Source organism: Hyperoodon ampullatus (genome assembly GCF_949752795.1).
Source record: "Hyperoodon ampullatus genome assembly, chromosome: 3".
In the NCBI taxonomy this organism is placed as follows: Eukaryota; Metazoa; Chordata; class Mammalia; order Artiodactyla; family Ziphiidae; genus Hyperoodon; species Hyperoodon ampullatus.
The window spans coordinates 83,998,919-84,143,097 of record NC_136916.1 but is presented as its reverse complement, the minus strand read 5'-3'; the positions used below and the strand labels follow the sequence as shown (position 1 = coordinate 84,143,097).

The following is a 144,179-nucleotide window of genomic DNA, read 5'->3' as shown; positions in this document are numbered from 1 at the left end:
AAGGAAGGAAAGAAAGAAAAAAATAAAGGAAGGAAGAAAGAAAGGGGCAAGATCAGAATAGTGTTCTTTTACGGCAGGGAAGAAAGAAAGTTACACACATATGTATATTCGTATGCCTACACACACACACACATATGCATATAATATGTCCAGAAGATAAATTAAAAAGTAATAATAGTGGTTGCCTCAAAAAAAAAGAAATTGGGCAACTGGGCCAGAAGACATCATTTCACTGCCTATTCTCTGTGCCTTCTGATGTATGTACTATATTAACAAATTACCTATTCAATAAATAAATCATATCTTTAGAAATAATAGGCTTGTGACCAATTTGACTCCACCTAGACTCCTAAGGAATTGAAGGGAGGGTTCCGATCTGGTGGGGGGGAGGGAAGCGTGTCTGGCCGGGGTCAGGTAGGGGTCTCTTCAGACACTAACCATAGCTGGGAATGCAAAGAGCAGGGGCTGGCCCTCGCAGGAGAGAATGGTGAAAGCTACTTAGGTAGTTGTTGGCGCAGCATGTGAGCTGAGAGCAGAAAGAGGGATGGGGGACAGGTAGGGAAATGGACCTCAGACCCAGCTCACACTGGGGCACAGAGCGCTAGGGGAGCCTAGGGAAAATGGCTACGGCCTCTGGGCATGGAGGCACAGTCAGCCGCCACAAGCACGTACTCCTCCGTGTCTACTGGAGAGGGCAAGGCCAGAGACACAGCATATCTCCCCACAAAAGGCCAGGAAGCAAAGAAGGCCAAGGAGCTGACAACCCAAACACCCTGCAGTCCATGCACGTGGAATGTCCCATTCCCTCAGGTTCTTGCTAGGTGACTGGTTACTTTGTTAAATTAATTGAGACACACAATCAGGCATTATTTCATGAACACCTCATGGGGGCACATAGGATGTTTCCTCTTGAATCAGCTTGACATTGCAGTATTAATAGCTGTTAATTGTTTAATTTGCTCATCCTTCCCAGGGGTGACTGCCTTTTAACTGGCACTTCAGACACTCAAAGGAATGTGTGTCTATGGGAAGTTATTTCAGGACTGTGACAGGATGTGACAGGAGAGCTATTTGGGACAGAAGACCTTCTCCATACCCTTCAAATCCCATGACAAAGGGGATTACCCATTTCACCCATCTTTCATCCCAGGTCGTCCCTGGAATAAGACTGAGGACCACTTTCAGGAAACAAAAGTAACTTGGAATGGAGTCTGCCAGTGCCTGCTCTGTACTCCAGGGCTAAACCAAGGGCCAGTGTCACCTGAATGGCTCAACAAAGCACCACTGACTTGGGGTCTGTCAATCAGACATATTCCACTGGCATCATTTGGCTGCCACAATATGTCAGGTCTGTAAAGAAATAGTTGCTGGGTCCCAAGAGAATCAACATTCAACACAAGGCGTTGCAAGGGCCCGGAGCATTCCTTCCCCCCACAACCCCCCAACCCGCCACTATGAAATTGTAAGAACCTCTCCGACCCAAGACACAAAAAGAACCATTAACTGCTTTTCAAGGACAAAGACCCTTCCTTTGTGTTGCCACAGACAATGAAGAACTCAGCCAGTTTAGTGCAATTTACTGTGATCGCCCATCATTCAGCAGAGCTTACCGACCCTCCTAGTGACTGGCTTCTTTTAGCTTTCAAGGTACGGAAACTCCGTGCGCCTCTCAATTGCCCTGGTGCAATTATTGTATTGATTTGATGCAGCAGTTGCTCCACGTTTAAGGTGGTTTATATTTTTTAATTTGCAATTAAATTAAATGATCCCTCTTTGCTAAGATGCTTGACACTTGTTTATATTCTGCAGCGAGCAATGAAGGCAACTTTTACTTAGCATCATAAAGCATGCAGCATGGAGAGCTTAAAATTTTCAAGCAATTCAATTTCTTGCCTAGCTCTTCAGCCTGTAAAAAAAATCAAAATACATATTCGTTGTAAAAATGGTACAAGGGATAATTAGTGCTTTACAGTGATAATCTAATGAAGTCACAAAGCAAGCAACACTGGAAAGATAATGTTATGGGATGAATGTTTGTGCCCCACCCCCCAAATTCCTATGTTGAAGCCTTAACCCCCAATGTGGTAGTGTTTGGAGGTGGTGCCTTTGGGAGGTGATCAAGATTAGATGAGGTCATGGGGATGGGCCCTTCATGATGGGCTTAGTGTCCATATAAGAAGAGGAAGAGAGAGAGAGATCTCTCTGTACATTCACACACAAAGGAAAGGCTGTGTGAATACACAGTGTGAAGGCAGCTGTCTGAAAGCCAGGAAGGCAGCTGTCTGAAAGCCAGGTCTGATCTTGGACTTCCCAGCCTCGAGGACTTTGAGAAAATATATGTCTTTTGTTTAAGCCACCCAGTCTATAGTATTCTGTTATATCAGCCCAAGCTGTCTAAGACAGATTGAAAACTGGAAGAGCCACAAGAATAATTGGTGATTTTGTCACATCTTCCTTTCTGGATGATCTCCAAGTACTTGACCCACTCGATTTCTTTCCAACTTCTGATATGTGTACGGTTAATTATTATTATTATTATTTTGTGTGTGTGTGTGTGTGTGGTATGCAGGGCTCTCACTGTTGTGGCCTCTCCTGTTGGGGAGCACAGGCTCCGGGCGCGCAGGCTCAGCAGCCATGGCTCACGGGCCCAGCTGCTCCGCAGCATGTGGGATCTTCCCGGACCGGGGCACGAACCCGTGTCCCCTGCATCGGCAGGCAGACTCTCAACCACCGTGCCACCAGGGAAGCCCAGTTAATTATTAATTAATGATTCAGGCTATAGGTGACCAGGAAAAGTCAGGGCAATTAAACTCCTTTTAATGTTTTAAAATGACATTGACATTTAACATTCTCTCCCTATCAAGTGACCACTAGGAAAATAGTCAATAAAAGATCAAGGAAAAAATAGAAAGGAAAGGAAGTACTATGCTATGAGTTAAATTGTGCCCCCTCAAAAAGATACACGGAAGTTCTAATTCTCAGTACCTGAGAACCTGATCTAATTTGGAAATTGGGTCTTTACTGCAGTAGTCAAAATGAGGTCATGATGGTGGGTCCTAATCCAAAATGACTGGTGTGCTTATAAAAAGGGGAAAATTGGACTCACACAGAGGGAGACCATTTGAAGACACAGGGAGAAGACAGCCATGTGACCGGAGTGGTATATCTACCAGCCAGAAAAATGCCAAGGATTTCCAGAAAATTCCAGAAGCTAGAAGCCACAAGGAAAGATTCTCCCCAGAGCCATCAGAGCGAATGGCCCTGCCAACACCTTGATTTTGGACTTCTAACCTCCAGAACCGTGAGACAATAAATTCCCATCTTTTAAGTCACCTAGTTTGGGATACTTTCTTAAGGCAGCCCTAGGAAACAAACACATTATCATATTAAATATATGCATTGATTGCAGGTTCTATCCCAATTTATGAAAAACTAAAGTGTGAAAGCTAGCTCCATTTCATGAGTGAACAAACACAGAATATAGATCCAAAAAATGTATGTTTGGTGAGGCAACTGTGGGGATATTAAGAAAAAAAGAAAGCACAGACGGAAAAAGAATCCAGAAGTAAAGTTAGAAACAAAACACATAAGATTTTTTATGGTTTGCTAAAGCATTGTAAGTTTTGTTCTGGGTTTCCTAGTGACCAATTTAAAGAAAGAAACCCAGTCAGTTACATAGCACACTTTCCACATGGACAGACGGAAGAATAGTTATCAGGAGAAACAATGTTATTTCTGATAGAAAGCCTAAGGGATAGTTAATTAAAAGACTTGTCTGATTACTGAATTTATATGCTTAGCAATATCCTTCATCCCATAAACACACTGTCTAGTTCTGAATTATATAGGGCTGTATTTTATAACATCTTTGATTTTTAACGAACTTGCACTCTGTTCCATTCTCCTGCCTCCTATTTATTTCTCAACCCACACACTCTTCTCTGGCTTCTGCCCATCACTCTGCATCTGCTCTTTCCAAGGTTACCCTTCACTGCTGAATCCAGTGAAGTCTTTCATTTCATCTTTTCCAGCATGGATGACTTCCCCCATTTAAAACTGTTTCCCGGACTTCCCTGGTGGTGCGGTGGTTAAGAATCCGCCTGCCAATGCAGGGGACATGGGTTCGAGCCCTGGTCCGGGAAGATCCCACATGCCGTGGAGCAACTAAGCCCGTGTGCCACAACTGCTGAGCCTGCGCTCTACAGCCTGCGAGCCACAACTACTGAAGCCTGTGCGCGCCTAGAGCCCGTACTCTGCAACAAGAGAAGCCACCGCAATGAGAAGCCCCCACTAGCCGCAACTAGAGAAAGTCTGCGTACAGCAACAAAGACCCAAGGCAGCCCAAAATGAACGAATGAATGAATGAATAATAAAAAAAATATAATAAAATAAAATAAACTGAGTCCCTCCCTATCCGCCTTTGAGGACACTGCTGGTTCTCTCTTCCTACCACTCTTACTCCAGCACTTTACAGACCAGACCTGCCACCTGCCATGAATGAGTATCTGGGCTCCCCCCACCCCCCAGCCCTGGGCTCCATCCTAAACTCCTTTCTATACTTTACATGCTTTCCTCTTGGGGACCTCAGTCACTCCCATGGCTTCAATTACCTCTTATGTGCTGATAACTCACAAAAGGCACCCCAAATCCTACCCACTTTTTGAGCACCAGACCGCTGAGTCCCACTGTCAGGCGGCTCTCTCCATCTAGACGCCTTGTTCTCGCAGGTCAGAAACCTCTGTTCTCCCTTCTTGCCACCCCTCTTGCCTCCTCCCTGTAGCCTGTGGCCTCTTCCTCAGGCAACAACATTGTCATCCCCCAATTACCCAGCTGGAAACCTGGGAGCGGTTTTGTCTCCTTACTCTGTCCCACCACCCACCACAGTGGTTCCTTATTTCTTACTCATGTCCATCCCCCCTCCAGCCCATTTCTCACCAAACTTACCGCAAGAGTCCCCCAACTGGCTTTTCCACTCCCAGTGGGCTCCCCCAGCCCCCCAAGCAATTCTCCCAACTGGTGTCAATACCAATTAAAAAATTTAAGTTTAAATTTTGCTAAAGAAATTGTATCATTCCCTTTGTTGCCTTTCAAGATGTGGTGGCTTCCTGGCTTAATCTCCCATCACTCAGCCCTGACTCTCCAGACATACCAAACCTTCATTCCTTGGCAGACACGTCAAGTCCTTTTTCACTTTTCACCTAACTATTCTTCATCTGATGAGGTAATTTTTTTCAGATGTAGCTCATGTGTCATCTCCTCTGTGAGACTCACCACAGGCAGGATTCGTGGGTCCTATACACTTTACATGTGTCTGTGGTCTAAGTGCCCTGCCATTTATGTAGATCTCCCTTGCCAGAGTGGGGGTTTCCCGACGGCAGGGACAGTGTTTCAGGGCTCGTTGCACCCCTAGCACCTAGCATTATGCCTGGCCAGGTGCTTCATACATGTGAAAAGAAGGCAGTTCTTATCTCTGCCATCCCAATCACAGGCAGAGATTAAAAAATGAGATACTGGCTCCAGTCTAAATCTGTCCATCTCTTTTTTTGTTTTTCTCCCCATTGAAACAGAATGAAGTAATAAGTAAACTCCTTGGGCGCCTATATTTACTTGACTCTGGGCCTTACTTCTACCCAAAGCACAACACGTATTTACTTCAGAACACTCAGCAAGCACCGGCAAAGGGGCACGAGCACTGCGCCCTGCAGTTGAGCAGACAGGGAGCACACAGCCCTGGCTCTGCCATGAACTGTGTGTGTGTGACCCTGGCTTGCTTGGCCTTCATGGGCTTCAGCTTTCTCACCTACACCGTGGGGACTGCAATACAGGGTTTGCAGGGATGCCAACAAGACTACATGAAACACTAGGGCCTTGACAGAGAGTGGTCAAACGTAACCCATAAGCACACTTCTCCCCAAACCACCTCATGACGGATTTGGAACGCAGGGCACAGTGGCGGGGGTAACTGACAAATGGATCAACTGGAAAATTCTTTCCCGCAAGTACCTTTCTCTCCTTGTTTTAGTCTTAGATGTGACCATGAATTCTGGCAGATTCTTCTGTGACAAAGTACAAAGACTGTCACCAGGGTCCAAGGACACTGATACCGAGACGAGAGACCCAACATCCCCTCGATCTAGTATCAGACACATTCCTACAGCCATTGTTCACCAGGACCTGTGCCAGCTCAGATTTGGTCTCTCTTTTGTTAGGAGCTATTCCCCTCCTCGGTTGACATGCCTGCCGGGACGGCTCTGGGATGGAGGAGCAGCGGGGACTCCATGGGACTGTAGATGCCCCCAGACAGAGCCTCAGACCGCTTCCACCAGCTTTACCTTTTAACTGCCGAGCTTTGGTGTCCAACATCTTCTTTTCTTCCTCATTCTCACTGGGAATTCCTTCATCTTCATCTCTGTTCCTAATACAACCACAACAAAACATTCTGAAGATGTCGATTGGTCTGATGGCGGCCCAACCACTATGAAACCACAGAGGTACCAGGAGGCAGGGGTGGGCCAGGGTGTGTGACTCACAGGGTGCTGATCGTGTCCTGGATGATCTGAATCCAGCTGTTCCGCTCCTCTTTGGAGCTGGCGTGGACTTCCACCATCTCTGGATCTTTCATCCCCATACTGATTAGGAATAAACCTTTCTCCTCGTGTGCTACCTCTCTTACAATCAGCTTCTTTAGGGACATCACCGTTGACTTCTGGTCCTGGAAAATGGGGAGAACGCAGATGTTAAGACATGGATACAACATTCTAACTCTTAAGACAACCTCCGTCTAAGGTTAAGACTACATGCCTTTTAAAAGCATACGGCTCACTCACATTTTATGCAACAGAAAAAGATTTCCAAAAAGGAAACGAAAATTTAAGGTTATCAAGGTTCGAATCCTGTTTTCTGCACGATGAGTCCTTTCCCGTTCGTCACAGAATCTGGTTGGCAATGTTATAAATTGGCAAGATTTGTAATACGTAATGTGTGAGACATACTCCAGTGACAGATTTCTTTTTAGATCAAATGCCAAAGGCTCTCAAAAGGATTATGAGGGAACAGAAAAATAATTGGTGGGGAGGGAGGTGGGCAGAAAACTGCAAGGGTATATAAGAAATGACTCGGAGGCATCTGTCCTGAGCCAATTTTAAGAAGGTGGGAGAGCAGTAATACAGTGTTAACGCTCACCACCTACCGTCACGAGTTTGAATACTATTAATTACAAACAGCAGACACAAACAATTCAGCTTACCAATGACGCAAAGACGTATTTCTGGTATTTTTCTTGAAGGAAAACTAAAACGTCAGTAAGCAGGACCGCTTGAACCTCTGTAGAGGGGGAAAGGGAAGAGAGAACAATGACCACTGAACGGTGAAGCACCTTCAGGGCACTTCATTAGAGGAAAACTCAGCAACACACCCGCACAGCACATTATTACACTCCCCCAAGGCAAGGGCTTGACATTTCTGCAGGGTCCAGATATGGTCATTAGATTTTTAGAGGCATTTTAAGATGGGACTTGTCACCAAAGCCTTGTCTTGGGAAGGCTTAAGCACTCAGTGCTGGAAAGATATATCCCACAAGGCAAGATTTTTAAGAATAAATCCTTTTAAGAGTAAAGCTGGAAAGCAGGACTTTAACAGATGCGAAATAGCAACACATTCTACAGGCCATAATACTCAGGTCATAGTATTTCTCAACTTCTGATTACAGTAATGGGAAAAAGGCGTGGGACAGCAGACAGGAAGGCTGCCAGAAGGTGATGTACAAGAATATCTCAGTCTAATGAAAGGCAGGCTTCATCCACACATCCTAGAGGACACGGATGGCTAGACAACACCCGCTGCCGTCACAGGTACACGGAGTACAGTGGCTCCGCTCCTAGCTCCAACACAGCACAGTCAACCTCAACCCCTCTGCACCCTGGAAACAGCCTTCTCTTCTTCTCAATTAAGACAAAACAAAAGCCAAATTAACATCTCTAGTTGGATCCAGGAATCAAAAGAATGCCACAAACTCTTGGTCTAATCTTCCAGGAGTATGAAGTGACATTTCCCATTATTCCCTTAAGGACAAAGTGGGACCTCCTGGAGGTGAGCCGTCTACTGACACCTAACAGGTCCCTCTGTACCACCTTCACTCTGGAAAGGAGAGCCTACAGATCTCTGGGAAAACAACGGGCTGACTTATGCAGCCGCCTCCTGGGTGGGCAGGACCCTCTTGGCCTTTTCTACCACTATTGCCAAAACTGGGGTGCCCTCTCTGTGTAATTCATTGCAAAGCTATGAGGAAAAACAGAAGCAAGGATGTCTGATTCCTAGGGTGGTCTAGTTTATCAGCCTAGACCACAGTAATTTTCCATGCACTATCATTAGTTTTTTTTTTAATTTTTTTAATAACTAATTTAATCAGTTATACATATACATATGTTCCCATATCCCCTCCCTTTTGCATCTCCCTCCCACCCTCCCTATCCCACCCCTCCAGGCGGTCACAAAGCACCGAGCTGATCTCCCTATGCTATGCGGCTGCTTCCCACTAGCTATCTACCTTACGTTTGGTAGTGTATATATGTCCATGCCGCTCTTTCGCTTTGTCACAGCATACTCTTCCCCCTCCCAATATCCTCAAGTCCATTCTCTAGTAGGTCTGTGTCTTTATTCCTGTCTTACCCCTATGTTCTTCATGACATTTTCTTTTCTTAAATTCCATATATATGTGTCAGCATATAGTATTTGTCTTTCTCTTTCTGACTTACTTCACTCTGTATGACAGACTCTAGGTCCATCCACCTCATTACAAATAGCTCAATTTCATTTCTTTTCATGGCTGAGTAATATTCCATTGTATATATGTGCCACATCTTCTTTATCCATTCATCCGATGATGGACACTTAGGTTGTTTCCATCTCCGAGCTATTGTAAATAGGGCTGCTATGAACATTTTGGTACATGACTCTTTTTGAATTATGGTTTTCTCAGGGTATATGCCCAGTAGTGGGATTGCTGGCTCATATGGTAGTTCTATTTGTAGTTTTTTAAGGAACCTCCATACCGTTCTCCATAGTGGCTGTACCAATTCACATTCCCACCAGCAGTGCAAGAGTGTTCCCTTTTTTCCACACCCTCTCCAGCATTTATTCTTTCTAGATTTTTTGATGATGGCCATTCTGACTGGTGTGAGATGACATCTCATTGTAGTTTTGATTTGCATTTCTCTAATGAGTAAAGATGTTGAGCATCTTTTCATGTGTTTGTTGGCAGTCTGTATATCTTCTGTGGAGAAATGTCTATTTAGGTCTTCTGCCCATTTTTGGATTGGGTTGCTTGTTTTTTTGTTATTGAGCTGCATGAGCTGCTTATAAATTTTGGGGATTAATCCTTTGTCAGTTGCTTCATTTGCAAATATTTTCTCCCATTCTGAGGGTTGTCTTTTCGTCTTGTTTATGGTTTCCTTTGCTGTGCAAAAGCTTTTAAGTTTCATTAGGTCCCATGTGTTTATTTTTGTCTTTATTTCCATTTCTCTAGGAGGTGGGTCAAAAAGGATCTTGCTGTGATTTATGTCATAGAGTGTTCTGCCTATGTTTTCCTCTAAGAGTTTGATAGTGTCTGGCCTTACCTTTAGGTCTTTCATCCATTTTGAGCTTATTTTTGTGTATGGTGTTAGGGAATGATCTACTCTCATACTTTTACATGTCCCTGTCCAGTTTTCCCAGCACCACTTATTGAAGAGGCTGTCCTTTCTCCACTGTACATTCCTGCCTCCTTTATCAAAGATAAGGTGACCATATGTGCATGTGTTTATCTCTGGGCTTTCTATCCTGTTCCATTGATCTATCTTTCTGTTTTTGTGCCAGTACCATACTGTCTGGATTACTGTAGCTTTGTAGTATATAGTCTGAAGTCAGGGAGCCTGATTCCTCCAGCTCCATTTTTCGTTCTCAAGATTGCTTTGGCTGTTTGGGGTCTTTTGTGTTTCCATACAAATTTTGAAATTTTTTGTTCTAGTTCTGTGAAAAATGCCAGTGGTAGTTTGATAGGGATTGCATTGAATCTGTAGATTGCTTTGGGTAGTAGTCTCATTTCCAAAATGTTGATTCTTCCAATCCAAGAACATGGTACCTCTCTCCATCTATTTGTATCACCTTTAATTTCTTTCATCAGTGTCTTATAATTTTCTGCATACAGGTCTTTTGTCTCCTTAGGTAGGTTTATTCCTACATATTTTTTTTATTTTATTTATTAGTTTCTGCTTTATAACAAAGTGAATCAGTCATACATATACATCTGTTCCCACATCCCTTCCCTCATGCATCTCCCTCCCTCCCACCCTCCCCATCCCACCCCTCCAGGCGGTCACAAAGCACCGAGCTGATCTCCCTGTGCTCTGCGGCTGCTTCCCACTATCTATCTACCTTACGTTTGGTAGTGTATATATGTCCATGCCTCTCTTTCGCTTTGTCACAGCTTACCCTTCCTCCTCCCCATATCCTCAAGTCCATTCTCAAGTTGGTCTGTGTCTTTATTCCCGTTTTACCCCTAGGTTCTTCATGACATTTTTTTTTTTAAATTCCATATATATGTGTTAGCATACGGTATTTGTCTTTCTCTTTCTGACTTACTTCACTCTGTATGACAGACTTTAGGTCTATCCACCTCATTACAAATAGCTCAGTTTCGTTTCTTTTTATGGCTGAGTAATATTCCATTGTATATATGTGCCACATCTTCTTTATCCATTCATCCGATGATGGACACTTAGGTTGTTTCCAGCTCCAGGCTATTGTGAATAGAGCTGCAATGAACATTTTGGTACATGTCTCTTTTTGAATTATGGTTTTCTCAGGGTATATGCCTAGTAGTGGGATTGCTGGGTCATATGGTAGTTCTATTTGTAGTTTTTTAAGGAACCTCCATACTGTTCTCCATAGTGGCTGTACCAATTCACATTCCCACCAGCAGTGCAAGAGTGTTCCCTTTTCTCCACACCCTCTCCAGCATTTATTGTTTCTAGATTTTTTGATGATGGCCATTCTGACTGGTGTGAGATGATATCTCATTGTAGTTTTGATTTGCATTTCTCTAATGATTAATGATGCTGAGCATTCTTTCATGTGTTTGTTGGCAGTCTGTATATCTTCTTTGGAGAAATGCCTATTTAAGTCTTCTGCCCATTTTTGGATTGGGTTGTTTGTTTTTTTGCTATTGAGCTGCATGAGCTGTTTATAAATTTTGGAGATTAATCCTTTGTCAGTTGCTTCATTTGCAAATATTTTCTCCCACTCTGAGGGTTGTCTTTTGGTCTTGTTTATGTTTTCCTTTGCTGTGCAAAAGCTTTGAAGTTTCATTAGGTCCCATTTGTTTATCTTTGTTTTTATTTCCATTTCTCTAGGAGGTGGGTCCAAAAGGATCTTGCTGTGATTTATGTCATAGAGTGTTCTACCTATGTTTTCCTCTAAGAGTTTGATAGTTTCTGGCCTTACATTTAGGTCTTTAATCCATTTTGAGCTTATTTTTGTGTATGGTGTTAGGGAATGATCTAATCTCATACTTTTACATGTCCCTGTCCAGTTTTCCCAGCACCACTTATTGAAGAGGCTGTCCTTTCTCCACTGTACATTCCTGCCTCCTTTATCAAAGATAAGTTGGCCATATGTGCGTGGGTTTATCTCTGGGCTTCCTATCCTGATCCACTGATCTATCTTCCTGTTTTTATGCCTGTACCACACTGTCTTAATTACTGTAGCTTTGTAGTATAGTCTAAAGTCAGGGAGCCTGATTCCTCCAGCTCCGTTTTTCGTTCTCAAGATGGCTTTGGCTATTCGGGGTCTTTTGTTTTTCCAAACAAATTTTGAAATTTTTTGTTCTAGTTCTGTGAAAAATGCCAGTGGTAGTTTGATAGGGATTGCATTGAATCTGTAGATTGCTTTGGGTAGTAGTCTCATTTTCAAAATGTTGATTCTTCCAATCCAGGAGCATGGTATATCTCTCCATCTGTTTGTATCATCTTTAATTTCTTTCATCAGTGTCTTATAATTTTCTGCATACAAGTCTTTTGTCTCCTTAGGTAGGTTTATTCCTAGATATTTTATTCTTTTTGTTGCAATGGTAAATGGGAGTGTTTTCTTGATTTCATTTTCAGATTTTTCATCATTAGTGTACAGGAATACCAGAGATTTCTGTACATTAATTTTGTATCCTAATACTTTACCAAATTCATTGATTAGCTCTAGTAGTTTTTCGGTAGCATCTTTAGGATTCTCTATGTATAGTATCATGTCATCTGCAAACAGTGACAGCTTTACTTCTTCTTTTCCAATTTGGATTCCTTTTATTTCCTTTTCTTCTCTGATTGCTGTGGCTAAAACTTCCAAAACTATGTTGAATAAGAGTGGTGAGAGTGGGCAGCCTTGTCTTGTTCCTGATCTTAGGGGAAATGGTTTCAATTTTTCACCATTGAGGACAATGTTGGCTGTGGGTTTGTCATATATGGCCTTTATTATGTTGAGGAAATTTCCCTCTATGCCTACTGTCTGCAGGGTGTTTATCATCAATGCGTGTTGAATTTTGTCAAAAGCTTTCTCTGCATCTATTGAGATGATCATATGGTTTTTCTCCTTCAACTTGTTAATATGGTGTATCACATTGATTGATTAGCGTATATTGAAGAATCCTTGCATTCCTGGAATAAACCCCACTTGATCATGGTGTATGATCCTTTGAATGTGCTGTTGGATTCTGTTTGCTAGTATTTTGTTGAGGATTTTTGCATCTATGTTCATCAGTGATATTGGCCTCTAGTTTTCTTTCTTTGTGACATCCTTGCCTGGTCTTGGTATCAAGGTGATGGTGGCCTCGTAGAATGAGTTTGGGAGTGTTCCTTCCTCTGATATTGTTTGGAACAGTTTGAGAAGGATGGGTGTTAGCTCTTCTCTAAATGTTTGATAGAATTCGCCTGTGAAGCCATCTGGTCCTGGGCTTTTGTTTGTTGGAAGATTTTTTTATCACAGTTTCAATTTCAGTGCTTGTGACTGGTCTGTTCATATTTTGTATTTCTTCCTGATTCAGTCTTGGCAGGTTGTGCATTTCTAAGGATTTGTCCATTTCTTCCAGGTTGCCCATTTTATTGGCATAGAGTTGCTTGTAGTAATCTCTCAAGATCTTTTGTATTTCTACAGTGTCAGTTGTTACTTCTCCTTTTTCATTTCTAATTCTATTGATTTGAGTCTTCTCCCTTTTTTTCTTGATGAGTCTGGCTAATGGTTTATCAATTTTGTTTATCTTCTCAAAGAAACAGCTTTTAGTTTTACTGATCTTTGCTATCGTTTCCTTCATTGCTTTTTCATTTATTTCTGATCTGATTTTTATGATTTCTTTCCTTCTGCTAACTTTCGGATGTTTTTGTTCTTCTTTCTCTAATTGCTTTAGGTGCAAGGTTAGGTTGTTTCTTCGAGATGTTTCCTGTTTCTTAAGGTAGGATTGTATTGCTATAAACTTCCCTCTTAGAACTGCTTTTGCTGCATCCCATAGGTTTTGGGTCGTCCTGTCTCCATTGTCATTTGTTTCTAGGTATTTTTTAATTTCCTTTTTGATTTCTTCAGTGATCACTTCATTATTAAGTAGTGTATTGTTTAGCCTCCATGGGTTTGTTTTTTTTACAGCTCTTTTCCTGTAATTGATATCTAGTCTCATAGCATTGTGGTCAGAAAAGATACTTGATACAATTTCAATTTTCTTAAATTTACCAAGGCTTGATTTGTGACCCAAGATATGATCTATCCTGGAGAATGTTCCATGAGCACTTGAGAAAAATGTGTATTCTGTTGTTTTTGGATGGAATGTCCTATAAATATCAAGTAAGTCCATCTTGTTTAATGTATCATTTAAAGCTTGTGTTTCCTTATTTATTTTCATTTTGGATGATCTGTCCATTGGTGAAAGTGGGGTGTTAAAGTCCCCTACTATGATTGTGTTACTGTCGATTTCCCCTTTTATGGCTGTTAGTATTTGCCTTATGTATTGAGGTGCTCCTATGTTGGGTGCATAAATATTTACAATTGTTATATCTTCTTCTTGGATCAATCCCTTTATCGTCATGTAGTGTCCTTCTTTGTCTCTTGTAATAGTCTTTATTTTAAAGTCTATTTTGTCTGATATAAGAATTGCTACTCCAGCTTTCTTTTGATTTCCATTTGCATGGAATATCTTTTTCCATCCCCTTACTTTCAATCTGTATGTGTCTCTAGGTCTGAAGTGGGTCTCTTGTAGACAGCATATATATGGGTCTTGTTTTTGTATCCATTCAGCCACTCTGTGTCTTTTGGTGGGAGCATTTAGTCCATTTACATTTAAGGTAATTATTGATATGTATGTTCCTATTCCCATTTCCTTAATTGCTTTGGGTTCGTTATTGTAGGTATAGTCCTTCTGTTGTGTTTCTTGCCTAGAGAAGTTCCTTTAGCATTTGTTGTAAAGCTGGTTTGGTGGTGCTGAACTCTCTCAGCTTTTGCTTGTCTGTAAACGTTTTAATTTCTCCATCAAATCTGAATGAGATCCTTGCTGGGTAGAGTAATCTTGGTTGCAGGTTTCTCTCCTTCATCACTTTAATTATGTCCTGCCACTCCCTTCTGGCTTGTAGAGTTTCTGCTGAGAGATCAGCTGTTAACCTGATGGGGATTCCCTTGTGTGTTATTTGTTGTTTTTCCCTTGATGCTTTTAATATGATTTCTTTGTGTTTAATTTTTGACAGTTTGATTAATATGTGTCTTGGCGTATTTCTCCTTGGATTTATTCTGTATGGGACTCTCTGTGCCTCCTGGACTTGATTAACTATTTCCTTTCCCATATTAGGGAAGTTTTCAACTATAATCTCTTCAAGTATTTTCTCAGCCCCTTTCTTTTTCTCTTCTTCTTCTGGAACCCCTATAATTCGAATGTTGGTGCGTTTAATGTTGTCTCAGAGGTCTCTGAGACTGTCCTCTATTCTTTTCATTCTTTTTTCTTTATTTTGCTCTGCAGCAGTTATTTCCACTATTTTATCTTCCACCTCACTTATCCGTTCTTCTGCCTCAGTTATTCTGCTATTGATCCCATCTTGAGTATTTTTCATTTCATTTATTGTGTTTTTAATCGATGCTTGATTCATCTTTGTTCTTCTAGGCCCTTGTTAACTGTTTCTTGCATATTGTCTGTTCTATTTGCAAGATTTTGGATCTTGGAAATAGAATCTTGGATCAGCTTTACTATCATTATTCTGAATTCTTTTTCAGGTAGACTGCCTATTACCTCTTCATTTGTTAGGTCTGGTAGGTTTTTATCTTGCTCCTTCACCTGCTGTGTGTTTTTCTGCTTTCTCATTTTGCTTATGTTACTGTGTTTGGGGTCTCCTTTTTGCAGGCTGCAGATTCGTAGTTCCCGTTGTTTTTGGTATCTGTCCCCCGTGGGTAAGGTTGTTTCAGTAGGTTGTGTAGGCTTCCTGGTGGGGGGGGCTAATGCCTGTGTTCTGGTGGTTGAGGCTCGATCTTGTCTTTCTGGTGGGCAGGTCCACGTCTGGTGGTGTGTTTTGGGGTGCCTGTGGCCTTATTATGTTTTTAGGTAGCCTCTCTGCTAATGGGTGGGGTTGTGTTCCTGCCTTGCTAGTTGCTTGGCATAGGGTGACCAGCACTGTAGCTTGCTGGTCGTTGACTGAAGCTGGGTGCTGGTGTTGAGATGGAGATCCCTGGGAGATTTTCGCTGCTTGATATTATGTGGAGCTGGGAGGTCTCTTGTGGACCCGTGTCCTGAAGTTGGCTCTCCCACTTCAGAGGCACAGCACTAACTCCTGGCTGCAGCACCAAGAGCCTTTCATCCCCCCGGCTCAAAATAACAGTGAGAAAAAGTAGAAAGAAATAATTAGTAGAAGAAAGAAAGAGAGAGGGAAAGAAAGGAAGAAGGGAAGAAAGGAAGGAAGGAAGGAAGAAAGAAAGAAAGGAGGGAGGGAGGGAGGAAGGATGGAAAGAAAGAAGGAAAGAAAGGAGGGAGGGAGGGAGGAATGAAAGCAAAAGGAAGAGTGAATGGAAAAGGGAGGGAGGGAGGGAGGAAGGAAAGAAAGAAAGAAAGACAGGAGGGAGGGAGGGAAGAAGGAAAGAAAAAGAACGTGGAAAGAAGAAGGGTGGGAGGGAGGGAGGGAGGAAAGAAAAAGAAAGAAGGAAAGGAGGAGCGGAGGGAGGGAGGGAGGAAGGGAAGGTAGGAAAAAAAGAAAGAGCAGGTAAAGTAAAATAGAATAAAGTATGAAATATAGTAGCATTATTAAAATTAAAAAGTAATTATTGAAAAAAAACACGGACCGATAGAACCCTGGGACATATGGTGGAAGCAAAGCGATACAGAGAGAATCTTACACAGAAGATTACACATACACATTCACAAAAAGAGAGCAGGGGGAAAAATCAAAAATCTTGCTCTCCAAGTCCACCTCCTCGATTTAGGATAATTCGTTGTAAAAAGAGGAAAAGGGCGAAAAGTCTGAAATCTTGCTAAGTCCACCTCCTTAATTTGGGATAATTCGTTGTAAAAAGAGGAAAAAAGGGGGGAAAGTCTTAAATCTTGTCCTCAAAGTCCACTTCCTCAATTTGGGATGATTCGCTGTCCATTCATGCACTCCACAGACGCAGGGCACATCAAATGGACCGTGGAGCTTTAATCCACTGCCTCCGAGGCTGCCCAGAGAGATTTCCCTGTCTCTGCTCTCGCAACTCCCGGGTCTCAGCCTTGGACCTGGCCCCGCCTCTGCGCGTAGGTCGCCGGAGGGCGTCCGTTCTTCACTCAGACAGGACGGGTTTAAAGGAGCCGCTGATTCGGGGGCTCTGGCTCACTCAGGCAGAGGGGAGGGAGTGGAATGCGCTCTCCTCGCGCACCAGGCAACAAAAGGGAAAAAAGTCTCTTGCCTCTCCGGTAGCTCCAGACCCTTTCCCCGGACTCCCTCCCGGCTAGCACTAACCCCTTCAGGGTCTCTTCCTGCCGCCAGCCCCAGTCCTCTCCCTGCGCTCCGACTGAAAGCCGATACCCGAGCCTCAGCTCCCAGCCCTGCCCGCCCTGGCGGCCGAGCAGACAAGCCTCTCGGGCTGGTGTGTGCCTGAGGGCACCGATCCTCTGTGCCAAAATCTCTCTGCTTTGCCCTCCACACCCCTGTTGCTGTGCTCTCCTCCGCTACTCCGAAGCTTTCCCCCTCCGCCACCTGCAGTCTCCGCCCGCGAAGGGGCTTGTAGTGTGTAGAAACCTTCCCTCCTTCACGGCTCCCTCCCACTGGTGCAGGTCCCGTCCATATCCTATTGTCTCTGTTTATTCTTTTTTTCTTTTGACCTACCCAGGTATGTGGGGAGTTTCTTGCCTTTTGGGGGGTCTGAGGTCTTCTGTCAGCGTTCAGTAGGTGTTCTGTTGGAGTTGTTCCACGTGTAGATGAATTTCTGATGTATCTGTGGGGAGGAAGGTGATCTCCGCGTCTCACTCTTCCGCCATCTTCCTCCGGCTCTATTCCTAGATATTTTATTCTTTTTGTTGCAATGGTAACTGGGAGTGTTTTCTTGGTTTCACTTTCAGATATTTCATCATTACTGTATAGGAATGCCAGAGAGTTCTGTGCATTAATTTTGTATCCTGCTACTTTACTAAATTCATTGATTAGCTCTAGTAGTTTTCTGGTAGCATCTTTAGGATTCTCTATGTATAGTAACATGTCATCTGCAAACAGTGACAGCTTTACTCCTTCTTTTAAAATTTGGATTCCTTTTATTTCCTTTTCTTCTCTGATTGCTGTGGCTAAAACTTCCAAAACTATGTTGAATAAGAGTGGTGAGAGTGGGCAACCTTGTCTTGTTCCTGATCTTAGTGGAAATGGTTTCAGTTTTTCACCATTGAGGACAATGTTGGCTGTGGGTTTGTCATATATGGCCTTTATTATGTTGAGGAAAGTTCCCTCTATGCCTACTTTCTGCAGGGTTTTTATCATCAATGCGTGTTGAATTTTGTCAAAAGCTTTCTCTGCATCTATTGAGATTATCATATGGTTTTACTCCTTCAATTTGTTAATATGGTGTATCACATTGATTGATTTGCATATATTGAAGAATCCTTGCATTCCTGGAATAAACCCCACTTGATCATGGTGTATGATTCTTTTAATGTGCTGTTGGATTCTGTTTGCTAGTATTTTGTTGAGGAGTTTTGCATCTATGTTCATCAGTGATGTTGGCCTCTAGTTTTCTTTCTTTGTGACATCCTTGTCTGGTTTTGCTATCAAGGTGATGGTGGCCTCGTAGAATGAGTTTGGGAGTGTTCCTCCCTATGCTATATTTTGGAAGAGTTTGAGAAGGATAGGTGTTAGCTCTTCTCTAAATGCTTGATAGAATTCGCCTGTGAAGCCATCTGGTCCTGGGCTTTTGTTTGTTGGAAGATTTTTTTATCACAGTTTCAATTTCAGTGCTTGTGACTGGTCTGTTCATATTTTGTATTTCTTCCTGATTCAGTCTTGGCAGGTTGTGCATTTCTAAGGATTTGTCCATTTCTTCCAGGTTGCCCATTTTATTGGCATAGAGTTGCTTGTAGTAATCTCTCAAGATCTTTTGTATTTCTACAGTGTCAGTTGTTACTTCTCCTTTTTCATTTCTAATTCTATTGATTTGAGTCTTCTCCCTTTTTTTCTTGATGAGTCTGGCTAATGGTTTATCAATTTTGTTTATCTTCTCAAAGAAACAGCTTTTAGTTTTACTGATCTTTGCTATCGTTTCCTTCATTGCTTTTTCATTTATTTCTGATCTGATTTTTATGATTTCTTTCCTTCTGCTAACTTTCGGATGTTTTTGTTCTTCTTTCTCTAATTGCTTTAGGTGCAAGGTTAGGTTGTTTCTTCGAGATGTTTCCTGTTTCTTAAGGTAGGATTGTATTGCTATAAACTTCCCTCTTAGAACTGCTTTTGCTGCATCCCATAGGTTTTGGGTCGTCCTGTCTCCATTGTCATTTGTTTCTAGGTATTTTTTAATTTCCTCTTTGATTTCTTCAGTGATCACTTCATTATTAAGTAGTGTATTGTTTAGCCTCCATGGGTTTGTTTTTTTTACAGCTCTTTTCCTGTAATTGATATCTAGTCTCATAGCATTGTGGTCAGAAAAGATACTTGATACAATTTCAATTTTCTTAAATTTACCAAGGCTTGATTTGTGACCCAAGATATGATCTATCCTGGAGAATGTTCCATGAGCACTTGAGAAGAATGTGTATTCTGTTGTTTTTGGATGGAATGTCCTATAAATATCAATTAAGTCCATCTTGTTCAATGTTTCATTTCAAGCTTGTGTTTCCTTATTTATTTTCATTTTGGATGATCTGTCCATTGGTGAAAGTGAGGTGTTAAAGACCCCTACTATGATTCTGTTACTGTCGATTTCTCCTTTTATGGCTGTTAGTATTTGTCTTATTATTGACGTGCTCCTATGTTGGGTGCATAAATATTTACAATTGTTATATTTTCTTCTTGGATCGATCCCTTGATTATTATGTAGTGTCCTTCTTTGTCTCTTCTAATAGTCTTTATTTTAAAGTCTGTTTAGTCTGATATGAGAATTGCTACTCCAGCTTTCTTTTGGTTTCCATTTACATGGAATATCTTTTTCCATCCCCTCACTTTCAGTCTGTATGTGTCCCTAGGTCTGAAGTGGGTCTCTTATAGACAGCATATATATGGGTCTTGTTTTTGTATCCATTCAGCCAGTCTGTGTCTTTTGGTGGGAGCATTTAATCCATTTACGTTTAAGGTAATTATCGATATGTATGTTCCTGTTCCACATTTTCTTAATTGTTTTGGGTTTGTTATTGTAGGTCTTTTCCTTCTCTTGTGTATCCTGCCTGGAACAGTTCCTTTAGCATTTGTTGTAAAGCTGGTTTGGTGGTGCTGAATATCTCTCAGCTTTTGTTTGTCTGTAAAGGTTTTGTTTGTTTTTCTTTAGCCGTACGCGGGCCTCTCACTGCTGTGGCCTTTCCCATTGCGGAGCACAGGCTCCAGACGCACAGGCTCAGCGGCCAGGGCTCACAGGCCCAGCCGCTCCGCGGCATGTAGGATCTTCCCGGACCGGGGCACGAACCCGTGTCCTCTGCATCGGCAGGCGGACTCTCAACCACCGCGCCACCAGGGAAGCCCTGTAAAGGTTTTAATTTCTCCATCAAATCTGAATGTGATCCTTGCTGGGTAAAGTAATCATGGTTGTAGGTTTTGCTCCTTCATCACTTTAAATATGTCCTGCCAGTCCCTTGTGGCTTGCAGAGTTTCTGCTGAAAGATCAGCTGTTAACCTTATGGGGATTCCCTTGTGTGTTATTTGTTGTTTTTCCCTTACTGCTTTAATATTTGTTCTTTGTATTTAATTTTTGACAGTTTGATTAATATGTGTCTTGGCATGTTTCTCCTTGGATTTATCCTGTATGGGGCTCTCTGTGCTTCCTGGACTTGATTAACTATTTCCTTTCCCATATTAGGGAAGTTTTCAACTATAATCTCTTCAAATATTTTCTCAGTCCCTTTCTTTTTCTCTTCTTCTTCTGGAACCCCTATAATTCGAATGTTGGTGCGTTTAATGTTGTCCCAGAGATCTCTGAGACTGTCCTCAGTTGTTTTCATTCTTTTCTCTTTATTCTGCTCTGCAGTGGTTATTTCCACTATTTTATCTTACAGGTCACTTATCCGTTCTTCTGCCTCAGTTATTCTGCTATTGATCCCTTCTAGAGGTTTTTTTTTTTTTTGCGGTATGCAGGCCTATCACTGCTGTGGCCTCTCCCGTTGCATAGCACAGGCTCTGGACGCTCAGGCCCAGTGGCCACAGCTCATGGGGCCAGCCGCTCCGCGGCATGCGGGATCCTCCCGGACTGGGCCACGAACCCGTGTCCCCTGAATCGGCAGGCAGACTCTCAACCACTGCGCCACCAGGGAAGCCCTAGAGTATTTTAAATTTCATTTATTGTGTTGTTCATTGTTGCTTGTTTCCTCTTTAGTTCTTCTAGGTCCTTGTTAAATCTTTCTTGCATTTTCTCTATTCTATTTGTAAGATTTTGGATCATCTTCACTGTCATTATTCTGAATGCTTTTTCAGGTAGACTGCCTATTTCCTCTTCATTTGTTAGGTCTGGTGAGATTTTATCTTGCTCCTTCATCTGCTGTGTGTTTTTCTATCTTCTCATTTTGCTTATCTTCCTGTGTTTGGGGTCTCCTTTTTGCAGGCTGCAGGTTCATAGTTCCTGTTGTTTTTGGTGTCTGTCCCCTGTGGTTAAAGTTGGTTCAGTGGGTTGTGTAGGCTTCCTGGTGGAGTGGACTAGTGCCTGTGTTCTGGTGCATGAGGCTGGATTTTGTCTTTGTGGTGGGCAGGTCCACGTCTGGTGGTGTATTTTGGGGTGTCTGTGGCCTTATTATGATTTAAGGCAGCCACTCTGCTAATGGGTGGGCTTATGTTCCTGTGTTGCTAGTTGTTTGGCATAGGGTGTCCAGCACTGTAGCTTGCTGGTCGTTGAGTGAAGCTGGGTGTTGATGTTGAGATGGAGATCTCTGGGAGATTTTTGCCATTTGACATTACGTGGAGCTGGGAGGTCTCTTGTGGACCAGTGTCCTGAAGTTGGGTCTCCCACCTCAGAGGCACAGCACTCTCTCCTGGCTGCAGCACCAAAAGCCTTTCATCCACATGGCTCAGAATAAAAGGGAGAAAAAATAGAAAGAAAGAATGAATTACCCAGCAATCCCACTACTGGGCATATACCCTGAGAAAACCATAATTCAAAAAGAGACATGTACCAAAATGTTCATAGCAGCCCTATTTACAATAGCCCGGAGATGGAAACAACCTAAGTGTCCATCATCAGATGAATGGGTAAAGAAGATGTGGCACATATATACAATGGAATATTACTCAGCCATAAAAAGAAATGAAATTGAACTATTCGTAATGAGGTGGATGGACCTAGAGTCTGTCATACAGAGTGAAGTAAGTCAGAAAGAGAAAGACAAATACTGTATGCTGACACATATATATGGAATTTAAGAAAAAAAAGGTCATGAAGAACATAGGGGTAAGAAAGGAATAAAGACACAGACCTACTAGAGAATGGACTTGAGGATATGGGGAGGGGGAAGGGTAAGCTGTGACAAAGTGAAAGAGCGGCATGGACATATATACACTACCAAACGTAAGGTAGATAGCTAGTGGGAAGCAGCCGCATAGCACAGGGAGATCAGCTCGGTGCTTTGTGACCGCCTGGAGGGGTGGGATAGGGAGGGTGGGAGGGAGACGCAAAAGGGAGGGGATATGGGAACATATGTATACATATAACTGATTAAATTTGTGATAAAGCGAAAAAAAAAAAAAAGAATGAATGAAAAGGGATAAAATAAAATAAAGTAAGATAAAATGGAATAAAGTTATAAAAATAAAAAATAAAAATAATTATTAAGAAAAATAATTTTTTTAAGTAAAAAAAAAAAAAAAAAAACAACGGACAGAACCCTAGGACAAATGGTGAAACCAAAACTATACAGACAAAACCTCACACAGAAGCATACACGTACACACTCACAAAAAGAGGAAAAGGGGAAAAAACTAATAAATCTTGCTCTCAAAGTCCACCTCCTCAATTTGGGATGATTCGTTGTCTATTCAGGTATTTCACAGATGCAGGGTACATCAAGTTAATTGTGGAGATTTAATCCGATGCTCCTGAGGTTGCTGGGAGAAATTTCTTTTTCTCTTCTTTGTTCGCATCGCTCCTGGGGCTCAGCTTTGGATTTGGCCCCGCATCTTAGTGTAGGTCTCCGCAGCGCGTGTGTTCTTCGCTCAGGCAGGACGGCGTTAAAGGAGCCGCTTATTCCGGGGCTCTTGCTCACTCAGGCCGGGGGGACGGAGGGGCATGGAGTGTGGGGCGAGCCTGTGGCTGCAGAGGCCAGCATGACTTTGCACCAGCCTGAGGCGCGCCGTGTGTTCTCACGGGGAGGTTGTCCCTGCATCACGGGACCCTGGCAGTGGCCGGCTGCACAGGCTCCTGGGAGGGGAGGTGTGGATAGTGACCTGTGCTTGCACACAGGCTTATTGGTGGCTGCAGCAGCAGCCTTAGCATCTCATGCCCGTCTCTGGGGTCTGCACTGTTAGCCGCGGCTTGCGCCCATCTCTGGAGCTCCTTTATGCAGCGCTCTTAATCCCTTCTCCTTGCGCACCAGGAAACCAAGAGGCAAGAAAAAGTCTCTTGTCTCTTCGGCAGCTCCAGACCTTTTCCCGAACTCCCTCCCGGCTAGCCGTGGTGCACTAACCCCTTCAGGCTGTGTTCATAGAGCCAGTCCTCTCCCTGCCACCGAAGCCCAAGCCTCAGCTCCCAGCCGCCGCCCGCCCCGGCGGGTGAGCACACAAGCCTCTTGGGCTGGTGAGTGCCGGTTGGCACCGATCCTCTGTGCGCGAATCTCTTTGCTTTGCCCTCCGTACCCCTGTTGCTGTGCTCTTCTCTGTGCCTCCGAAGCTTCTCCCGCCCTCCGCCCGCCGCAGTCTCCGCCCACGAAGGGGCTTCCTAGTGTGTGGAAACCTTTCCTCCTTCACAGCTCCCTCCCACTGGTCCAGCTGCCGTCCCTATTTTTTGTCTCTGTTTATTGTTTTTTCTTTTGCCCTACCCAGGTACGTGGGGGGAGTTTCTTGCTTTTGCCACTGGTCCAGCTCCCGTCCCTATTTTTTGTCTCTGTTTATTGTTTTTTCTTTTGCCCTACCCAGGTACGTGGGGGGAGTTTCTTGCCTTTTGGGAGGTCTGAGGTCTTCTGCCAGCATTCAGTAGGTGTTCTGTAGGAGCTCTTCCACGTGTAGATGCATTTCTGATGTATCTGTGGGGAGGAAGGTGATCTCCGCGTCTTACTCTTCCGCCATCTTCCCCCTCTCTCCTGTGATCCTTTTAATGTGTTGTTGGATTCTGTTTGCTAGTATTTTGTTGAGGATTTTTGCATCTATATTCATCAGTGATACTGGTCTGTATTTTCTCTTTTTGTAGTATCTCTGTCTGGTTTTGATATCAGGGTGATGGGTGGCCTTGTAGAATGAGTTTGGGAGTGTTCCTTCCTCTGCAATTTTTTGGAAGAGTTTGGGAAGGATGGGTGGTAGCTCTTCTCTAAATGTTTGCTAGAATTCACCTGTGAAGCCATCTGGTCCTGGACTTTTGTTTGTTGGTAGTTTTAACATCACTGTTTCAATTTCATTACTTGTCTGTTCATATTTTCTGCTTCTTCCTGGTTCAGTCTTGGAAGATTGTACCTTTCTAAGAATTCGTCCATTTCTTCTAGGTTGTCCATTTTAGTAGCATGTGGTTGTTTGTTGCAGTCTCCTATATTTTGTATTTCTGTGGTGTCCATTGTAAGTTCTCCTTTTTCTTTTCTGATTTTATTGATTTGAGCCCTCTCCCTTTTTTTCTCAAAGAGTCTGGCTAAAGGTTTATCGGTTTTGTTTATCTTTGAAGGAACCAGCTTTTTGTTTCATTGATCTTTTCTATTGTTTTCTTCTCTATTTCATTTATTTCTGGTCTCTTTTGCTTCTTGGGCTTTTGGCTAAGATCAAGTGTATTTTTGCTCTGATCTTTATCATTGCTTTTTTTCCATCTTTGGGTTTTGTTTCATCTTTCTCTAGTTGCTTTGGGTGTAAGTTTAGGTTGTTTATTTGAGATTTTTTTTTTTTGTTTCCTGAGGTAACATTGTATTGCTATAAACTTCCCTCTTAGAACTGTTGGCTGCATCCCATAGGTTGTGGATCATCATGCTTTCATTTTCGTTTGTCTCTAGGTATTTTTTGATTTCCTCTTTGATTTCTTCAGTGATCTAGGAAGGACTCTGTGCTTCCTGGATTTGATTAGTCGATTAGTAACATATTGTTTAGCCTCCACGTGTTTGTGTTTTTTACAGGTTTTTTTTTTTCCTGTAATTGACTTCTAATCTCATAGTGTTGTGGTCGGAAAAGATGCTTGATATGATTTCGATTTTCTTAAATTTACCAAGGCTTGATTTGTGACCCAAGATGTGATCTCTCCTGGAGAATGTACCATGTGCACTTGAGAAGAAATTGCCTTCTGTTGCTTTTGGATGCAATGTTCTATAAGTATCAGTTAAGTCCATGTGGTCTAATGTGTCACGTAAGGCCTGTGTTTCCTTATTGATTTTCTGTCTGGACGATCTGTCCAATGATGAAAGTGGGGTGTTAAAGTCTCCCACTATTATTGTGTTGCTGTCAATTTCTCCTTTTCTGGCTGTTAGTATTTGCCTTATATATTGAGGTGCTCCTATGTTGTGTGCGTATATATTTACAACTGTTAGATCTTCTTCTTGGATTGATCCCTTGATCATTATGTAGTGACCTTCCTTGTCTCTTGTAAGTCTTTATTTTAAAGTCTATTTTGTCTGATATGAGTATTGCTACTCCAGCTTTCTTTTGATTTCCACTTGCATGGAATACCTTTTTCCATCCCCTCACTTTGTTTGTATGTGTTCCTAGATCTGAAGTGTGTCTCTTGTAGACAGCATAAATATGGGTATTGTTTTTGTGTCCATTCAGCCAGTCTGTGTCTTTTGGTTGGAGCATTTAATCCATTTACAGTTAAGGTAATTATCAATATGTATGTTCTTATTGCCATTTTGTTCATTGTTTTGGGTTTGTTTTTGAAGGTCTTTTTTCTTCCCTTCCTCTTTTGTTCTCTTATGATTTGATGTCTATCTTTAGTGTTGTATTTGGATTGCTTTTTCTTTTTTGTGTGTGTTTCTATTGTAGATTTTTGGTTTGTGGTTCCCATGAGGTTTTGTTATAGCAGTCTATATGTATGCCAGTTTGTTTGAAATTGCTGGTCTCTTAATTTCCAATGCATTTCCAGTATCCTGCATCTGTATTCTTCTCACAATTGTTGGCTTTGATATTATATTTGTGTGTAGATGTTTCCTTTATGTTTGCCTTTACTGGTGAGCTTTCCCATTCATGATTTTCTTGATTCTCTTGTAGTTGTGGCCATTTCTTTTCCACTTAGAGAAGTTTCTTTAGGATTCGTTTTAAAGCTGGTTTGGTGGTGCTGAACTCTCTTAGCTTTTGGTTATCTGTAGAGCTTTTGATTTCTCCATCAAATATGAATGAGAGCCTTGCTGGATAGAGTATTCTTGGTTGTAGATTCTTCCCTTTCATCAGTTTAAATATATAGTGCCATTCCCTTCAGGCTTGCAGAATTTCTACGGAAAAATCAGCTGAAAACCTTCTGGGGATTCCCTTGTGTGTTACTTCTTTTCCCTTGTGGCTTTTAATATTCTTTCTTTGTCTTTCATTTTTATCGATTTGATTAATATGTGTCTCACCATGTTCCTCACTGGGTTTATTTTGTATGGGACTCCGTGCTTCCTGGATTTGAGTGTTTCCTTTCTCATGTTAGGGAAGTTCTCAGCTATTATCTCTTCAAGTATTTTCTCACGTCCTTCCTCTCTTTTCCTTCTGGGGCTCCTGTAATGCAACTGTTTGTGTGTTTAATAGTGTTCCAGAGGTCTCTGAGACTGACCTTATTTCTTTTCATTTTTTTTTCTTTATTCTGCTCCACAGCTGTGATTTCCACCACTCTTTCAGTCAGTTATTCATTCTTCTGCCTCAGTTATTCTGCTATTGATTCCTCTAGTGTATTTTTCATTCCAGTTATTGTATTGTTCATCTCTGTTTGTTTGTTCTTTAAATGTTCTAGCTTTCTGTTAATCATCTCTTGTATTGTCTCAATCCTTGCCTCCATTCTTTTTCCAAGATCTTGGATCATCCTTACTATCATTACTCTAACTTCTCTTTCAGGTAGGTTGCCTATCTCCACTTCATTTAGTTGTTCTTGTGGGTTTTTGTCTTTTTCCTTTGTCTGGAACATATTTATCTACCATCTCATTTTGTCTAACTTTCTGTGTTTGTGGTTTCCTTTCTGCTGGCTGCAGGATCATAGCTCCTCTTGCTTCTGGAGTCTGCCCCTTGGTGGGTGAAGTTGGTCCTGGTGTTTGTGCAGGCTTCCTGGTGGGAGGGACTGGTGCCTGCCCAGTGGTGGGTTCAGCTGGGTCTTGTCCCTGTAGTCAGCAGGGCCATGTCAAGTGGTGTGGTTAGAGGTGGCTGTGAGCTCTGTACACCTTTAGGCAGCCTGTCTGCTGAAGGGTGGGGCTGTTCCTATCCTGCTGTTCGTTTGGCCTGAGGCATTCCAGCACTGGAGCCTGCAGGCTGTTTGGTAGGGCCAGGTCTTGATGCCAAAATAGTGACCTCCAGGAGAGGTAATGCTGATCAATATTCTCTGGGGCCTCTGCCACCAGTGTCCTTGCTCCCTCCTCAGTCAGCCACAGCCTACCTCTGCCTCCCCAGGACACCCTCCAAGACTCATAAGTAGGTCCAGCCTTGGCTTCTATGGAGTTATGCTTTGGGCTGGGTCCCAGTGTACATGAAATCTTGTGTGCGCCCTCTAAGAATGGAGTCCCTGTTTGCCCCAGTCCTGTGGAGTTCCTGCACTCAAGCCCCACTGGCCTTCAAAGCCAAATGCTCTGGGGGTCCCTTCTCCTGATATCAGACCCTCAGGCTGGGGAACCTGACATGGGGCTCAGGACTCTGACTCCTGTGGGAGAGCCTCTATGATATAATGATTTTCCAATTTGTGGGTCGCCCACCTGGTGGGTATATGATTTGATTATGCCGTGAAAGCCTCCGTCCTACCATCTTGTTGTGGCTCCTTCTTTGTCTTTGAATCTAAAATATCTTTTTTTCGGTAGGTCCCTGTTTTTCTTTGTTGAAGGCTCTTCAGCAGTTAGTTGTGATTTTGGTGTTTTCATGAGAGGAGGAGGTAGGCTCAAGTCCTTCTACTCCACCATGTTTTCCAGAAGAGAGGGGCTTTCTTTAGTTTGGATGCTTGCTGTCTCTTTGTTCAGCGTGTGCTGGCTGTTATCCCCTTGATATGGGGTGTGCAGGTGCAGTGGCCCTTGTGCACTCCCGGGATGGCGGGGACAGTGCTTGGTGCCTTTTCGCAGGTCTCATAGTAGTAGCTGCTGTCCGTGTATTCCTGGGAGAGTGGGGGCAGCGCTTGGCACCCGCTTGCGTGTCTCATAGCAGCGACTCACGCCCACGCCTGGAACTCTGGTAGGCGGTGTCCTGTTGCCTGGGAGTGCTCACAGGGAAAGAAGCTGTTTTGGTGGTCCAACTCCTCTCCTCATGCCCCCTCCCCATAATGGCACCTTGCCTCTCTGGCAGGCCCAGGCTTCTTCCAAGTACCCCCTCAGTGGCCACACTCCAGCCTCTTTAGGCTGTCTCCATGCAGCCATCCCGGGCCCTCTCCCTGGATCTGACCTCTGAAGCCTGAGCTTTAGCTTCACCCAGCCCCCACCCGCACTGAAAGATGAGAGTCTCAGGCTGGGGAGCGCAGGGTGGCGGTGCCGACCTCCTCTGCAGGTTACTCTCCGTTTTGCCTTCCGCAGACCAGTTGCTGCACTCTCCTCCGAGGCTCTGAAGCTCCCCCTCCGTCCAGGCTCATCTCCCTGCCAGTGAGGAGACTTCCCAAGGTGTGGAAATCTTTCCTCCTTCACAGCTCCCTCCCTGGGGCGCAAGCCCCATCCCGATTTCTTTCTTTTCCTTTTTCCTTTTGCCCTAGCCAGTTACATGGAGGTTTTCTTGCCCTTTCAGAAGTCTGAGGCCTTCTGCCGGTGTTCAGTAGGTGTTCTGTGTGCATCGTTCCACCTGTAGTTGTATTTTTAATGTTTTTGTGGGAGCAGGTGAGCTCCCCAGCCTGTTCCTCCGCCATCTTGATCCCATCCCTTCTATCTGGTGCGTTTTAACCTCTTTCCTGTAGGTAAGGACTGCAGTCGGGGAAGCGGAGCTGTTGTCAGAGGTGGATCAGTACCTCTTAGCAGGATGATAAAGTGCTCGTCAGGAGCATTGCAGTGTCATGCAGTTAATGTATGTGCCTTAAATCCATCAAAACCCGGGATGATGCTTAGGTCATCCAAATAGTCCTGAGATACGTACAGCTTGAGAGTGTCTGATTTTTGGGGGCCCCCAAAGGCAGGGGGCCATGGAGGCAGGCTTCCAAGAGTCTGGACAGACCTGACTCTGCACACACACTTCTGGTGCTCACCCTTCCTGCCACTGGGAAACTTTTGTCTTATACTCTTTGGATCCCCCAGCCCCTGCATAGGGCTGGGTGTGTAACTGGTACTGAACACTGGAAATCACCTCATGAAACCCATTCTTGGTGTCTAGGGTGGCCTCCCCTGGAGGTGGAAAGGGTGGCAGGACTTGTATAGCTAAGACCTCTTACTAAGGCCAGCAGTCCTGACCCCTGACTCAGGAGCCGACGTCCCAGTGATCCTTTTACTAGTTGGGACTGCTGGTGGCAAGTGACAGAAAGGAAAGGGGTGGACTGGCTCAGGTCAGCAGGCTTGAGGGCCCCACTCTCCTCCTCTGTGCAGCTCCCACCTCGGGCAGCACTTGGGCTCCCAGCCTCGGTTCAATCTGTCAGCAGCCCCAGGAACAGAGCCGGCCTCACCCCCTGCAGCTGAGTAAACATCGTAGACTGGAGTCTCCTGGGTGCATCCTGGGTGTGGGGCCCGTCAGAGTCTCCTGGGCCCATCCTGGGTGTGGGCCCGTCACAGTGGCTGGGAGGATGCTGGAGCCCAGGGTTGTACCACTTTGGCCAGCCCGTTGCCCCGCCTTGGATCCCGTGTCTAAACAGCCTGGAGTGGAGGAGGGTGGTTCCTGAGAACAGCTGGATGTTGGGGCAAGCAGGAGGGGGGCCGTGCTGGCTTGCGTGTCCACCATGCCCGCCCATCGTCACACCTACCCCGGCAGCATCCACAGCCGTCTCAGCCTGCATCTTTTCTGGGCCTGGAGGGCAGCTGGGCGAGCACCGCAGTGGATGTTAGTGAGGTGAGCTTTATGCACCATATGCGTCTCAGCTTCGTCATTTAGTCCAGTCAAGGAGTCACTTTGTGCCGGGTCCCATCAGCACCACACACGGTCCCCGCCTTCAGGGGCCAGAGATGCAGGAGGCAGATAAGCGCATGATGCTAAGTTGTGACAGGTGCTGCGAAGGCAGAAGTAGGGGAGGTGTGGGAAGGGGTGACCTCAACAAGGTGGCCGCTCTCAGGAGGCGCGAGAGTGAGCCACTCAGGAAAAATGGGGTGGGCAGGGGCGCGTTCCAGGCAGAAGAACAGCACGTGAAAAGGTCCTGAGGCCAGTGACAAGTGTGGCGCAGCCTGAGGGGCAGCTCTTTGGGATGTGGCAGGATGTGAGGACACAGGGGTAGCCAGTGGAGACCTGGAGGCCACAGTAGGGACCTGGGATTTTACTGAGGGTGCGGGGACGGCCCTGGAGAGTTGTGAGCTGGGCGTGGTGTGATCCAGGTGATGCTGTTTAAAAGGTAACTCTGGTCTCTGGATGAATTCAGACCCTGGAGGGCACGAGCAGAAGCAGAGGCTGGCGAGGGGCGTTTCTGTTAGTCCAGGGGAGAGACGGGTGGGGGGAGGGTCAGGCCCAGGGCTCGTGTAGGAGGCGCGGCCACAGGACATGTGGTGGCCTGGTTGTTGGGATGATGGGATGTGAGCACCAAGGAGCATGTTGGTGGCATTTCCCAGATCGGGGGAGGAGCAGGTTTGGGGGAAATGCTGGACATGTTAGGGCTGAGGTAACGCTTCGGCTTCCAGATATTTTCTGGCGGAGGTGAGTCGCCTGAGGTGGGGCACACAGCATCCAGGGCCCCCGGCTTTCAGGCCTGTCCTCCCACCCCGCTGGCCTGGAGCTGAAGGGCAGCCCTGGGCACCCGTGGGCCTGGGTGGAGACTCGGTTCGCAGTCTCTGCAGCCTCCTCCCTGTGTCTGCAGCCTCCATGTCTGTAACCTGGGGCCAGTGAGACTCTCCACGCCCCCCCCCCCAAAATCCTGGTGCTTCGGGGCTGGCCCTGGAAGACTGGCTCAGGTCCGGGCGCCTCCTGGGAGGAGGCGGGACAGACAGGGGAGGCGGCCCTCCTGGCAGGTGCTGCTGCTCTCGGCTCTGCTCAGAGGAGCCTGGACCGGCAGCCGTCTGTGGGTGGGAACCCGCTTGGGTGTGTCCGTGCGTCGTGGGCTCTCGGCTGGGGTGGGAGTTGGCGTCAGCGGGCAGGCATCCTGGTGCTGAGCGAGACAGAGTCAGCCCAGGGGCCCCGGGCTGCCCACTCAGCGTTGCCCTTGGAGAGGTCACCACTTGACCTCATTCTCAGGGCAAACGTGGCTGCTCTGTTGGGGTTTGCCCTGCTTTTTGGCACCTTCTCAGCCTTTGAGTCCTGCTTCGTCCTGCCCTTAACGCCCTCCAAAGGGAGTCTCCACCTGGATCCCTCCCAGGGCGGCCCTGTTAACAGCCCCCCAGAGTGGAGGGGGGCCCAGCCCATTCCCACAGCCTCAGTGCCAGCTGCCTCAGCGTGGACCTGGGCCCGGGAGGGAGGGAAGCGTGCCACACGGGGCCAGAAAACCCAAGAGGGCCTTCGCCTGACGGGCTGAGAGTGTGTGTCCACATGTGACTGTGGGAGGAAAGCAGGGCCGTCCATTCTCTGGCTAGCCCCAGGGCCAGGCCCTGTGGGCAGCCCCTGAGCCCACCGCCCCCCAGGAGCAGCTACTAGTGACGTCCTGTTTGCACGGCAGAGAGCTGGCATTCCGACCCGGGGCTGTGTGTAAAGTGAGTCCAGGAGGAGCTGGGCACCACGCATGGGTGTCCAAGCCCCAGCATTCAAGGCTACATTCACGTGGAGCTCAGAAGCAGCCTGGTTTCCTGGCTGGGGTGGGGCACAGGGCGAGGGCAGTGAGGTGCTCAGGGGCCCAGAGCAGGCGGGGCCTGTGGAACAGCAGGAACCGAGGTCAAGCCTCAGCATCAGGGCCCTGGATTGGAGTCCCCGGAGCCAGTCCCCCAAGTGGCACACAGATCAAAGGCCACATCCCTCCAACAGCCCAGACACACGGGAGCCAGATGGACAGTCACCAGGTGGATGGCCACATTTGGGAAAGTGCCCAGTGATCAAGGAGGCAGAAGCCGGAATGAGGGTTTAGCAGTCACGTGAGATTTGGGGAGCCGTGCTGCAAGGCTGGAATTCAGGTTAGGCAATTCAGACCTGGGGGGGCAGGGGGGCTTCCCAGGAAGCCTCTGCGGCCAGGTCAGCGCAGTCTCTCATCTCTGCAGTGCCTGGCCACAGGGCCAGGCTCGGGGGTCAAGCTCTGTAAATAAGTGCCAACAAGTGCGGGACTCTCAGAGACCTGAATAGAGCAGGGACTTTGTCTTACAATAGAGAAAACTAAGTTGCAGAGGAGGGGAGAGGTGCCCTAGGGCAGGTGGTAGAGTGGGGACGACCGTGTACAGCCTGGACGTCGGGTCCAGCACTCGCCCGCCCCTGTGGGCTGCACACGGACACACACACCCATCAGGCGAACCTCTAACCTGGAGCTCAGTGCTCCGCGGTGGCAGGTTTGCACTGCAGGGACCCTGACGGGTCAGCGGCCCGCAGTCCGCCTGGAGCTTGGGGGCCAGAGCAGCAAGGCCAGGCCCAGCCCCTGTGTCTTCCCTGCCCCAGCCCGGGAGCAGGGGCCTTGCCCGGGCAGCTCTGATCACGTCACTCGGTGGCTTCCCTCTCTCTTTGCCAGGAGAGGAGTGAGCAAGGGAGAGAGCAGTGCACTTGGAAAATAATTTACAATCCAGTGAAGCATGAGATCGCAGCCTTCCTTTACCAGATTATTACTTAAGTACAAAATTGACTTGGAGCGGGGAGTGGGGGGAGTTTACACTTGTGAAAATAAAAATGAAAAAGAAGGGGTTTTTCTGGCCTCCTTACCAGTGGGAAGGAGGAAGCCCAGGCTTTTGGGGTCAGGACGCTGAATGCAGTTTGCTTTTTGGCCACTTTCTCTTGAGGCCTAGGATCTTTGCCTGCCGTCTGGCTGAGCCTCATTCCCATAGTACCACAGTGGGGTCTTGGGTCATGCCATCGGCCAGACTTTAATCCAAGTGCTCTGGAATCCCCACGTTCCAGCGGGCGACGAGCCTGTGTCTGTCTGCTCTGGGGACCCACACTCTGAGCCCCAGGTCCCGGGCCCGGCAGAGGACGCCAGACGAGGGGGCAGGTGGAGCGTTCACTGTGGCCCGGGAGCCTGGAGTCGCCTGTCGGGACCAGGGAGGCTCCGATGGCTACAGGTTTTCCTGCTGCTTTGGTTGAGGCAAATCTGGATTGCTTTAGCATCCCGCTGTCACCCAGGACTTTGTCTTGGCTTCCCCTTGGGACCTCGGAATCGAGCAGGTGTCCAGAGGGTGAGCCACAGGCTAGCTGGCGTCATCTCCACACCTTGCTTATCGCAGCTGGGTCCGGAGGCCTCTGGAGAGCCCTGGATTTGCAGAATGTGTCTATGCTGAGTGCTTGGGCTGTGACAGCAGTTCTTGGGGAACTTTCCAAGGGCAAGGGGTGTGAGGGACGTGGCCAGGGCTGCTTGGAGCCCAGCTCAGGACAGGGCACGCTGGGAGCAGAGGGGGGCGTAAGGCTCTGCGTGGGGTCTGTGGCTCTTTGGGAACGGCTTTCAAAAGTCTCCCTGCAGGAATCCCTGTCTCCTTGGGCCAATGGGGGGTAGAGGTTGGGCTGGAACCAGACAGCCCACGAGGGAATGGCTGCAGCGCGTGAGGCAGCCACTTTGCGTCTCTGAGCCTTGGCTTCCCCGGCTGCAGAATGAGGCCACACGGTAGCATCCCCGGACGGTGGAATGCGTCCAGAGCACACGCTCCTTAGCGCTGCCCTGCTGTCTTCTTAACCAGGCTGGGGACACTATTGCACGTTCTAGCAACCACGGGAGGCAGCTGCAGCTCGAGGTTACCCAAGGAGGCTCGTATCCAGAGCTGGTGCAAAAGCGGTTGGTCTGAACCCCAGCCTCTACCATCTGACTCGTCCTTGGCTGGCAGATTGAGGGGTGGGGCTTGGGCCGGGTTTGGAAGAGCCGAGCAGAGAGCAGGGGTGGAGGGGGCGGGCCGGCCATGCTTGGGGGCTGAGCGGGGCGCTGCGGGGGCGCCAGGCCCTGGCCCCGCTCACCTGTGGCGTTGTCCCCCCCTCCCCGGCAGGTTGGCTCAGCATGTCGGTCAGCGTCCATGAGACCCACAAGTTGCGGAGCAGCACGGGCTCCATGAACATCACGCTGTTCCACAAGGCCTCGCACCCCGACTGCGTGCTGGCGCAAGCACCACATGTTCACAGACGTCACGCTCTGGGCTGGCGACTGCGCCTTCCCCTGCCACCGCACCGTGCTGGCCGCCTCTGGCTGCTACTTCGAGGCCATGTTCAGCCACGGCCTGTGGGAGAGCCGCGACGACACGGTCAACTTCCAGGACAACCTGCACCCCGAGGTGCTGGAGCTGCTGCTGGACTTCGCCTACTCGTCCCGCATCATCATCAATGAGGAAAATGCAGAGTCGCTGCTCGAGGCGGGCGACATGCTGCAGTTCCACGACGTGCACGACGCGGCCGCCGAGTTCCTGGAGAAGAACCTGTTCCCGTCCAACTGCCTGGGCATGATGCTGCTGTCGGATGCCCACCAGTGCTGCCGGCTCTATGACTTCTCGTGGCGCATGTGCCTGGTGCACTTGGAGGCCGTGCGGCAGAGCGAGGACTTCAACAGCCTGTCTAAGGACACCCTGCTGGACCTCATCTCGAGTGACGAGCTGGAGGCGGAGGACGAGCGCGTGGTCTTCGAGGCCATCCTGCAGTGGGTCAGGCACAACCCGGAGCGACGCAAGGCCCACCTGCCCGAGCTGCTGCGCGGCGTGCAGCTGGCCCTGCTGCCGTCCGACTGCCTGAAGGAGGCCGTGTCTGGCGAGGACCTGCTCATGGCCGACGAGCGCACGCGGCTCATCGTGGACGAGGCGCTGCGCTGCAAGGCCCGCATCCTACAGAACGACGGCGTGGTCACCAGCCCCTGTGCCCGGCCGCGCAGGGTCCAGATACCGTTTCCCAGGGAGTAAGTCTCACCAAGGCGCCTGGAGGGAAGCGCAGCCCAAACTTCAGTGGGACTATTTACAGCTGTGTGAGTGATCACTGTAAGGTCGGATCTTAACAGACGGCACTGCGAAACAGAGGAAACCTTCAAGTGAGCTTTATTAGGGGGCGCTCCCGGGCAAGGATCACTGGTCTGAGAGAAAGGGGCCAGAGAAGTCGCACCCGGGCGAGGGTTGGGCAAGATTTTATAGGGGAAGAAGGGAAAGGGGTGTGGTGGATCTGGGAGGGCGCAGGGTATTATTCCTTATTTGGTGGTCTCTTCGGGTATCGTGGCAATATCTGGTGCCGTTGGTCCTGCCCCTCGAAAGCGGGAAGGCTGGGCCGGGTGGAAAGTCCCCAGGTCAGTTCCTGGAACTGGGTGGTCCGGAATGTCTCCAGGTCAGTTCCTGGAACTGGGTGGTCCGGAGAGTTTCGGTCTGATGCAACCTGTGAATCTGATTGTGTTCCCCTGCTTCGGGCCAGTTGGCCTTACACCAACCTCTTCCCGGCATTTGTTGACTCAGGTTTCTGTGCTGCTGCATTGGTTAGTAGGACTCCCTTCCTGGGCACGTGGCTGCTACAACCTGGTTTTCCTTCCGGTGGGAGGTCCTCAGACAGGAGCGGCCCCTTTTATCTGGGGCACCTTCTCCCTCAAGAACAGGCAGACACCCCACGCCCCACTGGACGGATGGCCGGTCCTTGTGGAGCCCTGCACGCTTTGTGCCTCTGCACTTCTTCTGGAACAAAGGGTGGCACCTCCTCCCTCCTCTGGCCTCTGCCTCCCACATGGAGCCTGTCCCTGGCTCAGACCCAAGCACGATGGGAGCAGAGCGGCGGAGGAGGGAGGCCATGGGAGCCACTCTCCCAGCCCCGCTGGGGGTGTCGGGACGCTGCAGCTGCCGTGACAGCCAAGGGCAGGCGGCAGAGAGCAGGGACCAGTGTTTGCTGGCTTCTGGGGAGGCATCTATTGCCAGGGCTGCAAGACTCCTTAGGAATCTGGGCACTTCCAAGTTCACTGAGCAAGGCAAAGCGCTTGGCAACCCGGCAGGACTTTCCTCTTTTTGGTTGTCTCTTGGGGAGGGACAGGGAGCTTGGGAGCGCAGAGCTGGGAACTGAGGCAGCTCTGCCCACGTTCTTCGCATTACACCACGCGGCCGGCTGGACCGAGGGGCCTCTCATAGGATGACAGCAGGCCTGGACTCCGGGGAGGCAGCCAGCGACTCAGGAAGGGCGGCACAGGTGCCCGCAGGCAGCAGCGGCAACAGCTCCTACCGTGTGCATTCCAGCACTTTCTCAGACGATCAGACCCAGTAAATCCCTGTGGAGCTACATGCAAATGGGATTCTTCTTTCTGAATTAGTTTTTGGCAGCTCCCTTGTTTGCGGGTGGGATGAGGTGGAAAATGTTGGCAAAGAAAGGCAAACTGACATTCGTCTTTTTTACATAGTAGAATCTATAGCAAGGACGTTTCTTACCGCGCTGATTTGACTGGAAATGGTTCTGACTCTTGGTGCCCCCGGGTTAGGGTCCAGCTCCAGGGGACTTGAGTTCCCCGGGAGCTGCTTTGTGCTCCGGGGCTGTCCTCCTGAGTCCTGTTCCTGAAGGTACAGAAATAAGGTTTCACTGGGGAGAAGGATCCCTTAGAGCTGGGTAGGGGGTGCCCCTTCACCAGGAACCCAGAGTATCCTGGAAGCCTTCACTTCAGGAAGCCCACAGGGACAGGAATACAACACAGTCACCATCGAGACTTAAAGGACATTTATTTATTTTTTTTGAAAGGGTGGAGGGGGACTTTACAAGGGTCAGAAGCCGCTAACCAGAAAGGAAGATAAATAAAATACAAAGCCAGTAGTACCTGGTGGCAGAATTCCAGAAAACATGCTGAAAAAATCTTTACAGTTTAAAACTGCTTCACTTTATACATAATTACAAATTAATATACAGCATCTGGGTTTTAACCCCTTCTTATCTAATAGGATTCAGCACAGAAACGTTCATTTAGCATTTGAGAACAACAGACGAGAGCAGAGGTATAAGGTGCATGGTAATCACCCTCCTGCATGTCCTGGTGTCCCCTGCGCGCCCGGCGGGGCGACACGCCAGAAACCTCAGGCTAAACCGCGACCGTGGGCCAGCGGACCGGGCAGGCCCCTGTCAGTGCTCTGGAGCTGCCCATCCTGGCAGGTGGTCACAAAAGGCAGAGGCATTCAAGCAGGGTGAACACTGGAGTGACCAGAGACTGGGTTCAGCCTGGGTGTCTGGAGCAGGCTGTCACCGTCTGCGGCAGGAGAGACTTCAGCCAGCTGGGTCTGCCTGTCTTTAAACCTTAGCAAGATGGAGAACTCGCTCAAGGCCTGTCGAGCTTTTGACAAATTAAATCCGATTGATACATGGAAAGAAGCCTTTGTTTTTTCCCCTCTTATGGCAGCACTAGAAGACTTTTCACTTTAAAACCTGGCCAGCAGGCAGTAGATCCCAAAGCTCCGGTTAACTAGGAATGTTACGCTACATGGAAAGAAAAAGAAAATGAAGAACCGAACCAAAACAATCTCTTTGCCCCTTTCCTTGTCTCCGAGGGTCAATCGGAGCAACAGCACCAGGTGGGGCCGTGACCCCAGGACCACAGGTGTGTGTGCCACACTGTCCCGCTGCAGGAAGGCAAGGCACACATCCCTCAACCGCTGCCACCGTGGAATTGGAAGGGTTCTTTCTGGGCTTCCACATTCCAAGTGTGTCCACACCCCTTGGCAGTGTCTGGGGTCCCCTCCAAGCCACCCTCTTCATGGCTGCTGAAGCCCACTCACCAGGACCGTCTCTCTCAACGCGCTCCCACCCCAGTCCCTGGGCTTAGCTGTCCTCTGGGCACAACTGGCCCCCCCATCAATGCCGTATCAACAACTGCAGCTCCAAGGCCGATACCAAATCCTTGGCGAGAAAGAACCGGTTATGGAAAAAGAACTTTGTGACCAATGGATGAAATATAAAGTACTTCTGTGAACGGTACCTTCGGGGTGGAGTTCTGGCCCCTAAGGTTATGGCGCTACCTTTTATTTAAGGCGGGGCCTAGTTATAAACCCTACACACTAACACCCACTCTCCAAATAAAGGCACAGGACAGTAGGGGTTGGGGCTGCAACCGTGGCGGGACAGGAGCGGCTGCCTCGGAGAGGAACGGGGTCAGCAGAAGATCTCCTCCCCCTCTGCGGGTACTTCAGATGCAGGGCCATCTGGAAAAAAGGAAACCAAGGCAGAAAAAGAAATTCAGAAAAACTGCTCTTTTCATTGGTAAATTCTGTTCTTTCCTCCCCAAACACAAGTCTTCTGGGATGCAAACAGATGCCGGGCTGGTGGGCAATGACATCCGCCAGCCGGGCCTCCACGTGACGTAGTGCACGAGGTCGTCAGTGATGTCCTCCGTGTCTACAGCTCCTTAAACTTTACAGAAACACTAGGCTTGCTGTTTATAAACAGGCCTGGAAATAGGGATTTCTCTTCAACCTCCCACACAGAAAGGAGAGAGCAATCCTAATGAGAAGGACGCAGACCCTGTACAGTGTGATTTGATAGTACGCCCTGTGGCGGCAGGCAGGTCAGTTAATCCCGAGCTTCAGCTTCCCAGTGTGTCTGGGGGGTCAGCAACACCTCTCTCAGACGAAGTAACTGTGTATGTAGGAGGGAAGTCAGCACACAGTGAAAGGTATTACAAAGCTCCAATTATTTAAAATGACAGGCACAAAAATGGCACACACACCAATGTAACAAAACAGAAAGCCCAGAAGCAAACCGCAGCATTAGTATATGATACAAAGAGCATTTCTAGTCAATGGAGAAGGAAAGAATATTCAGTGAGTTGTTCTGAAAAAACTGGCTAAATCTTTGGAAAAAATTAAGTTGGGATCCACAGAAAAAAACATTCAAATGGGTTGAAATGTTAAGTGTAGAAAAGAACTGTAAAAGAGCTGTAAGGAAATGTGAGAATGTTTTCTGATCTTGAAACAGGGAAGGCTTTTCAGAGACAGAAACAATGGAAGAAACCACACACACACACACACACACACACACACACACACACACACAATCAACTTTTACTATGTAAAAATGTATAATAAAAAGGCAAAGGAAACAGTGAACAGAACAAGGGGAAAAAACCCCCTTTAATTTAAAAAAGGCTCTTGTAGATCAATAAAATAATGAATATTCTAGTAGAAAAACAGGCACAGAACCTAAACCAGCAATTTACAAAAGAAGAAATACAAGTGGCCAATTATATAACATATTAAAAATGATTCAACCTTATTTGAAATCAGAAGAATGCAAAAATAAGTAACCGCTTGAACTTATCAACAAAATGTCAATTAAAAAATAATTCCCAGTGTTGGTGAAAGTATGATGAGAATGGATACTCTTGTACTGACAGGGATGAACGCTGTATAACCTTTCTAGAGAGCGGATGACATGCTGAGGAAATAATCAGAGCCGTACAAAAAAAAGTATGAGGATGCTCTTGGCTGCATCATTTAAAAAGCAAAACAGTAGAGAAAGAACCACTGGAAAGATTAAATAAATTATGGCACATAACATAATAATATGCAGCTGTTAATTAGCATGGGGTTTTTTTGTTGTTTGTTTGTTTTGTGGTACGCGGGCCTCTCACTGTTGTGGCCTCTCCCGTTGCGGAGCACAGGCTCCGGACGCGCAGGCTCAGCAGCCATGGCTCACGGGCCTAGCCGCTCCGCGGCATGTGGCATCTTCCCAGACCGGTGCACGAACCCGTGTGTCCCCTGCATCGGCAGGCGGATTCTCAACCACTGTGCCACCAGGGAAGCCCAATTAGCATGTTTTGTACAAATATGCCCTGGGGAAACACTTCTGGTGTGTTAAGAGAAAAGAAGCAGGATATGAAGCTCCAGGGAGTACTGAAACAAATTGTATAAAACTATGTTTATGCAATTCACACTCACACATAAAATACATGTCCTGTATAAGAAAAGGCTGGAAATATGAACACCAAACATTTAATAGTAGCTATTTCTCAGTGGTACTATGTTTACTTATTTTTTTTTCTTTTTTACATTATTGGATGTTTTCCAAATCTTCTACCACAAACATGTATTCCTTTTATCATATTTAAAACACAAAAACTTAATTATCAGGCTTAGCTCTTCTGACAATACGATTTGCCCCTCATTTCACTTTATTCTTAATTAACAGCGAGAGGGAGAAGTCACAGCAGACCAGCTGACTCTGGCTGAGCATCTGTAGTGTATAATCCATGCTGGAATGCCTGAAAACCACTGCTCTTGTACTGTCTCTTATCTGACTCTTCTCACTAAATATGAGGGGAAAGTTGCCAGGTGAAAAAATCAACTAAGGGCTACTTTTTAAGCAGCACCAGAGCACAGCAGCCTGTGTGGGAGCAGGTTTACTTCATTCAAGGATGGACATGCTGAAGGGGGTTACGATGTCAGCGTGTAGACTAACATGCCAACAAACAGAAGACAACAAACACCCTTCTGTGTTTTAGGGAAAAAAAGGAAAGATTTCCTTAACCTGAAATTTCAAAAGAAAGCTCCTCAGGGATTTAAGGTATTCTATTAAAAGCAGGAAGAAACACAGAGAACACCCTGAGAGGTACACCCTAGCACCCCACTGTCCTGTGTCCAATTCCAGCCTGCTGACACAGTCACACGCTTGGAGTCAACTAGGTTTGGAGACAGTAGTAACCTTGAGGAGGATTTCCTAAGAGGGACCCAAGGAGACGGGGAAACAGTGAAAGGCGTGGGTTATCCTGCAGGGTCAGCGGAGCTCAGCGGAAGGCAGGTCTTAAGGACTTGCATGGGGACCTGATCTCTCGCTAGGAGATGACAAGGCTACTTCTAGAGTGACACAGAGCGAAAAGCAGTGCTCGAAGAAGAAAACTCAAGCTGAGTTGCAGGATAAGAAATTATTATGCAAAACTTTACCCACAAGTTAATTTGCCACGTTCCAGACTGTGGCTTTTGGTGCCAGGCTTGTGTTACAGCAAAGGTGGCTACAAATTCTACTCAGTGTGCGTAGATGGAAAGAAATCACCATGGGAGCTTCATGGCCCACGTTTAGAGAAAGCAAGGGGCTTCTCAAGGACAGAGAAGCAGAGGCAGTACTCTGGCAAAAGGGCAAGACGAGGCCCTGGGGCCAGGGAAAGGAAACGCAACTGCACAGATCAGCCAGGAGCCCAGCTTGTTCATCATGGCAAAACAGAAATGAGTATTCCTAACCTAGCAATTATAACAAAATCATATTCTTTTAAATAGCTCATAATGTTCTTACCTGTTTCTTTTAAGCATAAATACCAGGTTAGCATTACCACCCTATAGAACAAACAAAAAAAGTGCATTTAAAAACAACGGGGCTTCCCTGGTGGCGCAGTGGTTGGGAGTCCGCCTGCCGATGCAGGGGACGCGGGTTCGTGCCCCGGTCCGGGAGGATCCCACATGCCGCAGGGCGGCTGGGCCCGTGCGCCATGGCCGCGGAGCCTGCGCCTCCGGAGCCTGTGCTCCGCAGCGAGAGAGGCCACGACAGTGAGAGGCCCGCATGCCGCAAAAAACAAAAACAAAAACAACGAAGACTCTGAGGCAAGAATGATATTCAGCATGTGTCTGAGTTATGCTGTGACTTCCCCGTTTTCGTTCTTTTCTACAGTAGCTTCTCACTGCAGGGCAGTGAAGATTTGAGGCTGAACTGTTACTGAAGCCGTGCAAAGAGTTCAGGTGGGTGTGTGCATTTAAACAAGCCTCTCAATGAAACTGGTCCAGCCACGGCCGCGGCAGAGCTGTGCACGTAGGCGTGGTGTCTGGAGACAGGCCCTACGGCCAAGAACGTGGGGCTCTGAATTGTACTGTTTGCTTAAAGACGTGCTTTCCTCTTAAGATAAAACAGGAAATCAAAACGGCAAATTGGGCGTCCAAAACAAAACCAAAGTAGGCTAACTTCAAAGACTATGAATTTAGAGGAAGTGTCAGAGAGGACTTAGGGAGTGTATTTTAGAAAGAAATACCTTTTTCAGACCACTATCCGATTCTGTTCTCCTAAGATCTTGGCCATCATCTCCCTCTTCCTTCTCACCTCCTAAACAAACAAACAAGGTTTTTTTGGGTTTTTTTTTTTTTTTTTTTGCAGTTGTAAAACAGATTAGCCAAGGAAATACTATATACATAGCTTAGGGACAGAATATTTCTGAATCCTATTAATGCCAATGGCAGCTAAGTGACTGATTATTAATAATTTTACTGATGCAGAAGAACTAGAAGCAGAAAGGAAAAACAAGTGTTATTACCCCCCTTTGGCTATAGCTTAGCTGAGATCTCAGGAAAACCTCTTTTATTACTGAAAATGAACATGACATTCATAGCGGTTCCTGAGTGTTTTAGCAGCTAGATACTTACTAGGATCTCACTAAAACATTTACTGACTGATTGGGACAGAGGAGATGGAGCTACCAGAGTACAGATCATTTTTAGTTGTGATAGTTAAGGATTGCCCACAAGAACACATGAGTTCAAAACCACTGACCTTTTGAAGCATTCATCTGATGGCTGTCAAATCCTCCAAAGGTCTCTGCTCTCCGGGGCAAGGAAACGGGGCCTACCATGCCTTCTTGTTCAACAGGGCTGCTGACAGCCTGCCCAACTGTGCCTTCCAGGCTTCCACTCACCAAACCCTGAAGGATCTTCACTGGAAGAAAGGAAACATGCAAAACTGACATCTCCTCTTTTCATGGGAAAAAGAAAATCTCATGGTAATACACTGTATGTACAGGGAAGATGAACAGAAAATTCCAAAGTGACTACATGCCTTCCTTTGCTCAGAGAAAGCTCTCAGCTCAGGATACATGCGTTAGTTGGATTCTAATGGAAATGCAGAGATTAGCTCTTCAGCCTTATTCACATGAGACCTAGGAGATTTAAAAGGGTACAGGAAAGGCAGAGTAATTTATTGGAAGGAGCATGGCCCCTGGAGTCAGATCCAAAGCAGCCAAAAGGAATTCCCTAGGAAGTAAGGTGAGACAATTTGAGAACTGCAGTTCAAACTGGCAGGCTTTTTGCCCCTCCCATAGGGAGGTCAAGGGGCTAGAGCAGTCTAAGCATCTGAATTCTCAAATCCAACCAGCTAGGGTTCTCTTCTAGACCAGCAGTGTCCCACAGAAAGGAGAAAGTGCTGAAAGTGGAATAAAAATTGAGCGGCAGAGAAGCAACAGAGATAAAGGAAAAAGAAGGTCCAGATGGAATAAGGGAGGAAACAGAGGCAGGGAATCTCCTAAGACAAGCCATTGTTACTTTCTAAAAACACTACATGAAAACAATAGAAGAGTCCGATGAAGCAAAAAAGCTATCTGAGCCTAAAAATGTAGGAAATGTATTTCACGCAAAAATGAGCAACAGAAAAACATCAAAGTCAAATCCCACACAAAGTTAAGAAAAGGCAGAGAGAGAGAAAGAACAAGGGGCATAACTTCCCTACATATAATAAAAGCACATCAGAAGGACATGTCCATAAAATAAGTGAGCTAATAAAATAAAATGACACAAGACATGAAAGAACCTAAGTCAGAATCAGAAAACACAGAAAGGAGGTGGCAAAACTCAAGTGGAAATGAAAGGAAAAAAGGTATCCCTTTAAGAAATGAAAACAACTAGAATATGAGAGCAAATAAACCCCAAAGAAAAGGACTTAATAGATGGTGAAAGGATATTTAAACATTAAAAAGATGAAGCTATAAAAAGTACTATGGGAAAGCAAGAAGTATTGAAGACAGGCAAAGATGATCCAACATATGGATAGTGGGAGTTCTTGAAGAAGAAAATCAAAGCAAGGGTGTAGGAAAAATATGAAAAACTATAAGAATACATCTCTGAAATCTGAAAAATCTGAAACTATATGTCAAAATGGAACACTGTGAACCCAAGAACATCATTCCAGAATAACCAACACCAAGGCATATTCTAGTAAAACTACTCGGATTTAGGGGAAAAGAAATCCTTTGGGCGTCTAGGCAAAGAGCACGTGCAAATACCAGAATTTCTGACATAACGGACTTGCACTCTGTTCCATTCTCCTGCCTCCTGTTTATTTCTCAACCCACACACTCTTCTCTGGCTTCTGCCCATCACTCTGCATCTGCTCTTTCCAAGGTTACCCTTCACTGCTGAATCCAGTGAAGTCTTTCATTTCATCTTTTCCAGCATGGATGACTTCCCCCATTTAAAACTGTTTCCCGGACTTCCCTGGTGGTGCACTGGTTAAGAATCCGCCTGCCAATGCAGGGGACACGGGTTCGAGCCCTGATCCGGGAAGATCCCACATGCCGTGGAGCAACTAAGCCCGTGTGCCACAACTGCTGAGCCTGCGCTCTACAGCCTGCGAGCCACAACTACTGAAGCCTGTGCGCGCCTAGAGCCCGTACTCTGCAACAAGAGAAGCCACCGCAATGAGAAGCCCCCACTAGCCACAACTAGAGAAAGTCTGCGTACAACAGCGAAGACCCAAGGCAGCCCAAAATGAACGAATGAATGAATGAATAATAAAATAAAATAAAACTGTTTCCCTCCCCATCCGCTTTTGAGGACACTGCTGGTTCTCTCTTCCTACCACTCTTACTCCAGCACTTTACAGACCAGACCTGCCACCTGCCATGAATGAGTATCTGGGCTCCCCCCACCCCCCAGCCCTGGGCTCCATCCTAAACTCCTTTCTATACTTTACATGCTTTCCTCTCGGGGACCTCAGTCACTCCCATGGCTTCAATTACCTCTTATGTGCTGATAACTCACAAAAGGCACCCCAAATCCTACCCACTTTTTGAGCTCCAGACCGCTGAGTCCCACTGTCAGGCGGCTCTCTCCACCTAGACGCCTTGTTCTCCGCAGGTCAGAAACCTCTGTTCTCCCTTCTTGCCACCCCTCTTGCCTCCTCCCGGTAGCCTGTGGCCTCTTCCTCAGGCAACAACATTGTCATCCCCCAGTTACCCAGCTGGAAACCTGGGAGCGGTTTTGTCTCCTCCCTCTGTCCCACCACCCACCACAGTGGTTCCTTATTCCTTACATTCATTCCCCCTCCAGCCCATTTCTCACCAAACTTACCCCAAGAGTCCCCCAACTGGCTTTTCCACTCCCAGTGGGCTCCCCCAGCCCCCCAAGCAATTCTCCCAACTGGTGTCAATACCAATTAAAAAAATTTAAGTCTAAATTTTGCTAAAGAAATTGTATCATTCCCTTTGTTGCCTTTCAAGATGTGGTGGCTTCCTGGCTTAATCTCCCATCACTCAGCCCTGCCTCTCCAGACATACCAAACCTTCATTCCTTGGCAGACATGTCAAGTCCTTTTTCACTTTTCACCTAACTATTCTTCATCTGGTGAGGTAATTTTTTTCAGATGTAGCTCATGTGTCATCTCCTCTGTGAGACTCACCACAGGCAGGATTCGTGGGTCCTACACACTTTACATGTGTCTGTGGTCTAGATGGCCTGTCATTTATGTAGATCTCCCTTGCCAGAGTGTGGGTTTCCCAATGGCAGGGACAGTGTTTTAGGGCTCGTTGCACCCCTAGCACCTAGCGTTATGCCTGGCCAGGTGCTTCATACATGTGAAAAGAAGGCAGTTCTTATCTCTGCCATCCTAATCACAGGCAGAGATTAAAAAATGAGATACTGGCTCCAGTCTAAATCTGTCCATCTCTTTTTTTGTTTTTCTCCCCATTGAAACAGAATGAAGTAATAAGTAAACTCCTTGGGCGCCTATATTTACTTGACTCTGGGCCTTACTTCTACCCAAAGCACAACACGTATTTACTTCAGAACACTCAGCAAGCACCGGCAAAGGGGCACGAGCACTGCGCCCTGCAGTTGAGCAGACAGGGAGCACAGCCCTGCTCTGCCATGAACTGTGTGTGTGTGACCCTGGCTTGCTTGGCCTTCATGGGCCTCAGCTTTCTCACCTATACAGTGGGGACCGCAATACAGGGCTTGCAGGGATGCCAACAAAACTACATGAAACAGTAGGGCCTTGACAGAGAGTAGTCAAATGTAACCCATAGGCACACTTCTCCCCAAACCACCTCATGACGGATTTGTAACGCAGGGCACAGTGGCGGGGGTAACTGACAAATGGATCAACTGGAAAATTCTTTCCCGCAAGTACCTTTCTCTCCTTGTTTTAATCTTAGATGTGACCATGAATTCTGGCAGATTCTTCTGTGACAAAGTACAAAGACTGTCACCAGGGTCCAAGGACACTGATACCGAGACGAGAGGCCCAACATCCCCTCGATCTAGTATCAGACACATTCCTACAGCCATTGTTCACCAGGACCTGTGCCAGCTCAGATTTGGTCTCTCTTTTGTTAGGAGCTATTCCCCTCCTCGGTTGATATGCCTGCCGGGACGGCTCTGGGATGGAGGAGCAGCGGGGACGCCATGGGACTGCAGACGCCCCCAGACAGGGCCTCAGACCGCTTCCACCAGCTTTACCTTTTAACTCCCGAGCTTTGGTGTCCAACATCTTCTTTTCTTCCTCATTCTCACTGGGAATTCCTTCATCTTCATCTCTGTTCCTAATACAACCACAACAAAACAGCACATTGTGAAGATGTCGATTAGTCTGATGGCGGCCCAACCACTATGAAACCACAGAAGTACCAGGAGGCGGGGGTGGGCCAGGGTGTGTGACTCACAGGGTGCTGATCGTGTCCTGGATGATCTGAATCCAGCTGTTCCGCTCCTCTTTGGAGCTGGCGTGGACTTCCACCATCTCTGGATCTTTCATCCCCATATTGATTAGGAACAAACCTTTCTCCTCGTGTGCTACCTCTCTTACAATCAGCTTCTTTAGGGAGATCACCGTTGACTTCTGGTCCTGGAAAATGGGGGAGAGTGCAGACGTTAAGACATGGATACAACATTCTAGCTCTTAACACAACCTCCGTCTAAGGTAAGACTAGATGCCTTTTAAAAGCATACAGCTCACTCACGTTTTATGCAACAGAAAAAGATTTCCAAAAAGGAAACGAAAATTTAAGGTTATCAAGGTTCGAGTCCTGTTTTCTGCACGATGAGTCCTTTCTGGTTCGTCACAGAATCTGGTTGGCAATGTTATAAATTGGCAAGATTTGTAATACGTAATGTGTGAGACATACTCCAGTGACAGATTTCTTTTTAGATCAAATGCCAAAGGCTCTCAAAAGGATTAAGAGGGAACAGAAAAATAATTGGTGGGGAGGGAGGCGGGCAGAAAATTGCAAGGGTATATAAGAAATGACTCGGAGGCATCTGTCCTGAGCCAATTTTAAGAAGGTGGGAGAGCAGTAATACAGTGTTAACGCTCACCACCTACCGTCACGAGTTTGAATACTATTAATTACAAACAGCAGACACAAACAATTCAGCTTACCAATGACGCAAAGACGTATTTCTGGTATTTTTCTTGAAGGAAAACTAAAACGTCAGTAAGCAGGACCGCTTGAACCTCTGTAGAGGGGGAAAGGGAAGAGAGAACAATGACCACTGAACGCTGAAGCATCTTCAGCGCACTTCATTAGAGGAAAACTCAGCAGCACACCCGCACAGCACATTATTACACTCCCCCAAGGCAAGGGCTTGACATTTCTGCAGGGTCCAGATATGGTCATTAGATTTTTAGAGGCATTTTAAGATGGGACTTGTCACCAAAGCCTTGTCTTGGGAAGGCTTAAGCACTCGGTGCTGGAAAGATATATCCCACAAGGCAAGATTTTTAAGAATAAATTCTTTAAAGCTGGAAAGCAGGACTTTAACAGATGCGAAATAGCAACACATTCTACAGGTCATAATACTCAGGTCATAGTATTTCTCAACTTCTGATCACAGTAATGGGAAAAAGGCGCGGGACAGCAGACAGGAAGGCTGCCAGAAGGTGATGTACAAGAATATCTCAGTCTAATGAAAGGCAGGCTTCATCCACACATCCTAGAGGACACGGATGGCTAGACAACACCCGCTGCCGTCACAGGTACATGGAGTACAGTGGCTCCGCTCCCAGCTCCAACACAGCACAGTCAACCTCAACCCCTCTGCACCCTGGAAACAGCCTTCTCTTCTTCTCAATTAAGACAAAACAAAAGCCAAATTAACATCTCTAGTTGGATCCAGGAATCAAAAGAATGCCACAAACTCTTGTTCTAATCCTCTAGGAGTATGAAGTGACATTTCCCATTATTCCCTTAAGGACAAAGTGGGACCTCCCTGGAGGTGAGCCGTCTACTGACACCTAACAGGTCCCTCTGTACTACCTTCACTCTGGAAAGGGGAGCCTACAAATCTCTGGGAAAACAACGGGCTGACTTATGCAGCCGCCTCCTGGGTGGGCAGGACCCTCTTGGCCTTTTCTACCACTACTGCCAAAACTGGGGTGCCCTCTCTGTGTAATTCATTGCAAAGCTATGAGGAAAAACAGAAGCAAGGATGTCTGATTCCTAGGGTGGTCTAGTTTTTCAGCCTAGACCACAGTAATTTTCCATGCACTATCACTGGTTTTGACAGGTTATTTTTTCTTAAACTTTACTTTTAAATAGTTCAGGTGTCTGCCAAAAAAAAAAAAAAAAAAAGAGCTCTAAAACATAAGTTTCAACTTTATTGAATCCTGAAGTTGACGTGACCACGGCGTCAGTAGATCAGAGAAAAACAATCCTACCCCTTTCAAGGGTTACCCGACACAGGACTGGCTGTTCTTGGCACAAGTCATTTTCACTTGGGGGTGAAAATGACTAAACACCAAATTCTTATTTCCACTGGAGACATTTTAGGCCAGAAAACCTATCGTTCTGCCATTGCTTTGACCGCAACATTATTCCAACAGCTGGCATCTATTAGTTTTTATTTCGGGAATGAATAAATAAACTGCCGTGTAAAGAAAATACAGCACTGGCAGCAACTCTAGGAAATCCATCCTTACAAGAGAGGGCAGGTACTTCTCTACCATCAGGCTACCTCCGACACGGCCTCACAGTGGCGGTGAGGCCAGAGCCCTCAACTGTGGTCTCAGGACATCACAGAGCATCAGGGCTGGAAGGAAGGAGCTGCAGGGATCGCACAGTTCAAGTTCATCATGGAGCAGTGAGAGGCACAGCTGGCTGGTGGCAGGAAGGGGCATTTCTTCTCTCTGAGATGACCCTGCCCGGAGGAGCCCTTCCCAGATCCCTGCGACAACGACCGCCCTCGTCTCGGTCCCTGGTACCTCCGCACCCCTGCTGTCCTCTACCCTGCCCCTAGCAGCTGAACTACACACACTCTAACTCACTCACCCCTTTCCTGCTCAAACCCTCCATTCTGAGCCCATTCTTCGCTCACTCCCATCACCAGCATCCCTGTCAGCCCCCTAGTCTGGAGCACGCACCCACCCCAACCTGGCCCCCGGCCGATTCTTCAGCCGTATTTCCTGCCTCACTCTGCTGCCAGAGACCCCGACTGCCCACCCTTCCCGATGGGCCAGACCCTTCAGCTCCACGCTTCCGCGCTTCCTCCTCCCTTCTGCCTGGCTCCCTCCTCTTGTCCTCAGTTCACGCCTCTCTATTCTGGCAACCATCATACTGCAGAGCAAGAACCTCTTTACAAGTCTCTTCATTCTCAGCCCAACTTCTAATGCAGGGTGTCCTGCGACTTTCACCTTTGAGAGCAGCTGAATGCCTGGGATTTCTTTACTATGTGGTCTGAGCATGGTGAGACCCTAGCTAAGGAGTCCTGGGAATTCTCCCAGAGCAGCTACCTATAGCATTACTTATACCTCGGCGATGAGAGAAGCACACATTTTCACTCACCTGAGTTTTATGTCAGCGGGGCTGACGGCACTCGGCTGCTTTGTGTGCTCAGCTCACCGAGGCCAGGGAGGTGGGCTGGGTATACTCAAGGCTACTGCTGAGGTTAGAGTTACCATACAGGCCCAGAGGATACAGGTTTGATGAAAACAATTATTAAAAACAAACAAACAAACAAACCAGATGTACAGAAGAATGAACAAACCTCCTAACTTCTTTCACTTGATGGGGCTGATCATTTAAAAGGTAAAAACTAAAATCAAACAGAAAGTATCTTTTATGACCTCTTTTGCTTAGACAAAGATAAAAGATGAAAAACAAAGTTTAATAATAAATCTAGTTGCTGTGAGTTAAACTTTCGTTTCTCTAAGGTCTCGGGAGCTGAAAATTCCTCTGCCACCTCTTAGGAACGAGTGATGTATTTTTAATCTCAGAGAATCTATGAATTGTGCAACTGATGGTGTTTCCCTCCTAGCAATTGTTTTGCCAGAGACCCTGACCCCAAATGTGCTGCCCCTCTTTCATAGGGAAAACACGTCTTCCTTAACACCTTGCTTTTTTGTATGAATCTTACCCTTTGCTTTGTTCTTTACAAAAAATTATTTTTTTCATTTCCCCTGACTGCATCATTTCCTCGTTCTCTTACTGTATTCTATATGGTTTTGTAAGCCATCTCAAACCAGTCTTTTCTGATACAAGATTAAGATCAACTAAATGCCTGCTGCTCCTGTGTGACGTCTGGACATGGGTCCCTGGGAACAACCTGGTGACATCTGGATTCTGCCCGCTGCCCTCTGGCACACGCTTAGACTCTGACGAGAGTGAGCCTCACCTTTCCGCCTCCCTGTTGTGCTCTTCAGAAACACGCTCCCATCCCGCACGAGCTTCTTCCGCTTCAGATCCTCCTTGGCAAACATCTGACCACTCTTCATTCTCATGATCGACTTGCTATCTGTCTTTGTATAAATTTCATTGAGACGGACCTTCTTTTCATAACTCGCCACTTGGCTGTCCACAGCTCCAATCACATCCTTCACCAGGCCCAGGGACTGAGCTAGATCTTCCTGTTCCACTTCACTGTCTGAGAAAGAAAGAATAACTGTCTCTACTGGGCAGAAGGAGGGGCACGCTGCCTTCTTTTTTTTTCTTTTTTCTTTTCTTTTTTTTTTTGCGGTACGCGGGCCTCTCCCTGTTGTGGCCTCTCCCGTTGGGGAGCACAGGCTCCGGACGCGCAGGCTCAGCGGCCATGGCTCACGGGCCCAGCCGCTCCGCGGCATGTGGGATCTTCCAGGACCGGGGCACGAACCTGCGTCCCCTGTATTGGCAGGCGGACTCCCAACCACTGCGCCACCAGGGGAGCCCCAGGACCCTGCCTTCTTGCTCCACATCACTGTCTTCCCTCTGTGGGCACGCTGGCAGAGCGAAGCCAACACGTCGAAGGGCACGTGCCTACCCCTCGCTGTCAGAGTTTAAATCAAGTTAGATGTTTCAAAGATACAGAGGACATGCAATTATGTGCCACGTTCTAAAGTGGAAGGAACCCAACATTTTTAGGGAGGGAGAGGAGCAACCAGTTTTTTATTTACGTCTTTGTTTTACCTAATCCTTAATGTAACTGTCCAGGAGCAGCATTAGCTGAGAGAGAAACTACTAAGTAGTGGTTAAACGAGAAACAGCGGTGATTGTAGCACTTGTAGGTGGAATCACCTCCCAGTCTAGGGACAAGTGACAAGTTGCTTAGGTCACTGAACTCTCATTGGGATCACTAAGTGGTTCCGTCCCTTCTTGCTCTCATTCACCCTAAGTCTGCTGATATAACACCTTATGTTTTCACTCAAGAAAACTGTCTTTAAGATAAAACACAGGCTCTCTTTTAGACCTTCTCGACGTAAAAGAGGTCTTCTACGGGGTCTCCAGTGCTGTTGGACAGACCGGAACAGTCCACTGGCAAACAAGACTGAGTCCAGAGACAGACGCACCTTTGGTACACTGCAATATTCTTTGGAACAAAACCGGGTATTTGGTGATCCGTTGGGTTACAAGCAATATACACTCTGGGATTCCAAGCCTCCGTACGACTGAACTGCTCATCTTCTTCTGCAAGGAAGTAAACCAAGTGTCAGGATCTACCCAAGGGAGAAGGCTCGAGCCAAAACTGACAGTGACACAAGGCTCTGGACAACAGGGAAATCCCCACCGTTTCACATCGATACCTTCACAAAGGCCTGAAAACGCTTATCCTTGGCATAGAGGTCTTTGAAGTAGTTTACAGACTGGTTGTGCTGCCCACAAAACTTGCCGTATGTCTTCTTTAAGCGTTCTGCGTTCTCTCCTGAAAACTGCAGAGGAAAGAGAACAGAGGTTATGCCATAACTCAGGGTGCTAAACTCCTATTACCATTTTGTCCAAAGTTTCCAGTCTACTTGTGAAACCCAAGAGAGCTCCCTCCAAAGATTGAAAGATTAAAATGGTACAGGAGCTTTGGAAAACAGTTTAGCAGTTCCTCAAAAAGTTAAATATGGAGTTACCATATGACTCAGCAATTCCACTCCTGGACATATAAACATATGTCCACACAAAAACCTGTATATGAATGTTCACAGCAGCATTATTCACAACAGCCCCAGAGTGGAAATAACCCAAGTGTTCATCAGAGGATAAATGGATAACATATGAATGAAAAAAGCCAATCACAAAGGACAACATATTGCTTTATTCCATTTATATAAAATGTGCAGAATAGGCAACCCCACAGAGAAAGTAGATCAGTGGTTGCCTAGGGCTGGGGAAGCTGGTGGGGGTGACGATGATAAAAATGCTCTACAATGGACCGTGGCGACGGCTGCACAAGAGTCACGGATATACTGAAAATCACTAAACTGTGCACTTTAAATGGGATCACATGGCATATGAATTACACTTCAATAAAGTTGTTACATATATTTAAAAAATAATAAACACAGAAATATCTATGTACTGTGCACATAAGAAATGCAAGATGTGTTTTAACTCCCATTTGTCATAACACAGTAATAAAACAGAGAGACTCACTAGAAGTCTTTCATGAGGTAGCAGTCTCAAAGAAGTCATCCTGATAAGTCAGAAAGACATCAGAAACGGCCGTCATTACCTAGGGATCTGTTTATCCTACTTACCTCAGGCCAGCAGGCCTAACAATTCTGCATGGCACTTACCTCATTCCCAAGCGTGTGCAATCTCAACCATTCATCTGAAGCTACGTTCACTGTGGGGTAACCGCTGAGTTTCTGTATGTAGTCCACAAGACACATGCTAAGCATCAATTCCCGCTGGACTAATAATCTCTGGAGGCAACACAACTTGGTCCTTACCCCAAAACTTGAAAAAACGTTCAGCGTAGCCTTTCCTTTCCCCCTTTACCAACAGAAGAGCTGAGGCAGAGAGATTTTTGAGTGATCGGCTCCCATCACAAAACAAGTGCCCTAAAAGGGTGACTCTGGCACTGGCGCTCAGAACCAACAAATGGACACCATGGGGCTAACATCTTACTAGAGAACATGCACAAATACAAGGAGCTACAAGGTCAGAGGAAGTACCAGTGCAGGTCTGAGGGTGGAGAGGAGGGGCAGAGGGAGAAACATGGAAAAGGACAGGAGGGGGATGTTCGGGGAGGAAGGGTCCTCACTTGCAGAGCTGACCGTGCCCACTTTGAGGCCCTGACCACCAGCGTGAACGCATTCACTACACTGCATCTGCATTTACTTCACGACATGCCTATCCTTCACTCCTAGAACATGAGTTCCATGAAGCAGAGGTCTACACTATACTTACCTTTGTGGTTCCACATGGTATTGAGTAAATCCCCAGTGAATACATGAAAAATGAATGAATGAAGGCACCAGTGAATTAATACGGCAAGGGGTACAGACTCAAAAATACAACGAAAGGACAATATTTCCAATTCTCAGGCAAATGTTCCAGCAAGTAAGCCTCTGCTTCCACAAGGAGGCAGAGACTTGCCGGTGAGAAAGAGCTAGTCAGATGTGATGCGATCCCCTCTGCCTATAAAGGGTATACTAGCATTATTCATCTTTCAAAAAGAATGTTTTAAAAAAGAAACATTTAGAAACTGCCTATGACATATACATCTGAAAGTATCAAAACAACTTTTAGCTAAATTGCTTTGACGTAGGATTGAAACCATACCATACCCTGATGAAAATATTAGCAAGAAATATTTTATGAATTATTTTACAGTTTCTTAGCTTCTTAGTCAAGTTTTTAGTCTCAGGCGGTTTTTAGATAAATGAGCCTTTTGATTTGAGGCACAAGTTGAAGTTGAGACTTCCAAAAACTATTTTTTGATCTCTTAAACTATAGTATCTCTGATGTTGGTACAGACTCTGAGGAAGAAAAACTGGCTTTTACTGCGCATCTACCATGTATGCTGGGTACTTTATATATATACATTACCTCTTAAATTTTAAAATAGCATTGAAAGAGAAAATCTACTGTCCTCAATTACAGAAGAAGAAACTGAGGGTCGGAGAGATGCAGTCACTTGCCTAAGCTCACAGAGATCGTGAGCAGTCCAGCCAGGATGTGAACGCACGGCTACGGGGCCCCCGGTGCGTGTGAGAGGCACCAGGCGCCCACCCGCTGCTCACCTGGTGCACAAGCACATCCCCAATCCTCTTGATGAGAAAGTCCTTTTCACTTTCATCCACCAGAGAGTCCTTCCTCCGCTCCAGGATCCTCTGAAAGAACTGGCTGTGGATACTGATCAGCTCATCCAAACAGGGGAAGAGCTTCTCCACCATCTGCTGCTCAAAGAGCAGGTCGGCCCTCATGCCACGGCTGTACACGTCGCTCATGATCTTGAGTATGCGGAGGTGGTGGAACTCCGTCTGCATCAGCTCTGGGGGAGGGACAAGGCTCAGTGGTCAGGAATGCTCTCCTGGAGGATTCTCCTGCAAAGTGTGTCTGCTGCTACTAACAGCCCAATTTTGTCTTAAGGCTATTTACGGCCCAATTTAAACTTTAAAACTGAGTCAACAGCTGTCTTTTCCCTAAGGTGTTTTCATCCTATTCCTCGGTTTTTCACGGGACCTCACACTGTTTTCTGACAGGTGTACTGGATTCCATCACTCTTAAGTGGTGGTTTCCAATGTGGTCTTCATTGGGATTCAAGACCTTTCATAATTTACTACGTTCCTATTTCCCAGAAATGACTTGTGTTTAGTATAGTTTCTACTGTAGCTGAGGAATTAAACTGTACTGTCACAAGAGATCTCTTTTTAGGATTATCACATAAATAAGCACTCATATTAAATAAAATGTCCAATAAAATTAAAGAATATAATTTTACAGAGAGGAAAGGATAGGAATAAGATGTCTCTATACCTCAAAGTTTTCAAAAGAAAATCTTTGAGATGCTACATACTTGAAAATTGACTTGGCATAGCCCAATAAATCCCCTAATAAACAATGCCAGACAATGCACATCAAATATTAGCAGAGCACATGAAGAGTCTCACCATAAATCACTTCTTGCCGTATGACCACATCTTTCTTTTGCTGTTTCAGAAACTGGCTGTCCACTATCTGACTCCAGGACTCTGCTTCCAGCTGTTTGGACTCAATCTCAAAGTCTCCCATTAGCTGCCCTTCATTCATGTCTGTGCCTACTCCTCAAAATACAAAAAAAATCAATATCAGAATCCTGCATCTGTGACCTCTAAAAAAAACCCTCTGCTGGACATTCCTCATGGTGATATTTTCATGAGACATAAACACTCTACACTAATACAGGGATGTTCATAGAATATATATTCTATTAGAAAAGATCATTTTCTGTTCCAGAGTGACATACTCTATATTCAAGACTTCGGTTAAGGGTGATAACCGTCACATAAATCAAAGGTGATTAAGGCATGATCAGGGTCCTGGTGACTTGACCTGTTTAAGAGAGTAGGCTTACAGCTGTGCCAAGAGAGCTAGAACTGAACGTGTACCAAAGTCTAGGGGAAGGAGAAGCGTTTGTACCAGAATCTGACCACATTAAAATCAATGACATCCTTCAGTGGACAACCATCTAACAACAGGGTAAGTGGGTTTACCAACTCATTATAAAGCATGTGATGCTTTACAGACAGTTCAGAGAAGTTTCACAGGAGTAAGGAAGAGGCAGGAGATGCGTTAGTGCTTGCATTCTAGGAGATGGCACAAAGTCTCTGCAGACACACAATTTATGCCGTGATTTCTGCTTACCCTCATCAGTAAGGGACTCTGTTGACTTATTGACCTTGCTGATTTTATTTCGTGAGTCTGTTGAATGAGACAGGAATTTCCAGGTGTTTGATACGTTCTCATCATTGCCAACTCTGGGGGCAAAAGGAAACACATACCGTCAGATACATTCTGAGAAGCCATAGTTTCCGGTCTTAAGTGAAGATCTGAAAAACTATAAAGTGACAGCTGGCTGCAAGTACTACAACGATGGAAGACAAATTACTTAGGTCAGGTACCCAGCAATACGCAACACAAACTATTAAGGAAGGTTGCAGGCATTTAACATCACTGCAAGCATGAACTTTTTGAGCCTTGGATTTTTTTTAACGATAGGTAGCTAGGAGAATGCTCTTCCTTCAAACTGCATACACATGATATAAGAAATTTTTCTGTTTGAAACTCATGTCTAACCACTAGACTTTTCCCCTGTGTTCCCAAAATAACTATAGACCAAGCACTTATATTAAACCATATTCTTCCAACTTTTCTTCAGCCCAACTCACCAGCTAGCACATTAGGCACCCAGTAGATGTTTGTGGTACAACACAAAAGTAAGCCAGAGTCATTTAAAACTAAATTTTATTTAAAGGCCAACTTTTAAAAGTCATAATATAAACTCATTTGGGTAACATCAGAACTTGGAAAAGAAAGCCTTTGGTTAATTACAACAGAAAGACAAAACGATATAAAAATCCCTGAAACTTTGTTTTTAATGAGGAGGAAACATTAGCCAGCACAGAGGTTAGGAAACACAGACAAAAGGAGATTTGCATCCTTCAGCTGGGAATTTTCCTCCAGCCTAGGTTAAGAGAGCTGCAAGAGATGTTTTGAGTCCTACATTTGAGATGACTTCTTTACTGGATGGGAAGGCAGGCACCTTACCCCAAACAGCCAGCAACATCATAATTGACCCCGTGCTAATCACAGACAGCCAAGGCCTGAACAATCAGGGGCCACAGCAACTTCTGGAGGGACCATAAAAGGAACTCAGTGCAGATGAGGGATGGGGAACCTACTGTAGTACCCGGCCCATTATTCACTCCCATGACTTAAGAGTCAAGAGGCAAGTTTAAAAAAAAAAAAAAAGCGAAACAAAACACAGTTACCCCCTCCCCCCAGGTTCATCTGACCAACAGAAAAGTGTGATATATGAAAATACAAGTGATTGAAACCAAACATTCAGAATTAAATCTTTTTTCCTATTCCCACTTCTTATTTTGATCTGAAAATCATCCTTTTAGAAGGCAGGTTCTTTAAAAGCAGGGCTGGGGCTTCCCTGGTGGCGCAGTGGTTGAGAGTCTGCCTGCCGATGCAGGGGACACGGGTTCGTGTCCTGGTCCGGGAAGATCCCACATGCCGCAGAGCGGCTGGGCCCGTGAGCCATGGCCGCTGAGCCTGCGCGTCCGGAGCCTGTGCTCCGCAATGGGAGAGGCCACAACAGTGAGAGGCCCGTGTACTGCAAAAAAAAATAAAATAATAAAATAAAATAAAAGCAGGGCTGATCATGTATAAAAGCAGAGGAAAACTGGCCTAAAAATGGTGTTTAAAGGGGATCCTTGCTACAAAATGGTGATCATGATGGTGCATCAAAGTGTAATCCTCACCCCACTCAGCTGTAGCACTAACCCATTACGTTATACATTTCCTTCTAAAACAAACTTTTTGTCAAATGGTATAAATTATTATGCTCTGTCACCTAGAGGTCAACTGTGTTAGCTTTACATCCCCACTCACCCAGCAATGTTCTGAATGGAGACACTTCTGGAGAGCGATACACTCTGCTGGGACCGTCTGTTAGCAAACATGGGGGCGGCAGTGGTTTCATCGGCCAGGAGGACTGCGGACCGAGGGCGCTCCTTGGGCTGGGAGGCTGTAAAGAACGAAAGGACACCAAATGAAGTATCACCGACACATGCCCACCAGCACTGACTCACCTGATGAATGCCAAATAGAAGCAAACTGCTTTAAAAGAGATTTACCCTGGGAGTGTAAATAGGTACAAAAACTCTATGCAAGACAACTTGGCAAGAGCTGTTGAAACTGTAGATGCCTATCTTTGATCCAGTAATTCCATTTAGGATATGTTTATTCTACAAGATTTACTTGTTTATATTTGAAATGACATATGTCCAAAGTTATTCAATGCAAAGTTTGGTAAAAGCAAAATGAGAATCAAAAGAAGATCAGTTAATAAATCATGGTACAGCCTACATGTGAATCCTAAGAAGCTTTAAAAAAAAATGAGGACACTCTCCATGAACTGACACAGATCTGCAGATAACATATTAAGGGGGAAAAAAATCAAGGTGCAGGGCTTCCCTGGTGGCGCAGTGGTTGAGAGTCCGCCTGCCGATGCAGGGGACGTGGGTTCATGCCCCGGTCAGGGAAGATCCCACATGCCGCGAAGCGGCTGGGCCCGTGAGCCATGGACGCTGAGCCTGTGCGTCCAGAGCCTGTGCTCCGCAACGGGAGAGGCCACAACAGGGAGAGGCCCGGGTACCGCAAAAAAAAAAAAAAAAAAAAATCAAGGTGCAGAATGAAGTGCACAACAGACCACCTTTTATGTTTTAAAAACATAATTAATAATCCAAATTGGTATTTGCTTTATTTTGATAAAGAAACTTAAGGAAGATAAATATAAAACTAAGAAAAGCGGTTTACCTGTGGGCTGTGATGGCAGTGAGGATAAAGAATCATATATTTAAAAATGTAAACTAATTCAAAGTAAGAGAAAAGGAGACTGAGAGAATTTCAAGGATAAAAGGAGCCTCAGAGATAACTGAGGCTGGTGTTCTTTGGGAGGACCTACCAAGAAACGTGTCAGGGGCTGGTTAGATATGCAAATTCCCAGCCCTCCTTGTTCTGTGCGGGTGGGACCTGGGAGCCTACACGTTTACCAGCTCCCCAAGCGATTCTTCTGTACAATGTCTGAGAACACAGGTTTTGACCAATTCCTTTAGTTTACAGATGAGGAAAATGCAACACGTGTTTGAGGTCACATAGCTAATTTGTCCTCATACTGCATATTTCTCTTGAACTTGACCAAAGAGGAAACTGGAGCTCCAATTTCATGCTAAAGTAGTCACACTGCCATCTGGGTAGCAAATTAGTTTTCCTTGGTAGCTAACTAAACTGCTGCATTACCTGTCCATCCCCAGGAGCATCAGGAGCTGAAGGAAATAAGACTGGGGGAGCTGTTATGGCTTCACAGTATTACAGGATGTTTCTGACTTAATAAAATTAATAAAACCATTAATTTCCAATTCAAATTCTATTTAGAAGAAGGTGATATAATAAACACCAGAAACATGCTACCCTATAACACGACCAGACCCTTCCTGCAGAAAGCACACAGGAAACTAAGAGATGTGGGTCCCACACCAACAGGGAAGAAGGGCAACTGGCGGGGAAGAGAACATGCTCAAGTGTTCAAGAGCCTGGAGCACATCCTCAGTGTCTCAGAAGGGAAGCTGCTGAGCAGATAAAATCTGATGGAGGAAGAAACACCGGTTCTTGAAGAACAGTAGGATGTCGGTAAGTCAACAGAAAAAGAGGACATTTTGATGAGGAGAACTACATGAAGGAAGGCAGAAACACTCTATTAATGTGAAAGGGAGAAAACAAGCAAAAGAGGAAGTACGTAGAGGGGCGTATATAAGGGATCAGTGAAACGGCTGGAGAAGCAGAACCAGAACGAAGTCATGTCTTGCAGAGCCCTGAACCTTATCAAGAACAACCTGCATCTAAAAGGCAGCATGGGGGGTGAAAACAACAACTTTCCCTTGTTGAAACCAATCCACTCCACTCAGGGAAGTTGCTAACTACTCTCTGAGCCTCAGCATCCTTATTTGTGATGGTGATGGTAGTGCTGAAAGCAAACACTGAAGGACGCCTCTCACCAAGTACTTCACTGGTGTGATCTCACATAAACCCGATGACCACCTGCTGATACCATTACCATCTTTTCACAGTGGAGGAAAACGAGGTACAGGGGATTTAGTAAACGTCCGAGGTTATGCGGCTGTTAAGTGGGATGCTGGGACTCATCCAACTTGAATCCACAATCTGTACTCTTACCACTACGTTACCTCAGGAATAAAACAGGAATAAGAATACATGCGGGGGTCAGACATAATAGGTATTTTTTGGAAAAATGCTATTTTATCTGATTTGAAAGAAAAAAAAAGGTTTCTGAAATAAGGGATAATGTCACAGAACAAAAGTTTAAGGAAGATTAGACTTGTAAAAGGTGTTGGAATGGGTTGGACCATTGGTTAAAGTGGGTGACAGTCTGGCACAACCTTTCTTCTAGGAATCCACATGCAAAGATGGGCAATAATTGGACTTCTGTCTAAGGGGACTCCATACCCTCCTGGTGGCACAGCCATTCCGGGGCCATCTGGAAGCACTCAGAGCAGTCGGGCACAGAGCAGTGGTCCTCAAGCTCGAGTGTGTGCATCACCGTCACCTGGAGCATCTACTAAAACACAGATCACTGGGCTCTGCCTCTGGAATCTCTGACGTAGTAGGTCTGGGTAGGGCCCAAGAATTGGCACTTCTAATTGATCCAGGGTCTACCCTTTGAAAAACACGGCCTGAGGCTAAGTTTCACATGGGCTCCCACAGAGCAAATTTAGGTGATATTCATTACTGCATCTTTATGACAGGGGTTGGAAACAACTCAGACAACCGCTTTGGGGGAACTGATAATTATAATGTGGTGTATATTTATGAAAGAACACCATGCAGCGATCTGAGACAATAGCTTACCTATAGTAACACGCATAGATCTCAAAACCATATTGAGTGGAAAAAACCCCAGCAGAATGGATAAGCAAGTCCTATCATCTAATTTACATTTAACGCACAAAACCATAAGAGATATTTCCAGAGGTACACATATGTCTAAAGATACGGCAGATTACAGAGGTTTACATGAAGTATACTGCAGTGCGTGCTGAGGAGGGGAAAGGAATGAGATAGGGAACGAAGAATGAAAAGGGGAAAATATTAAGTAAAACCAAAGTGAAGCTTTGCACAGACTGGAGAAGACAGGTTGATGTGAATGGGAGAGGTGTGATTTACCCAATTTGTGTACCACTGAAGTCCTTGGGGAAAAAAAGATTTTCATAACTCCACAGTTTGTCAAGAAGTTTATAAGCAAGATCTCATCTGATGCAACTGTAACGCTGCTAAAAGTTTCACTGTCGACTCACGCAAGAGAAATTTCAAGACACACAGGGCTAAGGTGCTGCCTTTTAAGCGAAGACACACACTATTCTAGAACCTTCCAGAGAGTTTGATGGTAGAATGGTAAGCTTTTGGTCAATGAAACTGCAGCCTTCTCTAAGTATTCAAAATAGGTATTCAAATCTTGCTTAAGAATAACAAATAAATACTACAGGAGTATGGGCAAGTCCTGAACCAGAGAGGTGAAAAGGAATCATGAGACGTGGGCTGAGCTACTTACACTTGTTTCTCATAATGACCGTGGGCAGCGAAGATGTGTCATGTGCTTGAAGGCTCCCTTTGGGCTGCTGAAAGGAAAAGAAAGCCTGAGTGAACCCTGCATTTACAATTTATCTTCTGTCAAGTTTCAAGAGGCCTAGAGCAGGAAGCCAGCTGCTCCTACTTCCCTGCTCTATTCCTGCCAATGGTCCTCAGCACCCTAGTCCTAGATAAGCCACCCACTCTGGCTCCCCTCTGAACCCGCCAAGCACTCTGATCCTGCAAATGCCGTCTCTTCTGCCTGGAATGCTCTCTTCACCTTCACAGGCATGACATTCTTCTATTTCAAGATAATCCCTCCTTGGTAGAGCCATCTGTTAGCTTCTTTCTTCTCCTCACCTGAGGCAGTGACTGGCACCCCTTAGAATCCTGCATGTGCCCCCGCCTAGTTTTTTCCTTACTTATGGTCATCGTCTGCTTGTCCATCTTCCCCACCAGAATGCTGATTCCTTAAGAGCGGCATCTGTGCCCTTTTTGTTTCTATGTCTCCAGTGACTCGCATTTATACGGTGTTCAATAATTCTTAGGTAAAGTGCTAATTTTAAGACTTTTGTTGTAGCATGGAACAGAGACACTGTGTGAGAAATTACAGACTGAAGCAATTAGTCTGAGATAAATCATTAGTGAAAAAGGGTCCATTTAAAATGGAACTCCCCCTTTCAGGTTACATTCTTTTCTATGGGATATGCTGTATCCCTATCATTCTCCTTCTCTATAGCACATTCACAGTAACAGCAGTCTTACCAGAGATCACAAACTCAAATGCCTGTGGGGTCAGGCAGGTAACAAAGGACAGAGGCGAGTTGGAGGAGGTGGGGAGTGGCAGTCTGGGGCTTGTATATCTTGTCTAGAGGAGGCAGCAGTCACTCAGCCCCAGTGGATTATCACCCACCACCCACCTCTCCAACATTTAAGGAACTACAGGCCAGATACTGTTCTACGTGCTTAGGAGCTATTGATGGATCACTTGGCAAGTTGAGTGCTTACATTCTAGTGGGGGGAAGGTACAGAGCATTAAAAGTAAATGTAATATAATAAATACAGTTGTTAAGCAGACCCTAAGAAGGTGGTAAGTAGTACTATGGAAAAAAAGAAAAAGAGCAAGGTGGGAATTGGGAATGCTGGGTAAGGGGAAATACCAGGGCTGTGAGATCTTCCATTTCTTCAGGAGAAATTGGAAATCCAAACTGGTGTGAAATACGATTTTTCAATAAATACACTAACTCAAATAAAAAAAAAAATTACTCCATGAGCCAAACAAAATTTATGTCCATGGACTGAATAAGATCTGGGGTACAGAGGTATGTCACCTTTACACTAGAGTTCAGTGCTTCTCAAAGTGTGGTCCTCGGACTAGCAGCATTAGCATCATCTGGGAACTTATTAGAAAGGCAAGTTCCTGGCCCCTCCCCACCTGCCAAATTGGAAGCTCTGGGAGTGGGGCCCACTGTCACCTTATAACAAGCCCCCAAGGTGATTCTAATGTACACTCCAGTTTGAGGCCACTGCACTAGATAAATGCGTTTGGTTACTGGAAGCACACAGCATGCTGAGCATCTGAGTAGATGGAGCTGGAGAGCACTCTTCTGACAAGGAACAAAGACATTTATGAGTGACTACAACACTGAAAACCACACAGGCCACCTAAACACCCATCTGCCCCCAGCCCCGTACTCTTTCTTTAAGGGCTCTGATATGCAGTGCCTGTTATCACACAGCTGCATACTCAGAGCACGTACCATCATACACTTCCTGCTCCTGTCATGTGATCCACACGAGCCTGTGGAGAAAAGTGCTGCCAGACAGGCCCGTTTAACCCTGACACTCCCCAGCCCATCAGCGTGTCAGAGCCCCTGATTTCCACCTGCTGCCCTCATGGTCCTGAAGAAGGAAGCCAGGCGTGTGAAAGGCAGAGGAGGTCTGCAGACACAGTTAAGAAGAAAACCACTTCAACGGCGACACAGATTAAAATCACAGAGAAATGTGCATTTAACATGGAGAAGCTCTGAAAGCATTTTACCTTCCAAAAGCCACAAATTCCCGAGTGCGTTAAGAAGAGAAAAATCATTTTTGGTTCTTTTAGTCTCAAAGTAGGTACCAAATGATGAAAAGAAACAAAAACTACAACCCCAAATCTCCCATCTCTGAAGATCTTATTGGTTTAGCCAGAAATGTCTTACCTTCATTTTGACCTTTGCACAGGAGGCCAGACTTTCTCTACAGCCTTTGTGGACAAAAGCACTGCAACCTGAAAAGAGAGCAAAACCCCAGGTGACATTAAGACACAGCAAACAGATCCCCCAGACTGATTTTTCCACTGCCACAGCAACCGACAGACTGCCAGGTGAAGTCGCTCACAGGTCAGAATGTGACTAGCCCAAATTACAGACTGCAGCCCTCTTCTAGGAAGCAGGCATGCGATGTCATTTGGAGGAGGAGAAACAAGAGCAGATGTGATTTCTGATTAATGAAAACTAGAAATCGGAATCTTCTCGGGCAGGAAGCAGAGAGGCTACAAAACTCAAGTGAAAGCGTCTGCTGTCAATATGTAAGTCTAAGTCACAAATAATACATAAATGATATGTATTTACATATATAGACGTTTACATATACGTTTAATAACACCCACAAATAATACATAAATACAGCCCCTTAACAGGGGCTGTGAAATCTGTATGGCTGTGTCAAAGGTGGAATGTGAATCTGAAAATCTACCTATTTATGTCCTTTGACTTGGAAACCTAACTACCCTGAACTTTTTGCAACACCCCGAGCGAGTCAAGAGCCGCAGAAGAAAGGTCATCAGAACCACCCTAATACAGTACCTCTGGGAGCCCTCACTCGAGAGGAGGTAGGAGACTTCCTGAAGATGAACGGACATTTCCAGAAAGATGGAGCACAGCCCATAATCCTCCAAGGACACGAACTTATTTCAACTCTTATTTCTCACTCCTTGACCCACAAGGGCCACTTATGTAAAACCCCCCACTCTGTGCCTCACAAAGGTCATCATCAGCTGCTACTGTTGCTACGAAGTCATAAAGCAGAACTGTGCCAGGACGTCAGAGGTCAAGCATCTCTCCAGGAAAGGACTGCCTGAGAAAATCAACAGATACCACCCATCAGGCAACGCTTCACACCCTGATTCAGGAAGCACTATAGGTCCTGCCCATGGTAACCCACGAATCATGGGCCAGGATGCTCTCCTGGTTCCTACGTACGGATTACGAGGATACTAGAATGGAGACTGCCAGAACCCCAGACCCCAGAGGCTTTTCCCCATTCCTTCCTCAATGCCTACTCGGTTCACAGGTCTCTTCTCTAACACCACCAGTCACAATGCGTTGGATAATCTTATGGTTTTCTCCTCCACTGAGTGCTCCTCTAGGGCAGGGTCCCTTCATCTACTGCCGAATCCTTAATTAGGTCTCCCTAGCAGAATGCCTGGCTCATGCCACCTACTCAAACGTCTGTTTGAGATCTTATGTCTATTTTATCCAAAAGCCAAGTGCCCTGACACAACCTACCTTACAGTATGTCAAATATCTTATCAACACTAAAAGGAGTACTAGAAGAACAACCATCACACTAAACGTGATTTAGGTCCTGGCTCTCCTAATTAGTTAATGTTACTCTATGCAAGTTCCTTCTCTATAGGCCTCAGTTTCCTCAGACCTATAAAATGAAAGGAAGTACCACATCTTTCCCCAAGTTCCTTTTCTCTGTGATCCTATAAGACTCCTTAGGCTACATCTCTTCAAGAAAGAGATAATTTTCCAAGTAAATCCACTAGATTGTTCTATAAGGTTCATGTTGAAGAAGAGTTTTCAACTTAAGTCATCTGAATTGTCACTAGGACAGACCCATCCTTCAGGGCATGGTTAGGGAAAGTTCCAACTGGAGAAATCTCGGCTGAAGCTATTTCCATAAAAGAGGCGATAGGGAACAACTCTACTTTTGTTGACAGGATGGCCCAGAGCGGGAACTTGTCTGGAAGTGGGGTGGGGTGAAGTATTCTGGGCCTTTTACTCTCAGGCCTACCAAGCCTTCTATCTAGCTAAGCTCTTCTAGCTCCACCCCAAGTGAAATTCACTGTCTGGTCATTTTTCTGATGTTAAACCATCAGAAGAGACATCCATTTACCAACGGAAGCATGAGAGACTCTCTGGGGAAATCAAAAACAGGGTAAATAATATCTCCTCTTACCACTTCTATTCAATATTATATTAAGAGTTCCTGGGTAGTATTATAAGGCAAAAAAAAGAAAAAGATACAAAATGTAAAACAAACAAGCAAAAATTCCTGTCTTTATCCACAGACAACTTGCATAAGTTATTTCCTAAAATTAAGAAAGAAAAAGAAAGAAACACGAGAAAAGCTACTAGAAGTAAAAATTACAGCAAAGTCATGGGACTCAAAGTTGATAACACAAAAATCAATTGTATTTTCATATACTAGCAATAAAAAAATGAAATTTAAAAATTATCATTTACCATAGCATCAGAAAGTGAAATACATGGGGGACTTCCCTGGTGGCACAATGGTTAAGACCCCGTGCTCCCCCCAATGCTCATTGCAGCACTGTTTCCAAATAGCCAGGTCATGGATGCAATCTAAATGCTCATCGACAGACGAATGGATAAAGAAGATGTGGTACATATATACAATGAAATATTACTCAGCCATAAAAAGGAACGAAACTGGATCATTTGTAGAGAGGTGGATGAATCTAGAGACTGTCATAAGAGTGAAGTAAGTCAGAAAGAGAAAAACAAACATCGTATATTAATGCATATATGTGGAACCTAGAAAAATGGTACAGACGAACCAGTCTGCAGGGCAGAAATAGAGATACACATGTAGAGAACAAACGCGTGGACACCAAGGGGGGAAAGTGGCGGGGGGGTGGTGGTGGTGTGATGAATTGGGAGATTGGGACTGACATGTATACACTAATATGTATAAAATGGATAACTAATAAGAACCTGCTGTATAAAAAATAAATAAAAGAAAATTCAAAAGAAAAAAAGACCCCTTGCTCCCAATGCAGGGGGCCTGGGTTCGATCCCTGGTCTGGGAACTAGATCCCACAGGCATGCTGCAACTAAGAGTTTGCGTGCCATAACTAAGGAGCCGGTGACCTACAACTAAGGAGCCCATGAGCCGCAACTAAGGAGCCTGCCTGCTGCAACTAAGGAGGCCACGTGTTGCAACTAAGACCCCACACAACCAAATAAATAAATAAATAAAAAGTGAAATACATGGGATACATCTAAAGATTACCTATAAGAAGTTTACACTAAACACTGCGTAACACTAAAGGGAAAAATTAAATAAGGCCTAAATAAATGGAGAGGTATATCATGTTCATGGGTAGGAAGACTCATGAATTACGAATATAGTTGGAGACGCTCAAAAAATAATAGGACAGACTCAGGTACCTACCCATCCAGATTTAAACGTTGTTAACTTTTGGTTGTATTTTCCCTAGAACTCTTTTTCTTTAAGAAATACAAACTCCCCAAAAGATTTAAAACCCATTTCCCTTTCTGCTCCTCCATCTTCAGACAGAATCACTACTTTGAATCTGGTGTTATCTTTTTTCAGCACGGTTTTATACTTTTTCTATACACGTTAAGTATCCATAAACAAGAAAATGTATTGTCCTGTTATATTAAAATGATAGGTAATTTTAATAACAAATTCATGGTCATGTTGTGAGGCTTCCATGAAATATATGAATCAGAGTACAATCTGGTTAGCGCAGCCTGGTAATCTGAGTTTGACTATTTTGGGAACTGGCAGGTTGGTGGTGACCCACACTTGAGAGCATGTGTTGGTAGGTAGAGAAGCCTTTGCATCTGAGGCTAGAAGACAAGTGAGGAGTTTGGGTTAGGTTTTCATGTCTTAGTTGCAGGGACTCTGAGAGAGACAAACATCGGAACAACGGAGACATGGGTTGTCATCTGGTCCCTGCCCAGGCTGTGAAGAAGGAGCTTCTTTCATCGGAAACTTAGGGAGCTTTAGTGCCAAGCAACACTGAGGTGTGGTACAGGGTTTTGGAGAATGCTACTCCATCCCCCCACCCACCCCCCGTCTTTACATGAAATCCAGCAACTCTCTGAAAACCCAGCAATGGCAGTAGCAAGAGTCCTTTTAGTAGCTGCAAGGACAGCAGACAACCACCAAAAGAAGCCTAAGCGTCAGGGAAGAATGGAGTGGCCCATAAGGGTGACTGTAACCAATGGCTACTTTATGAGTACAATTGAGGCTATGCGTGGGTACCCCAAGAGATACCTAGGAAAGAAGTAACTTTTCAAGAGAGGTTTAAAGGCCCTGATTGTGAGTAGAAGCAAGAATAGATGCAAAGTTTTCATTTATTTGCTCAATAAATATTGAGTGTGCATCAGTTTTGCGCAGGAACTGTTCGTTCCCAGAGATACAAGAGTGAAAAAATACAGCATGGAAATGGGAGGGAAGGGTCTAAATATAGGTGACATGTCTAAGTTACAAGTGAGAGGAATCTGTGCCCTCATGGAGCCCAGTAATAGGGGCTATGAAGAAAACAGAACAAGGTATGTGATAATGAGGTTCTGAGTGAGGGAACATTACATATGGTGACCCGGGAAGGCTTTCTCAATCTGAGCTAGGATAATATACGACAAGAAGAAATCAACCATGCCAAGTTATGGAAGACAAGTATTCCACTCGAGGGAACAGCAAATGCAGAGGCCCAGGGGATATAATAAAGTTGCTATGTTCAAGGAATAGAAAGAAGATTAGTGTGGTTGAGGGTACAAAGCGGTAAAGGGGTAAGATACAAAACAGAGGGGCATGCAGGGTCTTGCAGAGGCAGTAAGGTTTAGATTTTACTAAAATTGCAAGGGTTATTAATACTAACATGACCACATGTGTACTCACACATTGGAGAAGCCTAGAACGTATTACTTGTAGTATAAAGAAATATTTTTACATATAGGGAATTGCATCTCGAAGATAAAGGATTTTCTCTCATTACTACACAGCTGAAAGAGGTCATAGAATTTGGGGGTTAGGATTATGACGCTTAAGATTCAGAGAGTTTGGGGATAAATCTGAGCTTTACTCTTACTAACCATAGGAATTTTTAGGGCCTCAATTTTATCATCGAAAATTGAAGACCATAAACGCAATTCTTTTTTTTTCTTTACCTCAGAGTTGCTGTGTGGAACAGTTAATCACATGTAAACACTCTGTAAACAGTTAATTCCCTTAAAAACATATAAATTGTTATATCTCATGAACATATTTATAGGACAGAAGGTTTGGCATTGATTCTGATGCAATATATTACATGTTTCTGCTACAGTAACCACTTAGAGTCAATTTTTAGTATCCTTGTTAATTGAGAAAATTATTCAGGTAATGCAAACTTTGTTTTATTTCCCTCTGAAATAGATTATGTTTTATAGGATACTGGCTTTATAATTATGTTTAGCCTGAGTTCTTATATAATCTGCAGGCCTCTGAAAATGAACATTCCCGAAACTGAACTCAGTATCCGTCCACCACAGTCTTACTCTCTCATATATTCTTCTGTTGGCATGAAACCGTGCACCCATCACCCAAAGGAGAAATACTTCTACTCCTTCCCCTTTATCCGTATGCCCAATCAATCGCCAAGACCTCTCACTTGTAACTTAGACATGTCACCTGTATTTAGACCCTTCCCTCCCATTTCCATAGACTTATCTTCCTTGGAAACCTCATCGTCCAGATAGAGGACTAACCGTTGTTATCATTTTTTTCTTTTTTTAAACACCTTTATTGGAGTATAATTGCCTTACAGTGTTGTGTTAGTTTCTGCTGTGTAACAAAGTGAATCAGCTATGTGCCAGGCACTGTTCTAAGTCCTCTACAAGCTTCAGATTGCCCCATGAAGAAGGTACTACTGTTATCTGCAATTTATAAATGGGGAAACCTAGGTGTGGAGTATTGAAGCATCTTTTCCAAGGTCATGAAGCTGCTAAATGGCAGAGTCAAGATTAGAACCCCAGTGAGTCTGAATCTAGGCGCTAAGCACTTAAGAACTCTGTGCTGGGCAACATGTCACCATGTTCTCACTCCAGACTTCCCCCACATTACTGCCATAAAATCTTCCTCCAAATCAAATCTGATCTTGTCATTTCTCTGCTTTTAATAACATCCTGTTAGCTCATCACTGCCTTCAGGAGAAAGTAACATGAAAAATAAGGTTCTTTACCACTCAGCCCAAATTACCTTTCCCACCTTATGGTCTGACCCTATAATCAATCTACCATCCTGTAGTCCTGGCACCCTGAGATGTTCACAGCATCATTTCCAGGTCTCCCTGTCTCTGCAAAAGCTATTTTCCTACTGGAAAAGACACTCCTACATTTCTCTGCACGTAGCAGTCTGACTTCAAGAAGAAGATCATATGGCATTGGCACTGAATCTCACTTTCATCATTATAAAATGGGCATCATAATTACACTCTTCCTCAACTCACAAGGGAACTATAAGGACAAAATGATATAGTATGTAAAAACTCTGTAAGAGTAAACTACGTGATTGGGTATAAGCAAACCTATTCAACTGTAAGGTTTTACAGTTTTTCCCATCCCCTCTAACCAGCCTTGAAAGGAGAAAGAATTCTTAACCTTCCTTTTCTTGGAGTGACTGGGCCAAAATGGGAAGTAAAAAGGAGGTACTCAACTGGTCTAAATGTCATAGCTCTGAGGGGTTGTACTGAAAAAAGGTGGGATTACTGTGAACCACTATTTGTGTGTGCAGATGGATAACAGTAATATGGAGGAGGAGGAAAGATGAATTTACGATGGTTTCAATGGGTTTTACATACTCCCCCTTTCATGTTTTCTGAAGAAAGATTCAAATAGTTCTTTAAATGGTTTTGGGATTCTCCACTGAGGTTTCTCTGAAAGCAAAGCTGTCAATATAGGATCATTGTGCACATGCGATTTACACAGCTTCCCCTCGTGGTTACCAGTTCCCCTTCGATTCTACCATGAAGACAAATGCGCTCTTTTCTGTGCTACCACTGAACTTTGTTCTGGTATAACTTGCTGTACCATAATGACCTGTTAACATGATAGTCACACACAAATACACGCACACACGCAATGTCAATCATGGGTGTCTCAATGACTAGGATCACATACTATTCATCTCTGTATTCCTAATATCTACCATGGTTCCTAGCCCTGGTTGCCTGAAGAGATGGAAATCTCAAAACAAGAAAAGGGTACAATTCAGTTTTTCTAATTCTAAATCCTTTTATTAAAAATTTCCATAGAGAGGTCTTTTCATACTCTTGTAGTTCTTTTTTTTTTTTTAGTTCTAACATTTCTCAGAAGCAGTGCTTTACAAAAAAAAAAGAAGCACATGATTTAACCAGGAGACGAGAGGTCTGAGGTCTAGAACCCCATCTGCCATCAATCAGCAAGGTGACCGAGACAGGTCAGTTCATGCTCCTGACCTTCAATCCCTCACTAGCAATTGAGGAATCTGGACTCCATAGTCTTCACGGATGTTTAAGCTCTAGAATTCAATGATCCCTTAGTAATACTTGGCTCCACGTGCCTCTGGGGGTGGGGGCATAAAAGAAACAGGAATTCCCAGGAGTGAGCGGTTTCCACTTTGGCTTTCTGTTTTCCTTGGATCACTACTGTCCCTTCACCCTCTTGCCACAGGAAAGCTCTGTTCTTCATACCTGATCAGGTGTCTCAGAAACAGACAAAGGCCAGAGAGGATGGAAAATGATTGGCAAAGAAGCCAAAAGGGGAATTCTGTAACTGTGTATTTTTCCATTGCGTTTTAATTTAAAACCACTTACAAGTGACAACTCCCAACCCGAGGCAGGTGCCGTGGGGTAGCTCATTACACCCTCGGGACTCCGTGTAAATCTTTTTTTCTGAGAACAGCTATTGTCTTCCAAGGAAAAGCTTTTAGCATAATGTCAAGCTGAATAGAACACTGCTTTCCTAAGAATATTTTTAAGAAAAAGAACAAGAGAAAGGTATTCTTTCACAACTGCAAACGCAGCCTTTTGCTTCCTCCACCTCAGGCCCCCTGGAAAGAACAGCATGTGAGCCATAGGAGGCTGAGGCAGTGCCATGAGATCACCTCACCTCCTGGGACACAGGAAGGTTACACTCTGCTCCTTCAGGTTACAATAAATGCAGGGTGGAGGTGTCTCTGAGGGCAAAAACAGCAGACACAGCCCCCTTCCATCCACCTTTGTTGTTTCTTGGCTTCTCACCAGTCAGTGAGTCGGTCAGCCACTCTTCACCTGGAGAATGAGAGTTTCTAACAAGAGAATGACATTTGCCGTCAGAAAATTCCCACAAATTAGCTCCCCTCTCAGGTCGTTCTTGAGGGTGGTCAAGACAATACTGCTACAGGGTCTGTAGGGATAGATATCCAAAGGGGAAAAGAATGAGCAAAAAATGCTCCTGAGAAAAAAAATGAAGCATCCATCATAGAGATGTAGTTCCCCAGACTAAAAAGGAACTCAACTTTCCCTGGACTGAAATGGTTACTGAAAATGTGAAGGACCTCGCTGGTGGTCCAGGGGTTAAGACTCCATGCTTCTACTGCAGGGGGTGCAGGTTTGATCCCTGTTCGGGGAACTAGAATCCTGCATGCCGCAGAGCGTGGCCAAAAAAACAAACCAAAATTTTTAAAAGATTAAAAAAAAAAAATCTAAAATGTGAGGTGATGGGGGAAATGTGGAGAAAATAGAAAATTTAACAAAATGATGATGGTCTTTAATAAGCTGTGTGTTTGCATTGTGTGCATTTCTGGGGAATTTCCCAGTGAGAGCAGACCCTAAGGAGGGGGACATTCTGGAACTGTGGTGTGGAGACCTGGGGTCTCCTCCTTGAGTAATCACTTACCATGGGGCCTCAGGCTGGTTATTCACCCTTAGTGAAGCTTATCTTGGCCACGTGCAAACTGGAGATAATGACAAGTACATGGAGGCCCATGACAGCAAAGGCAGCACTTGTGCCAAAAGCAGGAAGCAGGCCTGAGTTGGAGAATGGCTGAGCCTTGGTAAAGGTAGAACTACTCTCCCTTCTAGGGTTTTCATCCACCTCCACTAGGGTTTAAGGAAACAACGCTCCCCACTCCAAGGCTTTTTTTTCTTTCTCAATTGTTCTCTAGTGCTGCATAAATTCAGTATCTTTTCTCAGTTCAAATCCAAAAAGCACACACGTGCATACACACACACACAAACATACACCATTCCTGAAGAGTACACAAACTAAAGAAAATATGACTTCTCAACTCTTTACTTGGAAGTTGCATATTCAAAGGCTCTGCTAATCAAAGTACCTCTTGACATACAACGTGTGAAAGGATTTAACTAGGCTAAGTGCAATTATGCCAGAACACCATTAACCAATGGAGAGTAGTCTAGTAGTAGCACTAGAATCCACATCTTGGATGGATCTTGCCCACCAAACCTACCCCCAGACCTGCTCATCCGTTGCCTTCTATTCCAACCTGTTGGAGCCTGTATCCCATCTTCCTGGATTCTATTCACTCCTCACTTACTCTCTGCTCTGCAAACTTCAAAAGTCCAGGGTTCCTTTGACCTCTGGAATCCTACCGGTTAAGAAGGGCCTGGACTTTCTAATTCCTCATCGCCTCATCCACTGAGAGTCTCTGAGGCTAGGATGAGCCATTTATCCTTTGGTAACAGCTCCCTTTTATCGTGTTTCTTCCATTATGCCATCAATGACGATCTCTCAGAGAAATTCCCTTTTCACTGTCCCACTGAAAAGGGCAGAAAGTGACTCTGCTCTTGGTGACCTGCCAGCATTTTGGCGCTGAGGGCTCAGATATCCAAGTGTAAAGTGTGCCTTCTCTCTTGGGACCATTGTGAAAAGGCACCCGCCCTCAATTCTCGGGAGAACAATAAAGCATACGCCAGGCAAATCTGGGTACTACTGAACCGGAAATATATTTATCAAGAAGGTAAGGCTAAATGTTTCCAGGAAAATATCTTTTTTAAAAAATGCTTTTGAAAAATAAATCAAACCAAATGAATCCTTCCAGGAGACTCTCTGGAGCCCAGACCCTAGGAAGGACTAAAAGTAATCAATAAACTGTTCTGAACAATCCCCTGGTTAGACTTTAGGCCAGACCACTAGGGAATCAGTCTCCAGCAGGGGCTTTCTCCCAGGGCCCCGTAGCCATGCTCTTATCTCCTGGGGTTCCAAAATAAAACTGAAGTGATAATCCTGCACAGTGGAAAGAAAGTCTTTCAGTGAACAAAACCTCCTTATGAGGGGTGACTGGCAGCCACTGAGTCGGAAACTAGCCATATCACGGCTAAATACAACTGCAAACTGAAGCTGGCCTGGCCCCTAGGAGGGAGGAAGTGGGTAAGACAATTGAAGTTCACATGCAGGGAAGCTTGGAGGCAGGAGAGTCTTGAGCTGCTGACTCATTTGCTATTTTCTTGTCCTAAAACAATGCATCATATTTTGCGGTTCGAAGAAACTTAAGTGGTTTCATTTCTGATTTATAGGCATGTATAATTGCATTTTGGAGGGTAGGTGATGTTCATGTTGTGTGTTTTTTTATATCTATCTATCTATCTATCTATCTATCTATCTATTTATTTATTTATTTAAAAGAAACACAGCAATGGCCTGGGTTCAGGTATGTATTGAAACCTGCTAAACAAATTTTTGATTCTGCAGCCCGTCTGGGACTATGTTCCCAGCACTGAGGGCCAAGACATGCAATCTCAGCTCTGTGCTGGGATCTGAGAGGTCTGGACGTTCTGAACCTTCCCTCCCTCTTTCCTTCCTGCCACAGTGTCTGAAACATCCACCATGAAAATGCTTCCTTTGGGTTAGGAGAGGAAAATAAAATTCACTGTGAGCAAGAAGAGGGTAATACATTCATTTGTGGTCAAATTAGTGTGAGTTGCTTTAACAACTAAACTAGCTTGCAATAGTGTGAGGACACAGAACAGGGAGGAGAGGAAGTTCTGGATCACAGAGGAGCCTGAATAGTGATGCTGAATACTTGTTCTGATGATTGCGTTAGCACATTTCTTGTGTGTGTGGACCCAGGAATCAGAAAAAGAAAATCAGAAATCAGGCACCACCACTGACTGTGGTATTTAACCTCCCTGAGCCCCACTTACCTCATTTGTAAAAACGGAGAGTCCTGAATTCAGCCCCATTATGAAAGATACCAATCAGCTACATAACCGATAACCCATAAGACTTTCAGAGTATGTGCAAAATAGGTTGGAACTCTTCTTGTATACTTAGCAGTAAAGGATAGTAGCATGGGAAGGGCACTAGCCTTTTCACTTTTTAGCTAAATGACCTTAGATTAGTCCCAGGACCGGCTACTCAATGTGAGGGCCCAAAGCAAAATGAAAATGCAAAGCCTCCTTCAAAACTTTTAAGATTTTCAAGTTGGTGAAAGAAGAACATTAAACGAAGTTCAAGGCCCTTCTAAGCATGGGACTTGTGCAACTGTACAGTTGACACACCTATAATGACATCCCTCATTAGTCTTCTCTCCTCAGGATTCAGCTCAACGATTGTCACTTGCAAGTCAATTATGCCCAAAAGAAAATGAACAGCATTCATTTCACCACTTTCTGGGTCCTCTCCATGCCTGCCCATCTTGAGATGAACAACTGCTGACATGTTGGCACACGTTTAAGACAGAACACTGTAATGATGCATGAGAAGGAGGTACAAGATAGGTGGGCCCCAGGCTGAGCAGCTGCAACCGGTCCCCTGTTGACACTTCGACATAAGATACTAGCAGGAGCATCAGGTCTTGATTGGGTGAAAGACAAATCGACCACATTTTTTTCATTCTTGTGGTCAAGGGGATTTCCCAGCTTGCACATGCACAGAGAAGGTCCTCAGTCTAGCGAAGGGGTCAAAGGGAGAAAGAAACACCAGTCCACAACATCTCCTGTCAAAACCCCCAGAAACCTTCATGCCGGAATCCATCTTGGCTGAGAGATGTGTATGCCACCAGGAAGGACCCCGAGTCTGGCCAAATATGGGCACAAGCAAGATGGTTGGCCAGAGACAAACCCAGAAGACTGCCCCCATATAAGCTATCTAAGCCACCATTATTGGGAGCAACTCACTCCTCGAGTTTGCCCGTGTGGTTTGCTTCTAATAAGTGCTTTATCTGTTTCACAATCTTGGTCTCTTTACTGAATTATTTCTTCAAAGATGACAAGAACCAAGGTCCTGCTTCCAGCCACCTCACCACCACCACCCAGAATCACCACACCAGAATCAAGAGTATACATTTATTATTACCAATCTTAGACCATAAGCAGAAAACAGCCTCCTTTGATTCATATGAAGGTGTGCTAAGAGATATTTTTTCTCTTTTTTTTAAGTGAACTATTTTGGAGTGCCAAATTATTTAGGGGCTTTTACTATGTTTCAAGTCCTCTCCTTACAGTAAGAATGATCTCTGTGGTTATAATATCAACAAAAGCACCATTGTCGGCATAAATAAAAATGCAAAAGCAGAGGCAGCTCCATGTCATAATTACACACTGGGTACCACTCAGCTCCTATTCAGAAACTGAGCCTGCACAATGAAGACATACATAGATCTACTTTCTTAAATAAATTACTGTTCTATGAAGGTTGTCCTGGAAGGATTACTGGCTCTAACTTCCAAGAACTTCTCATTTGCAAGGGAAGGACTTGGCAACGATTACAGAAATTGCTCTCAAAAGCATAAAACACATAAGAGAATTTTTAGAAAATCCCATATCATTCATTAAAGCATTTGAAGGCCTTATTAATTCAGATAATGGGATAATCGGTTGTTGATTAGCCGGATAGTTAAGCATTCATTGTCATATGCTGATGAACTGTGAGAAATTACATTTCCTATCCACCAAAGACTCACCTAATGCAGTTAGCACTTCATCAGGTAAGGCTGCATCTGGAAAAATTAGCTAGATTTTTATTCCTCAGTCTTTTCTTTCATCTCCCAAACTTTTCCTTAATGAAAAGTATTCCTTATTCTGCTTGGTCGAAAACTACATCAGGAGCAAACTTTAAAAGCTGGCTAGCAGGGGGACCTTCAACATGAAGGAGTAAAATGCGGAGATCACCACCCTCCCCACAAATACATCAGAAATACATTTACATGTGGAACAAATCCTACAGAACACCTACTGAACGCTGGCAGAAGACCTCAGACGTCACAAAAGGCAAGAAAATCCCCACGTACCTCGGTAGGAAAAAAGAAAAAACAGAGACAAAAGAATAGGGATGGGACCTGCACCTCTGGGAGAGAGCTAGAAGGAGGAAAAGTTTCCACACAGTAGGAAGCCCCTTCACTGGCAGAGACAGGGGGTGGCGGTGGGGGGAAGCTTTGGAGCCATGGAGGAGAGTGCAGCAACAGGGGTGCAGAGAGCAAAGCGGAGAGATTCCCGCACAGAGGATCGGGGCTGACCAGCACTCACCAGTCCGAGAGGCTTGTCTGCTCACCTGCTGGGGTGGGTGGGGGCTGAGAACTGAGGCTCAGTCTTCGGAGGTCAGATCCCAGGGACAGGACTGGGGTTGGCTGGGTGAACACAGCCCGAAGGGGGCTAGTGCGCCACAGCTAGCCGGGAGGGAGTCTGGGAAAAAGCCTGGAACTGCCTAAGAGGCAAGAGACCATTGTTTCAGGGTGCGCAAGGACAGGGGATTCCTTCCCTGTCTGCCCGCAGAAGGCAGAGCACCACCTAAATGAGATCCAGAGGTGGGTGCAAGCCGTGGCTATCAGCTTGGACACCAGAGACGGGCATGAAATGCTAACACTGCTGCTGCAGCCACCAAGAATCCTGTGTGCAAGCACAGGTCACTATCCACACACCCCCACCCCCACCCCAGGAGCCTGTGCAGCCCACCACTATCAAGGGACAACTTCCCCAGCAGAACACACACTGCGCCTCAGGCTGTTGCCACGTCACGCTGGCCTTTGTTGCCGCAGGCTCGCCCCACATAACAATTATAAATACCACACCCCTCCTTCACCCTGGCATAAGTGAGCCAGAGGCCCATAGTCAGCCGCTGTTTTAATCCCATTCTGTATGGGTGGGAATAGATGCCTGAGGGTGACCTACATGCAGAGGTTGGGGCAAACCAAAGCTGAACCCCAGGAGCTGTGTGAACAAAGAAGAAAAGGGGAAATTTCTCCGTGCAGCCTTAGAAGCAGCAGATTAAATCCCCACAATCAACTTGATATAGCCTGCATCTGTGGAAGACCTGAATGGACAACAAATCATCCCAAAATTGAGGCGGTAGACTTTGGGAGCAACTGCAGACTTGGGGTCTGCTGTCTATGACTGATTTGTTCCTGATTTTTATGTTTATCTTACTATAGATTTTAGCGCTTGTTATCACTGGTGGATTTGTTTATTGGTTTGGTTGCTCTCTCCTTTTTTTAATTTTTATTATTATTTTTTTAAATAATTTTTTTTCTTTTTTTCTCCCTTTCCTTCTGAGCCGTGTGTCTGACAGGGTCTTGGTGCTCCAGTTTGATGTCAGCCCTGAGCCTCTAAGGTGGGAGAGCGGAGTACAGTACATTGGACTACCAGAGACATCCCAGCCCCATGTAATATCAATCTGTGAAAGCTCTCCCAGAGATATCCATCTCAACGCTAAGACCCAGCTCCACCCAAAGGCCAGCAAATTACAGTGCTGGACACCCCATGACACTCAACTAGCAAGACAGGAACACAAGCCCAGCCATTAGCAAAGATGCAGCCTAAAATCATACTAAGTTCACAGACACCCCAAAACACATCACAACATGTGGCCCTGCCCACCAGAAAAACAAGATCCAGCCCCACCCATCAGAACACAGGCATCAGTCCCCTCCACCAGGAAGCCTAAGCAAGCCACTGAACCAACCTCACCCACTGGGGTCAGACACAGAAAACAATGGAAACTAAGACCCTGCAACCTGTAAAAAGGAGACCCCAAACACAGTAAATTAAACAAAATGACAAGACAAGGAAATATGCAGCAGATGAAGGACCAAGGTAAAAACCCACCAGAACAAACAAATGAAGACGAAATAGGCAGCCTACCTGAAAAAGAATTCAGAGTAATGATAGTAAAGAGGATATAAAATCTTGGAAATAGAGTGTGGAAAATACAAGAAATGTTTAACAAGGACCTAGAAGAACTAAAGAGCAAATAAACAATGATGAACAACACAATAAATGAAATAAAAAATTCTCGAGAAGGAATTAATAGCAGAATAACTGAGGCAGAAGAACCGATAAGTGACAGAGAAGAGAAGATAGTGGAACTAACCACTGCAGAGCAGAATAAAGAAAAAAGAATGAGAAGAATTGAGGACACTCTCAGAGACCTCTGGGACAACATTAAACACACCAACTGGGCTTCCCTGGTGGCACAGTGGTTGGGAGTCCGCCTGCCAATGCAGGGGACACGGGTTCGTGCCCCGGTCTGGGAAGATCCCACATGCCACAGGGCGGCTGGGCCCATGAGCCATGGCCACGGACCCTGTGCGTCCGGAGCCTGTGCTCCGCAACGGGGGAGGCCACAACAGTGAGAGGCCTGCGTACCGCAAAAAAAAGCAAACAAACAAAAAAAAACCAACATTCAAATTATAGGGGTCCCAGAAAAAGAACACAAAAAGAGTCTGAGAAAATATTTGAAGAGATCATAGTTGAAAACTTCCATAACATGGGAAAGGAAATAGTCAATCAAGTCCAAGAAGCGCAGAGAGTCCCATACAGGATAAATCCAAGAAGAAACATGTCAAGACACATATTAATCAAGCTATCAAAAATTAAATACAAAGAAAAAATATTAAAAGCAGCAAGGGAACAGCAACAAATAACATACAAGGGAACCCCCACAAGGTTAACAGCTGATCTTTCAGCAGTAACTCTGCAAGCCAGAAGGGAGTGGCAGGACATATTTAAAGTGATGAAAGGGAAAAATCTACAACCAAGATTACCCTACCCAGCAAGGATGTCATTCAGACTCAACAGAGACATTAAAACCTTTACAGACAAGCAAAAGTTAGGAGAATTCAGCACCACCAAACCAGGTTTACAACAAATACTAAAGGAACTTCTCTAGGCAGGAAACACAAGAGAAGGAAAAGACCTACAATAACAAACCCAAAACAATTCAGAAAATCATAATAGTAACATACACGTTGATAAGTACCTTAAATGTAAAAGGATTAAATGCTCCAATCCAAAGACAGACTGGTTGAGTGAATACAAAAACAAGACCCATATATATGCTGCCTACAAGAGACCCACTTCAGACCTAGGGACACATACAGACTGAAAGTGAGGGGATGGAAAAAGATATTCCATGAAAATGGAAATCAAAAAAAACCTGGAGTAGCAAGTCCCATATCAGACTAAATCGACTTTAAAATAAAGACTATTACAAGAGACAAACAAGGACACTACATAATCATCAAGGGATCAACCTACGAAGAAGATATAACAATTGTAAATATTTATGCACCCAACATAGGAGCACCTCAGCACGTAAAGCAAATGCTAACAGCCATAAAAGGGAACATTCACAGTAACACAATCATAGTAGGGGACTTTAACACCCCACTTTTACCAATGGACAGATCATCCAAAATGATAATAAATAAGAAAAAACAAGCTGTAAATGATACATTAAACACGATGGACTTAATTGATATTTATAGGACATTCCATCCAAAAACAACAGAATACACATTCTTCTCAAGTGCTCATGGAACATTCTCCAGGATAGATCATATCTTGGGTCACAAATCAAGCCATGGTAAATTTAAGAACACTGAAATCATAGCAAGTATCTTTTCCAAACACAATGCTATAAGACTAGATATCAATTCCAGGAAAACATCTGTAAAAAATACAGACACATGGAGGCTAAACAATATGCTACTTACTAACCAAGAGATTATTGAAGAAATCAAAGGGGAAATCAAAAAATACCAAGAAACAAATGACAACGAAAACATGACAACCCAAAACCTATGGGATGCAGCAAAAGCACTTCTAAGGGGGAAGTTTATAGCAATACAATTCTACCTCAGGAAACAAGAAACATCTGAAATAAACAATCTAACCTTACACCTAAAGCAATTAGAGAAAGAACAAAACAACCCCAAAGTTAGCAGAAGGGAAGAAATCATAAAGATCAGATCAGAAAGAAATGAGAAAGAAATGAAGGAAACAACAGCAAAGTTCCATAAATCCAAAAGCTGGTTCTTTGAGAATATAAACAAAATTGATAAACCATTAGCCAGACTCATCAAGAAAAAAAGGGAGAAGACTCAAATCAACAGAATTAGAAATGAAAAGGGAGAAGTAACAACTGACACTGCAGCAATACAAAGGATCATGAGAGATTACTACAAGCAACTATATGCCAATAAAATGGACAACCTGGAAGAAATGGACAAATTCTTAGAAAAGCACAACCTTCGGACTGAACCAGGAAGAAACAGAAAATATAAATAGATCAATCACAAGCAGTGAAATGGAAACCGGGATTTAAAATTTTCCAACAAACGAAAGAACAGGTCCAGAGGCTTCACAGGCAAATTCTATCAAACATTGAGAGAAGAGTTAACACCTATCCTTCTCAAACTCTTCCAAAATATAGCAGAGGGAGGAACACCCCCAACTCATCTATGAGGCCACCATCACCCTGACACCAAAACGGGACAAAGATGTCACAAAAAAGAAAACTACAGGCCAATATCATTAATGAATATAGATGTAAATATCCTCAACAAAACACAAGCAGATAGAATCCAACAGCACACTGAAAGGATCATACACCATGATCAAGTGGGGTTTATCCCCAAAATGCAAGGATTCTTCAATATGCAAATCAATCAATGTGATACACCATATTAATACACTACAGGATAACAACCATGTAATCATCTCAATAGATGCAGAAAAAGCTTTTGACAAAAATCAACACCTATTTATGATAAAAACTCTCCAGAAAGTAGGCATAGAGGGAACCTACCTCAACATAATACAGGCCATATATGACAAACCCACAGCCAAAATTGTTCTCAATTGTGAAAAACTGAAACCATTTACTATAAAATCAGGAACAAGGTTGCCCATTCTCACCTCTATTATTCAACTAGTTTTGGAAGTTATAGCCACAGCAATCAGAGAAGAAAAAGAAAAAAAAGGAATCCAAATCGTGAAAGAAGTTAAATTGTCACTGTTTGCAGATGACATGGTACTATACATAGAGAATCCTAAAGATGTTACCAGAAAACTACTAGAGCTAATCAATGAATTTGTAAAGTAGCAGGATACAAAATAAATGCACAGAAATCTCTCGCATCCCTATACACTAATGATGAAAAATCTAAAAGAGAAATTAAGGAAACACCCCCATTTACTATTGCAACAAAAAGAATAAAATACCTAGGAATAAACCTACCTAAGGAGACAAAAGACCTGCATGCAGAAAACTACAAGACACTGATGAAAGAAATTAAAGATGATACAAACAGATGGAGAGATATACCATGTTCTTGGATTGGAAGAATCAACATTGTGAAAATGACTATACTACACAAAGCAATCTACAGATTCAGTGCAATCCCTAACAAATTAGCAATGGCATTTTTCACAGAACTAGAACAAAAAAATTCACAACTTGTATGGAAACACAAAAGATTCCGAATAGCCAAAGCAATCTTGAGAAAGAAAAACGGAGATGGTGGAATCAGGTTCCCTGACTTCAGACTATACTACAAAGCTACAGGTATCAAGACAGTATGGTACTGGCACAAAAACAGAAATATAGATCAATGGAACAGGATAGAAAGCCCAGAGATAAACCTACACACATATGGTCACCTTATCTTTGATAAAGGAGGCAAGAATATACAATGGACAAAAGACAGCCTCTTCAATAACTGGTGTTGGGAAAATGGTACAGCTACAGGTAAAAGAATGAAATTAGAACGCTCCCTGACACGGATACAAAAATAAAGTCAAAATGGATTAAAGACCTAAATGTAAGGCCAGACACTATCAAACTCTTAGAGGATTACATAGGTAGAACACTGTGTGACATAAATCACAGCAAGATCCTTTTTGACCCACCTCCTAGAGAAATGGAAATCAAGACAAATGAAAAGACAACCTTCAGAATGGGAGATAATATTTGCAAACGAAGCAACTGACAAAGGATTAATCTCCAAAATATAGAAGCAGCTCATGCAGCTCAATATCAAAAAGCAAACAAGCCAATCCAAAAGTGGGCAGAAGACCTAAATAGACATTTCTCCAAAGAAGATACACAGATTGCCAACAAACACATGAAAGGATGCTCAACATCACTAATCATTAGAGAAATGCAAATCAAAACTACAATGAGGTATCACCTCACACCGGTCAGAATGGTCATCATCAAAAAATCTACAAACAATAAATGCTGGAGAGGGTGTGGAGAAAAGGGAACCCTCTTGCACTGTTGGTAGGAATGTAAATTGATATAGCCACTATGGAGAACAGTATGGAGGTTCCTTAAAAAACTACAAATAGAACTACCATATGATCCAGCAATCCCACTACTGGGCATATACTCTGAGAATACCATAATTCAAAAAGAGACATGTTCCACAATGTTCATTGCAGCACTATTTACAATATCCAGGATATGGAAGCAACCTAAGTGTCCATCAACATATGAATGGATAAAGAAGATGTGGTACATATATACAATGGAATATTACTCATCCATAAAAAGAAACAAAATTGAACTATCTGTAGTGAGGTGGATGGACTGAGAGTCTGTCATACAGAGTGAAGTAAGCCAGAAAGAGAAAAACAAGTACCATATGCTAACACATATATCTGCAATAAAAAAAAACAAAAAAAACCCACCTGGTTCTGATGAACCTAGGGGCAGGACAGGAATAAAGACACAGACGTAGAGAATGGACTTGAGGACACGGGGAGGGAGAAGGGTAAGCTGGGACGAAGTGAGAGAGTAGCACTGTCATATATACACTATGAAATGTAAAACAGACAGCTAGTGGGAAGCAGCTGCATAGCACAGGGAGAGCAGCTCGGTGCTTTATGACCACCTAGAGGGGTGGGATAGGGAGTGTGGGAGGGAGACGCAAGAGGGAGGGGATATGGGGATATATGTATACATATAGCTGATTCACTTTGTTATACAGCAGAAACTAACACAACATTGTAAAGCAATTTTACTCCAATAAAGATGTTTTAAAAAAAGAAAAAGCTGGTTGGTTACAAGCAAATCACATTTGTGCTCAGGACTCTAATATTAAATGGGCATTTGTGTGTCTGTGAGAGTGTGTCTGTGTGTGTGAGTATGCCTGTGTGTTTTGGTTTGGTTTTACAGTTCTTGGCTAGAGCCTCCTCCACACTGTCAGCTCTTCTGATCCAAACTGTAATCCAGGTCATCAAGGGAATTCTTCAGCCAGTCCTCCAACCCTCAACTTCCTTCCTTTCCTAACCTTGACTGACTGTGAGTGTAGTATAACAGGAGTGAGCATGGTGAGAAAAGTCCCTGGATTAGAAGTTGCAAAATGTGATTCATTTTCCAGTCCTGGTTCTGTTTTAGCAGAAGTGACTGTCACTTGTAAACTGCTCTCAATTCCAACAAGTCATTTCATCTTTCTGACAATTTGCAATTTATTGTTTTCTCCCTTTGATAACAGAGCAACATGAATATTTACCCTTTTGTCATATCAAGAAGAGTTGGGTTTCTATAAAGGTAGACCAGTCCCCAACGCTTTATGGAGCTTCTGATCTCCAAGGGACAGAGTGCTTCCAAGACTCTGAGGACCCCCACCCTCACCACCAAATCTTCAAAGAAGAGGGTCTGCCGTTTACTCACGGAGCTGCTCCAGGTGGTCAGTGCTGTTAGATTCGGGCATGGCAGTGATGGTCACCAATAGACATGAATTCCCTCCTAGCGTCTGGCAGAGAACCTCCTGACGGAAGTAGACCTGCTTGGGGTTCACGCTTTTTTCCAGAACGTCAAGGTGAGTCTGGAGCAGAGATGAAACAGAAGTGCATATTAAGATTTTTGATAATAACAATAGGTGAAAACAGCAACAAAGCTTATATTCATTTAACTCCTTATAGTTTAGAAGTTTGTTTGTTTGTTTTTGCCGTACGTGGGCCTCTTACTGTTGTGGCCTCTCCCATTGCAGAGCACAGGCTCCGGACGCGCAGGCTCAGCGGCCATGACTCACGGGCCCAGCAGCTCCGCGGCATGTGGGATCTTCTCGGACCGGGGTATGAACCTGTGTCCCCTGCATCGGCAGGCGGACTCTCAACCACTGCGCCACCAGGGAAGCCCCTAGAAGTATTTTTGTTAACCTAATCTGCCTGACCGTGGGCATTAAGTGATTTAAAAGGGTGCTCTTCCTACTCCCCGGAAGAAGTTCAGTGAGGCTGAACAGGAAGCAGCATGCCTGCCTATGTCTGCACAGTAGACTATCTGTTTTCAAGTTGCACTGAAAGCAAAAGAACAGGGGCAGACAACATTCTTCCCATGACAGTTGCATGGAAAGAATGCTGTTACCATGAAGACAGAGTACATGCAGGACACTCGGGAACATGAGACAGAGCTTCAGCAGTGCAGATTACTTTAGAATCAAGCAATATAAGGAGAGCTGGGAGCATATTGAAGGAAAATAGAAAGCAATTGATCCAGGGAGAATGCTAAGCAAAGAGAACCACTAACTGGTAGCAACTGATTTTCCCTACCCTACCTTCCCATTTAAACACTCATTTAAAATGCAGAAAGATACCAAAATGGGGTAACCACTGAAAATAGGGTTCTTGGTCAACAATCTTTAAGACCTCTGAAGATACTTTCCATAACCCAAACAGTGGAATTAGTCATAAAGGTGTTAAGAGATTGCCTCCCAACCACACTGCATACCCTAACAACAGGGACTCGGTGACTTCAGTAACCAGTGAAAGGGAAGCGGTCCTTCTCTAACACAAGAACGCCAGTGCACACAATCGTCCTTCCAGCTAAAGATCAAATAGGTATTAACATATTCAAACAGGTATTAAGAGGGCCGAGGAAAAACTGCCCACCTTGTTATTTGACAAATAACATGTCTGCTAGACAAATGAAACAAACATGACTCCTATGAAAATATTTATAAAAGATTCATAATATATTTTATGAAAAATGGAGTAATGCCTTCAAAAGGTAGAGGAAGTGTTTACATGTGAAAAAGATGTACTACAGAGGTGCTAGGCAGAATAAATGGCTCCCCCAAAGATGTCCATGCCCTAATCTTCAGACCCTGTCAATATGTTACCTTACATGGCAAAAGGGACTTCACAGATATGTTTTTTTTTTTTTTTTTTTTTTGTTGCTGTACGTGGGCCTCTCCTGTTGTGGCGTCTCCTGTTGCGGAGCACAGGCTCCGGACGCGCAGGCTCAGCGGCCATGGCTTACGGGCCCAGCCGCTCCGCGGCATGTGGGATCTTCCCAGACCGGGGCACGAACGCACGTCCCCTGCATCGGCAGGCGGACTCTCAACCACTGCGCCACCAGGGAAGCCCCACAGATATGTTTAAGACTGAGGTCTATCTGACGTGGGGGGATTATCCTGCATTAACCAGCTGGGGCCAATCTAATCAAAAGTACTTAAAAGTGGAGAACATTCCCCAGCCACAAAGGACCAGAACTACATGCAAAGGACTCAGCCTGCCATGCTGGGGGGTAAAGGGGTAAAAAGTTGAGGAATGCGGTGTCCTCTAAAAGCTGGAAAAGGCAAGGAAATAGATTCTCCTCCACCATCCTCCAGAAGGAACACAGCCCCAATACCTTGATTTTTGCCCAGTGATTTGTATCCATGTTGAACTTCTCACCAAAAGAGCTGTAAGTTAATTTTTTTAATTGTTTAAGCTACCAAATTTGTGATAATTTCTTACCACAGCAATAGAAAACCAATACACTGGGAAATAAGAGAAAGAATTTCCTCAGTTAAGTAAAAATCTTAGCATCTGGGTAGGAATAGACTAAAATCTACTTGGATGCTATTGAAATATCTGACTTACAAGGAAAACGAAAAAGTTCCAAGGAAAGAAAAGATTACCAGATGATTCTGTGGCCTTTCCTACAGCTTCAGGGATACCTGAAAATTTGACCCTGAATCATATCCTCCTTACAACTGAGACCCCAAATCATCTGCCTCCACACAGCCTGTTTCCTAGATTAATATGAATTTATTATTCCCTGTCTGCATCAACATAAGTTTAATGTCCTAGGAAACTCTTGCCCAGGAAAATAGAAATTACAAATAAATCTATTTTTCATAAATTTATTATTTTTCAGGAACATCTCATCAACTCTTCAATAGAAAGTATCAATGAATTGATCCAAGACCCTCTGAACCCCTCTCCTCAAGATTCTTGCCTTACAGTGTCCACCAATCTTTAACCATTATATCATGATCTTTACACAATGCTAATCAAGCCCCTACATTAAAATACCTGACCTTAACAAAACTTTAAAGTCTTAATAAATACTCCAGCTTTGCCCTTCCCCCTTTGAGACACTATCAAGACTCTATCACATTCTCCCTTATCAAATAGATTACTTTCCTATCACTTCTGTAACAAATTACCACAAATCTGGTGGATGAAGACAACACGAGTTTAGCGTATTACAGTTCCAGAGGTCAAAAGTCCAAAATGGGTTTTACTGTGCAAAAATCCAAGGTCTTGGCAGGACTGCGCTCCTTCTGGAGGCTCTATAAGGTAATTCATTTTCTTGCCTTTTCCAGCTTCTGGAGGTCAGCTGCTTTCCTTATCCCATGGTGTCTGCCTCCACATTCAAAGCCAGCAATCACATCATTCCTACCCTGGCTTCCGTGCTCAAATCTCCTTCTCTGACCCTGACTCTTTTGTCTCACTTGTTCATGGCTAAGGACCCTTGTGATTACATTGGACCCAGTCGAATAGTTCAACATAATCTCCCCATCTCAAGAGGCTTAACTTAATCACATCTGCAAAGTCCTTTGTGCCACATAAAGTAACATCCTCACAGGTTCCAGGGATTAGAATATGAACATCTTGGGGTGGGCGGTGGGCACTATTCTATCTAAAACACCAAGGTACACAATACACTTAGGTCTATGTTAGAAACAGGTTGTTCTGGTGGTATTTCTCGGAGCCAGCATTTGACACAATACTAAGAAAAGGAATTAGAAGGATCATGGCTACCCCAGGTTCAAGATGAGATTCAGCAAAGGCCCATTTATCGGACCAAACCTTTGTACTTCAGTCTTCTGGTTGTTTGTCAAGTGCTAATGAATGCCACACATTGCTGTGATGCAACAGCACTGGAGATCAGGTGGTAGTCTCACACCCCTGAGGAGACAAGGAGGCTAACTAATGGTATACACACAAACACAAAGGCCCTGCTTAGAGTTTGAAAGTACACAGGATTATAATCAAGTAAACCTATAACCAGCCAAGGTTTTGCTCATGAATTTCTGCTCATACATGCTCAGTTAGGCAAGAGCTCAGAAAACATATCATCTTATCTTTATTGACAATAATAACTTGAAGACAAATTTCAGCTGCCCCAAATCAAACTAAAGAATGGTATCAAGGGACAGTTCAGTTAAACAAGTTTTGTCTAAATGACTATTGGAAAACACAGTTACTACATAATACAAATATAAAAAATAATTTTTGAGGGAGAAAACACATATTATCAAATGTTAATCTCATCATCTGGTTCTAAAATGAAAGTAAAAAGAAATGTGTAAGTAAGGAATAAAGTAAAACAAAATACTAACTTTTCAACTTACATGAACATAATATTATTTAATTCTTGAAAATGGAAAGGCAGAATAGCAAGATGACTAAGTGGGCAGGCTCTGGAATCAGACTGCCTGGGTTCAAAGTTTGGTTGTGGATTCTAGAAGAGTCGTGGAAATTCTGTACTTAACCTCTCTGTAACTCAGTTTTTTGTTTTCTTGTTTTTTTTTTTTTGCGGTACGCGGGCGTCTCACTGTTGTAGCCTCTCCCGTTGCGGAGCACAGGCTCCGGATGCGCAGGCTCAGCGGCCATGGCTCACGGGCCCAGCCGCTCCGCGGCATATGGGATCCTCCCGGACCGGGGCACGAACCCGTATCCCCTGCATCGGCAGGCGGACTCTCAACCACTGCGCCACCAGGGAGGCCCTGTAACTCAGTTTTCTCATCTTTAAAATGTATATAAAATGGCATTACCTATGTCATTCAATGATTGCTATAATTTAGCAGTTTATTGTGTATGAGAAGTGCTGTCATACAGGAAACACTCAATATTAGCTGTTACTTTTGATGAGGAAATGTAGGTTCAAATTTTTTTTAAGAACTAAAAGGGAAACACTAGTAGAATTATAAACACTGTAGAAAAAAAAATCAAAGAAAATATGGTCACTCCATGTTGCATAAAACAGAAAGAAAGAAAGAGAGAGAAAGGGAAGGAAGGAGAGAAAGAAGGAAAGAAGGAAGGAAGGCAGGAAAGAAGGGAGGGATGGGGGAAGGGGGAGAGAAAAAAAGAAAGAAAAGCAGTGAAGCATGAAAAATAGCACAAAACCAAAATGACAGAAGTAACACCAAAAATTGTCTTGAGTATAAATAGGTTAAACAGCCTTATTAAATGACAAAAACTTTCAGATCAGTTTTTTAAAAATCCCACTGCCTATTGTATATAAAAGGAACTTTCAAAGAGAATTAAAGAAAGACCCATGATGTGTATGAAAAACACTCCTGAATTATCTTCTTGTTCTGTTTGCCTCCACTAAAATATTTTAAAAGAGAAATATTGAAACTAAATGGTTAAGCAAACATAAATTAAAGCAGGCCTGGCAATAGTGATCTATGACAAAGTCATAGTCAAGACCAAGTGCATTAAATGGGATTTAAAAATCTTATTTTGATAAAGGGCACAATTCACAATGAACATAAAAAGCTCATAAATCTTAAGAATCAAATAACACAGAATTGAGATGTACAGCACAAAAATGGCAGAAAGGGAAATAATTGTACTAAGAGTGGGAGGCTTTAAAACAGTACCTCAGTCTTGAATAAACCAATTGCAAAAAAAATCATATAGAGTATTTGAACACTATTGTTTTTTATGATATGTCAAGCTGTCTTTACAGAGAGCATCCTTTATTTTTTCTCAAACATTCAGGGAACTATAACAAATATTAATCATATGCAGGACTATAAAAAATAGTCACTAAAATTTTTTGAAAAAGCAGATATTATACAAGCCACATTTTCTGACAATAATTGAATGAAATTAGACTTAAAATGGTTTTAAAAACAGGAAAAATAAAACCATTAAGGAATAGAAAAACATCCTCCTAAAAGAAGCTCATGAAAGAAATTCATATATTGAAAAGAAAATAAATATTAAATCAGTGTAATGAAAGCGCTAATAGAAGAAGTGTCCATCTGGCATCCCAGGAGAGAAGGCACAGGACAAGAATGAAAATGATCCCTTCAGAAAGTCGGCCCGTCTCAGCCACGCTGGTAAAAGGAAATTCCAGCACCCTCATAAAGAGTCAACATCACCCTGGATTTAAATGATACTCTGTGGTCATAAACAAATTATTTTAATCACTTTCATACATTTCTGGGTGAAAGTTGCTCCCAATATTAATTATTGAAATCTGAACTGAGTAGACGCTGCCTCACAATTACTATCAAGATTCCAGGCCCCCAAACTAGGAAATCAATACCCTTTCCTGAAGCATTTCCCAAAATGTAATCTTCAGGATGTTATTAAGTGCTGAGGTATAGAGGGGTGGAGATTCATAGCCAAGGCACCTGGAATATGGTGAATTAAAGAAAATGAAAACATTTTCATGGCTGCAGAATTGTTCAGATTCTTTAACATGCCAATACACATTTTGAACTCTTAGAAGAAAAACTAGCAAACAGTGTTTCAAGAATTTATGTGACTCTTCAACCCTCTTTCTCTAAAGATCTCAGGATCGTGGAGTGTTGCAGAATACGCTTTGGGAAACACTGTCTGTTGAATTGAGGGGTTTTGCTTTCTTTTGTTCTTGCCATCAAAGCTATTTGTTTCACATTTTATTATGGCTACAAGATGTGGGGAAGATGGGGGAGAGATAGAGACGCTTCTCCAGAAAAGTACTGGCCATCATTCTGTGATGTCACAGAAGTTACGAACAGGCCGTAGCTCTTCTTGCCAAATCTTGAAAAAAAATAAAATCTAGATTCTATACATCAGATAAGGGGAGGAGGCTTGGAAGCAGTTTTGTCTGTACAAGTCATCCAACACAATTAGATACAAAAGAAAAAAGTAAAAAAAAAAAAAAAAAAAAGAAAAACCATCTTTTGCCCACGTACATTGTCCTTTAAAACAGGGGTCCCCAACCCCAGGGCCATGGACCGCTACCGGTCTGTGGCCTGGTAGGAACCGGGCCACACAGCAGGAGGTGAGCGGCAGGGCGAGCCAGCGAAGCTTCATCTGTATTAAAACAGCTCCCCATCGCTTGCATTACAGCCTGAGCTCCGCCTCCTGTCAGCATTGTGGTGAGCTGTATAATTATTTCATTATATATTACAATGTAATAATAATAGAAATAAAGTGCACAATAAATGTAATGCGCTTGAATCATCCCGAAACCATCCCCACGCCCCCATGCCATTGAAAAATTGTTTTCCACGAAACTGGTCCCTGGAGCCAAAAAGGTTGGGGACCACTGCTTTAAAACACTGTCACGTTAACGGGCAATGCTGGAGGAAGCAAAGTTTGAAAGTTTTCTTCTCCTATGAGCTCTTTATTAATTTCTTATTATGACACTTTTCATGATTACTATAAATATTACAATTCAACAAATGCCTAATATCTTTTAGCTTAAGCCCATTTTCTGTAATTGCTCATGCAGCCATCTCCCTGTGCCCCTCAATGAAATCTGTCCCTTTGACCATTCCACCTGCCACCGGATACATGACACCTCTGTGCTTAGTGCATTAGTCTAGCTCCAGTCACACAGACAACTTCCAGAAGTAAACCAATTATAAACTTCCGTTGGTTTGCCTTTTGCGAAAATGGCTTTGTATTGTTCTCCTGAAGATGATTTTTAGGTGAACGCCCCCATCTCAGGTCCAGCAAGGCCGTGTCTAATTGGATATTGTTGGGATCACTGATGAGAGAAGCAGGGCTTCTGAATGTGTGTGCCAACAACCAACCGTAATAACAGCCCTGCGAAGCCACAGGGGTGGGTTTCTTTATAAAAATGGGAATGAGCTCAAGGCAATTATGGAAACCCCCAGAGAGGCTGTCTTAAAAGAAAATCCTACCTACCCATGAAAGACATCCAGCTGATAACTCAGCCCGAAGCCTCACTGGTGCCTCTCGGCAGGAGTCTTCTGCCCCCTCTGCTTTATCAGCTACTCCCTTAAAACTTCCACAAAAGGCTTCACTTGACCTCAGCAGGTTACCCTGCTGGTGGCTACTGATAAAGTAAGAAGCACTATACACTCAAAAATCGTTTTGTTTCTCATTGTTATCCCCTAAACTGCTACACTCCCTGTCCCCACTAATTCCGAAGAAAGCTCACCCCTAAGGAGATGGCCTATTTTATTTGCGTACTGCCCAGTTCTCCGTTGTCACTTAAACACACTCATCAGAGAATCGAAGGCTTCTCATCACAAGAGAACAAAAGACACCTTTAAGTTAAATAAAAAACAAGAGAACATCCTGTAAGCAGGTTCTAATGAGCTTTCTCAAACTGCCCCAGTCTGCCAATACCATTCTCCCTAAGTTACATAGATTGACTTTGAGACTGAGAGAAGTGATTAGTCTCTAGATGTGTTTTCACAGATTTGCTGATTAGTGACTTTAATACCCTTTTTCCACTAAAAATAAACCAAGTTATATTGCTGATGATTTGGAAAAGAGAGCAAAGAAAAAATAATTATAATCAACCACCCTAAGAAAACCATCAGGAGATTTTGTATTTATTTTTTGGGGTCCTTTATTGGGATTTTTTTTTACATAATTTTAATATTATGTATTGTGAATGGGTATCTTCCAATCTGTCCAACAGAGAAACTAATCACGCATCATCATAAAAGAGAGAATAATAGGGACTTCGCTGCTTGTGCAGTGGTGAATAATCCACCTGCCAGTGCAGGGGACATGGGTTTGATCCCTGGTCCAGGAAGATCCCACATGTCGCAGAGCAACTAAGCCTGTGCACTACAACTACTGAGCCTGCTCTCTAGAGCCCGCGAGCCACAACTACTGAAGCCCGCACACCTAGAGCCCGTGCTCTGCAACAAGAGGAGCTACCGCAGTGAGAAGCCCATGCACCACAGTGAAGAGTAACCCCCACTCGCCGCAACTAGAGAAAGCCCGTGTGCAGCAACAAAGACCCAATGCAGCCAAAAGAATAAATTAATTAATTAAAATAAATTCATTAAAAAAAGAATAAATATTCTAAGGGTCACCACCTAATATTGTTTACTAGTTGTAGGCACTTGGCTAACACTTGCTATGTATCAAGTCATGTAATCTTGATAACCCGTAGAATAACCACTTCAATGGTTCCAATTTTACAGATGTGAAAACTGAGGCTGAAAGAAGTTAAATAGCTTGTCCATGACTACACTGCAAGACAATACAGAGCTTAGACCCAAATCCAGGCCTGTCTGACTCCAAAACTTGTTCTTACATTGTGCTCAAAACCCTGGAATTCAGGGGTTCCTGTGGTCAGTGACTTCACCATCCATCCACACACACCTCAGCTCCTCCAGAATGGCTCTTTGTGTTCAACTCCTCAACATCAGGACCCTTTACTGGTGCCTGTCCTTTCCTCTTGCCCATACAAAGATAGGTGTCTGTCTATTGATTAAGTGACAACACTGATTTATGACTTGCTCACTGCATCTTTGATCTACCACATGTAAGTCGATATTTCCTACTGGACACATTTTAAACGTGAGCCCTTTAGAAGAGATTGTGAATATGGCATTCTAATTCTCAATTCTTTCTTTTTCTCTCCCTCTCTCCCCCTCCCCTCCCTTACTCTCCCCACAGTACACTACATTTTATCTCTCAAGATCATGCTGGTAGCATCTACCACAGTGGGTATATGCATCTAGTGAAAACCCTACTCTACCCTCCAAAAGCCTTAAGCTGTCCCAACACATGGATCCTACTTCTGATCACTTTTCTTATCTCTTGCCAACTCATGTAGTTATAAGTTCTCAGTGAGGTCCCATTTTCTTACTCTCTAAAATGTCCATCAGAAACTCTCATGGGGCGCCATTTTCAACCAATACTCCTGGCTACCTAGGGGCAATCCAGAACATAATCCAAATACTTTAACAAGTATTGCTAACAACACTTTAACAATCACTGCAATTATTGATACCTTGAGATGGATGATTAAATAGAACTCCTTTTGCTTGCTTCATAATTACAATAATATTGTATTTCTTTCTTTCAGCTTTATTTTAATACTATAATTTGGACAATTATCCAACAGAGCTCCTGGCAAGCATCTGGAAGATAGCAATTTGAAAGATCCAAATACTAATTCCCTTATTACAAGAGAATAATAAAACTTTTAAGGTTGCAAAATTATATTCATGTTGAAAAACCTCCAAAATACATGTCCTCTGCTATAAAAATTTACACAATTGTGAATTCCACACAGAAATATATTTTCCACCCCTCAGCATAACCCCCAAGTAACATCCAGTTAATTCTGCCCTTGGGGTATCATTCACATTTATCTCTGATCTGTTGGAAGAAAACTCTTTCTCCTTAGGACATGTCCAAAAATAAAAATGACCACTGTGCATTACAGAATGTACTTATTTTGTTCAGGATGGGAGGAAGAGTTTTTTAAGAGAAGTCACAGAGTCAATTATTGTCTTAAACCTGGAGAACACAAAACCCACGCATTACTGGACATGTAAAACCTACAATTGAGTATATACATTTTTTACTTCAAGGAACAAATCGTCTTTCTTATTCTGTTCTACTCATTTAGAAGAAATGAAAAGCTACCCTTTTCCTGTCTCTCTTTCTCATTAACTCTCCTCTTCCTAGTGGGAAGACGTTCAGTCAGTAGGCAAAGTAACAAGCCAATAAGCAGCAATGAACAAGACCTCTCTCTTCCTCTCACTGAGATCAAGTGATGGTGGGGTCTTCTTTTCTTGAATTTTTGTCCCCCCTCAATATGAAATTATCCCCAACTTGACCTCAGTGGCTCCTAAACTATTTGTTGATTGTAAACTTTAGACCTTGTGCTTTAGTCTGACAAGAGTACTGAGTGGTCCCAAAGACAAAAGCTATGACATACAGTAGTTACGGCAATGGCAGCCCACTTTTATAGGTGCATATAATCATCAGGTTGTGTGATTATATAACCTCGAATGGTTGAGTTCAAGTCATCAACCCAAGATTTTTGTCTATAACTCTGGGTGCTATGGATGTGGTTCAGGTGAGAAGAGTGTTGTTCCCCAAACATGATCCCGTTTTTATTCCAAGATGCTTTGATGGGTCCTTGCTAAGTGCCTACAAGCTGATTCAAAGTCTGAAATTCAAAGTAAGAAGCCAGATGCAGTCAAGGCCGGCTGAAGGAGTTTCAGACTTTCTACTCAGACAGGAATAGATGTCAAAGGCCAGTACTCTGTTCCCTGCTTGGCCACTAGCTAAATGTGAGATGTCTAGGCTTCAGTTTTTGCATCTATAAATGATAAAGGTGAATTAGACAATTCCCCAAGCCCCTTTGTATTCTAAACTTTTATACTAATTGCCACTGAGAATCTCCAGGAGGTCAAAGATATTCTAACAAGGGTAAAGAATAGTGTCTTGGAACCATGGATCATTCCCCCGACGGAAAAGGCAAACACGCATTCAAAAAGGAATCCTCTTCCCCAATAGACTTTTCACGTGCAGGGTTTCACAGGCGAGACAATAAGAACAGCTGTTGAAGGGGATCATGAATCTTGCCTGTTGTAAGTCCCTAAAGGCAATGAGCATGTTTTACAACAACATGCCTTGTTACAGCAAAGGTTGTGATGCACATTTCTTGGATTAAGTTCTTGAGACCTCTAAGTGCTGTACGCAAATAATACTAGTCGTATATCTTTTCCAGTCTGGGAAATAGTAAAAAAAAAAAAAAAAAAAAAAAAGGAAAAAAAAAAAGAATCTCTCTTTAGGCAAACCAACCTATGGAGAGAAGGGCAGATGTCCTTTTATGAAGCAGTTAGCCAAGTGGTTGAAGGTACGCCTTCTCAATGCAGAAGAAATTGTATTTATACTTGAACATTCCTTCTGAGGGGAAAGATGTTCTTGGTTATCGTCTTTTCCAACTCCCATCACAGACTTGCAATGAAAATGCTCATCCTTCAGGCTAAGTGATATATCTGTTTGCTTATACACATATTATTATGAATATGCTAAGAACATTTTGCATTAATGAAGAGGGTGAAAGTATTTTATAACAGATACTTTAGCTCATTAATCCTCAGGATATCCATGAAATAGCTAGGGGAAAGGGATGGTTTGCCAACTTTCTCAAATGACAGGAAACTGCATGGTTTAAGCAGTTTGCTCAGGTTGGTCAAATGAGCCCTGTGCAGGGTCTGATAGGACATCGGAATGCTGACTTCGAGTTTGGACAGGTTGACACTACCCTCCTCTCATAAAAAGACTGTGACCCTCATTTGCAGTGATTCAATACTTTATTGTTCCACCCTTCTTGTCTGCCCTGGATCCTGCTAACAGCCTCCAGCCCGTGGCCGTGGGAACCACTGGAAATGGGGAAGCAGCTGTCAGGTGAACTCAGCGAGTTTTTCCAAGCTTCACCTCCTCAGCCTCTGCTTCACTCCTCTCAATGTGTCTATGTCCTTTAAATCTGCATCTCAGCTGACCTGCATGGTTTTACCCCATTTCAACGGAATGATCTCATTCCAATCTCATTTATCCTTGCTTAATTTGAGGGCTTTTTAAAGATAGAGCCCCTAAGAAATGTCCCCCTGCCCTCCACCTCCCACACTCAACCTACAGATGAAGAGCACTATATGCCACTGGGGCCTCCAGAATGTCACTGGTCATGACCTCAGCCTCAAACTCTGTCCAAGGAAGGAAAAGGGACAAATAGAAAGCCACCAAGTTAGTGACAACAAACCCTGGCTCCCTTGGAAGGCTGAAGTCCCCACCAGGATGACAGGGTCTCCTGAATGTTTCCAGGAAAACCTCCAAGAGCCCCTTCAGTTGGGCCGCCATAAGGCTGTAGAGAGGAAGTTACCATGAGGGCGCTGTAGGTGTAGGGATAGTGGTAGGCCAGGTAGCAGACATCCTCGGCATGCGGGAAGGTGACGGCAAAGGTGAGGGTGTAATAGCACTTTCCAGACTCTGCCCCTGTGATGGCTGCGCTCTGGCGATAATGATTTCTACAAGAGAAAGGAGAAGAGACAAGAATGAGGGAAAGGTGGGGAAAACAGTCATTTAGGGTTCGAGATGCCATAAACCTTTGGTGTTATATACTAGCAAAACGTCCTTCACTTGAAACACCTGGTGAGCAAAATTTAGAAAACGGAGAAATAGAGAAGTGAGCTTACTGCCAGGTCATGAGCCCAAATCACCAACATCTAGGCTAATCCATCTGTCTCCTAATTGTGGCATCTATGCCATAGGCCTTTCCTTGCTGTGTCTGAAAATGAAGGCTAGAGAGTCACTGAACTAGAAAACAGAGGAAAATGTGAATAATTCTGTTCTTCCTGGGATTTTATTAGAGACATATATTTTATTACCCAAATCTGGGTTCCTCAACCCCTGCCTCTCTCCAGATAACACAGAGTCCAGCTCCTCCTTTCCTTTCTGCCTGCCAGACGGTTTCTTAGCAATCACTACCCTATACAGAGTTCCAACTCAACACAATGTATGTCAGCTTGTTATCACTGTAACAACCCATTGTGTGGATGAAAGAACAAAAGCTTAGAAAAATCCATTTGTCAAAGGTCAAAAGGCTAATAAGTGGCCAATACAGGACTCAAACCCAGATCTGCCTGCAAGGCCTTTGTTCTTTCCACTACACAAGACTTTCTTCCCAAAGGAATACATCTGTCACCCCAAATGTGCTTCAGCTTCTTACAGCCTGACAATCCACATTTTCCTTTGTCAAAGATGAAGCACCAATGTTGATACTTCAGAGAACACTATCAAAGTAATTTGCACCCAGAAGTACATTCCAAGCAATATTTTCCCCATACGCTGCCAGTTACGCTCCCTCCTTGCCTCTTAATACTGAGACAGCTGTGCAGGCTTTCCTGAGAAATGTTATCCTCAAGGCTGCATTATAATGCAAAATACACCAGGACACCAAAAGATGTAATTCCACCTTTGAACATTTACAACGTTGGCTTTCTTGTCCATTGTGCTTTGGGGTTTCATTGGGGGAAAGGGTGGGGAGAGGGAAGAAAAAGCAGATAATTATTCTGTGCGTTCTTGCAAATATAAAAAATATGGATTATTCTTTTCTGCCTTTTTGGCTACCTTCATGACACCTGCCACCAAAGCAAAAAGATCAAGTGAGCAAGAAAGGACAAAATAGAAAATCTACTGCCTGGTTTTGTGGGTTTTTTCAATATTCATAAAACTAAGAATGGGAGTAAGAGAAATTGGTAGTTCCATGGACTATGACCTATCAGGCTATACATTTCTCTTGCATCAGCTTCTGCCAATAGGGCACCCTGGATCCTTGGTCATCCTAGGGAAAGAAGGAAATCCCCAACGATGAACCAGCTTTTCAGCATCCTATTAATAGGACCCATATCCTTTGTGACTACAGGACTAGAAACTTCAAAAAGGCAACTTTTTTTTTGGTTTTTCCTTGACCGCACTGCTCTGCATGCAGCGTATTGGTTCCCTGACCAGGGACTGAACCTGCACCCGCTTCAGTGGAAGCAGAGTCTTAACCACTGGATCACCAGGGAAGTCCCCAAAAAGGCATCTTTACCCATGGTGCCATCTGGATCTTGCTACCTAATTCAGTCTATTTTCTCCAGATTTCCCCAAAGTTCTATAGTTTCTCCGGAGCTAAGGCTCTGATTATTAGCAAGTATGGAAAGCAGCAGATGGTAACTCAGAAAGCATGCAAACCACATATGCTCTACCTTTATTCATTCTGATTTCAAGGCTCCACTGCAAGCACACATTCGGTTTACACCTAGCTGAACCTAGTCAATTACACCTCTCTTCTAAGTGAAACGAGCCAGTCAACATTTTGGTCAAATAGTCAACATTTTGACAACCAATCAGAATGTGGAATTGAGCTTCACGTGCATGAGTGTGAAAACACACACACCATACATATATATTTATGAAGGTAAAAGCAGGTGGAAACATACATCTAGTGCCTTGCCATCCCCAAGTTTTTCACCTACATGCAGTGGAGACAGAGCCTGCATCTTTCCTCAGGATTCATAAGATACCCCCGAGGCCAGTGGGGGTGGTCTCATCTGACATGAGCCTTGCTTAGTTCTAGGCTTCCCACTGTACTAAGTACACTGAAGTCACATCACAGGCACATTCATCCTAAGCAAATTCTATGCTACCCCACCAGCCACCACAGAGAACAAGAGAGAGAGTAAAAGTAAGAATATGGAGACTAGCTGACCGGCCGACGCGCGAGCGAGGCAGAATCTTGAGGCACAGCCATGTTCCTGGTTAACTCGGTCTGGAAGGGTGGAAGAGGCGGCGGGGGAGGCGGGGGCCGCGGCGGGGGCCTTAGGGAATGTGCTCGGAGGCCTGGTCAGTGGGCCCGAGGCGGCGGCGGCGGCGGAGGCGGCGGCGGCGGCAGAAGAGAAGGAAGGGGCGGCTGCGGGGAACTGCGTGGAACTGCGTGCGCATACTGGGCGGGTGCGGAACTGCGTGCGCATACTGGGCGGGGTCATTAGCGCCGTTAGCGAGGCGGCGGCTGCGCAGTACAACCCAGAGCCCCCGCCCCCTCGCACCCATTACTCCAACATCGAGGCCAATGAGAGTGAGAAGGCACGGCAGTTCCGGAGGTCTTTGCCCAGCTGGCTGGAGAGGACATGGAGGTCAGTGCCACAGAACTCATGAACATTCTCAACAAAGTCGTGACCCGACATCCTCATCTGAACACTGATGGTATTGGCATTGACACATGTCACAGCATGGTGGTGACACGACCGGCAAGCTGGGCTTCGAGGAATTCACGTACTTGTGGAACATCGAAAAGTGGCAGGCCGGGCTTCCCCGAGGGTGCAGTGGTTGAGAGTCCGCCTGCCGATGCAGGGGACACGGGTTCATGCCCCGGTCCGGGAGGATCCCACATGCGGCAGAGCGGCTGGGCCTGTGAGCCGTGGCCGCTGAGCCCGCGCGTCCGGAGCCTGTGCTCTGCAGCGGGAGAGGCCACAGCAGCGAGAGGCCCGCGTACCGCAAAAAAAAAAAAAAAAAAAAAGTGGCAGGCCATATACAAACAATTTGACATTGACCGTTCAGGGACCATTGGCAGCAGTGAACTCCCAGGGGCCTTTGAGGCAGCAGGATTCCGCCTGAATGAGCATCTCTACATGATCATCCGACACTACTCAGATGAGGGAGGGAACATGGATTTTGACAACTTCATCAGCTGCCTGGTCAGACCGGATGCCATGTTCCGTGCCTTCAAATCTCTTGACAAAGATGGCACTGGACAAATCCAGGTGAACACCCAGGAGTGGCTACAGCTGACCATGTATTCCTGAATGGGAGTCCCAGACCTGCCCCCTCATCGCCTCGCTGTAGGAGTCACCTTGGACTCTTCGGTCTCCCCCAGGGTTGATCCTGTTTGCAGTCACATCTTCATGGCTCCTGCGGACCCACAGGCCTTTCTGTTCTCCTAGCCCTTGGCACCCAGATTCTCAGTCAACAGCCAGGGCCCAACATGCTTCAACACACCCTGCCCCAGCACACCCATCTCACATCTACTCCATAACCCCTCTCTTGCATCTGTGCCAAGCCCAACGTTGGTGTTGCTTGCATACCCCAAGGGCCCTTCTCTCAGTTCTGGGAGCATCACTCCAGTCCCTACACACCCTGGCACACCCATTCAGTTACCACCCAGGCAGCTAAACTCCAGGCCATAACAGGCCACATGCCCCAGTGCCTCTGTCTGTATTCTGCTCCCAGCCTGCCAGGCCCAGGAGGAAATAAATGCACCCTAGTTGCTGCTCTCTCTGAAAAAAGAAAAAAAAAAGTATATGAAATTCCCATCCCTAGGCTCTTTCCACCATTCAAACCAAAACTGGACTCCAGGCAGGGAACAGCTACAGTGAAATAGAGAGAGAAATAAAATAGAATTTTTAGCTTTTGAGCTTCTGTGGACCAAGGTTCTAGTGATTTAAGGAAAGTTGGTAGTTTGGGCTATAAATTCTACCTCCTCACCCTCCCAAAACACACAAACACACACACACACACACACACACACGCCTGTTGTACACACACCCTTGCTGTAGCTTCATGGGCAAGATTGTCGTGGGCAAGACTAAAAGCTCCCCACTAATAATCCAGCCCTCTTCAGGATGGTTGCTGATGGCTGGAATTTAAGAAAAATGAAAATCACCTCATTTAGGATGAGTTTCAGCTAAAGGAGATTCACTTGTTACCCTAATCCAGGGTCTACGCTGTAGGTGAAACTAAAGCAAATGTCAGGCTTCCCCACTGGAGTCTCCTGGTGGCTACATTGTAGTGGGAGAGTCCTGGAGATGACTCCACCTCTAGCAAAGTTTTCCTCTTCAGAAACCTTTAAACTTTCCCAAGATCACCTTCTTCAAAGTGAAGTGTTCCATAAATCTCCAAAGTGAAACACTTGGCTTGCTACAATTAGATCTGTCCATGATAAAGTGAGATCCTATCAAGTTCTTTTTGTTTTCCCAATTATGATATGAACATACTGAGGGATGTTTGCAAGGCAGTAACGTTCATCCTTTATATTTCAAATGGTTCCCATGTTCTTCCTTTGTATGGAAATGCTTTCCTTCTTCCTCATTTAGCCAACTCTTCTTCCTCCTTCAAGACTCAACACAAGTGGTTCCTCTTTCAGGAAGTCTTCCCCAATATCCACCCTTTTACATAATTCTTATCACATTGTGCCTCTCCCTCACTGCCCATGCTTTATGGCAGGGATTATGCTTATTTGTCTGTATATCTTCACGCTTGGCACAGTACCTGGACTTAGCAGCTGTTCAACTAAGGCCTGTAGAATAAATGGACCTAAGACTCTAGAAGTAATCATTAGAATACTTGGCATATCTTATCTCTAATCCTAATTATATCCTTTCAAGGTATTATTATGCACACTCTACAGACTGGGAAAATTGAGATGTTAAGTGTCTTGAGGAACTCCACACAACAAGCACAATAAACAGGATTCAACCCTAGGTGTGGGCTTACCCCAAAAACAAGATTATTTTTCATTTTATCACCTGTCTCATAAGAATGGAGAAAAGGACAAGAGGTCTTTTGGTTTACTTCAGCAAGCAAGAATTGGAAGTTTCGGTTTTCATCAATCAGAGATACCTATAAACCTGAAGTCTAAAATAACAGAAGGAATGTAAAATAATCCAGATGATAGCTAGTGAGAAAATTATTCATACCACTATGATTCTTTATGTCACTGGTATTTGATGCCACTAAGAAGCTTCTACTAATTACTAATAACTGCGAACACTCACTGAACATCCACTATGCACCAGACACTGTTGTAAGATTTCCATGTGCTTTATCTCATTTCACTTCATCCTCAGCACAGATTTATCAAGTAGATACCATTATTATCCCCTTTTACTGATGAGGAATCTGAAGTTGAGAGAGGCTGGAATAATTTGCCCCAAGGTCACATCATTAATGAGTGGTAGAAGTTTCACTCCAGAAACTTTCTCTCCTTGATCTGCTCTTCTAGGCGGAGAAGAAGCCTGGTGAAAATCAAGTGTGCTCTCAAATATGCCAGATCCTAGATGCATGTTGGGTCAAAGATGATATGGGTAGATGAGCCATTCCACAGCTAAAAGGCTCCCCTTTGCTTTTCCATTCTCTGAACAATTTATCCTCGGAAGGGTCTGCACTTTTAAAATCATAAAGCTTTCAATGAAGCAAGGAGCAAAGTACACAAATGCATGGTTATGAACTCAGTCTCCTTCCATTTGTACGTTAAAATATGCTGGGAAGTCATTTTTTAAAATTTTATCTTTTAATTTTATCTTTTTTTTTCTGTGTGTGCATGAAAGAAGCAAATGCCAAGATAGAGAGTGAATTAGATAAACTTATAATGACGATGGCTCTGTTTAACATGGGAGCATCATTTCACTTAACAGGATCTAATAAGGCAGGGCAGTCAAGTCACCAGGCTACCCTGTGTCTACAGAGTTTCTAATATTCTGTATAGCACCAAATCTCTCTCCTGAGATCCCTGGGAAGGATGCATGATGGCAGAGCTCTTGTATGACATTCATCTTCATGAGTGAGCTGTTCCATCTCCTCTCACGAGCAGAGATAAATGTCAGAAGAGATCAGCTGTTGTGTATTACATGGCCACTCTGAGCATGCAGCTTCCCTCCCTCTGCCCTTCAGCACCAAAATTACTTTAGACCAGAGCTGGGAGAAAATTCAAAAAGGTGTGAGGCTGTGTACATTAGAGGGAGAAGCAGACCGCAGGGAAGTAAATAAAGCAGGAACTAAAACAGTCCTTGCTTACTTTTACAAGAGGCATGGAAAAATAAGCCTGCCCATTTCTGTTCTTCCCTCTGGAGGATCCCTTTTGATTTTCTAGCTCAGGGATCTGCAAGGTGGGCGGGCGAGGGGGTGGGATGCGGGGGAGCAGGTACCCCAGGGGCGGGGCAAGAAGATCAGATCTACTGAACACAGGGAGAAGATATTAGAATTTCTCTTGAAATTTATTATGATCTAATAAGGAAGAAAGAAAGTTGTCTAAGGTTTAATATGGGGATGGACAACGCTGCCCCTATGCTGTCCAAGTCAAGCTACTATGATGAATAATTATAAAACAAGCTAGATTACACTATAGCAGTCTTCTCTGTTGTTTTCCAGGGCTGGAATATGAAAAATACATTACATTTTATATCTATGGTTTTCATAGGTCAGGTAGTTTAGTATCGACTGCTGTACAGTAGGCTTCCTGAGGGAGGGATGAGAGTAGCTCACCATCTCTCTCATTCTTTAGATTTCAGCTTCTGGCAAGGTATTTAAACTTGCAGAAGACTTCTCTAGTGGATTTACAGATTATATTATCTAAATTAAACTAAACCCTGCAATATAGATAATTAGTATTTTCTAAATTCTGCTTGGAATTCAGAGATTGATAATAATATTACATTTTAAACACAAGTGACCGAGAAAATGAAAGAACTGACATGGCCTACTTCCTACCTTAATATTAGCTCTTTCTCAAGAATTCTTATTTGTGTAAAAATTATCTAATTAGATTGGAGAAGTTAACCACCATTTTTCAAAATTAGCCAAAAGGCAATTTACAACTATATTTTTCATGGTAAACCTTAAGGGTATAGGATGCCCTGAGTTACCAATAGTAAAAAAATATATAACAATTTTACATTTAAAATTTAAAGATTTAAATTGAAAATTATTTTTCTCATCTTTTCCCCATGTCTTAAAATTCTAAACTTTCTGCATGTTTTCTAGTATGCATAATATCTTAGTATAGTAAGGCATGTATAATTGATTTTTTTTAATTATGAACAATTCTATATTAAAAGTACATGGATTAGTATATCTTATCAAAATAGTTTGGAGATCACTTTCTGAGTGATGAGGCTCCGACCCACAAAGCAGTTGGCCCACCTCCTTAACTGATCACTGTTGCTATCACTTTTTGAAGGAAATGGATATCCCATTCTTTCTGAGTACTCTTTTCTTTCACCCTCCCATAGATATACTCAGGTACCATGGCTCATGGTTCTCTCCACAATAAGCACCCTGGCACCCCCTTTAGAACATGGTACTAAATATAAGAATGTAATAGAAATAAGACTTCTGAGTTCCTGATGACATATTGGAGACAAAGAAATAGGAGGTAAAGTTCTCCCAAATTAATACATTAGAGAGCATAAAGTCAGGGATGAAGCCAAAAAATCTTCAAAAGCAGATCAACTCAAAGACTGTGATGGGTAAAAGAGAGAAATAAATACATTGTATAATCTAAGGCATTCTACACTAGGGAAAGGCACTCTGATTTGCAGTTGAATAGAGATACACATAACATATCTATCCTGTTGTTAGATCCCATTATTGGAAATATGTTAACACAATGTGGTGAATTGGTGTAAAACAAACTATGTTATAATGTAGCAATCTTACCCATTCATCTCTGTTGTATTCATGGCTAGAAGATGAAAAATGAATTACATTACACATTCATGGTTTTCATGTTACCCCTCTGTTACTCTTTAATCACATAACAATTGTCTTGTTCATGAATCTAAAAGCTATTAACATTAACATTGTCATTCTTTAGGCCAAGGCTCCGCTTTGGGATGTTTGATTTCTTCCTTTTCCTCTTGGCAGATCCTAAATCCCCTTAAGCCCACGCCTTATCCCCCACCTCCAAGGAAGCAGCCTCCAGGGACAGCTGCCCACCCCCCAAAGGATGCTGAATGTTATGTTTGTCCAATCTCTTACTAACCTCCAGATCCAAGCCCACTGCAAGCTGGGTCTTTCATGTTTATTTAGAATTACTATTTCTCGAGGACACTAAAAATTATTCTTGACACACCAAAGTCCAAATTTATGCTTCCATTATTTTCCCCTACAGCTGTGGCCCCTGTCACCTTGAGATGATTTTAGTCTCAATCTCTTTGGACCATAAGAGGATCCTGAGAGTCTGCAGATAGGTGGGTCAGAAAGTCATTGCTATGGAAAACCAACAACATTGTATGGCTTTGCTATTGTTCTGAAGAATATAATGAAAATACTACCCAGGTCCATATTCTAATACATCCAAGACTAAAGACTGCTGACTCTTTCATTACAAACTGTTAGCCCATCTCTGTGCTTTATAGACTATCCTTACTTCTATGGTGATGATTGCCCTTGTGTCTGATAGAGCAACAAGATTCTTGACCTTCTTATCTGTCAACGCTCCTGTCCTTATAGTCTCAAAAGCCAAGAGGCATAAGCATTTTTACTCTTTCTTTTTGATATTTGCAACTATCCTGAACTCAAGAATGCCTGATAATATTTTTAGGGGCTTCCTGTCATCTCAGAAAGAGATATAAATTACTTTATCCAAGAAAATAAGCACTAGCATATCAGTTTTTTATAAGAAACCAGCAACAAGCTAATAATTAGCTACATAGTTTCTACCTGTCCACACACCCTATCCTTTTTTTGTCTTATGAATTTGTATTTTATTTTCTAGCGAAGGAAAGTGCACAAATAGGCAATTCATGGGTCTGGAATGCATGCATGTATTTTATCAAAATATATGGATAATTCAAATTTCATCACACCTTTACAGGATACATTGATGAAAGTGGCTACTGATCAAGAGTTGAAGATGAATTCTGAAAATACCTTTCTCTTCTATTTTTTCCAAAATGTATCTTTCTGTGGAGCAACAGTTACTTAAGTATATTTCTCGCATATTCATGTTTATCTGCTTTGGAAAACTGAAGCATGGGATGGGTAAGAATTAAGTTAGAATATCTCGCACTTGTTGTTCACTGGGACCAATGGAAACAGGAAAAGAACTGAAGCTTGATGCACTAATCATAGGTTGAGTCTATATAATAATATCCAACAGTAAGGTCTAAAGGTTTTAAGGTGTTTAAATAAGAATAGATGACTTTTCAGAAAACCAAAAGATATTTCTTGAGGTCTACTGTGGGTGCCATTTCACACGCTTAGGCTTCTGTTTGCCACTGGAAGAGTGACAAGTACAGCAGACAAGCACAGATTGCTCAGGTTTGTAAGATTAACATGGAGAAGCAGGAAACTGAGAGAGGACAGAAGAGCAAAGGAAGCTAACAACACTCTAACTTACTTGTAATAACAGATTTCACAGCCTGTCCGTACCCAGGCAGGTCTACCAAGAAGAGCCTCCTTGACAGAATACAGAGTTGGCTGCATCCCTACACAAAATAAAGGCAGGATTAATCCATTAGGTGGGGGGTGGGGGGAATAGAAAAGGAGAGCTGTGGTAGGTTGAACAATGGCCCTGAAAGATACCCAGGTCTTAATCCATGGAAGCTGTATATTAACCTTATATGACAAAAGGGACTTTGTAGATATGGTTAAATTAAGTATCTTGAGATGGGGAGATTATCCTGGTGGGCCCTAAATTCAATCACACATGTCTTTCCAAGAGGGAGGTAGAGGGAGGTTTGACTACAGAGGAAAAGCAATGTGGCCGAAGCAGAGAGATTTGAAGATGTTATGCAGCTGACTTTGAAGATGGAGGAAAGGGCCATGAGCCAAGGAATGTGAGGAACATACCTCTAAAAGCTGGAAAAGGAAAGGAAACAAATAATCCCCTAGAATGTCCAGAGGAAGCATGGCCTTTCCAACACCTTGACTTAAGACCAGTGAAACTGATTTGGGACTTGTGGACTCCAGAACTGTAAGAGAATATATTTGTCTTCTTTGAAGCCACAAAATGTGTGACAATTTGTTACAGCCACTGCATCAAGTGAATACAAGAGCCAAGGCTCACCTTTTCTCTTTCTATACCAGCAAGAGTCTATTTAATCAGTACAAAATAGAGGTAATGTCCTATGCTCGGACCTGGAGCTACGGGGAATATTTTTTCCTTACTCAGAGCCACTAATACATTAGTATGTGAGCCAGCAATAACACGCAGAATTTCCCATTTCTAGAAACATTCAAAATAAATATGGGCTACTAGTCAGTCATTGTCCCTTGAACGCCCCCTCTAAAAGTGCCACAGGTATTCAGGAGAATTTAAACTTTCTCCAGAGTTTTCTGAGAGTGTAACTCGGTGTTGTCCAATGGAATTGTGCCGTTTGCCTGTCTGTGACAAATATCAACAGATCAGTACATTTGCTTCTATGGGTTTTAGGAGGTGGAGAGAAGGAATAAATGAGAGGGCTCACTGGCCTCAAAAAGTTCAAGGTGGGGCAAGGGAGGCAGGAAGCGGCAGAAAGTTATGTGAGGTATTAACATTTCATAGCACAGGGAGAGTTTCAAGCTTCCCCTCCCATAGTAGCAATTTACCATAGGTTGGCGGCCGTCTTGCCATACCTGGCAACCAAAACATGTCAGCCCAACTTCAAACCCTCTGCAACCCAAGCAGGGCTTCTGATAATAATTCAAGCACTCAAAAGTGACATCATTTTTGGTGTTATTGAGAAAGTCTCTATTTCCCAAGAGCTCATACCATAATTGAACTGGCTGTTGGCCTTCTCACAGTTGATAATGTTGACGCGATAAGGGACCGCATCCCTCATACCGCTCACCTTGAAGTAGAACCACTGCTGGTGCTGCGTGCTATTCACATCAGCATTGATCAGTAAGTCGTACTCCAACCTGCAAAGTCAGAAGCAAGATCAGAGGGTTAAAAGCCTTTAAGAGAACTTCCAACACTGAGAAATCTATACATCTCAGGTTCTGGATGATGGATGTAAGATCCAGGATCTTGGTTGGCTGGTAAGTTATAGTTATCATCCTTATCTCACAATGTTGGACAGAGGCTTTGGAAATTTAAGGAGGGGGGAGCAGTGTCCTGGTATTAGAAGAGTCAGTTATACAACGATAGCCTATCTTTTTATTAAATGGTAATGAAGTTTCTGTCCAGCTGGAAAAATGCAAGTGTGTTATATCCCAGAGAAAATGTGGTCACATCTGGTTGGATATGCCATTACTATTTGATGTTAGACATGACTTCTGAGCATCAGTCTCCGCAAATGAAAAATAGAAATAGTGTCTAGGGACTTCCCTGGTGGCACAGTGGTTAAAAATCCGCCTGCCAATGAAGGGGACATGGGTTCGAGCCCTGGTCGGGGAAGATCCCACATGCCACAGAACAACAAAGACCATGTGCCACAACTACTGAGCCTGTGCTCTAGAGCCTGCGAGCCACAACTACTGTGCCTGCGTGCCACAACTACTGAAGCCCGTGCGCCTAGAGCCCATGCTCCACAACAAAGAGAAGCCACCGCAATGAGAAGCCCGCACACTGAAATGAAGTGTAGTCCCCCACTGGCCGCAACTAGAGAAAGCCCGCACGCAGCAACAAAGATCCAACACAGCCGTAAATTAATTAATTAATTAATTAAAAAAAAAAGAAATGGTGCCTAAACTTGCAGTACTGTTTGTAAAGATTGAGTAGTATAATATATGTAAATCCCCAGCAAGGCAACAAACATGAATTAGACTAGCAATGAAAGATTTGTCTGTTTGTTTTTTCCCTTTTTAACTGATTTAGTTTACATGAAGTAAAGTACACAGATCTTAAATGTACAGCTCAACGAGTTTAAGCAAATTCATCCGGATACACCTGTGTGACAACTCCCTGGATCAATATGTAGAACAGTTCCAGCACCCCAGAAAGTCCTTATGTGTCCCCACCCAATCACTATGTCTCCACAAAATTACTTTTTCAAGCTTGAGCAACAGAATTAGCAATAAAGCTTTGACTTAAACATTATCATCAGGATATTTCATTTTCAAAAATATTCTTATCCCATCCCCTTGGCATGCTCTTTGAGTTGCTCTTCTAGAAAGGGCAATGGTTTTGCCCTGATTCGTTCATACTCTCCTACTCTGGCCCTCTGATTAAATGGCAGTGTATAGTGAGATTTGTGGAAGGGGAGAGCTTTGTTGAAGCCGTAGCAGAGCAGATGGTGTCCCACCCCTCCCACCGTCACTATAAGCAACACACTCTAACCACTGAACTCACCATACAATGAATGAAGCTATAGTTGGCACCATAGGGACACCCATGAGAACAATTCCAGGAAGTCTATGACCCTCCAATTGTCTGCTATGCCCACAATGCTCTCGCTAAAAAGTGATCATAAAAAATCCTTGCCTGTAAGTAGGTTTGTTTTCTGTCATTTGACTCTGTCACCCAGACCACAACTGACGAGTTTAGGATTCTACACTCTGGCCAAAGGCAGATATAAAGAGAAAGACCTGAGTAAGGCCAGGACCTTAGGCACATCCTGGACTGCTCATTTTCCCACTAGGAGATTCCTAATCAGGTCTTCCCTCCTGGATCCTTGGAACATGATAAATGAAGAGAATAAATAATAAAAGCGGGAGCTGTAGGAAGAAGAAGCTGAGATAGCAAACATGAAAGAGAAGGAGGCTGAGGAGGAATCTTAACATGCCTGCCTTTCCCTTCTCCATACCAAACAGCTCCACTTGTATTTGTTATATGTTGGGCTTCCTTGAAATATTTCACGTACCAAAAAAAATGGCTTACCACTCACCACGTCCCAAAAAGGGAAAACTTCAAAAATGTCTCCTTGGAGGGGGATACAAAACAGGGCTGACCCATACTGAGTATGGCCCCTGCAGCTTTCCTTACTTACTCACGCACTTGGATGGCTTTGCGAAGATTTCCAGACTCAAACTTGGAGAAGAATCGCAAGCAGTCAGAAGTGGTGTCTTGCAAAGGCCTGTAATGAAATAGAGAACCTTTGAACATAGGACTTATTGCTTTTCTTGGGCACAGTTTAACATTTCTTAGAGATAAGCTTTCTCTTACAGATCTTTAACCCGAATTTTCACTGTGCTGATTTTAGGAGAAGGAATGGATTATTAACTTAAAATATTCTTATGCTCGTGCCATTAAAAGGATATTCTATACTCCCACCCCCCTCATTCCACTGAGGTTCAAGACCACCTACCAAGGCTCATCTAGACTGAAGACAACTTTATTTATAATATCGCTTGGCTGGATGAGCCTCCGGACATCCTCAAATATTTTGATCCTGGAAAGGAAAATTGAAAACATTTTAAGGGTTGGCCCTCACTCCTTACCCCATTCATCCTATGGTCATGTGGGAAGGGCCTTGGGACTCATCAGAGAATTATGAAAGAAAAATGTAATCATGATCCAACCTTGAGCTGAATGAGTACAAAAAGCACCACCCCTCCTTCCTTTTCTTCTTTATCAAAAAATAAAACTACACTGAGCAGTAGGAATGTAGGAAGCAGTGATGCCAGATTTTCGTTTTAGGAGGATTCTCTACTCAAAGGAGTTTTGTCAAGAGCATTTGGGCTGAGGGACTTTGAAGCCTCTGGTTGTGTGAATAAGAGGGCCCTCTGCACTAAGACACTTTTGAAGGAGACATTAGGAATGCTGATGGTCTGGGAGGCTCCAATAAGCCTTTGAATTCTTGTGTCATTTATAGTCCTTGGTTCTGTTTGCTCCAGAAGACTACGGTCAATCTTCTCTCTGAGAAACACCAATATCTGGGAGACTTAAGTAAGAGGGAGGAAGGATACCTAAGGGATATTTCAGATTCCCTCCTTGAATTTCTGATCCAGGTCTCTGGGGCGGGGAGGGGTAGGAGAAGGGGGAGGGAAGGTCAAAATGAGGCCTAGACTCAGGGGAAAGATGTCCTGTCCAGTGGGGAGCTGTTGCTGGGCCAGCCCCTGTGGTGTGTCTCTCAGGAACTTGAGCATGGAGATAAGGTCAGAGGGGTGAGGTCAGAGATGTCAGCCAGGAGACCAAGTGGAAGCAGTTCTTGGGATCCACCATCAATTTGCTGATGAACTTGCTAACAGTTAAGAAAACTTACTGCTATGCACACTTTGCTCCATAGACTTAGTGTATGCATACTTAGTATATTTTCTGGGAAAATAGTTTTCTCCTTGAGTTCAGTAATTTTCTTTGTAATCTCGCTATGCCTATCCAAAGGCAAAGCTCCGTTTCATGCATCCTGGGAATAATCCATCACACAACATTTCTTCCCTGCAGGATGCATTGTTTTTTTCCTTACAATCCTCAGTGATGCAGCAAAACTATTCCCCAAGCCAAGTCAGGTTCTATAAGGTTGGGACTGTGGGATGGAGGTCCACCACCTCCTCTCATTAACAAGAGATCAGATTCCAATTTGCAGTAAATGAGAAAAGTGATCCCAAATAATCCATACTTGTTTCTTCCTGAGAACCTTCCCTTAAGGAATGATCCCAGTATTTGGAGAAACTGGATAATCTTTCCCTTTTGTAGGATTTGCAATGGATACGGGGTAAGGGGTTGCATTAGAATCGTCTAAGAAATTCTTTTTGTGGAAACACATGTCTACCACCACCCTACCCTTGGCTCTGAAATGTCCTAGTAGGGAGGCAAGCTTGTATATTTGGCGAAAATTTCCTTAAGGTTTTTTTTTTTTTTTTTTGGTCGGGGGGGTACGCGGGCCTCTCACTGTTGTGGCCTCTCCCGTTGCGGAGCACAGGCTCCGGACGTGCAGGCCCAGCGGCCATGGCTCACGGGCCCAGCCACTCCGCAGCATGTGGGATCTTCCCGGACCGGGGCATGAACTCGTGTCCCCTGCATCGGCAGGCAGACTCTCAACCACTGCGCCACCGGGGAAGCCCTCCTTAAGGCTTTTAACATGCTGCTGACTAATGCTCACTTTCCTGAAGATAACAGAATTATCTGTACAAACCATTCCACCTACAAAAATACTAAAGAAGAAAAAATATATATAGCTCCCAAGTTAGTAGCACCATCACCTTTGGACTCCACATTTACGTTCCAACACGGACTGGGCAGAGAGAGGTGGACAATGCCCCCAGTAATCAGGAAATGCCATCATTGTGAAGTCAGACACAGATCTGGTTCTTCTAGCTTTGGCCATACAAAGATATGGGGTCATGGAAGGCGATATGCGTCCGATGTGTCTGCAGGAGCTTATCTATTAATTCAGTAGTTTCTCTAGGTCTAGTGGAATTGGAAAAGGAGGCACTTATCCTTGGGCAGGAAATCGCATCTATGTCCCAAGCATCCTCTTTGAAGGACGCCTGAACGTCTGAGATTTCACTTCCGGAAGAACCTATCCCAAGACCATTGGATTGTGCATTTCGGTATGGGTTCATTCCAGGTCCTTTTTTGGAGGTTAGATGTATGTTGGACCTCCCCATCTTCACTCTGCTCAGAAGGGAGGTCTGGACAGGGACTTCTCTTTCTTGTCCCCAGGAGATTTGGTCCTTATTCAAGCAAAGCCCTTTTGGGGAGGCAGCAGTCAGAATGTGGTGGTGACTGGCATACCGAGTCTCGTCAAAGTTCAAACCATCTCCAGGTTTGGACTCCAGTTCCTTCAGGTTAAAAGTGGAAAAGAATACGTCAGTGTTTCTTTCCAAGTAGAGAATACAATCTGATCCCTGTCCTCACTCTCTGGGCACAGAGCTAAGCATAAATCCTGTGCACTGGAAAACTTTTTCCAAAGTCAGTCAAGGAAAGACTAAGCTTCCAGAGTCAAAGAAATGGCAGAATCCTAGAAACGCACACTTGGAAGGGGCATTTGGTGGGTCTAGTATGAGTCTATGCAGTACATGAAAGCCTCCTACAACACCCCCAAACATTTACAGCCTGGTTGAATGACTCATTTACAGAAACTTCCCTGTATCCCAAGGTGGTTCCTTTTATTTGAGGATCATTCTGATTGTTTAAGAAAAATTCTTGTTTACTCTGAATTAAAATTTCCTTCCCTGAAACTTTTACCCACCAATGCCTTTCTGCTTTCTAGAGTGAAATACAATATGTCAGCTCCCTTCTAGAAGTGACTTAGCGTGTACCCTTAGATATGGCCAAATTCATGGTTTATTAAGAATCATAAGAAAATAATGGAGGTCCAAAAGCAGGTCTAAATTTTGGTGGGAGCAACAGCAGAAGAAGCAGCAGCAACCAACCACTGGATTAACATGACCAGGTATAAGGTGCTTGATTTGTTTCTGCTAACAACGAAACCCTAGAATCAGGCTGGTCACCTTCAGAAAGCCATCTCATACAACCATCCCACTCTCACAAGAGAATGATTAAGTCACCATGAATTTTCACTTGCTTTCCCAGGACATGAGAGTAAGGCACCTTGCCCACCAGACAACAGGCAGCAATGTGAACCTTCATCCTACTTCCTTCCGAGGTGATGGGTGTCAGATTGTATTGATAGGACCCTTGCATGCATCCTATCTCTGCCACCTTCTCATATTTTTGTTTAGCCTTTTACTTCCCTCTCAGAAAGATCCCAGAAGCAGAATGCTAAAGATGAGCAATGCTTTCCATCTGGAGGCCAGTTTGGATGCCCAGGGTCTGCAAAGAACCCATTAGCATCACCGAGGAGTAGAACCACGGCATACGTTCTACCTCAAAACTGCAGGAGAGCTCAAGACACATCGCCTCATATTGCATCAGTTCCTCTTCAGGTCGATCAAGACCAGGTTTGGAGCTCAGCTTGTTCACATCTGTTTCCAAGGCATCATCCTACAATGGCACATTCAAAAAATATGTTACAATCAGGAGAGCCATCCTGAGAAATATCGAGACAAGCTACAGATGGGACTTTTCAGAATCCTGGGACACGGTTTCCTTGCCTCCAAGTTATAGTGCTAGCCTAGTCAAGGATAATTTAATATGTAAGGTTGTATTTTTTAAATACTAAGAAAGATGATAATTTTTCTCAGTGTTCATGTTAGTATTTATCAGCCTTCATCATAAATAATTTATGTAAAATGAGATGAACTATGTAAACAATGAAGCACAATACCAAAGAATCGTTTTTATCTCATCACCACTGTCTTTGCCATAACTGTAACTGTTGTACCTATTCATCTATCTACCTATTTAGGTCACTCTTTTCACAAACGTTTAATGAGCCCCTACTATGAGTGGGCACTCTCCTAGGTACTAAAGACTCATTGATAATTGAACAGACCAAGGTCCATGATTCCATAGAACTTGCCTCCTAGTGAGAAAAGGAAGACAGTAAGAAAGCAAACAAATGAGCAAGGTAACTTCGAACAGTGATAAATGTCATGGGAAGAATGAGAGGTGGTGAAGTGATGGTGAGTGAGGCTGGGGTACAAAGAAGATAAGGAGGTCACTTTTTTTTTTCTGTTTTTTTGCGGTACGCGGGCCTCTTACTGTTGTGGCCTCTCCCATTGCAGAGCACAGGCTCCGGACGCGCAGGCTCAGCGGCCATGACTCACGGGCCCAGCTGCTCCGCGGCATGTGGGATCTTCTCGGACCAGGGTATGAACCTGTGTCCCCTGCATCGGCAGGCGGACTCTCAACCACTGCGCCACCAGGGAAGCCCCCAGAAGTATTTTTGTTAACCTAATCTGCCTGACCGTGGGCATTAAGTGATTTAAAAGGGTGCTCTTCCTACTCCCCGGAAGGAGTTCAGTGAGGCTGAACAGGCAGCAGCATGCCTGCCTATGTCTGCACAGTAGACTATCTGTTTTCAAGTTGCACTGAAAGCAAAAGAACAGGGGCAGACAACATTCTTCCCATGACAGTTGCATGGAAAGAATGCTGTTACCATGAAGACAGAGTACATGCAGGACACTCGGGAACATGAGACAGAGCTTCAGCAGTGCAGATTACTTTAGAATCAAGCAATATAAGGAGAGCTGGGAGCATATTGAAGGAAAATAGAAAGCAATTGATCCAGGGAGAATGCTAAGCAAAGAGAACCACTAACTGGTAGCAACTGATTTTCCCTACCCTACCTTCCCATTTAAACACTCATTTAAAATGCAGAAAGATACCACAATGGGGTAACCACTGAAAATAGGGTTCTTGGTCAACAATCTTTAAGACCTCTGAAGATACTTTCCATAACCCCAACAGTGGAATTAGTCATAAAGGTGTTAAGAGATTGCCTCCCAACCACACTGCATACCCTAACAACAGGGACTCGGTGACTTCAGTAACCAGTGAAAGGGAAGCGGTCCTTCTCTAACACAAGAACGCCAGTGCACACAATCGTCCTTCCAGCTAAAGATCAAATAGGTATTAACATATTCAAATAGGTATTAAGAGGGCCGAGGAAAAACTGCCCACCTTGTTATTTGACAAATAACATGTCTGCTAGACAAATGAAACAAACATGACTCCTATGAAAATATTTATAAAAGATTCATAATATATTTTATGAAAAATGGAGTAATGCCTTCAAAAGGTAGAGGAAGTGTTTACATGTGAAAAAGATATACTACAGAGGTGCTAGGCAGAATAAATGGCTCCCCCAAAGATGTCCATGCCCTAATCTTCAGACCCTGTCAATATGTTACCTTACATGGCAAAAGGGACTTCACAGATATGTTTAAGACTGAGGTCTATCTGACGTGGGGGGATTATCCTGCATTAACCAACTGGGTCCAATCTAATCAAAAGTACTTAAAAGCAGAGAACATTCCCCAGCCACAAAGGACCAGAACTACATGCAAAGGACTCAGCCTGCCATGCTGGGGGGTAAAGGGGTAAAAAGTTGAGGAATGCGGTGTCCTCTAAAAGCTGGAAAAGGCAAGGAAATAGATTCTCCTCCACCATCCTCCAGAAGGAACACAGCCCCAATACCTTGATTTTTGCCCAGTGATTTGTATCCATGTTGAACTTCTCACCAAAAGAGCTGTAAGTTAATTTTTTTAATTGTTTAAGCTACCAAATTTGTGATAATTTCTTACCGCAGCAATAGAAAACCAATACACTGGGAAATAAGAGAAAGAATTTCCTCAGTTAAGTAAAAATCTTAGCATCTGGGTAGGAATAGACTAAAATCTACTTGTATGCTATTGAAATATCTGACTTACAAGGAAAACGAAAAAGTTCCAAGGAAAGAAAAGATTACCAGATGATTCTGTGGCCTTTCCTACAGCTTCAGGGATACCTGAAAATTTGACCCTGAATCATATCCTCCTTACAACTGAGACCCCAAATCATCTGCCTCCACACAGCCTGTTTCCTAGATTAATATGAATTTATTATTCCCTGTCTGTATCAACATAAGTTTAATGTCCTAGGAAACTCTTGCCCAGGAAAATAGAAATTACAAATAAATCTATTTTTCATAAATTAATTATTTTTCAGGAACATCTCATCAACTCTTAAATAGAAAGTATCAATGAATTGATCCAAGACCCTCTGACCCCTCTCAAGATTCTTGCCTTACAGTGTCCACCGATCTTTAACCATTATATCATGATCTTTACCCAATGCTAATCAAGCCCCTACATTAAAATACCTGACCTTAACAAAACTTTAAAGTCTTAATAAACACTCCAGCTTTGCCCTTCCTCCTTTGAGACACTATCAAGACTCTATCACATTCTCCCTTATCAAATAGATTAGTTTCCTATCACTTCTGTAACAAATTACCACAAATCTGGTGGATGAAGACAACACGAGTTTATCGCATTACAGTTCCAGAGGTCAAAAGTCCAAAATGGGTTTTACTGTGCAAAAATCCAAGGTCTTGGCAGGACTGCGCTCCTTCTGGAGGCTCTATAAGGTAATTCATTTTCTTGCCTTTTCCAGCTTCTGGAGGTCAGCTGCTTTCCTTATCCCATGGTGTCTGCCTCCACATTCAAAGCCAGCAATCACATCATTCCTACCCTGGCTTCCGTGCTCAAATCTCCTTCTCTGACTCTGACTCTTTTGTCTCACTCGTTCATGGCTAAGGACCCTTGTGATTACATTGGACCCAGTCTAATAGTTCAACATAATCTCCCCATCTCAAGAGGCTTAACTTAATCACATCTGCAAAGTCCTTTGTGCCACATAAAGTAACATCCTCACAGGTTCCAGGGATTAGAATATGAACATCTTGGGGTGGGCGGTGGGCACTATTCTATCTAAAACACCAAGCTACACAATACACTTAGGTCTATGTTAGAAACAGGTTGTTCTGGTGGTATTTCTCGGAGCCAGCATTTGACACAATACTAAGAAAAGGAATTAGAAGGATCATGGCTACCCCAGGTTCAAGATGAGATTCAGCAAAGGCCCATTTATCGGACCAAACCTTTGCACTTCAGTCTTCTGGTTGTTTGTCAAGTGCTAATGAATTCCACACATTGCTGTGATGCACCAGCACTGGAGATCAGGTGGTAGTCTCACACCCCTGAGGAGACAAGGAGGCTAACTAATGGTATACACACAAACACAAAGGCCCTGCTTAGAGTTTGAAAGTACACAGGATTATAATCAAGTAAACCTATAACCAGCCAAGGTTTTGCTCATGAATTTCTGCTCATACATGCTCAGTTAGGCAAGAGCTCAGAAAACATATCATCTTATCTTTATTGACAATAATAACTTGAAGACAAATTTCAGCTGCCCCAAATCAAACTAAAGAATGGTATCAAGGGACAGTTCAGTTAAACAAGTTTTGTCTAAGTGACTATTGGAAAACACAGCTACTACATAATACAAATATAAAAAATAAGTTTTGAGGGAGAAAACACATATTACCAAATGTTAATCTCATCATCTGGTTCTAAAATGAAAGTAAAAAGAAATGTGTAAGTAAGGAATAAAGTAAAACAAAATACTAACTTTTCAACTTACATGAACATAATATTATTTAATTCTTGAAAATGGAAAGGCAGAAGAGCAAGATGACTAAGTGGGCAGGCTCTGGAATCAGACTGCCTGGGTTCAAAGTTTGGTTGTGGATTCTAGAAGACTCGTGGAAATTCTGTACTTAACCTCTCTGTAACTCAGTTTTTTTTTTTTTTTTTTTTTTTTTTGCTGTACGCGGGCCTCTCACTGTTGTGGCCTCTCCCGTTGCGGAGCACAGGCTCCGGATGCGCAGGCTCAGCGGCCATGGCTCAGGGGCCCAGCCACTCCGCGGCATATGGGATCCTCCCGGACCGGGGCACGAACCCGTATCCCCTGCATCGGCAGGCGGACTCTCAACCACTGTGCCACCAGGGAGGCCCTGTAACTCAGTTTTCTCATCTTTAAAATGTATATAAAATGGCATTACCTATGTCATTCAATGATTGGTATAGTTTAGCAGTTTATTGTGTATGAGAAGTGCTGTCATACAGGAAACACTCAATATTAGCTGTTACTTTTGATGAGGAAATGTAGGTTCAAATTTTTTTTTAAGAACTAAAAGGGAAACACTAGTAGAATTATAAACACTGTAGAAAAAAAAATCAAAGAAAATATGGTCACTCCATGTTGCATAAAAGAGAAAGAAAGAAAGAGAGAAAGGGAAGGAAGGAAAGAAAGAAGGAAAGAAGGAAGGAAGGCAGGAAAGAAGGGAGGGATGGGGGAAGGGGGAGAGAAAAAAGAAAGAAAAGCAGTGAAGCATGGAAAATAGCACAAAACCAAAATGACAGAAGTAACACCAAAAATTGTCTTGAGTATAAATAGGTTAAACAGCCTTATTAAATGACAAAAACTTTCAGATCAGTTTTTTAAAAATCCCACTGCCTATTGTATATAAAAGGAACTTTCAAAGAGAATTAAAGAAAGACCCATGATGTGTATGAAAAACACTCCTGAATTATCTTCTTGTTCTGGTTGCCTCCACTAAAATATTTTAAAAGAGAAATATTGAAACTAAATGGTTAAGCAAACATAAATTAAAGCAGGCCTGGCAATAGTGATCTATGACAAAGTCATAGTCAAGACCAAGTGCATTAAATGGGATTTAAAAATCTTATTTTGATAAAGGGCACAATTCACAATGAACGTAAAAAGCTCATAAATCTTAAGAATCAAATAACACAGAATTGAAATGTACAGCACAAAAATGGCAGAAAGGGAAATAATTGTACTAAGAGTGGGAGGCTTTAAAACAGTACCTCAGTCTTGAATAAACCAATTGCAAAAAAAATCATATAGAGTATTTGAACAATATTGTTTTTTATAGATATATGTCAAGCTGTCTTTACAGAGAGCATCCTTTATTTTTTTCTCAAACATTCAGGGAACTATAACAAAAATTAATCATATGCAGGACTATAAAAAATAGTCACTAAAATTTTTTGAAAAAGCAGATATTATACAAGCCACATTTTCTGACAATAATTGAATGAAATTAGACTTAAAATGGTTTTAAAAACAGGAAAAATAAAACCATTAAGGAATAGAAAAACATCCTCCTAAAAGAAGCTCATGAAAGAAATTCATATATTAAAAAGAAAATAAATATTAAATCAGTGTAATGAAAGCGCTAATAGAAGAAGTGTCCATCTGGCATCCCAGGAGAGAAGGCACAGGACAAGAATGAAAATGATCCCTTCAGAAGGTCGGCCCGTCTCAGCCACGCTGGTAAAAGGAAATTCCAGCACCCTCATAAAGAGTCAACATCACCCTGGATTTAAATGATACTCTGTGGTCGTAAACAAATTATTTTAATCACTTTCATACATTTCTGGGTGAAAGTTGCTCCCAATATTAATTATTGAAATCTGAACTGAGTAGACGCTGCCTCACAATTACTATCAAGATTCCAGGCCCCCAAACTAGGAAATCAATACCCTTTCCTGAAGCATTTCCCAAAATGTAATCTTCAGGATGTTATTAAGTGCTGAGGTATAGGGGGGTGGAGATTCATAGCCAAGGCACCTGGAATATGGTGAATTAAAGAAAATGAAAACATTTTCATGGCTGCAGAATTGTTCAGATTCTTTAACATGCCAATACACATTTTGAACTCTTAGAAGAAAAACTAGCAAACAGTGTTTCAAGAATTTATGTGACTCTTCAACCCTCTTTCTCTAAAGATCTCAGGATCGTGGAGTGTTGCAGAATACGCTTTGGGAAACACTGTCTGTTGAATTGAGGGGTTTTGCTTTCTTTTGTTCTTGCCATCAAAGCTATTTGTTTCACATTTTATTATGGCTACAAGATGTGGGGGAGATGGGGGAGAGATAGAGACGCTTCTCCAGAAAAGTACTGGCCATCATTCTGTGATGTCACAGAAGTTACGAACAGGCCGTAGCTCTTCTTGCCAAATCTTGAAAAAAAATAAAATCTAGATTCTATACATCAGATAAGGGGAGGAGGCTTGGAAGCAGTTTTGTCTGTAGAAGTCATCCAACGCAATTAGATACAAAAGAAAAAAGTAAAAAAAAAAAAAAAAAAGAAAAACCATCTTTTGCCCACGTACATTGTCCTTTAAAACAGGGGTCCCCAACCCCAGGGCCATGGACCGCTACCGGTCTGTGGCCTGGTAGGAACCGGGCCACACAGCAGGAGGTGAGTGGCAGGGCGAGCCAGTGAAGCTTCATCTGTATTAAAACAGCTCCCCATCGCGTGCATTACAGCCTGAGCTCCGCCTCCTGTCAGCATTGTGGTGAGCTGTATAATTATTTCATTATATATTACAATGTAATAATAATAGAAATAAAGTGCACAATAAATGTAATGCGCTTGAATCATCCCGAAACCATCCCCACGCCCCCAGCCCATTGAAAAATTGTTTTCCACGAAACTGGTCCCTGGCGCCAAAAAGGTTGGGGACCACTGCTTTATTTTATTTTATTTTTTATTTATTCATTTATTTTTTTTTGTGGTACGCGGGCCTCTCACTGTTGTGGCCTCTCCCGTTGCAGAGCACAGGCTCTGGATGCGCAGGCTCAGCGGCCATGGCATACAGGCCCAACCGCTCCGCAGTATGTGGGATCTTCCCGGACCGGGGCACGAACCCGTGTTCCCTGCATCGGCAGGTGGACTCTCAACCACTGCGCCACCAGGGAAGCCCGGGGACCACTGCTTTAAAACACTGTCACGTTAACGGGCAATGCTGGAGGAAGCAAAGTTTGAAAGTTTTCTTCTCCTACGAGCTCTTTATTAATTTCTTATTATGACACTTTTCATGATTACTATAAATATTACAATTCAACAAATGCCTAATATCTTTTAGCTTAAGCCCATTTTCTGTAATTGCTCATGCAGCCATCTCCCTGTGCCCCTCAATGAAATCTCTGTCCCTTTGACCATTCCACCTGCCACCAAATACATAACACCTCTGTGCTTAGTGCATTATTCTAGCTCCAGCCACACAGACAACTTCCAGAAGTAAACCAATTATAAACTTCCGTTGGTTTGCCTTTTGCGAAAATGGCTTTGTATTGTTCTCCTGAAGATGATTTTTAGGTGAACGCCCCCATCTCAGGTCCAGCAAGGCCGTGTCTAATTGGATATTGTTGGGATCACTGATGAGAGAAGCAGGGCTTCTGAATGTGTGTGCCAACAACCAACCGTAATAACAGCCCTTCGAAGCCACAGGGGTGGGTTTCTTTATAAAAATGGGAATGAGCTCAAGGCAATTATGGAAACCCCCAGAGAGGCTGTCTTAAAAGAAAATCCTACCTACCCATGAAAGACATCCGGCTGATAACTCAGCCCGCAGCCTCACTGGTGCCTCTTGGCAGGAGTCTTCTGCCCCCTCTGCTTTATCAGCTACTCCCTTAAAACTTCCATAAAACGCTTCACTTGACCTCAGCAGGTTACCCTGCTGGTGGCTACTGATAAAGTAAGAAGCACTATACACTCAAAAATCATTTTGTTTCTCATTGTTATCCCCTAAACTGCTACACTCCCTGTCCCCACTAATTCCGAAGAAAGCTCACCCCTAAGGAGATGGCCTATTTTATTTGCGTACTGCCTAGTTCTCCGTTGTCACTTAAACACACTCATCAGAGAATCGAAGGATTCACTGTGGTATTTTTTGATTCCCACTGAAGGAGCAGGATGTCTTTTGCAAAGTAGTGCAGCGGGAGCTCAGTGGAGGCGTGCTAAGGTGAGGAGGTGTCCCTAGATATCCAAGCCAAGGTGTCGAGTAAGCAGATGCACCTGCGGGCCTGAAGTTCCTGGAGAAGTTTGGTGGGAGTACAGATATGGGAGCTGTCTTATGTTTATCTGAACATAAGGCCTGGGCCCGGATGAAATCACCTAGATGTGAGTGTACAGAGGGAAGAGGTTTTGTTTATCTGCACTCACTTCCCAGGCACTCCAATATTTGGAAATCGGGGAAGTGAGGAGAAATCAACAGAGGAGACTGGAAAGGAACATCCAGAGAGGTAGAAGAACCAAGAATTCAATCATCTATTGACAAATATGTATTGAATTCTGAACATCATCTCAGAATTTCTAAGACCTTAGATTCTGAACTACTGAAATACTGGACAGATGGCAATGCCAGGAGGGGAAAAAAAGGTGTGGGCCAAGACCGTTCGTTGACACCCGGAATTTCTTCCCTCTTTCTTGATAACAGAAACCTGACTCTGTTGGGAGAGGCAATGTATTCACATAAACGTCTACATAAGATATAAATGGACGTATCATGTGAGACTTTTGAAGCTTGCTTCAATGGAGCTAACACGGTTGGGAGGCACACATCTGCTCTTCTACTCTTATTCCTTCCTGCTGTATGAAAGATAGATGTTATAGTTGGAGCTCCAGCAGCCATCTGGAATCATGAGGCATCAGCAAAATGAGACCAAGCATTAAGGATGGCAGAATGGAAGTACAGGAGCCCATGCTCTTTAAAACTGTGGAGTTGCCAACTAGTCATAGATTACTTAACTTTAGATTTATTTTTCATGAGCAAGAAACAAACTTCTGTCTTTTTAAAATTCACAGTTATTTTAGGTTCTCCGTCGTAATGTTGCAAAATCTGATTCTAACTGAGCTGAGATTTATTCATAGTTTTTCAAAACTGTGTGCACAACTTGTGTGAGGAACCAAGTTGCCTACACAGCTTGTCATGGTCTGTGCCCTCCCAGGACTCCCTGTGTGGTGGGAAGGACGAACAGGTACGTGGGTCATTACAGCATCGGCTGGTAGGGGCTATGATGGTGGTTGTGCTCCAGGGTCTACAGCAAGAACTGAGACAGATGGCAACGCAAGCTCCGTCCTCTCCATTCCTTTCAAATCATATCTAAATTCAATGACTCAACAAGTGTTCTCGGTCTGATCTTGTTCCCTTGCCTACATTTAATTTTAATTTATTCCAGTACCTAATTTAAGCTTGGAGTTGAGGAGGGGAAAAAATGATAATGTGGACCAGATTTTAGATGGTTGGCACTTATAATTTCACAGAGAGTCTCAATGGAATAATAAGCAATGGTTATGAACTTGCTAAGAATCAGTTTGGTATGTGGAGCTTCGTCCAACTAACAATTATATGAATACTCAAGCTCTAGAAAATTGGCAGGAGTCTAGAATTACAAACGTGATCTGTGTCATTTCTTTAATGGACCAATTATTTTGATGCCTCCTTTTCCCCTTGGAAGGCACCTTAGCAGCACACTTGGCTAGCTTCTTACCTCTGGCCAAGACTGCTCTTGACTAATAGAACCTTCGTGTCTTACCCATCTCCAGATCTAGGCCAAATGGAGACACAAATCTATATTGAGCACTTATTAGGTACCAGGCCCATTACATGCGTGCTCTTATCTAATCTTTACAATAACCCTGCAAAATAGGTTCTAGAATCTTCCTTTCACCAGTAAGAATCCAACACCCAGAGAGACTGAGCACTCTGCCTCCAGTCCTAAACAGCTCTTGAGGGTAGAGCTGGGATTCAAACCCTTTCCTCTACACCATGCTGTTTCTGCCCAAAATGCCTAGTGTCTTCCCTGTCACCTTACAGACTTTTAAGCCTGGAATCTCTTCTGTCCAATCTAAACAGCTTCTTACCCATGGGCTCTCCTTCCCAGTTTCCACGGGTCAAAATCCTACACCTCATCCAAATCTTTTGTGCAGTCGCATCACCTCCCCAATAAACTTCCTTGCACCTCCCATCAGTGTGAACTGTGCTTCCTGGGAATTCTCCCCGCCCCATGCTTGGCTCTTACAACACTTATCATTTTCTGTACTTTACCAGGGCTTTTTGCATCCTTTTTGTATCCTACCTGAATTTTCCATTATCAGCGGGAGGGAGGAAAGAAAGGACATTTGTTGCACACTTACTTTGTCATAGGAGTTTGTCTTCTTTAATCCCTCAGATAATCCGATGAGGACTTTTTACCTGTCATGTTACAGATGAAGTTGGATACACAGCAACCTGAAGTGGTGGAATGAGATGCAAACCCAGAAAGCAAGAAGGAGAAATTATAGATAATTTTCCCCACTCTTGAGCCTAGCCCATCGCTCAGGCATCCAGCAAATGTTTGTGGAGTGAATGAATGAATGGATGAATGAATGAATGAATATTTGAAGGTCGGTTTACAAAGGAACTTAGTGAGAAATGACACTGGTAGGAGAGCTGAAGTACCCTGAAAGCTACATATTCCAAGCACAGATGGGGTTCAGTGGCTGAAGAAAATCCCAAACACTGAAAGGAGCTCAAAATAAAAAGAAACGGTTTCCTTAACACTTTCACAACTAAAGGTGTGTCTCCGCAGACCAGGTACAGAAGACGCACTTGCAATCTACAGAGCTCCCTGCTTCAGAAAGCTCTGGAACGCAGTCGGGTTTTGTTCGCAAACTTCGGCCGCGGGGGCGTGCAGGGGCCTGCCGCTTTAAGAATCTGGTCGAAGTCCTTTTTCTCTCCGTGCCCCCGCGCCTCGCGGTGCCGGGGAAGCCCAGCGCCCGCCCCTTTCTCCTGTTGTTGGCTTAACTACGGGTTCGGATGCCCATCCGTCACAGAGGCGCCGCCTCCGATTGGCTTCGGGCCGGGAGGCGGGGCGGGATGAACGGAGAAACTAGTGTGTTGGCGGCGCCCCGGCTGTACCTCAGTAGCTGCGCGCTCAGCGGCTTTTGCGAGCTGGGGGAGGGGAGCAGCGGCGGCGAGGGCTGCGGAGCCTGGCGCGGGCGGCTAGGGGCCTCTGAGCGCGGCGGGTGGCGACGCCACGAGCGGTGAGTACCCGGGCTGGGCTCGGGGCGCCGTCCTCGGGCCGGTGTAGCCGCGCGCCCGGCCGCCGGCTTTGGCACTTGTCACCACCCCTCACCCCGGGCCGGGACCGGGAGCGCCGGGTCCTGCGCGCCCCGCCGTTGGAGCCCCCGGCAGAGTGAGCCTCGCGGGACCGCGTGCCCCGCGAGCAGCACAGCGGGGCTCGAGTCCCTGGAACCGCCTCGGCCACCTCGGGGTCTCGGAGGGCTGGAGTCGGGGACAGTGTTGGGGAGTGGAGGTCTGTAGAGAGCCGTCCCCTCCCCAACCCCGCTCCTCCCTCCTCGCGAGTGCCGGGGGACCCGGCGAGGGTATTTGCTGAAAGCTGTGAGCGAGAGAATGAATTGGTTTGCAAATGGATGTTGCGCGCGGGAGCTGCAAGTCTTTCCCCTGGGAGTGCTTGATTCATTGAGTCCGCAGACTGTGTTTTTTCAAAATGACTATTGATCCTGGAAAGAGGAGGCTGCCTGTCTTTGAGGATGTGAGCAGCCCGGCTTTGCGCCGCGGGCCGGGCGAAGTCCCCGCGCACTTGACGCCGAGGGCCAGATGGCTGCCTGCCTCGTGCAGAGCGAGGGCCGAGGGGTTTAACCAAGGGAAAGGTCGTCCACGCGAGCCCGGCCCGGAGTGTCCTGTGCCCCGGCCGTTTACGTCCCACCTGACAGGGCCCCTCGTCTCTGTTTGGAGAGCTGTGGAGCAGCAGAGGAATGGTCACCCGTCCTAAGCCTCGCCCACCTGCCCCCCAGGGTGGCCGCCACCCTAGCAGGTCCAGAGCAAGCCTTCTCTGGCCCTGGTTGTCCTGTTGACCCCATCTTGCCCTGGCTCCGGGACCCTGCAGCACTTGGGCACGCCCCCCACTCCTTTTCCCCGTCGTGGTTGCTTGAGAAGCTTTCTGGTTGGGACTCTGTGCCCCCAGGGGCACCATACATTTTTGTGCTGGTGCTTCAAAGAACCCAAAGTTCATTTCTACTATCTTTGAGCAGAGAACTCTTTATAGAGATCTTAACAAAGGAGGTGGGGTGGGGGCCGACCCAGGTTCCCCGCAGGTTTAACGCAGCCACTCTTGGTCCTGCTGGGTTGCTTTTGGGCGGGGGGAAGGCTCCCTGAGCTTTGGCCCTCCCTGGTTAGTCAGGGCAGAGAAGGCCAGGTGTCTGGGCCTTTTGGTTTCACTCTGGTTCTGGGGCGTGACTGAGGGAGGGAAGTTGCCAGAGAGAGAGGAGGCAGGAACCCCACAGTCTGATCACAGGCCAGACTCTGGTGACTCTGACTTGGTCCAGGCCCTTTGGGACCCTGGGCCTCAGTCTGCCCGTTCACAGGTGGGACCGATGCTCTTTGAGCCCAGGTGTGCTGTTAGGATTGCTAAGGGGCTGTTGGTGAAGGCTTGCATTTGGGGACTGGGGAGGAGTAGGGCCCAAGGTCCACCCCACCGGGGGCAGGTTTGGTGTCCTTCTAACATGGGGTCCTTGAGTCCCTAAGCCGTGCCTTTGGAGGATGAGGGAATCAGTCTTCCGTGCCCGGCATCTGTCTCCGTTTTGAGCCATTCCCTTTGTCAGGAAGTGACTCCATGCAGGTTACTCAAAGGAAGGTAGAGAGAAATGGTAGAGACCTTCCTGCCGGGGCTCAGGCTGCAGCCGGATTTATGTATGCGGTGCAGAGAGAGGAGCTGCAGGCGAGTGGCACACTGCACCTCAGAGGCGGCTTCTGCAGCCTGATGCCCCTTAATAGCATCTTAAACCTGCGGGCGCTCAGTGTGGGAGAGGAGAGCAGGAAGAAAGAGGGCCTTGGACTTCCTGGTCTGCAGCGAAAGCAGGCTTGGTCCTTCCCGTCTGTTACCGTGATGCACCATGTGGGGTGGGGTGGGGGGGGCGTCAAAGGGAGTGGTGGTTTGTTCATTCATTCGTTAATCGATTAATTGATTCATGGTTTGAAGGGGCTTGATTGGGACCCTGCCTTCGGGGAGCTCCTGGACCAGGTGTGCTGGCATGCATGTGGGTTAGAGGCCCTGAGACATCGAGGTGTGCACAGTACCCCAGTGACAAAGGCAGCAAGGGGAGCTGAGGGGACACAGGAGGTGCGCGGGTGGTGAAGGCTTCGTGGAGAGATGATGCCTTGATTAAGTAAAGATGAGAAAGGCATGTGGTGGGCTACCACCTCCCCCCACCCACTCACACTTCTCCCAGAGGCCACTTCATTGCCAGCCTCCAGGCAGGTGCAGGTTGAGGGCAGAGAGCATGCAGGTGGGAGGTGATGGAAAGGTTCACCTGAGACTGTGGTGGTCTGGCGCAGGAGTCCCCCAGGAAGATGGGTGGCTTCTGGATACAGCCGATCTGCTCAGGGGATCATGGGAGACCCCACCCCAGCAGCCCCAAAGACCAGTCCATCACCTGAGCCCTTAGTCCCAGGGTACCAGCCCTCAGTGTGGGTGTGGCCTGAAAACGGAGGGGGCTAGCAGAGCTGGCACAAGAACACAGAGTGGCCAGACACAAATGAATTGGCTGATTGAGATGCTCCTTTTCATCTGATGTGGTAAATTTCATAATTGAATTGCCTCAGGCAACCAGGGCTGTTGAAGCGTTTTCCCAGCCAGAAAACACTTAGTTGGGACAGCTAGGGGCGGGGGTGGGGAGAGTGTATGCATCCACAGCTTTTCCTCACAGCATCCCAGCAGGCCTTTTCCCTTAGGAATCTGGGTCTGTCCCCAGGTGATGGAAGTCAGCCCAGCGTCCCCTCTAGGTTCCACTCCCTTTCCTAGACCATCTGGCCCCTGAGCAGCACTGCTCCCACTCCAGTCTAATATATAGCTAAAGCTGATACCTGTCACCTTCAGGCACTCACCTTGCCAGACTTACTCCAGTTCCCTTAGCTGTTAGGAGCATGGAAGGGGGATTGTGGGATGGAGGGCTCAGGGTTGGGAGGGTTCCCTGTTATTAAGTCTCTTCAGCACCAGGTTGGGGGTTGGGGGGAAGAGCATGGGCTCTTTGAACTGGACTCGGGTTCAGATGTTGCTTATGTGTCTGTGGGCAGCCCTCTCCTGGGGTCCCAGCCACCTGCACCCACCCTGCCTCGTCCCTCTGGTGCCAGTAGACGCTGTTCTTTCTTACTGCTAAAGCTTTCCTTCCCAGCCCTGTCAGTGACCTTTTGGATGAAAAATGGTAGGCGTGTGTGGCTCACTAACCTGTTTTTAAAAGTGCCAGCTCTGTGGTCTCAGAAATCCAGCTTAGTTGGGAAATTTCACTGTATTTTCTGCAAATACATAAAAGTCTCCCAAGCCATTCCCACCCCCAACGATGGTCTCCTGCACCTCTGGGACAGAGTTTAGATGAGGCTCTCTGGGCCCCACCTTGTTTCAGTGTGACTGAGGCCCAAGGCCAGCTGCACCTCTTCACCAGCTATCCCACAGATGGAACCGTCACACCTGGACCGTGTCAGCAGAAAGAGCACTTAAGTGGGGGTCTGGGAGTCCTGCTCTGCCCCTACCTGGCTGTACGACTTCCTGTAGGTCCCCTTACCTCTATGGGCCTCGATTTGCTCTTCTGTAAAACGGGTGGATGTTCTTCGGTACAATGCTTCTACTAAATGTCTTGCTGTAAAATCTCAAAAGGTCTTGTGTCCTCTGGTATTAAGTAGTTTTATAAGGCTGGAGTTACTTGCATAGCTCTCTTGGGCAGGAAGAGGGAGTGGTGGCCGGTACAGAGGGGCTGAATTAGAAGGCAGGAATCTGGCGTCCTAGCTCCAGCTCCGCCTCTAATGGGTGCCGTGGGCCTTTGGGCAGGTCGCCTTCCGTCTCTGGGCCCTCATTTTTCCACCTGTAGAATGAAAGTGGTGTAGTAGGCAGGAGCCCCATTTCCTTTCCTTTCTTGGTGAGTGGAAACTGAGTCAGACGTTCCCAGTAACTCCAGAGGGACAGGGCTCTCTCCTCCCTCGGTCCCCTGCCTCTGTCCACTGCCTTGGAGTTTGGGGCCCAGGTGTGAAGGGCAGCAGGTGTGGGAGCACTTAAATTGACCCCCCCCACGCAGCCCGGAACAGATGGGGTGAGACCTCGCCTGCAGAGTGTCCCCTGGGCATAGAGCCTAGGGCCACCTCTGAAAGGAGAGATGGACAAAGACTGCTTAGGGGGCCAGAGGGATCTTGAGGGAGCCCAGGGGGACAGAGGAGGATGCCAGGCTCCCTGCCTCCTGCACGCGGCACTTTGCCAAGGAGGCGCCTGCAGGACCAGCCTGATGGCTCCTCCTTCGAGGAGGCGGTAGGCGGGGGCTGAGCAGGGCCCTGGGAGAACTGTGTCAGCGGCTGCCAAAGGGAGGACCCCTTTGTCGCTCCCCACCCACCTCTGTCTGCCAGGAAGTCACCTTAGACTGTCAGCCGCCCGGCCCGCCCGTCAGAGTAGGATGCAGGGATAGGATGGAAACTGAAACTCAGACTTGCTTACTTTCTGCCTGCTCCTGTTGGGCCCCCAGGGAGAGGCTGACCCCAGATCAATCTAGGCTGAGAGGAATTACTTTCCTAATTAAGATAAGAAAGGCTTGGCTCATTCAAACCCCAGGATGAGCTGCCTGCCGGATTTGCAGTTGGCCAGGTCAGATCTGTCTGGGCAGGAGTGAGGGCCAAGAGATGGAGGAGCTCTTTTTCTAGAAAGCCATGGCGATTGCATCCTGCATCCAGAGTTCAAGTTCTGCTGCATCCCAGCTGGGCTTGCGAGACCCTGGGCAGCAAGTCCCTTAACCCGTGAGCACCTGTATTGTTTGCGGCTTTGGAAATGCGAGGGAGCGCGATATACAGCTCCATTCAGGCAACAGACATTTATTCAGCACCTTCTGAATGGCTCACCCTGGCCAAAAAACTGGGAAGGGAAAGTCAGGTTCAAAGAGGGTCTGTACTTGCAAGCTCGGCCTCTGGCCTGGGAGACAGACAAGTAGTCAGGTGGTTATGGGTCAGCGCTAGGCTGTGCGTGGCGTGGCCAGAGCCATTGGACACATGAGGAAATGGACTGTCGTTTGTGTCTCGATTCCTAATGTGGCCAACGAATGTTTTCTGCCGTCTGTTTTTCTGCCAGGATCTGCGATACAGCAGAGAACAAGGCAAGGTCCCCACCCTCCTGGGGCCCCCATTCAACTGGGGGAGGCAGACCACAGCTGGATAAAATAAATAGAGCTGTGGTTGGGCTGCAGAAAGCAGCCGGGGAGGTGTGAGGAAAAGGATCAAGGTGGGGCATCTGCTTAGACGAGGGGGCTCTGGGCTGGTGACATTTGAACCGAGACCTCCAAGATGGCGAGAGGCAGCCGTGGGAAGATCTGAGGAAGGGGGCGCCCAACAAGTGCACAGGCTGGGAACATCATGGACTGGGGAGGGGATTGAGACGAGACCCAGAGAGAGGCTGCAGCCATTCCATTCTGGAATCTTGTGATGCATAGGGAGCCTAAGGAAAACATGTTCCTTTTAAGTTGTTTTATTGTCTTTAATTTCAATCATACATCAGCAGGTTCCCTTTATAAACAAACAATATAAGAAGAAATAGAGCATGGTATGAAAGTGGCCCCATCCTTGGTATCTGTCAGCAGTTTGGGGCATACTGTTCTCATGCCCCTTTTCATATAGAGATTTTGTGCTTATGTAATTTGGATCACACTCAGTACTCCACAGTGTCTATCATTTACTGTGTGGTGGATCTCTTTCTCTTTTCACAGCAGTGTAGTATTCCACGGTGCAGCCAGACCACCATCTTTCAGCTCACAGTCTCCTAACAGGAGATGTTTCGGTTGTGTCTGATCTTTCTTCACCCCTATACAATCCATGAAGTCATGCACATCCTTGATCGTACGTCTTTCTGGTCTTTAAATTTTCATTGTCAAAACCGAGTGCCGTTTGCGAAGACTAATAAGCCAGTTTTCTCTCCCGTTGATGGTGTCTGGGAGCCCACTTCCCCACGTCCTCACCACACTTGTTATTATCCACATTTTCCCTTTTAGCTAATGTGATGGGGAAAAGGATCTCATTATTCCTTAAAAAAAAAAAAAAGTGCTCCAGTTTATTCAGGCTTTCTCTTTTTATTGTAATCCATCGTTTTTTCCAGGGGATCAAGGTTTAGGGAGCGCTGCCCCTCACTGGTCTGACCGCGGCTGGGGACTCAGCGAAGCCTTTGCCCTGTGTACTCATCTGTGAAATGAGGTCCTTTTAATCCCCGCCCTGCCCCCTGCCAGGCTGCTGCGTTTTGGGCATGGGAAAACATTCCTGAAAGTTCATTTTATGCTGAAAAGCTCTGCAGACATCATGGGTTTTACTAGTGAAAGGCAGATGTCTGGAGCCTGGAACATTTGAATGGATGTGAGTGTTTCTAAAAAGCCAGTGTGTCCAGGGGAGGGACTGGGCTGGCTTTAGGTGGGACATCTGCCTTGCATCCCTGAGATGGGGAGGGCCTCACCCAGCCGAGTCCAAGAAATGAGCCAGGAGGGCAGAGAAAGTTCTCTAGCTGGTCCTCTAGCTGGTCTAGGGACAGGCTCAGAAAGGGGCATTGGTCACCACAGACTTGATTCCCCATTTATCTGTTGGTAGAGACCAAAGGCTTGGGCTCCTAGAACTTTGTGTATCTCCATGTTTGTTACTTTGGGGGTCCTTGTGTGTTTTCTTGTAACAGGAGGCTTTAAAATAAGCCAAAGATTGACAGAAGGGCCCTTGTACTTGATGTGGAGACAGAAGGAGGGGAAGCTGTGGGGATTGATAAAGGAAAGGTGGGATCAGGGCCAAGGAAAACCAGGCCCATGTGGTCCCTGGGCGGCCTCAGGCCCCATGATGCAGGAGCCAGGGAGCTGGCTGGGCCCCTGGAGGAATTCATCACTGCTGGGATTCAGGTGCCTGGGGTATATATAGCTAGGCTGTCCTGTACTTCCCCAAGTGGGCTCTAACACAGCGGGTCCACACCTTGGGGAGCAGCATCCAGGCTTGGCTGCGATTGCCCTGCTGCCGCCTGGTACCTAAGCCCTGGTGGAGGCTTCTGTTATCCCCACCAGCCCGACCTGGTTGGGACAGATGTGGGGAGCTGGGGGGGACTAGGCCACAGACAGGAAGGTGGACAGACATGGGGGGGGGCGGTGATAGCAGCGGACGAACAAGCAGGTGGACAGAGGGCTTTGGTCGGGAGGCATCCTGCCTTTGTACCTCTGCAGCCGGTGGGCAGGAGGAGAGAAGGCTGAGACCTTGGATGCAGGCACATCTTTGCATTTGCTAGGCATCCCATGGTTCTGAGGGTTGGGTTTTTCATGAAGGGAGTGAGGGGAGCATCTCACTCAGGAGCTGGCTCGAGGGCAGTCCGTGAGGGCAGGGGCAGAGTGGGCTGCCCTTTCTGGGCCCCACCCCACTGCCACCCCCAGCCCAGCTTGCAGGGGTTTGTGGAGTCAGAGTGAGGTCGAGTCGCCAGGTTTTGTTTCAGGCACCAGGATTGACTGGTCTGTCCGTGTTGCAGGAAGTTGCAGCTGCTCTTTCTACTGCTCCAACTAGGACTTTGTACAGGAAGGTACAATTACAAGCAAAATGTCAGGGTTTGGCTGGCCAGCTGATCCCTGGGAGGCTGCCACAGGCCAAGGCAGGGACGGTGGTGTCGGTGGGTGTGTAAAGCGAGACTCATTTGCACGTGGACACATCCCTACCCTGGGTGCTGGGTGGCTTCCTGTGAACTGCTTGCAGCGTCTATATAGTTTTCCTCTAGGCAGAAAAGACGACTTTGCCGGGATTTGTCCAAGTTAGTGCACCTGGACACGTTATGATTGGCTGGTCATGAGATTATGAAGCCAATCTGGGGAGCTGTAAGCCATTCTGTTCCGGACTGCTCAGGAAGTTGAAATTTTGTTAAATGAAATTATTGAGACCCTACGGTGTGATAGCCACACTGCTAAGTGCTAGAGGTAGAGATGGATGAGACAGACCCCACCCTAGAGCATCACCCATGCAGCATTAAGGATGCAGAAAGTGCCATCTCTGAACCCTTTGGACAAGCACGTGGTATGTTTTTAATTTATATGCCTTATGGCCGGAGGCCAAGCAGGGCTTACGTTAGCTTCTGTTGTGGCCTAACGGATCACCACTAACTTAGTGGCTTAAACAATACCTATTTATTAGCTCACAGTTCTGTAGGTCAGAAACCTGGGCTGGCTCAACCGGGTTCTCTGCTTAGGCTGTCACAAGTCCAAGGTCAAGTACCAGCTGGACTGGGCTCTTATCCTGAGGCTCTGGGGGAGAATCTGCTTCCAGACTCATTCAGGTTGTTGGGAGAATCAAGTTCTTGGTGGTTGTAGGACTGAGGTCCCTCTCTCCTCCCTGGCTGTCAGCTAGGTGCTGATCTTGGCTCCTACAGGCTGCTGCATTCCATGCCAGATACCCCCTACCCCACCCCATCTCTAAGCAGCAGTGGAGCATCAGATCCTTTCCTGCTTCAGATCTCTGACATCAAGTTCTGCAATCAGCTGAAGAAAACTCTGCTTTAAAGAGCTCATGTGATTAAGTCAGGCCCACTCAGAGCATCTCCCTATTTTAAGGCCACCTGATTAGTTAGTAACATCATTAATTATATCTGCAAATCCCTTTGCTATGTAGGTAACATGGTCACAGGAGTAAGACCAGGGGTGGAGATCAGGGTGCCATCCTTGAATTTTCCTGCCAAGGGCTTGTGCCAACAGGGGCTACAACAGCAACAGTATTGATAACAGCAGGTCTCATGAATAGAGTGAATTTTGTGTGTCCCACCATACTGGGCTCTTTACATGGACCTTCTCATTTAATTCTCAGGATAGCACATTGACACTTATTCCACCCTCCCCATTTTCCAGATGAGTGAAACTGAGGCTCAGAGACTATAAGTACCTTGGGCCAGTCATACAGGTCGAAACAGCAGTGCTGGGATTTGAGACCAGGACCTTAGCGCCTAACCACCCCCTCAGGGTGCTGGAGGCCAGCATCTCCAGTTTGATGCCTGTGATTTGCAGAACACCGTGTAGGACAGGGATGAGGGTTGCTCTTTCCCATGCAACATTTAAAATACTTAAATGTGAAACATACCAATCATATTGCAGGTTAACACAGCAGACACTGAGGACCTCTCACGTGGATCTTTTTGATTCTTGTTCCAGTGGGTATTTGTGGTTAATCTACTTCCCATTCAGCAGTATTATCGATCTAATGTATTCCAGGCAGCAAAGATGACACAGAATAGTGTCCTCGATGAGTTGAAAATAAAAATAAAGGCAGAGTACCCAATGCCCTGAAGGAATAAATAATGCTGGACTAGAGAAGAACCCTCACAACACCGCAGCAAAGGGCCAACAGGTATTAGAATGTTAATTGTAGGAGACAAGACAAAAATGTTCTCTTTACTCTCTGCCGTGTTCCTGGTGCATAGCACAGTGCCCAGCACATGGTAGGTGCTCAGAACTTCCTTGTCAGGTTAATTTTCTCAGTATCTACTATGTACGAGGCCCTGTACACGTCAGACAGATGTCAAGTCCAGGGGAGGGTGTGAGCGTGAAAAGAGAGGGCTTATGGAGAGAGGGAGTGGGGATGGGAGAGCCAGAAAGTCCAGCATGTGCCCCAGTGAATGGTGGTGTCCCCAGCGAGTGGCTGGGGATCAGATTGCACAAGGCTTGGATGTCCAAGCCTCCATGAAGCTTTTGAGCAGGAGAGAATGGTGGTGAAAAGTGAAGACCAGATTGCCTGGAGTGGAGGAGACTGGGGACAGGGCCTGTTCATAGCCCATTCTGCAGCTGTGAAGTCCTCACCTTGTTTCCGACGCAGGACTAGCTACACAAGGGACCCGGGAAGGAGGATTTAATGGAACTTGGTGGCCGAACGATATGCTAAAAATGTATGTATGAATGAGTTGCAGTTTCTGGACACCCATGTATTTGGCTATAAATACACATTACATATGTAATTTCAAGAGACCAAGAATCATCAACTGCGAAGCCCAAGGGCAGCAGCCCATGCGTGGCCCCTGTAGTTTGCCGTCTCAGGCGCTGCCCTCTGCAGACCACTGAGGTCTGTTAATTGGGGGAAAATGAGGGGTCCTGTGGCGAGATGAAAGCATCCGGTGATGGAGGGAGGTGCAGAGCAGGCTGGGTTCTTCGAGGGGAGGCCGGCCAGCGGGCATCAGAGGGCGCCAGCTCCTGTGCCCACACGTCCATGCAAGCTGGGGAGGGGCCGAGACCCTCTGGGCAGGTGATTCCACTCTCACTGCCCTTCACTTTCCATGGCAGTTTCTTTTTCAAGTCCTTTAACAAAAAAAACATGGTTAATGTGTGGAGGATGAGGAAGTTTTGCTAACCCACTGTTCTCACAGTGTGGTCCCGGACGGTCCCTGGGACTTTTTCGGGGTCCACGGGGTCAAAACTGTTTTCATAGTAACACCCAGATATTATTTGCCTTTTTCACCCATTCCCTCTAAGTGCATAACCCCGTGACCCAATGTTTTCCAGATGACCATTGAATGAAGTTCCTAAATCATGCTCATGTAAGTGAGCCAGAGTGCAAGACAGACCCAGGAGACGGGAAGGTCATGGAGTACACAAGCACCGCACGGGCTCAGGTCCCACACTGCAGCTAATCTTTAAGAAACTAGTGCTTGACAAGTCTTAGTGTTTTGTCAAGGAGGAATATCCAAAATGATCTGTAAAGGCTCTTAAAATCTGTTCCCTTTTCCAACTCCCTGTCTGTATGAGGCTGGATTTTCTTCTAGTCTTCACAATGAAAACATTTTACAATGTTTAGGAGTATGGGATTAACACTTACACACTACTATATATAAAATAGGTAGGCAATAAGGATTTACTGTATAGCACTGGGAACTATATTCAGAATCTTGTAATAACCTATGATGGAAAGTCATCTAAAAATATATATATAACAATCACTTTGCTGTACACCTGAAACTAACACAATATTGTAAATCAACTATACTTCAATTTAAAAACACCACGACATTTTACAACAAATTGAATGCAGAAGCAGTTAGAGAGTCTGGCCACTGTTCTCAATAAAATAAATTTTTTTTTGGAAACTAGATTTATGAAAAACAACTGTTATTTGTGCTAACATATAATGAGTTTTTTATTGTTCTTTAGGCACCTAGTATACATTTCAATTTTGTCTCAGTTTTAATTTTGTCTGTGATAACTCTCAATAGGTTAAACCACGTAACAGAAGCCCTTTAGGGTCCTCAATCGTTTTCACATTGTAAAAGGGTCCTGAGACCCAACCATTTGAGAACAGGTGTGCTAGGCAAAGCCCTTGCAAGCTGGGGCCTGGGTGTGGGCCCTGAACCCAGCTCTGTTCATCTGTTTTCCCCTTTTAGTCCCTTGGCAATCCTGCGAGGTTGGTGTGATGATTTTCACGTCCATTTTACAAATGTGGAAACCGAGGCACTGAGCATTTGAATACCCAGCACAAGCCTCGCAGTATAGAGGTGGCAGTGCCAGCAAGCAGGGAGGTGCCAGACCAACGTCCCTGTTCCCCAGGCAGGGAGGAAGGCAGGCGCCTGAGAGAGAGCTTGTAATGCGGGCCTGGTCTGTGTCCTCAGGTTACGTGCTGTTGGATGTAGTGCGAGCTCTTCAGGGTGGCACGGGGCCTGGCAGGTGGGGACTCACACTTCCACACCCTTCCTCCTTTCCTGAGGCCCAGGAAGGCAGACTCAGGTTTGCTAAGTGGCAGCGAGGCACTTGGGAAATCCAGTGTTTTTCATTAAAAACAGGATCTCCTGTTCAGGCACACACGGCGTTTACAGCCAGGAAGGTGGTTCTTTCTAAACAGCCCACGTTATGCCTTTCGAGCAGGGACTTTGGAGCAAAACAGCTTTGAATACTGAGGATGTGTGCGCCTTTCTTACCTTCTCTGAGCCTCAGTTTGCCCACCTGTACAATAGGGACCGTGACGCCTCAAAGAGGTGCCGTAAGGATGAAATGAAAGAAGGCATGTACAGGCCCTGGTGCAAAAGCTCGCTTACAGCCAGGTGTGAAAAAAAGTGACCCCGGGACTTCCCTGGCGGTCCAGTGGTTAGGACTCAGCACTGCACGGGGCACAGGTTCGACCCCTGGCCGGGGAACTAAGATCCCACATGCTGCATGGCACGACCCCCCCCTAAAAAAAAGTGACCCTGCATCCGGCACAGTGTCCGGCAGGTTCAGGGGTGTGTGCGGTGGGGACAGCCTCCCCGCCCTCCTCCTCAGCGGTAGCTATCAACCCATTTCTCACCCAGCCTACTAGAGACAGTCTGCAACCCCAGCAGGTGTGTGTGTGTGTATTACGTGTCTATGTGTATGACTAGGTAGTCGGTTTTTAACAGATGTAAGAGATGGCATCCTATTCATAGCCCTTCTCGTTTTAGCAGAGAAGGCCAGTTGCTTATTTTTTTATGTATATAGTTCTGTAGTACTCCATTGTATGAATGAACCACTATTTCTTTAACTGGGCCTCTTGCCTGTGAACATTGAGCCTGTTTCCAGCCTTTTGCTCGCAGCCAAGAGGGAACATGCAAGTGTGATGGAGGGCAGGATTCCTGGGCATGGAGAGGCTGGGGCAGAGGGCTTTTGTCATTTTGAAAGATCTTAGCAAAGTGCTCTCCAGCTCTCCCCTGCCCTCCTCCCTCTCCATGGGAGGGGAGAAACAGAGCTGTGTCTTGGGCTTTAGCAATCGAGGCACATACCCATTCTGGTTCGACAGCAGCCCTGGCAGCCTGGAGTAGAACGAAGCTTCTAGAGCACAGGGAGAAAGAAATCCACGAAGAAGTAGCCGGTGCTTGACTTTTTTTTTTTTTTTTTTTCCTTCTGTCCTGTTGTGCGTGTGCATTTTCCTCCCAGGCTGTCACTCCAGGTGGCTCACTGAAAGTGATATCTAGGCCACAGTGCTTTTAATGACTCCATCTGTGGGCCTCTGTGACTCTTTCAGGGGACCAGACAGGAAGAGAGACAGCCTCCCTCCAGGCCCCCAGCCTCCCTCTGTTTGCCAAGGGCCCGGCCAGTCCTGCTGAAGAGGGAGGAACCCAGGACCAGGAGGCGATGTTTGCTTTGTACGGGGTCTGTTCTCTGCCCCTGCTTGTTCCTCTCTGTCTCGCTCTGGATAAATGAAAGGAAACAAGTGATTTCAACAGATGGGTGAACCTGAGCACCAAGTTCTTTGTCCCCTCTGTGGTTAGACCAGGGATGTCCATTTCATTGGCCCCGCTCCCGTCTGCAGCAATAGCTGGGCTTGCAGACCCCCAGCCTCGGGGGCCAGAGACAGTCCAGGCGGCCCCACTGAGTTGAGGGGCAGCAGGATGCGGCAGTGGAAGCCAGGTGGCAGCTTCTCTCGGCCCTTCCCTGCCGAATTTGGAGGCATCTGAGCCACTCCTCCCTTAGCTGAAAGAAGCCTCTTTGTTGCAGCGGTGGTTTCATTAAGCATGGTAACCAGAGCTTCTATGACAGTATGACGTCACACATCTGTAATTCTTCTCCAAAGATTTTTATCTCGAGAGAATACAGTGATTCATAATACACCACAGCAAAGACGTTATTTGTTCTTTGGATACAAATGCAAAACTATGGATGAATGAATTAGTAAGTCATGGTGCTTATATACTTTACAGACATTAAAAATTACAGCTGACAACCCCAGAGACGCTGGGATAAACCAACCGGTTCATCCCAGTGTCTGCATGCAGGAGACCCCTGATCAATCTGTGTTCAGTGGTGAATGAAGGATAGGAGCATGCAAACTCTGTGAATGGTAAAAACAATCTGAAATTGTGTTCTATAGTTGCAACAATGTAAAATGTTTGTTATGGGATAAAAGCTGAAAATAATAAGCCAAAGTGAAAATAGTCATTGTGTTTGCAGTGCTTCTCAACCTTATCACTTCCCCCCACAAACCTTTTTGGACCTTTTATTCCTAATTGCACTCAACCCCCCTCCCCGCCATAAATTTGAATACCAGATACGCTATAAGTCTGTGTTCTGTATGTATGTCTGTGCTTTGTACCTACAACAAGGAGGATTTTTTTCTGTCTTCCAAGAACCAGTTTTTGCCTCCTTAGGACACTGTTCCTGCCCACCACCTCCTGACCGCCTCGACCCCCCATGAGAACGTCTGTGTCGGGGCTGTGATTCCTGGGGATTGTCATCTTTTGTGTCTTGCCTTCACTTTTGTGTTGTCTTCTCAGTAAAAATGACTGAGCTCCTGGGTGTGCCTGTTGGTCTATCTCACTTGGTTCGTGGATCTCCCACTCAGAAGAGGGGGTCCTGGGCTGAAAAGGGGGCGCCAACCATCTGTGGCTGCGTCTGCTGGGCTGGGCGTATGGCTGGGCAGTCATTACAGGGAGTCATTCCCACATCTCCCTGCCTGGTGTCCCAGCCTAAACAAAGCACTCAGACCAGTGCCTAGTACATAGTAAGTGCTCAGTCACTATGACTTATATTGGTATTAGTACTATTGTCATTACCATTCATCTCTGAGCTGCTGTTTTCTTGTCTGTAAATTACAAAACTAATAGGGCATATGGCAGGATCGCACCTCTGGTGCTGTCCTGGTGAACGAAGCCACGTGACTCGTTTTAGCTAATGAGATGGGGACAGAAGTGATGTGCGTCTTTCTAAGGGCAAGCACCGAATTGGCAGTGCCGCTTTCCAGAGCGTTCTCTATTTTCTATTGGCATGGTGACTGGTGACGTGGCGACTACTCTGTCATCTGGGTCCCTGGGAGTGACAGTGATGAGAAGAGTACTCTCTCCTCCCCTCCCCACCCCAACCACCAACTAACCCCCAGTGCGTGTAGCGTAAGCGCGAAATGTCTCTGTCCCCAAAGCCACCGAGATTCGGGGTGTTTGTTGCTGCAGCACAACCTAGCCCATCTTGATTAAAACAGAGTCATAACCTTGTCAGGCTTGGTTGTGAGGATGAAATGTTCCATGTAAGATGCCCAGCACAGTTTGGATACATGGTAGTCATGTGCTCCACGCGGCTCCCTTCCCGGCCAGAATTCCCTGTTGATTCTTTGCAGCAGGTGTTGCTTCTTCCTACAGCAGAGTTTCACAGACCTTGAGCCCTTACCCCTGTCCTCTGCCTTTTCTGGGAAGGCAGAGCCTGTTGCCTGGGAAAGGCCAGGGCAGCGCACCAGCCAGACCCTTCCTCCAGAAGTGGCCCGCCCACTCCGGCAGAGCTGGCATCCATCCCCATAGCATCTATCAACTCGGAATAACAGCTCTGGCTGTTATTGACCAGAGGCTGCTGGCAGCCTGAGACCTGGCTGTCAATCACAGGAGCTAAAGTGGCCGCCCTTCCTCAAGTGTGCCTAACATTCGTGTGCATTGAGTAAAAAGGCTGGAGCGCGTGGAGAAGGCGCTGAGGCATTCGCCTGCCCCTCTGGGTCTGCTGGGACCACGTTCCCCTTCCTGGCTCTGGGTGCAGGAAGTTGGGCCATGTGTAGGATTCAGTGCCCACCTGGGACTGTGTGTGTGAGTGTGTGTGACCCTTTTGAGAGGGTACAGTTGCACTGTTGCTCACGGCCTCAGGACAGCAGGTGGGAACCGGGCTGTCTCACACTGTGCCTTGTCAGAGGGTGTGGAAGGCTTGGGCTTCTGTCCAGAGGGGGCGAGCTCAGGGGCGGGCTCCACCCTTCGTGGGACATTCTGGCACTGCCTGAAGAGAACCCCATTTAGTACCAAGCAGGGTATGAAGCAGACACCGTCACCCCTTCCTGAACCTCACTCCATTCTAGAACCACCACCCGCATGGCCAGTGCATTCGCCTGCCAGAGGGCCCGGGCTTGCAGCGAGGCAAGGATGGGGTAAGGCTGGGGGCTGGGGTAGGGCGGAGTAGCATCCAGCAGGCTAACCACGGGAGAGCAGGAGGCGTGCGTTACACAATTCCCGTGACTTCACTGCGGATTTGAAGTCTTTCAAAATCAAAAGCTGAAAAACACGATCAAAATAAATAAATACACAGCAAAAACTATAAACAGTTTTAACCGTTGGATTTTCAATAAAAATTCAGGTAATACGACTTCTGAATAAATATATATAAAGTTGTTTTTTGTTTTCTTTTTAAAAGAAAGGGCCATTGGAAGGTAGAAACATCTAGGGAAAGGACCCATTGTCTGATAATTCCCTTGTATCTAGAATGATCTGTGGCTCTGATTCAGTTACAGCAGTCATACTGATTTTACTTTCACTTAACGGTTAGATTTGTCTACTTCATACGGTGCTTAGTTTGTTTTCCACTTGAAAATTGGACGGATGGTTGCGCATGCACCCCATGGGCTCCCCGAGGTGTGTGTGTCCCCCAGACTTGGGCAGGGTGGGGATTTGAGCTGCAGTATCGCGGGGCGTCGTCTTGGAACCCCGCTCCTGGGAACCTTGTTGTAGCACGCCGCCCTGCATAGCCCTGATATCTGATAGTGTTGGAATCCTTCATTATCACAGTTCTGGAGTAACCCAGATCCAGCAGGCTTGAAGAAAACCTTTAGTGTTTTTCCTGACTATAAAAATATTACATACTCATTTAAAAAAATCAATTTAAAAATGAATAGAGTAGACAGTGAAAATCCCCCTTTTTTTTTCCGAAGTGGAGGTTGGGGTAATGTCTGCTGTGTTCTTTATTCAGTGATGGTGGTAATGACAACAGCAACAATAATAAAACAGCTGACCGAGTAAGCAGGAGGGGGCCAGGCCATCCCAAATGCTTGTCATCGACGGTCTCATTTAAGTCTCAAACAAACCTATAAAGTAGCAGCTGTTTTCGTCATCACTTTATGATTGAGAAAAATAGCCCAGAGAGGTGAATTAACTTTCTCAGGGTCACCAGTAAGGGCTGAGCTGTCTTCAGGGACCCTGTTCCTGTGCACTGGCTTTGAGGAGCTGTGAGTTTCCCCGGGTCTGCTGTGTCACAGGTGTGTCAGTGGAGCTGGGGCAGAACCCCCGGGAGATACAGCTTCAAAATACTTGCTGCCCCTCCCCTCTGCGGGCTGGGGTTCACCTGCTGCAGCTGGAATGTCCAAGGCGAATTCTTCGCTTACATGACTGGCCCCAGTGTTCACATGCCACTGGCCCTGTGTGATAGCGCCCCTGCCTGTCCCTGGCCTTTCTCTTCCCTGAAGGGCCGATGGTTTGCACCCAGCCTTTGCACCTGCTGCCTCTCTGCCTGAACCCTCCTTTCCCCGCCATCACATCCGGGCTCCGCTCATCACCTAAGTTTCATCCCACGTGTCTCCTCTTCACAGGGGCCTAAATGAGCCCACCGTCGTCTTGTCCCTCTGTGGCCCATTGCCATTTTATTTTCTTCATAGAACTCCCAGGAAGTGAAAGTGTCCTGTTCACTGGTTTGGTTCCTTATCGCTGGTCTGTCTGCCCCCTTCTATACCACCAACCACAGAGTGCAGCCCCATGGGGGCAGGAGCTCTGTCTCTGTGCATCAGTGTCTCCCTGCCTGGCACGTGGGAATTGTTCGGGAAGCTTCTGGTGGATGATCGAGTCAGAACCACATTACCTGCAACCCCTCAGCTGGGCCCTGGGATTTTCTGGCTCCCTCTGGCCACCAGCGAAGAGTGATGGAGTTGACACCCTCATTTAGAAAATTGCTAACTCCTGGCTGGGGGTGGAAGGGGGGGATGGCATTAGCGCTGCAAGACAGAGCTGGACCTCCCAGAGAGTGACCCCCAAAATGCAGTTTTGATTGCCTCTGGTGCCTTCTTCTCTGAGAGTGGAGGTCTTTAGATCTTAGTCACTGGAATCTTCAGAGAGCTTGGCAAGTTTTCTTCTGAAGGTCTTGCCTCTTGGCTAGTTTGTTTACTTATGTATTTGGCTAACTTTCCAAGGAGGATGAAAGGTGAGCTGGGCACCTTGCTATTTGGTGCTTTTTTTTTGCAATTTTGTTTTGTTATTATGTTTTTAAATAAATTATTTTCGGCTGCGTTGAGTCTTCGTTGCAGTGCCCGGGTTTCTCATTGCGGTGGCTTCTCTTGTGGAACACAGGCTCTAGGAGCGTGGGCTTCAGTACTTGTGGCGCATGGGCTTGGTTGCTCCGCAGCGTGTGGGATCTTCCCGGACCGGGGCTCGAACCCGTGTCCCCTTCATTGGCAGGCAGATTCTTAACCACTGCGCCACCAGGGAAGTCCCTTTTTGCAATTTTAAAACTATATATATAGGGCTTCCCTGGTGGCGCAGTGGTTGAGAGTCTGCCTGCCGATGCAGGGGACACGGGTTCGTGCCCCGGTCTGGGAAGATCCCACATGCCGTGGAGCGGCTGGGCCCGTGAGCAATGGCCGCTGAGCCTGCGCATCCGGAGCCTGTACTCCGCAACGGGAGAGGCCACAACAGTGAGAGGCCCGCATACCGAAAAAAAACCCAAACAACCTATATATATATTATATTGGAGTATAGTTGATTTACAGTGTTGTATTAGTTTCAGGTGTACAGCAAAGTGATTCAATTAGACGTCCACATATATTCATTCTTTTTCAGATTCTTTTCTCATATAGGTTATCACAGAATATTGAGTAGACTTCCCTGTGCTGTACAGTAGGTCCTCATTGGTTATCTGTCTTATATGTAGTGGTGTGTATATGTTCATCCCAAGCTCCTAATTTACCATTCCCCACCCGCCCCGCGTTTCCCTTTTGATAGCCATGAGTTT

General features: G+C 45.1%; 3 protein-coding genes and 1 pseudogene across 4 annotated transcripts; 2 read left to right on the top strand and 2 right to left on the bottom strand.

The window, feature by feature from the left end:
* Positions 1-33,192: 33,192 nt before the first annotated feature.
* Positions 33,193-35,112, top strand: LOC307051001 (kelch-like protein 25; the record flags this gene model as incomplete). Its single annotated transcript, XM_079701315.1, is given in 3 exon segments — positions 33,193-33,316; positions 34,112-34,220; positions 34,222-35,112. Coding segments are annotated over 3 exon segments (1,020 nt in total). The 3' UTR covers positions 35,009-35,112.
* Positions 35,113-50,535: 15,423 nt separating this feature from the next.
* LOC307049550 (A-kinase anchor protein 13-like) lies at positions 50,536-53,132 on the bottom strand (the record flags this gene model as incomplete). Its single annotated transcript, XM_079699109.1, has 4 exons — positions 50,536-50,923; positions 51,822-51,939; positions 52,056-52,181; positions 53,037-53,132. The coding sequence occupies 4 exons, from the start codon at positions 53,130-53,132 to the stop codon at positions 50,553-50,555; spliced, it is 711 nt and encodes a 236-aa protein (XP_079555235.1). The 3' UTR covers positions 50,536-50,552.
* Positions 53,133-54,391: 1,259 nt separating this feature from the next.
* LOC307049549 (cytosolic carboxypeptidase 4-like) lies at positions 54,392-120,861 on the bottom strand (the record flags this gene model as incomplete). The annotated part of the gene is given in 16 exon segments (XM_079699108.1): positions 54,392-54,739; positions 55,359-55,511; positions 56,092-56,204; positions 57,847-57,982; positions 61,583-61,649; positions 63,801-63,868; positions 84,555-84,708; positions 96,993-97,137; positions 106,767-106,854; positions 108,120-108,268; positions 110,278-110,364; positions 110,596-110,679; positions 112,430-112,566; positions 112,568-113,011; positions 114,060-114,176; positions 120,823-120,861. Coding segments are annotated over 16 exon segments (2,328 nt in total). The 3' UTR covers position 54,392.
* Positions 99,403-100,455, top strand: LOC307051003 (calpain small subunit 1-like; annotated as a pseudogene). The gene is made up of 2 exons: positions 99,403-99,953; positions 100,177-100,455. The product of its transcript is annotated as a calpain small subunit 1-like (transcript).
* Positions 120,862-144,179: the final 23,318 nt, after the last annotated feature.